The 144,179-nt window shown below is 28.8% G+C and overlaps 3 protein-coding genes across 7 annotated transcripts; 1 reads left to right on the top strand and 2 right to left on the bottom strand.

Annotated features, from left to right (window-relative positions):
- Window positions 1-21,859: 21,859 nt before the first annotated feature.
- On the bottom strand, window positions 21,860-26,645 carry LOC107439543 (uncharacterized). The gene has a single exon (XM_016052172.4). The coding sequence runs from the start codon at window positions 24,474-24,476 to the stop codon at window positions 22,593-22,595; it is 1,884 nt and encodes a 627-aa protein (XP_015907658.2). The 5' UTR covers window positions 24,477-26,645; the 3' UTR covers window positions 21,860-22,592.
- Window positions 26,646-48,198: 21,553 nt separating this feature from the next.
- Window positions 48,199-95,498, top strand: LOC107439545 (uncharacterized). 5 transcript variants are annotated; one of them, XM_087165967.1, is made up of 19 exons: window positions 48,199-48,381; window positions 52,851-52,913; window positions 54,061-54,140; window positions 61,953-62,033; window positions 62,636-62,716; window positions 64,857-64,958; window positions 68,069-68,224; window positions 72,248-72,313; window positions 72,916-73,070; window positions 73,169-73,283; window positions 78,531-78,656; window positions 79,536-80,354; window positions 82,151-82,212; window positions 82,289-82,368; window positions 83,820-84,066; window positions 86,677-86,889; window positions 89,278-89,422; window positions 91,906-92,026; window positions 95,062-95,498. In XM_087165967.1, the coding sequence occupies exons 4-19, from the start codon at window positions 62,031-62,033 to the stop codon at window positions 95,190-95,192; spliced, it is 2,622 nt and encodes an 873-aa protein (XP_087022093.1). In that variant the 5' UTR covers window positions 48,199-48,381; window positions 52,851-52,913; window positions 54,061-54,140; window positions 61,953-62,030; the 3' UTR covers window positions 95,193-95,498. The 5 variants fall into 5 exon arrangements, with proteins under 5 accessions (XP_087022093.1, XP_042906866.2, XP_042906869.2 ...); XM_043050932.3 differs by having other exon boundaries at window positions 54,061-54,136; XM_043050935.3 differs by having other exon boundaries at window positions 48,227-48,367; window positions 54,061-54,136.
- Window positions 95,499-107,278: 11,780 nt separating this feature from the next.
- LOC147808086 (uncharacterized) lies at window positions 107,279-112,498 on the bottom strand. The gene is made up of 3 exons (XM_087166862.1): window positions 111,847-112,498; window positions 108,769-111,045; window positions 107,279-108,636 (listed from the first exon to the last, which is right to left on the bottom strand). Exons 1-3 carry the CDS (start codon window positions 112,496-112,498, stop codon window positions 107,279-107,281), a joined length of 4,287 nt encoding a protein of 1,428 aa, XP_087022988.1.
- Window positions 112,499-144,179: the final 31,681 nt, after the last annotated feature.

The raw sequence follows: 144,179 nt of genomic DNA on the forward strand, positions 1-144,179 counted from the left end.
GAATAAGTATAGATCAATATAATATTATGAGTTTATAAAGCAATTAATTTATATTATTAATTTACTTATTAAATATAATTAGCTATAACATTTTACAGATTTCAATGACTTCTAATTTATAAACTAGCATTTTCATTAGTAGATGATTTTATGTTTCTTATTCTCTGTTTCAAGAAATGTTGAATTCTAATTTTAAATATAAATAAAAGGATTATTGGTCATAACAAAAAAAAAAATTCCTTCTATTTCCAGTTTTCTACTGTAAATATATCATCACTTATATTTACATAAGTTATCTTCCTTTAGTGAGAAAAACAGTGTCCCTCTTTATTTTATTAAACAAATAAATATAAAGCCGATGTTTACTCTTTAACTAAAGAATTTTCAAACCGAATCCAGTAAAATCGCTGTATGCTTTACCATTTTCGTCAAAGGCGTGTTCAGATGCATCAATAAAGTATATTTAATGGAGTACATACGCTTTGTGCATAAACAAAGAGGCGGCGTTCTAAGGCATGGCCTAATATATTATTCTAACCATAAGATTCCTTTCCGGAGTTGTTGGAAAGCTTTTACTTCTTTACCAAATATCTCCTGCTTATTAATGTCAAACAAATATGTCTTACACTGTTTGACCTTATATAAGCCTAACCAGTATAATATTAAACTTTTCTGCTTTCAGCTAGGAAACTATTATTACAACTAGTGCTAGCAAACTACTAACCTAGCTTTGCTAACTATACATTAGAACATAATTTAGTTTGACTAACTAATGGCTATTAAACATTGATTTCCGTTGAGAGTTTCTGAAAAAATGTGTATATATATTCAAAATGAATGTAATATTTAAATAATTTTATTGAAGTTACAATTTTGGTGCTTTTAAAAAAGATTACTTCTAGAGAAACTTTGAAAAAAAGTATAGTTTTTCATATAATTGCTCAAACTAGTATAGTTTTTAGATAGTTACTAGATATTTTTTCATATAATTGCTCATATATTTAGCTCAAACAATTGAAACAGAAAAAAAAAACAAAGAAAACAAAGGCAAAAAAAATTTTCGAACTAGAAAATAGTTTTATGCATTACTGATCTATGAGGAAAAAAAACTTATTTTAAACGCTACATAGTCATATACTTCAAACGTGTTCTCAAATTCTCAAAATTGTTTAGTAAACCTATATGTATAACGTTTAAAATTTATTTCAAGCGTTATGTATTATAAACTTCATACGTGTTTTCTGAACTTGATCTAGTAGCCCATTATGTATAAAGCTCGAAATTTAAATCAAACGTTATATATTATAAACTTCATACGTGTTTTCAAAACTCTATTTTGTAACCCATTATGTATAAAGATTGAAATTTATTTTAAATCTTATATACTATAAACTTCATATACGTTATACATTATAAACTTCATACGTGTTTTCAAAACTCTATTTAGTTACCCATTATGTATAAAGCTTGAAATTTATTTCAAACGGTATACATTATAAACTTCATGCGCGTTTTCAAAGCTCTATTTTGTAACACATTATTTATAAAGCTTGAAATTTATTTCAAGAGCTATATATTACAAACTTCATACGTGTTTTCAAAACTCTATTTAGTAACCCATTGTGTATAAAGTTAAAAATTTATTTCAAGCGTTACATATTATATTTTTATACGGGTTTTCAAAACTCTATTTAGTTAACCATTATGTATAAAGCTTGAAATTTATTTCAAATGTTTATATTATAAACTTCATACGCGTTAAGACTTTATTTAGTAACCCATTATGTATAAAGCTTGAAATTTATTTCCAATCTTATATATTATAAACTACAAACGTGTATAAGTTTTTTTTCTTTTCATTTCTTCATTTTATCCTTTGCATGCCTACGGCTTTTCTACTATTCCACCATAAACTAAAGAGCAGCCATATGAAAGAATGAGGGAGGAAAAGCAAGGGTAAGAAATAGCCACCATAAAACTATCTGTTATAAGTACAGTATCCAACATTAGCCAGATGTCTGTGATGGGGACCATGCAGGTTGAGGCTCCAGAATTATCTGACCAGCGCAATGATGATGTGAATAAGGTCAGTGTAATCACTGGCCGTTTTTCCTTCCTGACCAAGCTGGTACTCGTCGTTCTGGAGCACTGTAGGCGTTCGGACTACCACTACCTGAGTCACACAAAATGACTTGTTATTAACTACTTGAATAAACATTGAACGTTCGAACCATATGTGAGCTAGTCACCATTCAAATCACTTTGCTGACACAGAGGACAACCAGTTGAATCTCCGAGTCCCATATAAGGCAACTTTTTTGCAAATAGCTTTCTCCTTTTTTCATACGAAAGCAAGCAACCCCAACAGAAAGAAACGCAAGGAACTGAGGATTCCAAAAAAATTAATGACGCAATGCCATTAAACTATCAAAATCTAAAACTATGCATTATATTTACTGAATGCAAAAAAAAAAAAATTAAACTATCAGTTTTCGTTTGGGCACAGAGAAATATAACACCTTCTAGTTACACTTGGAACTAGAAAAAAATCTTTACTTTAAACATAAAACGCTCGAAATTTTTGCTGTTGATAAAGTTCAAAATAAATAACTACTTAAAAAAATTTGTTTTAAAAATAAATTACCATGCATTTTTAGATATATCTCCAAAAAGGACACTATATTAAAAATTTATAAATCTTTTAGAAGATCATAATTGACCTAAAGTTCTACATGATGGTTAGGGACTTGAAAAATATTATACTGAATTTTATTAAGTTAAGACATTCATAAATATCCGGTGCATTATTTAGATGACCATGAATTTTAAAATGTAGATTAAGAAATTGACTATCATTTATATTTACCGGTTATTAAAAAGTAAGTTAGTTTTAGAAAGGAAGTTTTTCGTACTCGATAATGCATAAGAAATCATACAAAAATCATGTAATTAAAATTATAGCAATTGATTTCCGGACTTTTAGTTATAAGAAGAGCTTAGATTATAAATTAAATAAAATTGTTTTCAGCTTTTTTGCTAGCCGCATCACCACGTTCTCCATGCATTTTTTTTACAAAAAGTAAGTAATTCTCCATATGTAGGAGAAAAGATCATGACATCGAGTATAAGATCATGTTAAGTTTTAAAAGAAAAACATAATTTTTTCGATCATAGTTTTGAATGAACTCTAATGAAAAATAAAGAATTTATTAAACAGTTTTTCGGTGTGTAATACAGTTTAAACATAATATAATAGTCAGAAGTTAATTTTTTTTACACAGAAACGTCATTAAAAATTTCTTTTCTGTTAATCTCCTCTTCCATTTTGAAACTCTCTCATATTTCTAATTTACGAACTAAAAATTTACTGCTAATACAATATAAACTCCAAGCAGATAAAGCTATATTTTAATCGCATACAGTAAGTGCGTTTTTAGCATTGTGGTGTGTGAAAATGAATTCTATTTCATAACGTTCTCATGCTATTAATTTACAGTGCAGATAAATAAATATATACCAACGTAGATAACAGTCGAAGAGCATTTTCATAATCAGTAAAAATCTAGCTAAACTTTAACAATATATTTACCTCTAGGCAGAATAAAAAATATGCTTAGATCTAGGCAGATAAAGTAAATTTGTAAATAGTCGTTTTTAATTATGACATATTTTTCTCTGTTTTCATTTTTCACAAATGAGTTTTACAAAAAAATGAATTAATAAATATTAATATAATATCTTATAGTAATTTCGTACAAAAATTTATTAACAAATAATTTTTAAAATGTTTGTAATATATTGTCGAAAAGCTTTTAAATCTGGACACAACTCGAAATGCATATTTACGAAAATAGACAAAGCTCGAAAAATGTATTTTCGAAAATGAAAATTGCTCGAAATGCGTGTTTACGAAAATGGGCAAAGCTAGAAACTGTTTTTCGATAAAGGGACATCTCGAAAGGCATGTTTTTGAAAAGGACACAGCGAAAAATGAGCCTTTTCAATTCTAATTTAACAACTAGACAAGGAATTGCATGCATACTTTTTCTTTACCTATTTAAGCAATAATCTTAATCATCACGGTCTAAGCTTAATCGACTAAATCTCGGACTTCTGGGTCAGAGTGCCTGTGCACATAACAGTTGAGACCTTTCAGGCAATGATTTTGTTTTCAGAACTCGAAACGATAAAGTTAGTTTTGAAACTTTCAATTCCTACAACGTAAATTTACACAACTATTAAAAATTTATAGCACCCGTGGTATTTTCGTAAAAATAACTGGCAATTTTTAAAGACATTTAAAAAAAAATTAATAATGTGCCAAGTTAAGTAAGTCTAATTAATGTACCAAGTGATTTATAAAAAATATAGACGATATTGCATTTCGAACTTAGTTGGACTCATTAGTTTATTCTTAAAAAAAAAAAAAAATACGCTTATAAAAGAAGTCAGAAAAACAGAATTAAATGTCAAGTCCATTTTCATAAACATGCATTTCAAGCTGTATCTACTTTCGTAAATATGCAGTTCGAGCTGTGTCCATTCTCACAAAGACGCATTTTGAGCTGTGTCCATTTTTGTAAACACGCATTTCGAGTTGTGTCCAGATTTAAAAACTCAATGACAATATCTTATACGAGGAAGCGTACTTGATTGAAATATACATTGTTTCTTTAATGTCGCACAAATACCATCAAATAATTAAGAAATGAAGATATTACGTCCAAAATATTTATTCCATAACTAAAAACAATAATAAGTTTACCTTAATGTAAGCATTATTGTTGATGTTCAGTAAATTTTTTAACGAAAGCTAAATTCGTCTTGTTTTTTTTTTAAAAAAAAATAACAAAGAAAGCTAAGAACGTTTTAATTTGTTTGAAGTAATTAATTAAAACGTTCAACATAAAAAATCTAACAGAAAAACTTTTTTAAAAAACTTTTAATTTATTTTTCCTACTAAAACGTACGCTCAAGAGAATCAAAAATCTTATTTTATCTTTGTTCCGAATTGTTTCATTATTAGCAAAGTTTGCAAATTCAAAGAATTAAACAACAATGTTGCTATTTCTTGATGAAAAGGTTGCATGCAAAAAAAAAAAAAAAAAAAAATTTATATGATCATTGATTCCTCTTTCAGCTGTAGTTTGGAATTTTTTTTTCTATTAATATTATTTTGCGAATAATTATTTAGTCACTAACATTAAATCTTTCAGCATCATTCGGGACTTAAATTTCCTATCAAATAAAAATCTAAAATTTGAAAAAGTTTCTTTATTGCGCATGGTAAAAGTAATCTGCAGTGTAAATGAACTTATAACCGGAACAAAAAAAAAAAAAAAATAATAGTAAAATTAATTTTTTGTATTGTTTTATGAATATAATTAGTTACATGCACTAATAGAAGAAATATGCTCATCGGGAAAATGATCGGTAGATTCTCGTATTTTCTCTTTTAAACCTGATCGTATTAATGACAATTCGAAGCTTATAAAATCTGCCATAAATTTATCAGTTTGCCTTTAAGTTTTAAAACTCTGTTAGGAAAATTGATACGAGAAACAGGGCAAAGGATCAGGTGAATACGCGAGTTGAAATGAAAATTTACAGTTTGGTAATGTTAAGCTTTTCTCTCTTTTATTTTTAGCCTCAAAATACAGTTTACTAGGTTTAAACTTTACTGGATCGGTTTCAAATATCAACGGTCTGTTTATATTTACTTAGCTATTTAAGCTTTCGGGCACATAGCGGATTCAACCTATTTCTCAATGGCTTTTCTGGTATAGTTCGCCTATATAAAGAACTCCCCAAGCCCTTCGTCTGGTTCAGTGGTGGTGACTATGGTTACGAGGTTTAACTATTTTAAGTAGGGATGCTAGGTCGTTATTCAAAATGGGATCTGTGAGATAAGGGGATTCGGGGGAGAGAGAAACCCTCCTCTTTGAAATACGCTATTTGTTGCTCCCATTGCAGCAGACTCTGTAACGAGGGGATATCTTTAGATAGACAAACTATACGGTGTCTATCATTTTTTCCCGGCCAGGCAAATCTTCTTAACCGAGTAAGCGATCGCCTTCCTTCAGAAAATGAAATAAAAAATGTTAACTCACCCTAAGAGGACTACTAACGTTTTTGAGCACCGGCTATTACTTTATATACTTTAGACAGGGCCAGGTCCATTTGTAATGCATTCGATCTAGTTTACAAGTTAAGGGAATTTAGTTACGGCGACCCAGGCAAGTATGCCCATATGCCAAATGTAAGATGCCCCGTCGTCGACTTGAAATCCAGCTCGGCACGAGGACCAAGCAATATGCGGACACCGGGCAAGGCCCCGAGTCACGCAAGAATTGGAGCACCATAGTCGCGATCGAGAGCAAAGGATGCCCGACTGGTCCAAAACCTGAAGAGCGGCAGTGCCAAAACCTCCGCAGACGAAGCCAAAATTGGGTCGACAGCAGGAAGACCGCCGCCACCCCGCGATCCATCGAGGGTCCTAGGCCTGGAAGGTCTCAAATCCTTTACTTTATTTACAAAAAACACACAAAAGTATTAAATCAAAGTACTACAAAGCAAAAAAATCAAAATCGCAGCAGATTTAGAGTCGCCTGATCTGGCTTACAAAAATGGCATCATTGCCCTAGCCCCAGTAGTCGATGGTTTTCTTGAGTCTCTGAATTGCTCTTTTCTGCGACGTGTAGTTTCTGCTTAAAGCACTATGGTCGGTTCTCAGGTTGGAGCCGAATCTTTTATTCGTCTCGTGACAATTCACGTACTTTGGTTTGCTTCTGCATGATGCCGCATGATGGCCTGCTTCGTCGCATTTTGAGAACGTTTCTGTGTGGCCGCAGTCTTTTGCCATGTGTCCGAGCCTGTTGCAACTATAGCATCGGAGCGGTCTTAGGTATTCCTTGGTACGGTAGCACTTCCATCCCACATAGACTCCTTCTTTTTCGAGGGTCTCCTTAGCGCACTTTGCCTTCATTGCAACGACCCAGTGGACACCTTTTTTGGGTTTGACTGGAAATTCGACTTCAAAGTCGTCGTCACGAATGTCGTAATTATTTGCACTCAGGCATCTGGAGAGGCTTTCTTTGGTGGTCCCCTCTGGTAGCTCGAAAATTATGATTCTCCGCTTTCGCCTTTTGGGCACTTCACAGAGCATTCGCTTGCCAAGGTCTGCTTCTATTTTCTCTTTCAAGATTGCCACGTCTTGTCGGGTCTCTAATTCGACCATTAATTCGCCTTTTTACGTTTTCTTGAGCTCTTTGGCCTTTAGTTCAATTTCGTTGGGATCAATTTTTTCCTTCAAAGCCTCTTCCATTACCTCTGGAGTTGAGTTCTCCTTTGACTTGATCATTAAGACATGCCTCTTAGCTTTTTTAGAGTGATGTGCCTCACGACCCATTCTAATTGCTTTGGTAAATGTTTTCTCCTTCTTCCTTCGATTGTTCTGCTCAATCATTTCCGTCAACGCTCTTTTGGCCTCGATTTGGGCACCCTTAGTGTACGAAAGGAGTTCGTTTTGATTTGACATATTATGGACGAACTTATGCTCATTATTTTTAAGACTGCAGCCGCTGTGAGGGATTTCCCTTTCAATTCAGTCAGAGTCCTACTCATTTTCTGTACTAGGCATTGCGCCGTTCTCGACCACTCTTTCTGTTTTTCTTCGAAAGATGACTCGAAACTCTCAGGCGGTCCGAAATCGTCTTTATCCGAGCTCTCGATCATTTTCTCAATCAATCGGCTCTATTCTTTAACTTCCCCCGTCCCCTCTGTCTGCGTTAGCCGTTCAAGGACGTTACTCCCTCGCCCCACGAGGAGGTGCAGAGCAGGAAATAATGCTGATTTGATGTTATTTGGTGAACCGTTTAAGAGTTCAACGCGGGGAATAGACTCTAGGCCTTGTTCCACCGCGAGTATTCAAACAGAAATACTTTATTAGCTTCTTTTCAAACTCTAAGGGACGCAAGGGTAGATTATGACCACCCTCCATCTACAACAAAAGGCTCGCCCAGGTTTTCATGGTTTCTTGCCCAGGAACAATGTTTTCATGGGGCACATTAGGACCCATAATTCTCATAGAACAATACCTGACGTCTGTAAGCTACTTGAACATAATTGCAGACCAGGTTCACCCGTTCATGGCAGTAGTTTTTCCCGCGGGGGTTGGTGTTTACCAACAGGATAATGCACCATGTCATAAGGGTCGAATCGTCGAGGAACATTCCAGTGACTTTCAAGTCATGTCTTCGACACGAAATTCACCTGACCTTAATCCAAAAGAGCATTTGTGGTCCTACTTGAAAAACCAAATTCGTGCTGCCACGCTACCCCCTCGCAATGTGAGGGAATTGCAGGACCAGTTGGTGAGCGCTTGGTACCAGATACCTCAGACTACCTATCAGCACCTTGTGGAATCAATGCCATTGCGGGTGCTAGCAGTTTTGAGGGCTAAAGGTGGTCCTACATGTTATTAGCAGGGTGGTCATAATGTAATAGCTCTTTGGTATATACTTCTACATTAGAAGTAGTGGATATTAAAATTTCTCGTTTTCATTCAAAGAGGATCGTAAATAAAATTTATTTTTGATGTAACTCACACTGAATTAAAATTGCTTCTAGTCAGTTAAAATAGTTTTAACTTTTTTTTATTAAGAGAAACGGTACAAAAGAAATTTTTTTTTAATAGTTTTAACTTTTTTTACTAAGAGAAACGGTACAAAATAATTTTTTTTTTCATATTAGAAATCGCAAAATAAATTCTATGATGAAGAGAACATATAAGTTACTCTCTGTTATTACATTTTATAACCGAAAGATTTAAAAACTTTGTTGTAACATTTGTAACTATATTTATAAGCATATGTTACATTTTATAATGAGGGATGAGAGTGGTCAGAAAGTAAAAAAGAAGAAATCGAAGAATATATATATATATCCAAAAATATGACAAAAAAAAGTGTGATTTTTAAACTTGTAAACCACGCGACTATAAATCCCGATGAATAATTTTAAAATTGTATTAATATATGAATGTGAATCACATGCCTGATTTTAAATTGAGAGAATATGAATCCCGTTATGAGGCTTTTAAATCACGTGAATATGAAACTCTATATCGAATTTAAAAAAATGCGAAAATACAAATCATGATGCGTAATTTTTAGATCACGTAAATACGAATCACGATGCATAATTTTTAAATCGTGCAAATACGAACCCTAATGTCTAATTTTTAAAAATCGATGATTGATATTAAAATAGCGTGAATAAGAATCGAGATATTTGCAGAATCTGCACTTGGGATTTCTAAAAGTCTTGTTTGCATTGTTTTTCTTTAAACATAATAAATAAAAATTTACAAGATTAATTGAATGAGCAAATAAATATTTTCAACCCAAATCCACCTCCTTTTTTTCCCGTTAGCTTTTACGCTAGAAAACAGGAATCAGCGACGTCTAAATTACGAAAATCTTATTTTCTGTTAGTAAAATCGGAGAAAAAATAGTTAAAATAAGTGAAAATGCGGAAGGTTTAGCAGTTAGGACGTAGTTTGAATTTTCTGTTTATCTTTGAAAATCGTAAATAAATATAATTCTTTAATTTCAACGGCCGAGCGGTTAGCGTCCCTGACTACAAAGCCAGTGGCTGCGGTTTCGAATCCCGCTCTAGGCATGGGTGTTTCTCTCTATGTGTTGTCCAATGTTGTGTGTGATATGTGACTGTGGCCCACCCTTTGAACGGATTTGCGGCAGTGTGGCGTGACTTTGGTTCACAGGTGCCCACTGGGTAACGTTAAATGAGCAACACTTGGTGAGGAACGAGAGTTCAAATACCTCTGCCGTTAATAAAAAGAAAAAACCGAAACTTTTAGTGAATCGGAGTTTTTGATAAAAAAAAAGGCTGAAATTCGAGAGATAAAAGCGAAAAAATCTTATCCTTGTATAAAGGTCAACCAGTTTTATCCCAAGGAAATGATTTTTAGAGAAACTTTAGAGGGAGGAATGAGGATCTTAATACTTTCGCTCTGCGGAAAATTAAATTTCCCATCAAATATTTTGACTTGTGCAAAAAAAAAAAAAAAAAAAAAAAAAAAAAAAAAAATTCCGCGGAAGAATCACATCCCTGTATAGAGGAGAAGGTGTAAAAATGGGCACAGGTGTAAATATGGGCACCCCTCCCTAGTAGCTATGGGAGGTACTGAAGACTGGCGGCAAGGACTGTATATGGCGCCAGTTGCTAATATAAGATTGTACAGAGCAGTTGAAAAAATTTTTTCAAGTAGTGTGGATGCAGCGTGAGTTATTGTGCAAATTGGTGTTTATTCTGGACTGCAAACTTTTGAGAGGTATGTAAAATCGTTTTCTTTCCGTGTACTTATATTCAGTTAAAAATAATTTGACAGTGATATCCGGAAAGCGGAGATCTTAAGCTATTTTTTGAAGCACATCTTTAGTCACGCACGCTTTTAGGTTACTTGTGATAGTGGCCATCCTTCTTAGGTGGGGTTGGTGTAAATATGGGCCCCCATTTAAAGAGTGCCCATAATTACACCAACTTTTTTTAGTGGAGTTTAGCACATCAGGCTCTAGTTATGCCAATTGATAAGACAGCTGAAATACCTCAATGTTCCCCGGGAACTTCAAGTGCAATTTCTCCGTTCGACATATCTCCTGTTCCCAACATTAAGAAGATAATCACTACTCGTGGACGCAAAGCAGCAAGGTCCAGCCTCATCACCATACAAGGATCAGTTGACCAAGACGCTTGACAAGTGCACTCAAGAAGACGTCCTTGAGTTTTCCCGGGGTAAGAGACCGGCCAGAGGGCAGGGTGGGAAGACGAAAGGCCTTCAAAAAAAGAAAATTCGGTCCACTCAACGATACGATGCATCATCAGACTCAATGACCCTCCTCTTATCTACAGCGATGATGATATGAATCTAATAAATGTCAACGGTGGGGATAAACAAGACTCAAGCGATGCAACTTGCAGCTATTGTGATGGAAAGTTCTCTGAAGACACTGGAGGAGAGGTGTGGGTAAGATGCGTTATGTGCCAAATGTGGGCACTGTGCCGGGGGTGAAAGAGCCAGTTATGTTTGCGATTTCTGTAAAAAAATAAAAAAAAATTCCTGTAATAAATAAATTCTCTACCATTTTGTATTGTTTTATCCTGTTTTTAAACTATTTTTGGGAAACTTGCTATAGTTGTTAATGAAAGATAAAAATCTAGAAATTTTCAAATTGAAAGTAACTTTATCCAAAAAACAAAAGAGGGTGCCCATATTTACACCTTTTCCTCTAATAAATAATTGTTTATGATAAGTAATTGAAGTTTCATCTGACATTCAAATAGGTTCTAATATTTTTTATCTAGTCTCCTTCAACAGTGACTCTTTTCTTTTATTTCTCCCTTAACAAATTTACTATAAGTATATTAGCAAGAAGATATATAGTATATAAAGCAGACTGAAGTCTTCAATTGCAATCAATAAATATTCAAAGTTGTGCGAAAATACCTAGTGTTACTGGTGCTGCCATCTCGTTACGATTATAAGAAATAAACCGGAAAAATATATGGTATAGAACCAGGGCTAAAGAGAATAGAAGGGCTGGTTCACTCCTTTGAAGTATCTCTTGCCGCGCCGATCCTGCGACGTCACTCTAGTGACGTCACTTTGGCGCAAAGCTCGCACTTTTACTTCAAGAACGGAGCGTTTGGCCTTACTAGCTCCAACTAATATTGGATCATTTCTTTTTGCGAGATATTCTAAGACATTTGTTATTTTCTATAATGACTTTCCTCAGTTTTTGCAGTGAATTTACACGAATTTAAAACTATTATCGAAATGCCAGTTTGCGCGATTGCAACTTGCAAAAATTCTGATATGAAAACAAAAGGAAAAAGTATAATTTTTTGCGTGTTCCCTAAAGTAAATGAACAACTATGTAAAGAATGGATTCCGAAATGACACAGTTAATATAAAACCGCAATACGTTTATTCTGAAACTTTTATAAAAATTCATTATCTAAATAGAAACCGCCTCGCTACTTCATAAAGAAAGGCAGGTGAAAAGAATTAAAAAATAGATAAAGTCAAAGAAAATTAAAATGTAAGTAAAAAGTATAAATAAAATATATAGTATATAGTTGAAATTCTCCTAATTTCATAACATATTTTTTAATGTAGTTATTCTAAATATTTATGATTTTTTTTAAAAATTATATTCTCTTCAATTTAAATATCTATATATTATATCATCGTAAATTGAAATGTCTGTAAACAATTGTAAAATTTCTGATGTCATTATGAACCTAAATTATTATTTTGTTTCAGTAATTAGCGTTTAAGGTTGATGTTTCCTAATGATTAAGTATGAACAAATTGCTATTAACGACATATTTTAAAATCAGGGATTCTAAATTAAACTTAACTTATCTTTATAAAAGAATATGTAGATAAAAAAAGTGTCGATATATGCCTTCATTTTTCTTAATAGTTAAAGTTAAAACTGAACTTTTTAAAATAAAGTATTTATCGTGTCATTTTCACCAACTAGCAAAACATTTTTATAAGTTTAAAATGGTATTTTTTTAATATAATAACCAAGAAAGTTTTTTTTGAACTATGTTTAAGAACGGAAATAATGTGTTAATTACGTAAAGTTTGAAGGCTAATAACCAGAAAAAGTCTAACTTATTTTTACAAGAGAAAGATGCAAAGTTATCATATCTTTGCTTGCGATCTCCGAGATCTGTAGACACAGTGACGTCATGAGGAGGGAAATCGTAGCTTCAGCTCTAAGAGCGGAGTGAACTAGCCCTTGTATTCTCTTTAGCCCTGGTATAGAACAGGGGTTTCCAACTGCAGTTGGGTCGGTTGCGGGCCGCCATGGCTGCCCTCGAAGCCTTTTTTTGTGGCCCGCAAACTAAAATATATTAGTTGTCATTTTTTTTGTGGACAATTTTCGTAAAAAATCTATACGGGTTAAAAATACTTTTATTTCGTTAAAAACCTAATCTCTTCGTTTCTGTGAAAAAAAAATTTTCTCAGATTGTGCATCCAAGAAAGTATTTAATCATATACAAAAATAATCCTGTATGTTGCTCTTTTTTATTTCATTTTTTTTGTATTTTGTGAATTAATTTAACATGTGCGTATCAGAAATTTTATCGAAGAAATTCTCCGATTTAACTTTTTGAAACAAGTAACTTTGGACGGAATTATTTACATTTCTATACTCAGGGGTGATTGTGAGCCCAAGTCAAAATTCCGGAAAATTTCTTGAGTAAAAAAAAAAAAGTTTAAATCGAAAAATTAAAAAAAATTTAAACAGGGTTTTTTTCCTTTTTCTCAATATTTCTTGGTTTACTTAAAATATATTTAAAATTTTACACAAACCTATACCATTACAAATACTTATGTCGACCTGAAGAAGTAATTAAAATTTACAAATATATCTTTTTTTTTTCTTGAGTTCATGATTATAACTATTTACAGATAAAAAATTAATATTAATCTTGAATATACGCTTATAAAGTATCTGACTCTCCCTTACAAATAAAATAAACTGTGTTTTTAAGTTCTACCTTTGAAAATTAGATTTCCAGAAACTTTTGTGATCAATGATTTTTTGAACCGTCTGAACCCTCGATCTCCGGAAACTTTCGGATCACGGTTAGCAAAAAATCCGGATTTTTTCCGGAGCACAATCAGCCCTGTATACTTCAAAACGCAAAAAGGAGGTAATGAATATCATATTTATTTAAATTCTTTGAATCGAATAGGAAGTGAGCGAAAAAGAACAAAAAAATTAATTTCAGATGCTCCAGAATTTTTTTTCTTTTCTGCTATAAATCTTAATAGATCAAAAAAATGTTAACTTATCACATAATTAAATTTAAAAGAAGAAAAAAAATCTTGTCACTAAGTTTCTGATTAAGGGAAGATTCAAAATGATACATAACAAAATTATTTGTAATGCTTGTTATTTTACTTTTCAATATTAAAAAAACTTTATATTTAAAAGCAAAATATAATCCTCATTTTATTAAGTTTCCATTCGAATGCAAGTACAGCAGACAAACCACAATTTTCTCATTAAACATTTTGTGTGCTACAATGTAAGTTTTAATGCCAACCTTTTTAAAGTTTTATATCTTAACAATTTGATATCTGTTGCACATTAATTGTTTAATACATAGGTGCACATTAAAGTTATTGTAGCCAAAAAATTTTAATATGCAATTAAATATTTTTAAAAATCTACTTCTTATTTTAATTTGTAATTCAATACTTTTGCTTTGTACAACTTGATAAAAATCTGACAGTAATATTTAATGTTCCTTCTAACATAAAAAGAGTCCCATATAAAATTTTGATAAAGTTGCAGCCCGCCATTTGACTGGTGTTTTTAATTGTGGCCCCCGCCCTCATGTAAGTTGAAAACCCTTGGTATAGAACAATAATTTTTATTGCAAATAGGAAAGTCTCCTAAAAAAAACATGCTAATTTTAATTTCTTTCATTGTTTGAAAAAAATAAATTTTTATATTGTATTTTGAGAAAGATCATAATGCTAGCATAAATCTTAAGCTCGAATATTATTTCCTTATTTATGTGAAATTTTTGAATTAAGAAAATGAAGAAATTGAGGAATGAGAGTCTTTGACTGGTAAAAACAGGAAATTTTCTGGAAGAATTAGACTTTTTCATTAACTATCACCACTAATAGTGGCGCGTTGCTTTTTGGAACTATTTAATGTCAGGTATTCTTATCTATCTAATGCCAATTTTCTAATGTTATAAAAAAAACAGGGAAAATGGTTATTCTGCATTCTATACGGAAAATCTTACTAGTTTTCAAGCAAGTTATCTTTTAATAACTTGTATGTTTTGAATTTAGAAAAATATAATAATTATTAATTGAGCATAAAACTTAGATGACAATGATTTTTTTAACATATTTTTGTCAAATCAATAGATTTTATAGCTTCAAAATTAGTATTCTAAATTTAAAACGATTGAGGATCCATTACGATAATCGATATTTTTGAAAATATAATTACTGTTTGAATAATATATAAATTTGAATAACATGTAAATTAGAAAAATATTTACGAAAACAATAGTAATTGCGGAAATTTTTCAAGGCGATCCAACAAAAGAAAAACAATTAAGATTTAAACAGAATCATGCAGATATATTAAGTCTATGAAATATATATTTTCATAATTAATATAATTTTAGTTCTAAGGTGTTTAAAAATATTCAAAAATAAATTTAATGATGATAGTAAAAGAGAAATAAATAACATTTATTTACAAAATAAACTTAAAAAAAGCCTTATTTTGTGAGTTCAATTTATTTTTAGTTTCATTGGTTTAGGTTAATGCATAGTCTTAAAAATGAAATGTAACATATTTCAAATCATTGACAATTTCAATATTTTAACTTCAAAAATTACTGATGCTTCTTCTAAGGTAAAATATGTAACTATTTTGTTAGACATGAGAATAATCATTTCCCATAGCACATCTTATATGTATAAAAACAATATTTTTTTAACAACAAAATTACAAATAACATTGATTTAATTATCTATGTTGTGCTGCTTGGCGTTGAGTATTTTTTTTAATTAATTGCCATTAATCATTTTAAAAAAGAAAAACAATGAAGCCAATCACAATTAATATTTTAATAAAATGGGTGCATTGTCGTATTAAATCTGAAGACTGAATCCTACATTAGTCAAAGTAAATATGAGATATATGTTATTTGAATGTGAAATTGTTTAATTAACACTCTTACTCTTAAGAAAGATATTCATGAGTATAAGCTTATCAGTGTATGCTTTAATTTATCTTGTGCAGATCATATATCTATTTTTGCACATTAAGTAAACCTGTTCCTCTTTCAGCATAAACTTCAAGAGGAGAAATTGTTTGGAGAAAAAAAACTCTAAATTATCCTTTAACAGGATTCAAAGCACTTTATTTTCAAATGAATAATTAATTGAATTGAACAGAAAATAACTATTATAAATTGAACAGAAAAGCTCGAACTTAATTTAGTAAAAATAAACTTAAACATTACAGTTGATTCCTCAAAGCTGCTATCAGTGCTTCTGGCTTTTACAAATAATAAACAGACCTTAGACCACTTTATTTTTCTGATAATAAATTGAAAATAATGATAAAAAAATTATGAAAATAAATATAAAAATAAAATTGAGAAAAATAATAAATTAAAAAAATCTTGGAAAAACAAAATGCAGTGTTGTTGCTTTTCCATAACATAATATATTGGCTTTTAGACATTTCTAACTTTGCTATACGACCAGGGTTGGGGTTTTGGACGTACTAAACTGGTTTTGGACAGGACACGTGGGTTTTACTGTGTTAAACTGGGTAAAACTGTCCTAAACTGGGTAAAACTGTCCTAAACTGGGTTAAACTGTCTTAAAGTGTCCAAAACCTTGATATTTGGTAAAAGGTAAAAATTCTATAGGTGTAACCATTGTACACATAATTACATGTATCAATAAATATTTGATATTTTTTTATACGATTTACTATAGCTTGTTAAAGGAAAATAATATAATATAATAGGAAAAGGTTTATAATTTTTAAAGCTCCACAATTCATTGAACAACAAAAGTGAATAACTAATCCTTTAAATATAAATATGCTTTAAATACTGATAAATAATATTTTTGCATAAGGATAAATATGGCAATATTAAAAAATAATAATTTTTCTTAAAAAAAATTCTAAATTTATACAAAAATTAACCTTTTATTTTTCACAATATTTTTTAAAAAAAATGTTATAATTTCTGCATCACAGGATGATAAAAAAGACATCTATTTTTAAAAAAAATGTTTTTAAACATAAATATATTAGTTCAAATTGAAAATGCAAAATAACTAAAAAATGTATTAACAGTTTTGAAGGGCATAACATCAGTTTCAGTTACTGACACTGGTAATGTATCACCACTATGCTAAAAGAATTGAACATGATTGAAATAAAAGTATTCTTGAATAGTACTATAGATAAATAAACCTGTTTATGACGAACCAAGCACTTAGTCCCTAATATTTTAACCTGTATGGCAAGGCCAAACTTCAGTTATGTACTATTGAATGAGAGGACCAATTGAACTTGATTACTGATTAATCTTCCTTTGTTTAAATTGAAGAGTCAAACAATATTAATAAAACATACTTTTAAAAACAAATATCCTCTGGTATATTTAATTATCAATATGTTATTAGTTCTATGTTTATTTTACCCCTTAAATATTGTTCAGATAAAATTGTGACATAATTTGAGTAAAAGGGTTTTGGACAGGACGGTTTAAACCGTGGATTAATCCATTCTGTCCTAAACCTTGCCAACCCTGTATACGACATATAACTGTTCAAACGATTGAACATAATGTATGTTTATTTTTAAAAAATGTTCATCATGACCTACTTCGAAGACATACATAAAACTTTTTGCTCGTGTAAGAATTCATATTTCTTTAATCCATGCTAGAGGAGTGAACGTTCACTCTCTATTAAGTCACATAAGTATAATTATTAATATCACGCTCTGGTGCAGAAACTATTTAATAACTAGAAAATATGATGTTAATGTTTTAAAACTCTCAGTTCATTCCAAATTAAACACTTTGAAATATAAATCAAAATAATATTTTTCAAACAATTTCTTCAATGTAAATTCTCAATGCTACACTACAACATTTAAACTCCATGAATAACTCTTATTTTTGTAAAGACTATAATTCAATATTACTAATCAATTTTCAAAAAAGTAAAATTTTTAACTAATTAAATCTTTGACTAAATTTATTTTATTTTTGTGACTGGATTTTTGGTTTTGAATAAAATTGCATTTAACAGATATTTTGAAGTTAATCAAGCTTAGATGTAATCATGTTATGAGAGACATTGAATCAGTAGGTCCGTGCTCAATAGATTTTAAAATTGGTTAAATATTATTGATCTTTTCTGTGAGAAATATGTATGCCGGTAGCCTAAGTGTTACATACAAGTTATTTTATATATCTAAACAAATTGACTTAAAATAACTACTTTTTGCTAATATGAAAAAATTTAAAAAGTATAAATTTCAACAGATTATTAACATTTATCTAACAATAAAAGACAGACAACTTCTGAATCCTATTCAGAGCTCATTCTAGGCAGGGTAAACAGGGCGCAGCACCCTGCTGCCCTTTTAGACAGAAGAATCCACCCTGTTGCCCCTGAAGTAAATTAGTGCCCTGATGTAATAGACTCCATATAGTCCGTGGGCCAAACTCATTTATCGTTCAAGTTCGTTCCGATACTTTGGGGGCAATTTTTTCTTTTGACAAAACGATTCAGAATGTTTTAGTATTTTTAATTTTATAAAGTTCTCCAAATATTATTTGGTCATAATTTAATGACAATCGATTTTATGACGCACTCTTTTTCTGTATGCCTTCGTACTCTCATCCAGTGAAATCGTCGAATTATTTTTTCCTCCGCCAAGCTAACCAATCACGCATTGTCTCCTCACAGTCGCTTACAGCAATGTTTGTAAGCAAATTGTTGGTTGCATTGATGATAATTTTCTCGATTTCATTTTAATCCTTTGAATTTTTTTTAAAATTTAAATAAAGGTCTCTTTTTAGAGCCAACTATATATTGATAACGCTTCATTTTCCCGCTTTACTGTTAAATATTTGATTTTCGTTCCGAAATTCGAATTGTGCAGGCGGTCGCATTGCGATGCCTCTCTGACCTAATCAAGAATTCGTCTCCGATTTTAAGATACAAAAATATATACTTAGCTGAAAAATGAGAAGGAATTATTTGTCTTATTTTAATTTTAATAATATTTGCTGAGTTACAAATTTAAGGGGGATATTTATATATAGATCCCACCGAAGAAATGAAAGTATTGTAGTTATGTTGATGAAATGTTAAAAAAAAATGTTTTAAACAATTTTCATTACTTTCACATTTAGTTCCAAAATGTTTAAAAAATCTACATATTAACGTTAATGATCCATTATTCAAAAAAACTATTATTTTTGTTTCACTAACAAAGGTGCTATGGTAAGTATTGTTTCAAAAGATGGTTGTTCTGATGGCTTATTTATCCAATATCTGCGATTTTTGTAGAGTCAAGCGCACATCTTATATTGCTTGCATTTTAATTTTACTTAAATATTACTTCTTTTTAAACTCTGAATGGCGTATAAATTTAAAATTTTTTATTAAGATGTGCTTACTCGGAAAAAAGAAAACAAAACTTTTTATGTTTTTATTTTTATTTTTTGCTCTTACAAAAAAGCTATAAAAAATACTCCTCTTAAATAAATACTACTCTTAAGCTATAAAAAAACTGTTAACTAATCTAAACTAAAAATAAATCATGAAATTTAAGGAAATTTATGTAAGTTTTCTCTGTAGGAGCAGCAACAAGAAATTTGACAATTTTGTATTTAATCATTGAATATTTTTTTTGAATTGAATTTGAAAACAATAGTGTAGATTCAAAACATGATTTAAACATTTAACTTCAGATATTGGTTTAAAAAATGTGTTTAATCAATTTTCCAACTGGCACTATTTCGAAAAATAGTTAAATAATGTCTCTACACTTAAATGTAAATAAATTATTGAATATCAAACCGTAATGAAATTTCCAAATATATTAATGTCTGGAATTATATTCTCTTGCTAAATAAAAATATATTCAACAATACCTGTCTAAGGTTTTTTGGAACACTCTGTATTTGTCTTTTGCTACACTTGCAAAAACTATTTGAAATAACACTTGAAAACATTTTTTTTTCAATTAACGCTATGAATTCTACATTCTAAATATATTTTCTCTAAATCAATATTATTATTTTCAAAATTAATGCTGTACCAAAACATTAAAATTTTAAATAATGAAAAACCAAACTTTGTTAAATTGTTCAAATAAATTATGTATCAAGATAGTTCATTGCGTAAAATATCCGGTTTTTATATAGTAAAGAAAGTTTTAAAGCTTCAGTAAAAGACAGTGTACCAAGCAACAAATCAAAAAAAAAAAATTAATTCAAATTTATTGAAAATTTTACACAAATGAAATTTTTTATTTTCATGTTAAACTGAATTTCAAAATATTCATTTGTATAAAAGGGTTTTTTAGCTTACTAAAATAAGTATCGTTTTAAAAAATAAGGGAGAAATATCTCCAGATTTTTGAAGAAAATCAGATTATTTTCTGTAGGGTAGCAGTTCTTAAAAAGTTGATGCAAATTTAAATTTTCACAGAGTGGAGGAAAGATTTATATATTCTATAGAATTCAAGTATAAGTATTTTTACAAAAATAATTTTAAAAAAACTGAAAAATAATCGCAGATACAGTATTATAACCCTTCATATTACAACTATAACTGTCATAGTCTATGTTTTACCTTTTAATAGTGAATTATCAAATAATCATAATTTAAAATAAAAAATAAAAAAAGATTTTGAGATCTTGAAGTAACTATAATTGTATAAAAATTTTGAAGTAGATACTTATAAAAAACTGTTAAGTGTTTTAGCGCAAAAGAAGCGTGAACGAACGGGAAGCTATCGTAATATGCAGACAACTGCTTTTGTTCTGATTGGTCCATTCATTTCCAAGTGACGTCAAATTACGCTTCTCTTCGGATATTCTTGGGCAAAATACTGAATTCGAGAAAATAAAATAGTTCCTCATTGTTCTGATAACTATCAATTAATAGCCAGTCGGATTTTGGAGAACTTTATGAATTTATGATTCTCAGCCAAGATTGTGTTCTATTTTGGTAAAATAAAATTGCCCCTCAAATGTCGGAACGAAAATTAGTTTAGAGCTACTTTTGAGACTTCGGCCCACGGACTAATACCCTTTTTTTCTTCAACCCTTCTTTATTTTTTCCCCAAACTATACAATGGATTTCTTAAACTTTTGTTATTTTTAACTCTTTTTATTCAGTTTGTTATTGTTGTCAATACATAGATTTATATGGGAAAGGAAAAATACCCATCACACCCCCTTGTTGCACTTGTCTTTGAAAGTTTGCAGTTACTTCACTATCATAAAATCATAATTATTATTAATCATTTTATTTATTAAATCATAACTACAGACACTTAAAAACATAAATTTATTATTTTATTAATATATGCATGCATTTTAAATAAATTACTAAGCTAATTAGCTTATTAACTCGATATATATGTTAATTTATTAATAAAAATTAGTAATTAATAAGGTTGCTTTGCTACTTTTAGAAAAGTAAAAAAAAAAAAATTGACAATGCTTTTTAATCGAACTTGTAAAGCCCTATAGGAAGAAATTATTGCCTTTTTAGAATAATAATGCCCTTTTTTTAAACTTTTGCACCCTGCCCTTTTTTCTGCCTAGAATGAGCACTGTCTTATTAATATAACTTAAATTTTTTCTCAATTAGTGAAACTTTTATTACAAATATTAGTACCAAAACTTTTTCACCACTTGTCTTTTTTTTTTTTAAAAAAAGAGAGAAAAAAAAAACATTTAGTAATAAAATTACAAGAGCTACTTTTATAAAAGTAATTGTACAACATGTGTTATAAAAGATTTATTAAATAAAAGATGTTACAAATAATTTTAATTAAAAGTTGCTAGAATCCTTTTTTTTCATTGAAAAAAAAAAAAACATTAACTTGAACTCAGGAATTTAATGCTAAGAAAATATATAACAATTTATATTTTAGTTAAACATAACTGGTTGTAAATAAATATAACACAGTAATCAAGTTAAATTAAAACCAATATGAACATGAATGCAAAGATTTAGATCCTTTTTATTTAAAAAAATATTTTATCACATGCTTCAAAAATATGGTGTCACTAGTATCAACAATACTGTATATAGTCAGATGACATTTCTGAGAAAAACTCTTATTCCATTTTGCTACAACAAAAAGGTATCTCACCAGTGAAAACACAAACAGTAAAGACACCATTGGAAAAATTAAACGCTTTTTTTAAAAATATATTAAAAGAATGGGGTTTGTCACCAGCATATGAATAAAACTACAATAAATTAGATGGACCTTAAGTGAAAAAAAAGAAAACTTTTAAAACAAAACAAGAATATGGCTTTTAAATAGTGTGAACATGACTGTTAATAGTTAGATAGTTCTTTCTCGAAAAATCTTAATTACATATACTACATAAGTAAAGTTTCTCACTACTATGAAGATGACTATGTTGAGTCAAACTACCTCTTAATGAAAAACTTGTTACATATACTACGAGAATAAGGCTTTTCACCACTATAAACACGAGTGTTTGATCAGACTACTTTTCAGTGAAAAAATTTTATTACACACCCATATATAAGGCTTCTCACCAGTGTGAACACGACAGTGTTTTCTCTGATAATTTTTAGTAAAAAAACTTTAATTACATTAACTACAAGAACAAAGTTTCTCCCCAGAATGAATACTACACTGTTTATTCAGAGTCACTCTATGTGAAAAACTCTTATAACATATTTTACAAGAATAAGGTTATGGGTCAGAATGAACATGACCATGTGTAGTGAGATGACTTTTTCGTGAAAATTTTTCATTACAAATACTACAAGAATAAGGTTTCTCACCAGTATGAATACGACTGTGTCTTGTCAGACTACCTTTCTGTGAAAAACTCTTATTACATATACTACAAGAATAAGGCTTCTCACCAGTATGAAAAAGACTGTGCATTGTCAGATAATCTCTTCGTGAAAAACTTTTCTTACATATACTACAAGAATAAGGCTTCTCACCAGTATGAACATGACTGTGGACAGTGAGATGACTTTTTAGTGAAAAACTTTTATTACATATACTACAAGAATAAGGCTTCTCACCAGTATGAACACGACTATGTGCAGCGAGACCACCTTTTTGTGAAAAACGATTTTTACATATACTACAAGAATATGGCTTCTCACCAGTATGAACATGACTGTGTGTAGTGAGATGAAATTTTAGTGAAAAACTCTTATAACATATGCTACAAGAATAAGGCTTCTCACCAGTATGAACACGAGAGTGTTTATTCAGAGTCCCTCTTTCTGAAAAACTCTTATTACATTTACTACAAGAATAAGGCTTCTCACCAGTATGAACACGACAGTGTGTAGTGAGATGACTTTTTAGTGAAAAACTTTTATTACATATACTACAAGTATAAGGCTTCTCACCAGTATGAACAAGACTGTGGTCTTTCAGATTACATTTTAGTGAAAAACTCTTATTACATACACTACAAGAATAAGGCTTCTCACCAGTATGAACACGACTGTGTGTAGTGAGATGACTTTTTAGTGAAAAACTTTTATTACATATACTACAAGTATAAGGTTTCCCACCAGTATGAACAAGACTGTGGTCTTTCAGATTACCTTTTAGTGAAAAACTCTTATTACATATACTACAAGAATAAGGCTTCTCACCAGTATGAACAAGACTGTGTATAGTCAGACTACCTCTTTGTGAAAAACTTTTCTTACATTTACTACAAGAATAAGGCTTCTCACCAGTATGGACACGACTGTGTGTAGTGAGATGACTTTTTAGTGAAAAACTCTTATTACATATACTACAAGCATAAGGCTTCTCACCAGTATGAACACGACCGTGTGTAGTGAGAGTCCCTCTCTTTGAAAATCTCTTATTACATATACTACAAGAATAAGGCTTCTCACCCGTATGAACACGACTGTGGGTAAATAAATGACTTTTTAGAGAAAAACTTTTATTACATATACTACAAGAATAAGGCTTCTCACTAGTATGAACAAGACTGTGTATAGTCAGACTACCTCTTTGTGAAAAACTTTTCTTACATATACTACAAGTATAAGGCTTCTCACCAGTATGAACAAGACTGTGGTCTTTCAGATTACCTTTTAGTGAAAAACTCTTATTACATACACTACAAGAATAAGGCTTCTCATAAGTATGAACAAGACTGTGGTCTTTCAGATTACCTTTTAGTGAAAAACTCTTATCACATTTACTACAAGAATAAGGCTTCTCACCAGTATGAACACGACTGTGGGTAGTGAGATGACTTTTTAGTGAAAAACTTTTATTACATATACTACAAGAATAAGGCTTCTCACCAGTATGAACACGACCGTGCGTAGTGAGATGACCTTTTAGTGAAAAACTTTTATTACATATACTACAAGAATAAGGCTTCTCATTAGTATGAACACGACCGTGTGTAGTGAGACTACTTTTTTGTGAAAAACTTTTATTACATATACTACAAGAATAAGGTTTCTCAGTAATATGAACGCGATTGTGTTGAGTGAGACTATCTTTTTGTGAAAAATTTTTTTTACAGATACTACAAGAGTATGGTTTCTCACCAGTATGAGCACGACTATGTTTAGTCATGACTTTTTTCTGAAAAACTCTTATTAAAAACACTACAAGAAGGTTTTTTCCCCAGTGTGAACACAACTGTGTTTATTCAGAAGCTCACTTTGAGAAAAACTATACAAGAAAAAGGCTTCTCACCAGTATGAACACGACTATGTTTTGTCAGATTACTTTTTAGTGAAAAACCCTTATTTTATATACCACAAGAATAAGATTGTTCACCAGTATGAATTTTAGTGTTTAGACAAACTTTTTCCTGAAAAACATTTGTTAGAATAACAAGAATAAGCTTTACTTACAGAATGATACTTATTCTGAATTGAATTAGGCTTTTAATAACATATGATACAAAAAAGAGCATGCTGTATCAAGTCACTTATTTTGACTAAATTTTTAATTAAGTAAAATATAAATACTGTAGAAATATGATTATCTTACAGCAGACATATGATTTATTAATCGAGGCATCTGTGAAAGCATTAATTTAAAATATATTGAGATGTAAATATTTACTATTACTTGTAAACTACTTCAATAATATTTCTCTTTTGTTGAACATGCCAAGATACAAAACTAAATTATTCCACTTTATGTTTATCACAAAAAAACTGCAGAAACAATGTACAACTTCAAGTATTAGATCCAATGAAATTTGATACACTATTAATGAATGCAGTTTCAGACATAGTGTAAAATTAATGTTATTAGGAAGACATATTATAAAAATGAACATGAATAAACAATATTGATATTAACTGTTTTGAACATGAAATTATCAAATTTGATTTCATTTGTAATTTATTCACACAGACACTGCAGAAATATAGTTAAAAAAAAATTTTTTTTTTCACTTTCACAAACTCAAAAGGTTTAACATTATCTATTTAAAAAAACTTTGCCAATTTTTATATCAATGTTCTATCATGCACAAGAAAAGCAAGCTCTTATTCATTACCATAAATATGAGAAGGTCAAAAGAGTTTAATTCTATTTTCAAGTATTAAATTGCTTAACAGAAGTAAAATGTTTAACACTAAAAAGTATAACTATGAACAACACTTGGGAACTTATAAACACATAAACTACAAACATTAAATTTCCATGTGTAAATATTTTTCTGTCAGAACATCATAGCAACTATGACATACATTGCACAGATAAAATTTGCTGATAATATCACAACATAGAATGAGATTGCCTTTAATAATAATGTTTCCTTTTGCCAGAAAGAAATTAGACACACTTAATGACTAGTGTATTGATTATATAAATCATAAAACACAATCTTTAAAAAAAAAAAGATTTATGCAGACACAATATAAATTTTATTTACTGTCAGCAAGAAGATATTTTATCATTCACAACGATTTTTATTTCGTATAAAGAAGATAATATATGAATTAGATCTGCATGGAAATAACCTTTTTAAAGCGCTTTCTATATTGCTTCCATATTGATTGTTGTAAGATTATGGATATGGAGACTTATAAATTTAACCTTCGGTATAAGTAAGAAAGTACGTTTTAATATAGTTTATCTCAGCCAAGAATTTTTCAACAAATAAGTTACAACTATCTTTTGCGGTGAGAGTTGGTTACGTTACCGGTTGCCAACTTCAACACACCTGATGTCCAGAACCTTGGGACAGTTTTTAAAAAGTAGAGGAAGCTTCTACATAATATTAGCTTATCCTTTTTTAAGAGACCATGTATACTGTAGAAAACTGCATATGCAATAAAGTATGATGCTATTGAGAAAGTGATAGGGAGAATTTTTGCGAGTAGAGTATTTCGCTAATGGGGATATTTCCGTATCATCCCTCACTAATGAAGTCTCGTTTGCATCTCAGAATTCACACACATGAATTTTTAGCATGCAATATTTTTGTGTCTTTGAAGACTATTATCACAGTTTACATTTAACACACCTCTGATTGCTATAGAGGATGAATTTGAGCTTAAATTGATGATCCTTTTCTCTCCACGATGATTGAAAGTGCGTTAATCACATTTTGTGTCAACACTCCCTAAATTAGAACAGATTTGTATACAAAATAGAAGTTTCTATATAAATTATATATAATATTTTAAGATATCCACAGTTTAAATTACGTCACGCTTTCCTTGAATGGTAGAGTTAATTTAAACAGTCGCAGTTAGCTGAATACTTCCTCGTCTTACGACAGTAGATGTTGCAGTTGAAATCTACTCAAGTATAATTTGTTTCTGGTATATATTCAAGTGGACAAAAATAGGACGCAAAAAGCATCAGTCAATCAACAAGTAAAAGCGTCGGACTTCTCGGAGTCGTCAGTGTCGGACGTTTTTTCGTCAGCGTAAAATTTTGTTTGAAACTCTGTCAACATCTGTTTTCATCCATCTCGGGTGAGCGGATTAAACATTGTAAATTGGATTAAAATACTATCTTGTGCATTGGAATACAGAAACTTGGATTATTTATATCAGCAAATTGATTTCCTTATTTTGTGTTCCGCCCACTAGTGCGGGCTGAAGTAACTGTTGGCGACAACAAGGTAAGCGAATTTCAAGTTTTCTCAAGTATAAATATTTCCCCTTCTTTCCCCAACATGAGGGAGGAAGAGATGGATTTGTCTACAAACCTGCACTACTCTCGAAAGATTAAAGTGTCCTCCGAAACAAATTTGGAATTTAATGATACGGTCACAGAACAACTCGAATATGCTACTGCCGGTGGAGTGTCTACTTACGCAATAATGTTTACCCCAATAGGACAAAATTCCTTCCCGAAGAAACCTATCATACTGAAAGAGGACCTGACTAAAGCTGTCACAGAACCTAGAAACATAATATCTTGTATGCACACTAGAAATGGTAAACTTCTTATTAAAACAGCGAATTTGAACACGGCAATCGAAATCTCTAAGCTAACCAAAATTATGGAAGTCCAAACCCAATCTAGCATCTTAACAGAAAATATCACCTCAAAATTCCTACTACAAGAAATCCCCCTTGACCATGCACTCACCGAACTAGCAGCCGAATTATCATATAATAGTCCGTGGGCCAAACTCATTTATCGTTCAAGTTCGTTCCGATACTTTGGGGGCAATTTTTTCTTTTGACAAAACGATTCAGAATGTTTTAGTATTTTTAATTTTATAAAGTTCTCCAAATATTATTTGGTCATAATTTAATGACAATCGATTTTATGACGCACTCTTTTTCTGTATGCCTTCGTACTCTCATCCAGTGAAATCGTCGAATTATTTTTTCCTCCGCCAAGCTAACCAATCACGCATTGTCTCCTCACAGTCGCTTACAGCAATGTTTGTAAGCAAATTGTTGGTTGCATTGATGATAATTTTCTCGATTTCATTTTAATCCTTTGAATTTTTTTTAAAATTTAAATAAAGGTCTCTTTTTAGAGCCAACTATATATTGATAACGCTTCATTTTCCCGCTTTACTGTTAAATATTTGATTTTCGTTCCGAAATTCGAATTGTGCAGGCGGTCGCATTGCGATGCCTCTCTGACCTAATCAAGAATTTGTCTCCGATTTTAAGATACAAAAATATATACTTAGCTGAAAAATGAGAAGGAATTATTTGTCTTATTTTAATTTTAATAATATTTGCTGAGTTACAAATTTAAGGGGGATATTTATATATAGATCCCACCGAAGAAATGAAAGTATTGTAGTTATGTTGATGAAATGTTAAAAAAAAATGTTTTAAACAATTTTCATTACTTTCACATTTAGTTCCAAAATGTTTAAAAAATCTACATATTAACGTTAATGATCCATTATTCAAAAAAACTATTATTTTTGTTTCACTAACAAAGGTGCTATGGTAAGTATTGTTTCAAAAGATGGTTGTTCTGATGGCTTATTTATCCAATATCTGCGATTTTTGTAGAGTCAAGCGCACATCTTATATTGCTTGCATTTTAATTTTACTTAAATATTACTTCTTTTTAAACTCTGAATGGCGTATAAATTTAAAATTTTTTATTAAGATGTGCTTACTCGGAAAAAAGAAAACAAAACTTTTTATGTTTTTATTTTTATTTTTTGCTCTTACAAAAAAGCTATAAAAAATACTCCTCTTAAATAAATACTACTCTTAAGCTATAAAAAAACTGTTAACTAATCTAAACTAAAAATAAATCATGAAATTTAAGGAAATTTATGTAAGTTTTCTCTGTAGGAGCAGCAACAAGAAATTTGACAATTTTGTATTTAATCATTGAATATTTTTTTTGAATTGAATTTGAAAACAATAGTGTAGATTCAAAACATGATTTAAACATTTAACTTCAGATATTGGTTTAAAAAATGTGTTTAATCAATTTTCCAACTGGCACTATTTCGAAAAATAGTTAAATAATGTCTCTACACTTAAATGTAAATAAATTATTGAATATCAAACCGTAATGAAATTTCCAAATATATTAATGTCTGGAATTATATTCTCTTGCTAAATAAAAATATATTCAACAATACCTGTCTAAGGTTTTTTGGAACACTCTGTATTTGTCTTTTGCTACACTTGCAAAAACTATTTGAAATAACACTTGAAAACATTTTTTTTTCAATTAACGCTATGAATTCTACATTCTAAATATATTTTCTCTAAATCAATATTATTATTTTCAAAATTAATGCTGTACCAAAACATTAAAATTTTAAATAATGAAAAACCAAACTTTGTTAAATTGTTCAAATAAATTATGTATCAAGATAGTTCATTGCGTAAAATATCCGGTTTTTATATAGTAAAGAAAGTTTTAAAGCTTCAGTAAAAGACAGTGTACCAAGCAACAAATCAAAAAAAAAAATTAATTCAAATTTATTGAAAATTTTACACAAATGAAATTTTTTATTTTCATGTTAAACTGAATTTCAAAATATTCATTTGTATAAAAGGGTTTTTTAGCTTACTAAAATAAGTATCGTTTTAAAAAATAAGGGAGAAATATCTCCAGATTTTTGAAGAAAATCAGATTATTTTCTGTAGGGTAGCAGTTCTTAAAAAGTTGATGCAAATTTAAATTTTCACAGAGTGGAGGAAAGATTTATATATTCTATAGAATTCAAGTATAAGTATTTTTACAAAAATAATTTTAAAAAAACTGAAAAATAATCGCAGATACAGTATTATAACCCTTCATATTACAACTATAACTGTCATAGTCTATGTTTTACCTTTTAATAGTGAATTATCAAATAATCATAATTTAAAATAAAAAATAAAAAAAGATTTTGAGATCTTGAAGTAACTATAATTGTATAAAAATTTTGAAGTAGATACTTATAAAAAACTGTTAAGTGTTTTAGCGCAAAAGAAGCGTGAACGAACGGGAAGCTATCGTAATATGCAGACAACTGCTTTTGTTCTGATTGGTCCATTCATTTCCAAGTGACGTCAAATTACGCTTCTCTTCGGATATTCTTGGGCAAAATACTGAATTCGAGAAAATAAAATAGTTCCTCATTGTTCTGATAACTATCAATTAATAGCCAGTCGGATTTTGGAGAACTTTATGAATTTATGATTCTCAGCCAAGATTGTGTTCTATTTTGGTAAAATAAAATTGCCCCTCAAATGTCGGAACGAAAATTAGTTTAGAGCTACTTTTGAGACTTCGGCCCACGGACTATAATGACATAACCGTGCATAGCATTCGCAGATTTACAAGAAGAGGCTCTTCAACACTATCTGAGACATGCCTTATCACAATCTACGGCATTTCAATACCAACAGAAGTAAAATTTTGGTACAACCTCGTAAAGCCAACCCCTTTCTACGACAGACCTAGACAGTGCACCAAATGCTTTAAGTTCAACCATGCAACAAAAAACTGCTCCGCCAAACACCAAAGCTGCTCTTACTGCAGTGGGACACATGCCTTCTCAGAATGCGCCAGCACTGAACCAACCTGTATTAACTCTTTAAAGACCAAGTGGCCTGAAGAAGTCCGGACTACTTAACGACCGACTGGGGTCAGTGGGGAACTCTGAAGGGTGAATGGGTAGTAGTGATTGGGAGGGGATGAGCTGCTTGACAGTGATGTATAGGAACTCATCGAAAGTCAAAAGGAAGAGGTGTGCGAACTTCACGCTTTATTCAGAAACACTTCCCCCTGTGGTTTTAGGGAAACACAAAATCCTCTTAATTTGTAACAGATTTGTTTGTTGTTTGAACTGGACCATTTTATTCATTTATTAAAAATTCGGGAATGGCGTTCTTTTGGGAATTTATTTTTGAAATATCAGAGTCCATTAAAACAAATATCTTTTTAATAAAATTGTAATGTGCTTACTGTTGACTACCAAACGTTAATTTTTTGTATAATTACAAATACACTATCATAAATACCGAAATTACTGAAAAAAATTTGAATAAAGCCAACATTGTATAATGCTTTCTGTTAATCACTGATATTTTAATGATAATGTTATCATTAAAATAGTATCATTAAAATATCATTAAACCCGTTCATGGAAATTTTGATCCCTGAATAAAATAAAAAAAAGGTTACTATTTTTATCATTTAATAAACTTTTTATAGGTATTTTTTTATCAAATATTTTATTTATTTCCATTTTGTTCTCCATTAACCTGTTTGGTATTTTTCAGTAATCAATTTTATTACAGTGTGCTTTTCATTAGTGAATGTTAGACGATAGATAAAATAATTTAAAATACATTAAATTAATAATATATCTTTTAAACTTGAGCTAGTGCAGATATTTTAGACTTTGTTTTACTTTAACAAAAAAATTTTTAAATCTTAAAATTCTTATTAAAATTTCTATTTAATGCTTTATTAAAGAAAACTAAATTCCATTATATCTAAATTTATGATTATACATAATTTTAAATACTATACAAATATTTAAAAAAAAATAATACAGCTTTTTTTTTCTAAATTTTTTTACATTGTATTATATAATTTCGGTATAGTAATTTCGTTCTTTTTGGTATTAATTTCCTATCAATTAATATATAAATTATCTTTAAGGATAATAAGTTATATAAAATTATTGTTTAAAGGAAATTGCTTTCACACATAAAGGATTTTTATAAATGTCATCTCACTTATATGTAAGCAGTTTTGATAATGCAGTTTTTGTATATAAGTAATTCAATAGGTATAGTCAAACAATGTCGCAGATCTTTCTGAATGAAATGGTTTTTCTGATTTCACCTGTAAGGTTTTTAGGTAATTGTAATGAAATAGCTTATTAAATTTGAATACATTTTCTTTAAGCAGCAAGTTATATATTCTAATTGTAAACCAGAGCTTTTTAATCATTATTTACTTTTTCACTGCAATTACAATTTCCAAATCAGCTTAAAATTAAGTTTATTGTTTTGTTTATTGTTTTAATTTGGTCCTTTATAGCAAAACATGACTAATGCAAAGTTATTAAATGACATTGCTGATATGAATTTAATTTAATTGAATAATCTTATAGTAAGTCTTATAATAAATAAATAAATTTGTATAAAATAAATTTGTGTCCTGCATCAGATAGCAGCAAAAACATCCCGATTAAAAATTTATCTTCAAGTCACGATACATAATAGTATCTGTTATCTGGATTTTTTTAATGGTGTAATTTTAATTGCTATTCACTCATTTAAATACTTAAGTCAGTTTGCTAGATACATTAGTTGACTTAAAAATTGAGCAAATTACATTAACTATTTTAATAATTATAATAATAATAATAATAATATATATATACAGGGGAAAATGTCAAAATGAATAGATTTATAAGAGAAAAGTTTTATAGTGAACCTTTTAAATCATTTGTTGCTAAAAACGAGTTTAAATGCAACAAATTGAAGATTTCCAAAAAAAAAAAAAATCATCAGTCAGTACAATTGCTGAAAGCGATTTTCCTTGATCACCGTACAGGGAAAGGATAGTAAATCCAGTTCTTTTGTGACAAAGCCGAAAAGGGAAGCTAATAGGTAGGCATTGACAATAGCAACTTATCTTCTTTGAAAAATACTTGGAATCTATTTCCATTCACTAAACGCCGCAACTATTTGCTGTACCATTTGGTAGTACTCTCATATGATTAGTAGGTAAAGTCTGTAAATGAGTGCAGGTGGTTAAATAGAATTGACAATACGCTCATTTGTAATGCTAAATCTAACCTCATCAATAGTTTATTCAAATAAATAAATTATTTAATTTAATAGTAATTTTAAAAGTTAATCTCTATTTAAAGAAAATAAAAATTAACCCACCAGCTAAAAAGAACCATACCTTATTTTAAACGTTAATTTTCGAGTTTGATTTGATACTCTTCTGAAAGCAGTATTATTATTGAATTCTAAGAACAGTATTATTATTGCTGAATTAATAGATATTTATTTGTTTATAAAAGGAATTTGTTTATAAAAGAAAAGTTTATAAAGGAAGTTTTGTAGCTACATATGAATTTCATACTATAAAGAACTGTTTAAGTATTATTTTTTTTTCTTGTTTTAATATGTTTCAGACATTTTATGTTGAGCAAAATATAGCTTTGAAGGTGTAGCATATTTATTGATAAAACTAGACATCATTCAAAATAATTCAGACTGGTTCAGATTCATATATTTCATTTATATGCATTTCAAAGAAAATATTTTATCCATACTATTAAATAATACCAAAGATACCATCTATTAATTTCTAAGAGAAATCTAGGCTTCTTAATTATTTAAAAATATATAGATTTTTACCCCTTTGATGAGTATGATATAAAGAGAAATAGCTAAAATACTTCCATTTTCATTACGCGAAACGGATAAACTTCTAAATTAATATAAATGGAGGAACTCATTCTTTTTTAAATTAAATGCTTATATTAAAATAATTGTGAAAAGAAATTTTTCTATTTAAGTAAATTTTTTTGTCTAACAATATTATTTGTTTCCGCTGCAGGCTTAATTTGCTTGATCAATGAATTAAAATATTTCATTTAAATAGTACTAACTCTGTATAGAATGACACAAAAATCTGTAATTAATAAAAATAATTAATTTGAAAAGTAATCCATCTTTTTTAGTTAATTTCTTACTATTTCAAACAATCGATAAAAATTTAAATTACTACACAATATTTGGTTAACGTTACAATATTCCTCATTCAAAATTGCTGTCATAATCTCATTAGCTCTAATAATACGATGTAGAGTCGTTGTGGCCCAGGTTACAGATCATTCGCCTTCCAATGAGGTATACCAAGTTCGAATTCTATAGCGATGGCTAGTCGACGCGAATTTCGCATCCGGCTCGCATTGACCACAGTGCTGATAACCACAGTGGTAAACGGATCATGACTTAGAGTCCCCCGCAATCAGGCTAACCTTAGGATGTTTTCGCGGTTTCCCTTACCATGTGACGCACATAGGGATCAGTTCCCTTCAAATAGTTCTCCACAAAGGCAAACTTGATCCAGGAGTTCCCTTGTCTTCTGGATTGGATATAAAACTGTAAGGCTACGGAGCTGCACATTACTTGTCGTAAGCCCAAAATTGGTCGGCTGTTCAACGACGGTAAGAAAATAACATGATGTGCAAGTTAAAATATTAAATTTAAAAAACTTATGGGGAAAGTACTGAATGCAAAGTCTTTGTGCTAATATTTGTTTTAAATTATTTGTAAATGAAATTTGTTATTTACCTTTATTAAATATTGAACTATGGAAGTAAATATTAAAGTTTCATTAAAAAATACTTAAAACTAGTGACTAACTTAACTTGTAAATTTTTTCTCGTTTATAGTTTTGCTTAGTTATTTTATACTATTTTCTTAATTTTGTTTACACTATGGTGCTAAAAGATAATTGCATTTAAATAATTGAATATTACACGTTGAAACGAGGAGATTTTGAGTTGAATTTAATGCAGGGTTTACTGACACAAGTTCAGAGAAAAGATATGCTGCGCCTAACAAACGGTTTTAAAACAAATCAAAAGGTAAAATGCGGGTAGACGGAAAAAAAGGTCCCGGAAATAAAGGTACGGAAAAAAAGGTCCCGGAAAAAAAGGTACCTGGAAAAAAAGGTACGGAAAAAAGGGTCCCTGGAAAAAAAGGTCCCGGAAAAAAAGGTCCCGGTAAAAAAGGTACCTCCATAGGGAAAGTCTGTAGGGATATTTCCCCTCTCGCTTTCTGGGCAACATGAATGCTTCTCGCTGTTTCAATGAATATTCTTTTTATCTGTAATAATTCAGATTAGATCATTGAGGTAACGAGAAGGGTAAGGGGGGGGGTCTGGTTGTATAGGCTGGTTGTATTACGCTTTTTTTTTTAAATTTTATTTCACTTATTTATTCTTCTTTGATTATTTTTTAAAGCAGGAAGATACAATTTAAATTTTTCAATAATATTTTACTTTTTTTAAAAAAATTTTTAAGCGAAAAATGTGTTATTTTCTATTTTAAATTATATTTTGTGAAGAAGTTGCTAATGTGGGGCTTAAAGTAGCCAATCGGGGAAGTTGGGAGGATTTATGTGTTGGATGGTTATTCGTGATTGGAGGTGTAAGTATTGGTGCCTTTTAATTAGAGTAGCGGTATTTCTTTTTTTTATAAGCTGGGTATGTTTAATTTCTCTATTTATTTTACTTTTTAGGGCAAGATTTAATATAAAATATGCTATTTTTTTTTTCATTTTAAATGATATTTTTTGAAAAGGGTGTTGATATTTATATGAGCCGATTAAGGAAGGTGGGTGGATTTCTGTGTTGGATGTTTAATCTTTAATTGTGGATAAAGGAAAGTATTGCTCTTTTTTAATTAGAGTCACGGTATTTCTTTTCTTAGAAGCTGGATGTATTTAATTTATTTATTTATTTTATTTTTCTAAGGGGAAGATGCATTTTAATGTGTTTAATGTAAAAGATGCTATTTTTTTTATTTTAAATGATAAATTGGAAAGAGGGTATAGATATTCATATTAGCCGATTGAGGAAGGTAGGAGGACTTTTGTGTCGGATGCATTTTTTCTTTCTTTTTATAAGATTTTAAATTGTTATAAGAGGTTTCTTCTTTTATTTATTTATTTATAGGTTTTTTATTTCTTATAAGAGATACGTTTATCTCTATTAACTTATTTTATTGTCGAAAATTCTGATTCGGATGGTTGGTGTCATGGAAATATTTTAAGTTCATATTAATTGATGTTTAGTTTTGCTAATTGAGGTAAAGGAGAAAGAACATTTAAGCACAATGTTACTTTTTTCCCCTTCCTTTATATGATAAAAAAACTAGTTAAAATTTTTTTGTTGTTTCTGTTACAGAATGTGTGTTATTCTTTATTTAACTAATAGTTTATAGAAGTAGTTGACACGACGATAACGTTATGAATAGTTTTCTTGCCGTTTCATAATTTTGATTCAGATTCGTTAATTAGTGCAAGTAGGAGGAGGAGGGATTTGATGCAAGAAATTTTTTTTCATTTCTAAGAAGGAGTTTCTTAAACTAGATATTTTTTTGTTAAATATATTTCTTTTCTTAATTAAACAAGGATTTTTTTAAAACATATGTCAGTTTTTAAGTAATTAGTGGAGATACAATTCTCTGCAAAATTGTTTTCACCCTATTTTAACAGTTATGATTCATTTATTTTGGTAAAATGAGGAGTCTTTTACCAGATAGGTAGTCTTTTAAGGGATTATTTTAATACTGAATTTTATTAAGAATATTTTTTTGTTAATACATTTCATTTTAACACGGTTAAGATTTAATTTAAGATTTCGGCACAAAAAAAATTTTATTTCAAAGAACTTATTCAAACACGCGTTATTTTGCGCTGATAAATTAAATTAAATAGCCTGTAACACATTTCTCAGCTATTTTTTGGAAATATATAAGTAAATTTCGCTTTGTTTAAAATCTATTATTTATTATTACTTCTGTTAAGAAATAATAATAAATAATAGACATTTCTGTTCTGTTATGTCTATTTTTATTAAGTTTTAAATATTTTTTTTTATTTCATTAAAGACGGTTTTATTTTTAATTCTTTTTAAAAACAGCATTCATGAAACTACATTTTTTAATAAAAAATCACTTTCTCTATGCACTTTCATTATCAGAGAAATGTTTTTAAAAGGACGATTCTGTTATAATGGTCTAAAACAGGGGTTTCCAACTTACATGAGGCCGCGGGCCACAATTAAAAATTCAAATCAAATGGTGGGGCCACAACTTTATCAAAATTTTATGAAGGACTTTTTCATGTTTGAAAGAACATTAAATATTATTGTCAGATTTTTAATAAGTTGTACAAAACAAAAGTATTGAATTACAAATTAAAATAAGAAGTAGATTTTTAGAAATATTTAATTGTTATTAATAATATTTTAAAAAATATTAAATAAATAATAAAAATTCGGGCTACAATAACTTAGGTTTTTATTAAAACTTACATAGTAGCACACAAAATATTCAATGAGAAAATTGAGATTTGTCTGCTACAACCACCAGAGAATAGATATTTACATTTAAAATTTACAAATGTGTGTGCAAATATTTTCGTCCAAAATGAGTGGTTTCAAAAAGTTAAATCGGATAATTTCTTCGAGAAAATTTCTGATACGCACATGCTAAATTATATTAACAAAATACAAAAAGAAATGAAATAAAATAGAGCTACATACATGATTATTTTTGCATTTGAATAAATATTTTCCTGGGTGTAAAACCTGAGAAGTAAATTTTTTTGCACAATTGGTATGTTAAATTTCACAGATACGAAGAAATTGATTAATCGAAGAAATTAGGTTTTTATTAACGAGAAAAGCATTTTAAACCCATATTGATTCTTTATGAAAATTGTCCGCAAAAAAATGACAACTAGTAAAGTTTAGTCCGCGGGCCACAAAAAAAAGGCTTCGCGGGCCGGATGCGGCCCCGGGCTGCCAGTTGGAAACCCCTGGTCTAAAACAAATATCATTTTAATAAAGTGAATAATATATATTATAAATCAATGATTATCTAATTCAATAAGGTATGTTAGAGATTGAATCATGTTAGATGCACTGAAGTGTGCCTTTACCAAAAAACAAGCATTTGGTGTTATAAAAAAGGAAAGATGTTTATGTACTTTTTTGTGAGTCTACTGCAAGCACCTGCCACTGCTAGTATCAGTGCATTTCATTAATCTCGTAAATTTCTGAAGATAGCAATTACTTTGACGTATGTGTACATTAGTGTACTGCAAATGGATGTCCTTGTGGTTTCTTGAATACACCTACAAGAATAAGAGGGGGTTTCACTCTAATAACCCTTTCAACCTTTTTCTAAGAATGTTTCAGCCATTCTTTGTATTTCAGTTTTTCATTCTTTGTCATTCTTTGTATTTCAGTTTCCAGCAAATCAAAGCTGGAGTGCATTTCGCACATAGAAAAAAGAGGAGCTATGAAACTCTTCAAAAAAGGTTGAAAACACTTTGCGTTAAGTTTTTAAACCAAAATCTAGACATCCCAGAATTTTTAAGTTCAATAGCTAATAATCTAAGAAAGAAAAACATGTAAATTTAAAAACTAACTAAATTTAAAACCCATAAAAACTCAAAATTGTCAACATACAAAATTTTCATTCATTTCCAATTTCATATTAAAATCTGTATTCATTACTTTAGTCTATTAATTTTTTTGAATAGCTAAAAATGATACTACATGGCAGTTTTAAATAAAGCAAATTTTATAATCAAATATTCCTAAATGTAAGTTTTTAATTTTCTTTAACATCTGAAAGACATACCATTTAAAAAATTTATAAGATATTTTAACGATGATATGTAATACCTTTTTTGCAGAGTTTCATAGCAATGAACTATTTATGTTTTTGTATATTGTATATTTGTGAATTTGTATATTTTAAACATCGAAATCGTCATTATTTTACAAAAAAATAAAAAATTTTCCTCTAATGTATTCCAATTAAGTTATTTTTTAATTTTTTTGTGTTTTCAAAAAATAATGTCATAAAAAATGATGTTTATAAATATATTGTTGTAAGCAGAAACAAAGTTCTCCATATACGTCTGAGCTGAAGTTTTTAGAGGAATAGTTAAAAAAGTTGTCAACTACGTCATAAAAGGTTTGTGATATATTTTATTTTAAATTGAAAAAACTGATCTACTTATAAAACACATCTTATTTAATTCAACTTTATAAATATTAAAATAATTTAAATCCAATGAAAATGTAATAAAAATAATTACATATTTCAGGCAATATTACTGTATTATAAATTACTTTCTAGCAAATGCATAATGCATGCACAATTTTTGTTCAAACTAATTGGAAATTGAATATAAATGAATCATAAAAAAATAAAGAAAAATACATGGAAAAAAAACAAAAAAACAAATCAAGCATACTAATTTTTTTTATTTACTTATTAAAAAAGCAATCCTACTTTAATGAATGGTTTCTTTTTTTCTGGAAATTTCATAATTACAAATTAAAATATGTAAAAGACCAGATATTATAATACATATATACATGAAATGACTAATATATATTTAAGTATTAAAATAACATTCGATTCAATACGAAACAATGATATTTTTAAAAAAACCAGCTGACTTAAATCATGATTAAATCAATGAAATCCTGCTAAAAATATTCAATAAGGTTTGCTTCTGATAAGTTTCCAGCATTTTGATTCTAATTTGCTCTTAAATATAGTACATTGAATAAATGTTAATTGTGAATGTAAATAAATGTGAAAAAAAATTCATTAATTATAATACTACGTTGTAATGCAACGTTAAATAACCTTTTACGCTTCAATTAGTAAATTAATTACTAAAGATGTAAAGTAATTAAAATGATAGTTGTTACTGTTTAGATAATTTTTTAAGTTGTTCTTATTGCCAATTAAATAAATAAGAATTATTATCTATTTAAAGAGAGAAATAAGCGAATAACACCACCATTACCACGAATCAAATGCTCAAGAGCCGCACCGGGTTCGAATGCCAGAGCCGGCGGGTCAGAAGATGCACTCAGTTCGCACTGATCACAGTACTAATGTAAAATATCCTCTGTGGAAGACAGATTATGGGTTAGAGTTCTCTTGCCGTCAGTCTAACCGTGGATGGTTTTCGTGGTTTACACTATATGTAACGCACATGCTTTTAAGTTCCATTGAAAAGTCCCCACGAAGGCAAATTTCTCCCAATGCTTGATCTAGGAGTTCTCTTTGTCTTCTGGGTTGAGTTCACTTTTATAAGACTACGTAATTGAACATTAGTAGCCTTTTAAAAGCAATTAAGACATTACAAATATTTATAATTTTTAACAAATTTTAAAAAATAATCGAAAATAATTTTTAGATTTATTCACTAAAATAATGAAAATAAAAAGTCACTAACAGAGAAAAAATCTTTAAGAGAAATGGCACCGACAATTGAAGTTTTTAAAACCCAAAATATAAAAAAGAAAAATATGCTCTCGAATTCGATAGCAAATGATATTTAAACATTAACCAAATAGTGGATATAGAATGCTCTGCCTTGTTTATTGCAATATCTTTTTAGATAAATTATAATTTTGTCATATTTTAGGGTTTAAATTATAAATTCAATAGTTAGGGGATATTATGTTTTAATAAATCAAAAACTTTAAAAAAAATTTAAATCAAAAACTTTTTCTAAACTTCATTTTTTTCCCCAATATTGTAAACAAGAGGTGGCAAACAGTGGGTCAAGTAAGACCGTCAATGCATAAACCGATTCCCAAACATGCCATTGGTTAACTGAAACGGTTCTGTGCTATGTTATCAATTGTAACTTATTACAAAATAAAAAAAAGCGAAAAATGAAAGAAAATGACATACAAATACCTGTCAAAAAATTTCTATTAGAAGCGTTATAAGCGAAACACATTAATTTTACTCCCCCTCCCCTAAAAGTTTCATGTAGCCTGATAACACTTTTTCAATAGATAAGAGTCAAGATTCCCGGTAGAATCATGATCTTAGAAAATAAATAAACAATTTTATTGAACATTTTCATATTTAATTAACTTTTTAAGAATAAATGCATAAATAAGAAACAAAAGTTGGATAAAAAGCGCTTTGAACACGAGCGACACGCAAAAAAACATGCACGGAACAGCAAAAAGCGCTTCAATCCAATCTTCTCATTTAAAATATTTTCCCCTACAGAATTTTCCCTACACAGGTACCTTTTTTACCGGGACCTTTTTTTCCGGGGACCTTTTTTTCCGTACCTTTTTTTCCGGTACCTTTTTTTCCAGGTACCTTTTTTTCCGGGACCTTTTTTTCCGTACCTTTTTTTCCGGTACCTTTTTTTCCTAGAATCAAAATGCGCGCTACAAATTTCTCTAACTAAAATGCATAGTAATTGATATAATAGTATAATACAAAATAGGTGCATCAAGAAGATTTCGAAAAATTTATTTACTATGAAATATCAAAATTTGTAAACAAAATCAATTTCACGGGAATTTATATAGTTCTTAAAAACTTGAAGAAAATTTAGTTAATAATTATTTTTGTAAGTCATTATATAACACATTTGCTAAATAATCAAGGATAGATTATCTTTGCATAGCACTCAATAATTAGGACTTAAGTTGGTGGGTTACTAAGGCTTCCTTTGTCCCTTTCAAAGAAACGCTTTCAGCTAAACAGGTGCAATGCATAGAAAGGATATTTTACTTTTCATTCTTCTTTTGAAAACACCAGAATTTTAAATTGTTTTGTACAGGGAGGTGTTAAAGAAATAGCTAACCTTTCCTTGTAGTGGGGAAAGAAAGCTTTTCTTATCTCAACTACAATAGTTCTGCTTCAGAAAAAGCTAAAAAAAAGAAGAAAAAAAAATATTTTCTTCGATAAATAGCCAATTTATCCTTTTAATTCTTTTTAATTGATTATATGTTTATGTATAAATTCTTTTTCTTTACATTTATATAAGGGTTTTCATAGGGATCGCTATTTCCCTGATTCTAGTACACAGTAAAAGGATTATGCATGATTTCTTAATTCAAACTTGTGTTAGCCTTTTGTTAAATAGTAAAATGGGTAATCATTGTGTAATCATGTTGCTTTTTTTTCGGTATTTTGGGGTTTGCAGAAGAAAAAGGGGGGGGGGATAACCAGCTGATAGTCGGCTGAAGAAAAAATATGCTAATTTTTATTAAGGATAAAAAGAAACCTAAGAATGTGATACCCTTTCAAATCATTAGGCAGGTGAAAAGGAGTCTGAATACAATAAATTGAAGATTTCAAAGGAGTATTCATTCAAAGATGAGCATAGATTATCTCCTGTCAAAAAGTGGGACTAATGCCCTTCCCTTTTGTGACTAAACTGAGAGGTTGAACTGAGATTGCCAATTGAATAATCGAACAAAACTATCTTGTTTGCGCAAAATTGTTTGTAATTCTTTTGTTACCTAACTGCAAATCCAATGTTAACAAATTTAATTTGCACTCAGTTGCTAATATCCAATTTGGAAATGTAATTGTAATTTATTTTAACTGTTAAATTGTAATTCAAACTAAAAATAATTTTTTTCCCATGTCATTTTGATGCATTATTGCTCTTTTACTTATAGTTCAATGTGCAGAAATACCTTTTACGTGATATTTCTGCACATTGAACTAGGTATTATCCGAAATAATTATGAAAATAAAGTTTCACTGCAACAGAGAAACTTTTTGTTCATTAATAAATTTAGTTAAGCAAAGTTTCAATAAATAAAAATGTGCTTGTATGAATTTAAAAAGAAAGGATTTTTAAAGTGTTTAAAATTATGCTTGGAAGATGCATACTTTACTTTTACGATGGTTTATCTGCATCTTTAAATGTGAGAGAAAAAAAATTAAAAGAAAAAAAAATTAAAAAAAAAAAAAAAAAAAAACTAAAAATTTATGATAATAATAATAAAAATAAAATTTTTTTAAACTTATGACTTTGAAGATTTAAAAATATTTAATTATGCTTTCTTTTTATCCAACGAAATTAATTAATGAAATTATGTTATAATTAAAAAAATATATATCACTGCAATTGCAGCCTCTATTAATTTTAATAATAAAATAATTTCCTTTTAAAAAATTCATAGTTAAAAGGGAAAAAGATAATTTTCCACATTTTTTTTGATAGAAAAGATTTTACAAATGAAATATTTTTTGTCCATCTGAACCAAACTGATCCCATTTTACTTACAGAGCTAAAGTGTGCCTACAAGACCACTAAAGTGTACGTTCAAATGAAAATAAATAAATACTGAATGAAGACAGGTACAGATAAATTGTAGAAACTTGATGTTGACAACCGACTTGATGTTGGAGAAAACAGATGAAGTTAAATAAATAAAATTAAAAAAAGATATCCGATAAGTCAGACATAAGATGTAATTTCCGTTGTTACTAAAGAAAACACATTTGTATATATGCTAAAAAATTTTCTTTACAATAAATTGAAAAGAAATGAATTAATTTTTTACCATATCCCATAAGCATTTGCTTTTTCCTTCAAAATTTACCTTAAAAAAATTCACTTTTTCTTAAAACTCAAATTCTTCAATTTGCAAGTTTTTAACAGTATTTTAAGAACCAGTTCCAGCTTCTCTTCTTGCAGTTACACCCAAATAACGTTTTGAAAGCAGCATTTGAAAGTTATCTGTTATTTTTCCAAGTATTCAATTAAATCAGAAAAATAGCTCAAGGAAATATTTCTCTAATAATTAATGCAAAAACATTTCCATGATCAAACTTCAATATTATTTGAACTTTATTTGACTCATAAAGTTAAAAAAAAAAAGCGTGAATTTAGTTAATATTAACTGAAACAAAAAATAACTAAAAAAATTGTTCTTGTTACTGAATTTTCGACACATTTTCAAGAGGATTTTTTTCTTCTATTTTTGCATGATATAGGCATTTGAAGATAATCTGTTTTAAGAAAAAATAACCCCAAATTTAAAAAATAAATAAAAAAACAAAAAATTTATGTATAAATAAAAGGAAGATATGGAAAAAAAAAATCTCATTATTTACTTAATTCCTGCTTTTGAATATTTAACCAGAAAAACGTTCCAAGGGGAAAAAATAAGCAAGCCGATTGTCAGTTTGAATGCCATGAAGTTTCACTGACAAGTAGAGCACGCCTTTGATTTATTAGTGACGTGGGGGAGCAAATGACCTGCTGAGAAGCAAATGACTAAAGAGAACCCCCAACAAAGTGGGTGAGTTCATTTGTGAATTTTCTCTTCTGAAAAACTGAGGATGTTAACGGTGGTAAAATTTCCACTGCTTCGGTCTTTAAAGAGTTAACTGTGCAGGGAATCACCCTGTGGATTTCCCGACATGCCCATCTCGGTTGGAAGAAGCAAAATTCTTAGAGTTCAAAAGCAAAAACCACCTATCATTCTCAGAAGCTAGACGCCAGTTCAAACCCATACAACACACCTCGACCTACGCGTCTATATCTAAATCCGAGCACGTAACGACAGTGGAAAATATAAAGTCCATAGTCAAGAGCGTAGTGTCCGAAGTAGTTACTACTTTCGATGCCAAATTGCAAGCACTCTCCCAACGGCAGGACATTCTATTTGAAAAGCTATTTACAGTCATTGATAAATTAACTTCCCGATTAGACAATTCAATCGAACCTCACTCCTCCAGAAAGAAATTCCGCTCTCTAGAGCAAGACAACCAAGCCTCCCTTCTGACATCTATCGAACCAGTTCCCATACCTCCAGCTAAACCTACAAAAGATCAAGTATCCCAAAACAGGGAATCTTCTCTTATCCCCACTTTGGAACAATCGCAACAAAGCATTTCAAGCCCGACCTCATCCCAAACCTTCACAGATACCACAACTAAGAGCTCTCTCAAAAATACACCACAAGCCAGATCAAATACTTCCATCAGTGACACAGTAAAGTTGGACAAACGTCACACTAGAAATCTTAAGCGACAATAATCTCCCAAATTTTTCTCTGTCGTTTATAATTCAAATGATACAAGTGTCTTTTTGTTATCTCTCTGCCTTTTTTCTCTCCATTAATTTCATGTTCCAGATAGTTTCTTGGAACGCCAGAAGCCTTGCAAATAAACGGCAATGGTTACGAACATCGTATTTTAACCACGCAGAATGTTTATGCGTCCAAGAGACCTTTTTAAAGCAATCAGATGCATTCAACTTACCACCATTCTCTATTTATCGCCAGGATCGTGATGGACAACGAGGCGGTGGTCTCATCACTGCAGTTAACAACCGGTATCCCTCCAGACTAATACAACCTCCTCCTTCCCCCTCCATAGAACATGAATGCATTATAGTAGAGACTGGTGTAGGACCACACCTACTAACTATTATTAACATCTACTCCCCCCCAGGAAGGTTGGATCTACATTGGATCGAACTAATTGTCCGCCAATCAAAACCACCATATCTGATGGTAGGCGATCTCAATGTACGCCATCGGGCCTTGGGCAGCTCCAGTGACTCACCAGGGTCTGCTCAATTCCTCGACTATATAATATCAGAAAACCTTTGCATGCTCAATCTATCGACCCCAACCCGTTATGACCAGCACCATAGACCATCGCTGCTTGACGTGGCTCTTGTATCTCCAGACTTATATCTACTCTGCACCCATGAGGTCCATGCGGACAGCTTCGATAGTGACCACGTGCCCATAAAAACGTCCATCAGCCTGGGCCCCGGCCATGATCTGAATTACTTTCGTCCTCGAATTCTTTGGAGCACCTTTTATACTCAAGTCAACGCTACCTTAAAAAATAGTGGTAGTAACACAATCGCAGAATTCACTTCGACGTGCACTAACACACTACAGGAAAATCGCAAGTGGCAAAAATTTCCGAAGGATAAATACCCCCCATGGTGGTCCTCCTACCTCTCTCACCTACTTGGAAGAAAAAGACAAGCATGGAGGCGGGCCAAACGCTCCGGTGACACGGCCCTATGGATGAAATTTAAGAGAATTGCCGCTCACCTCCGACTCACGATTAAAAAGGAATCAAAAAAATACTGGTCTCAACTTTGTTGCTCCTTAGGCTCCTCCCCAAACATCTTTAGGTTACTTAAAAATCTTCAACGCACACAATCTCATGTGTCCGACTCCCATCTTTTCCTATTGCGGGGAAATCAGCACATCTTTGACGTAAATCAACAGGCCGACCTTTTTGGTCAGTTTTACGCCAGAGAACCGATAGTTATGTACATTCCGTATGACTCCAGCAATTCAGACTCACACTCAGCTCTATCAGAGCCTTTCCAACTCGTGGAACTCCAAACAGCCATATCCTTAGCCAAATCAACTACACCAGGTCCGGACGGAATCTCAGCCCGTATGCTAAAGGGGCTCGATGACGAATCCCTTAACACTCTTCTGTCCTTATTCAACAAATCTTGGTCCTCCGGATCGCTTCCGGTGGAGTGGAAAACCTCCACGGTGCTCCCTTTCGCCAAACCCGGAAAATCTCGCCTCAAAACCTCTTCCTACAGGCCTATATCTTTAACCAGCATCCTCTGCAAAACTATGGAAAGAATCGTTCTCAAACGCTTGGTTGCGCACCTCGAACACCAAAACTCTCTCCACCCTTATCTACACGGATTTCTTCCTCGTCGTGGATGCGACAGTCTCCTTTCGACTCTAGATCATCATATTCGCTTTGCAAAAGCGAACCACTTCTTTACAGTCGGAATCTCCCTGGATATCGTCCAGGCCTATGATAACGTCTGGGCAGATGGCCTTGCATACAAAATATTACAACATAACATCAGGGGATCTCCTCATAAGTGGATATGTGACTTCGTCACGGATAGATCCTTTCGAGTGCGCTGGAGGCATACATACTCAAGGGCTTTTAGCAGCAGCAAAGGCGTTCCACAAGGATCAGTGCTATCGCCTCTCCTCTTCATCTTATATATAAATGACATCTTTGATATCCTTCCTGACGGCGTCAATTGTTTTATCTACGCAGACGATATATTCCTCCTAATCTATTCCCCGAACCTGCAGTCTCTAACCCGCAAACTTCAGCTATCCCTTCTACGTCTACAAAAGTGGTTAACAGAATGGCACCTTTCTGCAGACATTGGGAAATGTCGAGCAATAGATTTCTCCTATAGAGCCATCGAATCCCTTCCCACCCTGCACTTCCAGGGAGAAACCATCATATGGACGCCACATATCCGCATTCTAGGGGTTTACTTTTCATCGAACCTCAGTTACCGCCATCATTTTCAGGAAAAAAGAATCTCCACACTAAAAAAGCTTAACATACTAAAATGTATATCAAGAAACTCCTGGGGCGCACGCTCCTTCCATTTACTCCGAATTGTCCAGTCATACATTACGCCTACGCTTGATTTCGGCTGTCACCTGCACTCCCTCGCCAGCAAAAGTGAACGCAAGATATTTGACACGGTGTACCATGCCGCCTTGCGGATAGCTACGGGCCTTCCGAAGTGGACTCCACTACCGCTACTTTACCAGGAGGCAGGCTGTACGAATCTCCAAGAACGGCATAACATGATCTCCACGCGGTTTTATATCAGACAAATCTATTATCAGTCACTAAGTGCAATAACGTACCAGAATCTGCACATTCCGAATACCTACAGGAAATCAGCTCTCCCCTTACAAGCAAAAATCTGGCTAAATAATCACGGCATAACCATTAATCATATGATTAAAATGCACCATCGAACTCCAAAAATACCCTCAAAAGTCCATATACATCTCACAAATCTCCCCTATCAAAATAAGAATATACCACTGAACTTAATACCTACTATATTCTGGGACTTCGTCCGCAATACTTGGCCACACCACACTCTGATCTATACAGATGCCTCCCGAATACCAGACAAGACAGGAGTGGCAATATACAACTCCTGCTCCGGGTCAGCCATGTCCGGATCCGTTCCACCCATTTGCTCGGTCTTCACAGCAGAGGGAATAGCTATATTATTAGCACTTCAAAAATGCCCTACAAGTTCCCGAATTATAATTTTTACAGACTCACTCTCTGTCCTGACAGCACTAAATTCTGCTACAGACTCTCCGCAAGGAATTATACACCAAATCATTGTCTCGATGGAAGAGCTCCCACCCTCATGCCAGTCTGTAGACATAGCATGGGTTCCTGGGCACTCCGGGATACTCGGCAATGAAATCGCTGACGCGCTGGCAAAAGCAGCGCTCTCCAGACCGAGAATTTACGATAGATTTACCATTGAAGATACTTATCAATCAATTAAACGAATCCACCAACTATCCAGGCAATCAGCATTTAAGCATAGCAAATACTATACTGATTTTCTTCATTTGAGCCAAAATAAAAACGAACTTCTACCCCTCTCCAGCAGGCACCAGGATGTTACGTTCTCCAGAATCCGTACTAGATCATATCCAACCAAATCAAAGTTATTCCGCTTTGGACTCGCTCCAGACAACAAATGCAACTGTGGTTCCATCTCCGATATCGATCACATTATTCTGGAATGCCCCCTCTTTGATCAACAGCGCACCACCCTAAAAATACTGCTTGGACCGGGGGCATTGTCGTTCTCATACCTTATGGAAACAACGGATAATCTATCCGCAATCTAAACAAACAATCAATCTAAACAAAATCTATCCGCATACTATAATCATTCACCTATCTCCACCACCTTGGATATAAGCGAGCTATAAGCTGGAAATTGCAAAAAGCTCCAAAACCGATCGTCAATAATCATCATCATCATCAACAAGTAAAAATATTTGTGCGCGAACGGTGAAATAAAGCTTACATTTTAACAAATTTACATAAATTTTTTACTTGTATTATGTAGTTAATTGAATATTTTGTTTAATGAAGTATTCAATTTCACCAATTATCTAAGAACCTGTATTAAGTCTGTATTCAAATGTATTGCTCTTTATTTTAATTTTTTTTTCTTCTCACCAAATCATAGAATCGTTTTGTATTATGTTTCTTTTTATAATAATATTTTATATTACTGCTACATGTTTGTGTATTTGGCTTTATTTTTGAGCAAAAAATTAATTTCAACAAAGATAGTTACCAATTTAAAGGTTTGTGTAGTTCAGTTTATGCTCAAGTGTATCTCAAAAATGCAATTATAGAAATTGTTTTCATCAGATAACATGCTTTTTAACTTTCTTTTAAGGCGCTAAACAAATTTAAAATTTTCAAAATTTAAAAGAAATTATGTTGAGTTTTGCTTTTGGATGGCTATGAACAAAACTGGCTGAACTCTATGCATTGGTCTCTTTCTGGTTTTTTTTTTGTAAGTTATTGCTTGGAAGTGACTAAAACTTGACGCTTGATATGCCGTAAATGCCGCTACGAAAATTCCTTCTTTTGTTTGAATCTGATTATTAGCAAAGTAGGAAGTAGAAATGTGAGATGTTGTTAAATACATTGAGACTCATCGAAAGTTTCTTAATGATTTTCTGGTATTTATCCTCATGTTAGAGTCTGTTTCAACCAAGTACTATCGCTTAAGTGCCTCTGCCGGAATTTTGAACTGTAAAAAATTTATATAATAATATTCGCTTGCCAGTGAAGGGATCAGAGCTATACCTACCAAATTTGACCTCTTCTATAATGATTTCTTTAGTTTCTTGCAGACCTCTGATGTTGTTGAAACTTTTTTCTGGGGACTGCTAATTAAAGGAAGCTAAATCAATTACATTACAGAACCCATTATCCGGAAATTGGAAAACCAAAAAACCGGAACGAAATTCGATAAATTTTCCCGCAATTTTTTTAATAAAAATGTTTTTTTTCCTCTTAAGATTTTAGGATTTTTCTTTCTTTTTTGAAAGATGTTTACCTTACCAACATTTTCGAAACAATTATTAGTGTATTACTTCATCATTTTTTCTTCTTTTTAAGATTATTTCCAAATATTTATTTTTTTTAGTTGGGTTTAACATTAAAAAAACTGCTTTTTGTAGCGATTCAGAAAACTGGAAAAATCAGTTATCCGGAATAGCAATGGTCCCGATCGTTCCGATAATCGGTTCCCTACTCAGGGTTGGCAGGTTTTTGACATGTGACAGTTTTTGACAGTTTAAACCATGGTTTAAACCGTCACGTCAAGAACCTCACTGTCAAAAATGTCGAAAATGTCAAAAACCTTATTCATATGTGAAATTTAATTAATACATAAAATTTATATATTTTTTAAAGGATAGTGTTTCGAAATATGTTCTAGAAAAAATAAATTTAAAATTTTGAAGAAACACTTATATTTTGAATAGTAACCAAAATCTTTTAATCTTTTTAACATAAGACAATACAAATTTAAGTGCTTTCTGTTAAATACACAGAGTAGTTAGTGTCGATTTACAGTATATTCAGCCTATTCATTTACTATGCTGAAAATTTAGTTTATCCAAATACTTGTGAATTTCATTTTGCTGAATACGATATAGTTTTGTTGAATATCTAAATATTCAGCTGTTGAATAATTACTTCTTGCTTTCAAGATATGCATTATTTGTATTCTTAATACAAGTGGAGAAAAAAAAATTAAGAGATAAAAATTGTTTTAAAATGATAAGTGTAGTAATTATAAATAAATATAATAAACAATATGAATTATATTTATCATTATTCATAAATATAACTACTTTTAAATTCAAATTAACATATTGGATAATAAAGATACTCGGTATAACATTAAAAAAAAATTTTTATACACTTGTATCTTGTATCAAGTTTGTATTTATACAACATCACTTGTGAGTTCCTTATAAATATTAGTTATATGTTCCTTATATGTCAAAAATGCATAGTGATAAACTTTTAATTTTCTTAAGTATCAAAAAGAAAGAAAAAAAAATTTTAAATATAAATATTTAAACAATTTTTGTGTAAAAATTTTCTGCACATGCATTTGAATATATATTTCTGAGATTTTAAATCTGTTATTTTACCTTAATTTTAATTAAAAGATATTTTAAAACCTGCTGATTACCTATAGTATAATTAAATTTCAATATAATGCATGACAACTGTTGGTAGTTTTGAAGTTTATATATTTTCTTGGCAAACTTCAGTTTTTGACATTTTTGACGGGTTTTTGACGGTTTAAACCAGTATTATACCCTTGTCATGTCAAAAACCACTTTTTGACGTCAAAAACCCAACCCTGTCCCTACTGTATTATTTTTTTCAAAAGAGGAGAAAAGAACGATTGATTAAAGTCTATTTAAATAAAAAAAATTGTTTTTTGTTTTGGTTGAACACATTAATTAAGCTTCAAAAATGCTTTTAAATTTATTAAAAGGCATTTTATTATTAAAGAACTAAAAATAGTCCTATGTTTTACATAGTTATAAGTAATATGTTACAGCAATTTTTTATGTGCTAATATAAAGTTATCTCTATTTAAAACCTGTATAAGTTGATCACTTTTACATACCTGTAATCTAGACGTAAAGCACCATGATTGAAGATTTTCGCTTCCTAAAAACTTGATTGAAGGCACCTTAGAAAAAAGAATCCTTGTTCATTTTCTAAAAAAGATGCATTTACTGTATTGGTTAACATGTACTGTAGACTTTCAATTAACTGGGATAGCAGGTGAACTGTAGACTTTCAATTAACTTAGAAAGTAGGTGTACTGTAGACTCTCAATTAACTGGGATAGTAAAAAATGCGTCTACGGAGCTAAAAGAATTACGAGGCAATTTTTTTTAAATAAAAGAAAATATAAAACATTTACATTGTAGTAAATAATTTAGTTATCTAATATAAAAAGAGAATAAAAATTATAGCTTTGTGGCGTATATCTTTGTCTCTGAAGGTCTTTCCCCCCGGACATGATGTAATCACGCCTACTTTAATGGATGGTCCACATTGAATAGTTGACTTGCTAATTGCGACTGTGTCATTGTCCTCCTCGCTCTGTTGCTTCTCAGTCTCATTTACACACAACTGGTTTCTACCCACAATCGACTAATAATAGCAACTCAGGAGTGACCACAGGCACAACCATGAACTTAATTTAGCTCTCATGGCTAAATATCAAATCCCGGTGACCTTAATCCAGCTCTCCTGGTCTTTCACAAATATAGCAACTAGTGGTATCCATTCATCGAATTCTATCCTTGATGATTTTTTGGTAGGAGGAGCATTGTGGCATAACTACCACTACGATTATGAAACATCAATTGACTAGTATATAAGACATGCTAACTTGATTAAATCTTGAGGTACCTTTTGATAGATGAAGGTTGGCATTGTCTAATGTTCTCTCCCCACAGCTTAATATAAATAATAAAAGCATGTGGTTTACATCACACCGAATGAAAACAAATTTCAATAAAATTATTGAAATTTGGTTTTTGACCAGTTTTTCTATGCAAATGTCTTCAGCTTTTTGTGAAATATCAATGTATTCCAAATGTTATTTTGTACCACAGACTGTTTCTAACCAATCAGAGATGTTAATATTTGGGCATCCCATATAATCTGAAGCAAGGTAATGGGATACCTGCAAGTGACATAGTGTGGGTATCTCGATCCTGATTGGTTGTTAAAATGTGGTATTTCCTTACGCTAGCAACTATTCTTGACTCCCGGTGGCAGAGCGGTAGCGCTTCGCGCTGTCGTGCCACAGGTCCCTGGTTCAATCCACGGGCCGGGCAAGGTTGACTCAGCCTTTCATCCCTTCAGTGGGTCGATAAATGAGTACCAAGCCTGCTTGGGAACTAAACACTGGGGGTTCCGCGTTCGGCTGACCACCTAACCGGAACATCTGCTCCTGCACCCCAGAGCCCAAAAATGGTCAAGAAAACTGAGATGGGCACAGTAGGCCTTGGTCCTCTATGTGCTGGCACTCCACTGAGTTTAGTTTTAGCAACTATTCTTTCCATTCTATTTCAAGTCCATGTCCGTCATGTATCAATTCACTTAAGTGACACATTCTATATTCTCACACAAAGATTCTTTCACAAATATTTCAATTCTTTCATTATGTATTTCTTAACACTAAGTCAGGCATGAAACCATGTAGAACAAAAACATATCATGGTTACTGCAAAATACATAAACAAATAATAATCCTAAATTAAGTAAACAATGTAGACAAAAAACAGTAATTAGCATTCTAACTTATGTAGAGAAACTTAGCTCAACTTAAACACGCCATTTTGCTTATAGAGGATTAGCTGGTGCTGACATCATAGATTGTATGTGTGGTTATCTGTGATCTTCTTGAAGTGCAAGTACCCAATTGAAACTGCTACTATGCTATTTAAAAAGTTTTCTGAAATTATTGCAGATTGATGCAATTACTGTGATGTCTGCAATTGTATAATATTTTTTCATGCTATTTGTAAATTTTCCTGGAATTATTACAGATTGATACCAATTACTGTGATGGATGTTAATGGACTATTGGTTGCAGCAAGTGAAATTATAAAGTATGAACATGCTCTGATTTCAGTTAGTCTATTTAAATATGAAAATATTTTTCATTCTTTTTATTGTTCTGAACTGATTGCATATTTTAAAACTTATTTTTTAGAAACTAGACATAACAATTTTGTCTTTAAATTAGAAGGTTAAAATTAATTGAATGAGTGACATTCAATTCACATTGGCTGGTTATTTTATTTCAATAAGACATCTCACTTAAATTTAATGCTAATTTTAATCAGTCATCTCTTCATCACATTCATGTAGTAATTAAACTAGTAGATTTTATGATCTCTCCTAAAGGATATTTGATTTGATTAACAATGTTACACAAGGGACAAAGGTCTGCGATTCATTCCTTTTAGTAATAGTTGTTAGCTCATGTGCTTACAATACACTGATATACTATGTTATGATGTACTTTAGTATGTTAGTCACATCTATATTTTTTTTACTTTAAAAAAATATTATAAATTTCACATTTACTTAATTTTCTGTGGGAAACTTATTGATATTATTTAAGATAAATTGGCCTCTTTATTTAAATAAAATGATACACTTTTTAGGAACGCAAAATAACCATTTAAAAACTTTCGACAAACAATTTATTGACTCTTGTAACTAATTTCAACCCTATTATTGTTATCTAATTTTGATAAAATTTGTTCAAAAAGCTACTGATTATTTTTAAAGTGTTTTAATTCGTACAAAACTTTTTATTGATTGTTATGCATTTCAGCATATTTTTCTTTTAACAGTTTTTTGAAGATATAAAACTAGTTATTGACTTGCCAAATTTTCTGTTTTTGACCTCAGAGACTTAATCTTACATTTGTGTCTTTCAATGTAAATCTCTACAATTTAATGAGTTTTGAAGGTATTTTAAAAGTATTCATTGTTTCAAAAAGATAATTTCTATTAATACTATAAAAAGCAGACTTGAAATCAATAAAAAGATGTGTTTCATTGTTAAATTCCATTGATTTCTCTAAAATCTGACGAAGACAAAATATATGGTCTTTAGTTGATTTTCCTATGCGGAATCCACATTGTTATTTTCCTATTTGTGAGTCAATAAATTGTAATAATTCCTATAATTTGAAAATGTAAGTTCTATGGTTGTATATGTTTTCCTACTTTCATATGTTTCAGGTTCGAACAAGGGAACGCTATATTATTTACTTTCTGGAATGAGATTATGAAATTTTCATTCTATGTTTTATTTGACGTAAGTAAGTATTTAACACTCAAAAACGCATTTCATTAAACATTATGATTTGTTATATATTTTGTGAAATTTCCCCCGAATAGTAACTAAAGCGGTAGCCTTAGGAAAAAAATTAGATATGGTTCCATCTTTTTTTTAATTTGTTAAATGTGTATTTTGTGTTGTTAAAATTAGGCATGGTAAAAGTGAACTTTAATAAGGTTGCATTATTTTTATTTATTTTACCTATTTGGCATATGACAAAAGTGACACTAATAAAAATGCTCTTAAAGTGGTTGTCAATGCAAAAAATTATCATTGTATAGTGGCCGAGTGTAAAACTATTTCAAAATTAAATAAATGTTTAACCTTCTAATAAGCATAAAACAATACTGTCTGTAAAATATTTAATGACTAAATGACTACATTTGGTTAAATTTTATGAGATTTAACATAAGCTCTTGTTTCTGTGTATGTTGCAAATTTTAATATCTATATTCTATTGAGCTACTGAAACTGATATCTGTATGATTACTGTTACTGATAATACAGTTACAATATCTGTATCCCAATAAAGATAGGGTATATTTTATGTTATTTATAACTAAAGCTAATCCCTCTGAATAAAGTACAAAAACTGGCAAATTATAGTTTTAATTCTATTTGCACGAATCTTCCTCAATGACAATAATAAAAAAAATTTCAAGTTGGATAGCTTTATTCTTATTTATCTGTATGTTGGATTTTTCATAGATACATAGCAAAAATAGGTCATTTTCAGGGTTGGCAGGTTTTTGACATGTGATAGTTTTTGACAGTTTAAACCATGGTTTAAACCGTCACGTCAAAAACCTCACTGTCGAAAATGTCAAAAACCTACATTCATATGTGAAATTTAATTAATACATAAAATGTATATATTTTTTAAAGGATAGTGTTTCTAAATATGTTCTAGAAAAAATAAATTTAAAATTTTGAAGAAACACTTATATTTTTGAATAGTAACCAAAATCTTGCACTTTTGAAAACTCACATCTTTTGTAATATTATGTATTCATTTTCATGTGTTATTGAAAATCTGCAGTGATATTATTAAGAAATTTATTTATAACCAAATTTAGTGTATAGTATAGATTATACTAAAAATAGACATTTTTAAAGATAAACATTAGCAGTTTTATACATTAGATATCTTCTTTTAAAGAAAAATATTTTTAATATTCTTTTAAATCTTCTTAATAATAAAATCTTTTAAATATTTTTAACATAAGACAATACAAATTTAAGTGCTTTCTGTTAAATACACAGAGTAGTTAGTGTCGATTTACAGTATATTCAGCCTATTCATTTACTATGCTGAAAATTTAGTTTATCCAAATACTTGTGAATTTCATTTTGCTGAATACGATTGTGGCAACTCAAGCCACGAATAAGGTTAAATCCCCACAAAAGGGATTTCTACTAGGCGTCTTCCCTAACCGAGGGAGAATTCAATCAGAATGAAACTTGAACTGGCGAGATAAACATCTCGTGGAATCGGAAAAATCCGATTTGAATATATAATGCATAATCAGGAAAATTTTATGTTTATTTGTGTTTGTGTTTAGTGTTCCTATCGTTATGTTTAATAAAAATATAAAAAGGAAAATTTGGAAAATCATTACAACCTTCAACGGACAGGCTATCACTATTGAATAACGCAACCAACCTAAAGGCTTGATAAAATAAATATTACAATTTGGTGACCAACGGACGTTATTTAGTATGGAATTAGGAAATTGTGGTGATTTATGAATTACGAATCTATGAAACTATTACGAGAAATCTATGAATCACGAACATTCATTAATTGGCACGGAATAAACATAGTCGATGAAAATATCTTCAGATAGTGAAACGCTGAGATTTGAGGTAGGTCCATTTTTCTTTGTTCCAATTTATTGATATATAAAATGGATTTAGAACGAATTAAGGAAAAACGAAAAAGGTTAAGAATTTCATTTAGTAAGCATTTAACTAAGATAGAAAATGCGATAGGAATTGAAATTTCGAATGAATATACGAAAGAAATGAAAGTGAATGAGCTTAAAATCTCAGCTCACAGAAAATTAAATGATTTAATTAAAGCTGATGATGAAGTGCAGTTGAAAATTGAAATAGAGGATATGGCAGCTGAAATAGATTTAAGTGAAGAATATAAAGATAAGGGTATTGAAGCGAAATCGAAAATAGAAAGGAATTTAGAAAATTTAATTGTTAAACCACAAGGTGTAATTCAGATAAGCGAGACTAATGTCGCGGCAAATGTAAATAACTCTGTTCAGTTTGTACCACATAACGTGCAAAATACTTCTAACTTTCAAAACGAAACGAAAAATATTGTCAAACTCCCGAAACTAAATATTCAAACTTTTTACGGTGATTGTAGTTATTTTTTAGATTTTTGGAATTCTTTTGAAGTTGCAATACACAATAATACTTCATTATCGAAAATAGAAAAGTTTACGTATCTGAAATCCTATCTAGGAGGAGTTGCATTAAGTGCAGTATCGGGATTTTCACTTACGGATCAAAATTATGACGCGTCAATACAATTGCTGAAAGATAGATTTGGGCGAACTGATATTATAATGTCAACACATATGCATAAACTGTTATTAATAGATCCTGTTAAATCTTGTAATAATATTGTTGGATTAAGAAAAATGTATGACGCAATAGAAATCCAAATTAGATCTTTACAATCATTAGGAGTAGCTGCAGGAACTTATAGTAATCTCCTATGCCCAGTAATTCTACAAAAATTACCCGAGGAATTGAATTTAAATTTTAATCGGCAACGTAAAACAGGTGAATTATTCGATATTTCTTTGTTGCTTCAATTTATTAAAGATGAGGTAAATTGCAGAGAAGCAGCATTATTATTAGCGAATCCTAAAAATGCAACTGTTAGAGATTATTCATTTAAAAATAAAACAGATCAAAGTTACCCTAATAGGCCTCATTATTCGAACACTAAAAGGAATGATTATTTGGGCAATAAATCTAGCGCAGCAGTTTTAGCTACAGGTTATTTTCTCCCACATCACGCTGTAGTACGTGAACAAAAGGACAGTACAAAGGTTAGGGTAGTCTTCGATGGATCTTCAAAGGGTAAAGGGGAATTGTCATTAAACGATTGTTTAGATTGCGGTCCAAACTTAAACCCGGATTTACAAAAAATTATTTTGAGGTTCAGATTGCACAAAATTGCAATTTGCACTGACATTCAGCGTGCATATTTGGAAGTAGGGATCGCAGAACAAGATAGAGAATTTTTAAAATTTTTGTGGATAAAAGAAAAGGGTCCTAATCTCGATCTCAGCAATCACAATATCCAAACATTTCGATACAAAAGAGTTACATTTGGAGTTAAGTGTAGTTCATTTTTGTTGTCAGCAACAATAAGATTACACATAGAGAAATATCGCAAAGACTATGGTGAAGCGTGTGAAATGCTCCATGAACTCTATGTAGATGATATGATCGACGGAACTTCTAACGTGCAGGATGCCTTTTGTTTGAGTAAGGAGATGATATTTATTCTTGGACAAGCTAGCATGAATCTACGTAGATGGACAACAAATTCTCCGATTCTTAGCGAAGCATGGAAACAAGCTTTTATAGATTGCCGAGAAGCATCTCAAGAACTAGGCGTACCTTTAAAGATTTTGGGACTTATCTGGAACAATGTTGAGGACAACATTAGATTCGACATTCGACAGTTTGAAAATCTGAGATTGTGCAAGGCGATAACTAAACGAATTATCTTGGCAGCATGCGGTATGCTTTTTGATCCCATTGGACTAATGAACCCCTTCAGTATTAGAATAAAACTTTTGTTACAACAGATTTGGGAAAAAGGCATTTCTTGGGATGAGTGTATTCCCACTGAAATAAAGGACACATTTTTTGATTGGTATGACGAATTAAAGATAATTCGAAACTTGGAAATACCTAGGCAATATTTCGAAGAACTGGATTGGGAGTCATTAGAGATTCATATTTTTTCCGATGCAAGCCCTAAATGTTATGGAGCTGTAGCTTATTTCCGGATGAACAATATTACGAGCTTTATAATGTCTAAATCTCGCCTAGCCCCTTTAAAGAAGCTTACTTTACCGAGGTTAGAGCTGATGGGAGCATTAATTTCCGCAAGAATTGGAAGTTATCTTAAAGACACTTTCTCTAAGTTAAATGAGAAAAGAATATTTTACTGGACAGATTCTACAATTTGCCTACACTGGATCAAGGGACAATCCGATGATTGGAAGCAGTTTGTTAGAAACAGAGTGATAGAAATAAAGGGAAAAACCAATCCGGATCATTGGCGTCATTGTAGCGGAAAAGATAACCCTGCAGATAAACTTACACGAGGAATGAATGCACAAGCTCTTTTAAACGATACTGTTTGGTTATCGGGACCTCCATGGCTAAAAGAAAGGAATATCTCATACGATGAAAGCGCCTCTTGTCCTGACTTGCATAACGTTGTAGGAGAGAGACGAAAAGTTGTAACTTTACATTTAAAAACTGTATCTATTCAGCCGTTACTGAATCTTGATAATTATAGTGACCTAAACAAAGTTTTCAGAATTACAGGATACATATTTCGTTTCATTCATAACTGTAAGGCAGCGCACGAAAAGAGAATAGGAGCAATCACAGCGAGTGAACTAACCAACGCGGAAACCTACTGGATTAAAGTTGTGCAACGAATTGAATTTGAAAAGGAATACCTGGATTTAAAAAACAATAGTCCCATACATCCAAATTCGAAATTATACGATTTAAATCCAATTTTGTCAGCTGATGATTTAATAGCCTTAAAAGGAAGGTTACAAAATTCAGATTTCGATGTTCAATCAAAGCACCCAATTATCATCCCAAATAAGACAAAATTTACAGAACTCTTAATATTAAAGAACATAAAAACTTGTGTCACTCTGGTGTTTCGGATACACTTACACAATTGAGAGAACGATTTTGGATAATCCGAGGCAGGCAAGCTGTAAAAACTTGCTTGAATAAGTGCTTTAAGTGTAGACGATTTAAAGTTAAACATGGAATTCAGGTAGTTGCTCCATTACCTGCAAATAGAACTTGTGAAGCCAACCCATTTGAAGTTGTAGGCATAGACTTTGCTGGTCCTGTGTACTCAAAGGACCATGATAAAATTTACATCGCATTATTTACATGTGCTGTAACGTGAGCAGTACACCTAGAAGTTGTGTCGAATTTAAGTACAGAACATTTTCTTTTGTCATTCAGACGATTTATCTCCAGAAGAGGCATTTGCCGGATTGTAAACTCTGATAATGCTTTAACTTTTAAAAGTGCTGACATTGAACTCAAGAGACTATACATGAGCATTAATGAACTCGAAGTTCAAAACTATTTTAGCAAAAAGGGTATAGAGTGGCAGTACATCGTTGAACGTGCTGCATGGTGGGGAGGATACTGGGAGAGAATGGTTCGAATAACAAAAATCGCATTAAAGAAAATTTTAGGGAAATCATTTGTTTCATTTGAAGAATTGCAAACTATTTTGGCAGAAATTGAAGCTATAATTAATTCGCGTCCATTAACGTATGTTTATAATGAACCTAATGAACCATTCCTTCTCACTCCTGCTAACTTTTTAACTGGAAGAAGATTAACAGCTTTACCTAATTGGTCAGGTAATGCAAATTTTGAATTATTTAAAGGTAAAAGGGATTTGATAAAAAGATTTTTGTATAGGGAAAAGATTCTAAATAATTTTTGGAAAAGATGGCAAAAGGAATATCTTCTTCTGTTAAAAGGTGCAAATTTCAACAAACATGTAAATGTAAACATTGAATTTAATGTAAATGATATAGTTTTAATAGGTGACGAGAAAATACCAAGACAACTTTGGAAGTTAGGAAGAATTCTTGAATGCCACAAGGGTCGAGATGGCAAGGTAAGATCAGTCTCTGTGAAAACGTCTTCAGGGGTCATAAGACGCCCAGTACAGTTATTGTATAATTTAGAAATTGCATCAAATGAGTGAGTAACAAATTACAAGTTGATTATGAATAAGTGACTGTTTTTTATTCTAATTCGAATTTTAGTGTTTTTTTCTTCTGATATTGTTTTCATAAATTTTTGTATGATTCATTATTTATGTCGTGAAGTAATGTGGAATTTTGTTTGGTAGTAATGTAGAATTAGTATTAGTATAAATTTAAATTCTATTTGTAAATTGTTTTTGAACTCTCTTTCGGGGCGGGAGGATGTGGCAACTCAAGCCACGAATAAGGTTAAATCCCCACAAAAGGGATTTCTACTAGGCGTCTTCCCTAACCGAGGGAGAATTCAATCAGAATGAAACTTGAACTGGCGAGATAAACATCTCGTGGAATCGGAAAAATCCGATTTGAATATATAATGCATAATCAGGAAAATTTTATGTTTATTTGTGTTTGTGTTTAGTGTTCCTATCGTTATGTTTAATAAAAATATAAAAAGGAAAATTTGGAAAATCATTACAACCTTCAACGGACAGGCTATCACTATTGAATAACGCAACCAACCTAAAGGCTTGATAAAATAAATATTACAACGATATAGTTTTGTTAAATGTCTAAATATTCAGCTGTTGAATAATTACTTCTTGCTTTCAAGATATGCATTATTTGTATTCTTAATACAAGTGGAGAAAAAAAAAATTAGAGATAAAAATTGTTTTAAAATGATAAGTAATAATTATAAATAAATATAATAAACAATATGAATTATATTTATCATTATTCATAAATATAACTACTTTTAAATTCAAATTAACATACTGGATAATAAAGATATTCGGTATAACATTAAAAAATTTTTTTATACACTTGTATCTTGTATCAAGTTTGTATTTATACAACATAACTTGTAAGTTCCTTATAAATATTAGTTATATGTTCCTTATATGTCAAAAATGCATAGTAATAAACTTTTAATTTTCTTAAATATCAAAAAGAAGAAAAAAATTTTTTTAAATATAAATATTTAAACAATTTTTGTGCAAAATTTTTCTGCATATGCATATGAATATAAATTTCTGAGATTTCAAATCTGTTATTTTACCTTAATTTTAATTAAAAATTTTTAAAACCTGCTGATTACCTATAGTATAATTAAATTTCAATATAATGCATGGCAACTGTTGGTAGTTTTGAAGAGTTTATATATTTTCTTGGCAAACTTCAGTTTTTGACATTTTTGACGGGTTTTTGACGGTTTAAACCAGTATTATACCCTTGTCATGTCAAAAACCACTTTTTGACGTCAAAAACCCAACCCTGGTCATTTTGCAATATGTATAGGAAAGAGTAGCTAATTCAATTTTTAACTACAAAGCTTGTTATAGCTTATATTTTCAAATCCCCAACTATTCGTGCTCATCTTCAAATAAGAATGTTTTTCATAAAAGAAAAACAAAATTTGTTACTTAGTAGGTCACTATTGAACGTAATTGGTTAGTGAAAGTTCATGATGATTTGATAATTACAAGGTAAATCATCAGGATTTTAATAAAATTTTTAAAACAGTAGAAATTGTCCTATCAAAAGTTTTATACATAAAATCATTTACATCTCTGTCATGTATATCTATTGTCAATATAATTCTCTATCCCTTAGTTCTTCCATAATTGATTATCCCTTAGTTCTTCTATAATTGATTTTCTGGTTTTCTATTCTCATATTTATTTTTACTCTTGTCTACTCTATATTTTATTACTGTAATTGTATCTATTGTTTTTGTTTTTCTTAAATATTTTTCATTTTAGGTGAATTCTGTCCATGTGTGTGATGTTCAAGTTAACAAATTTTATAAATTCACGGATTTAAAAGTTGGTTGCTTAGAAATGGTACTTAAGTTATTTCTTTGTGCAATTTGTATTAAATAAATTGTGTTATTTAGAAAAGTGAATTTCTAGTTCGATTTTCTGTATAACATATGTTTTTAACATTGCTATAAGATTTAGTTAGTCTAGAGATTAAGTACTGAATAAATAAATGATATAGAAGATAATTAAAATATTTTTTTAAATAAAAAAAGAGAACTCCATTCAAATAAGCATGCTGCTGTTAATGTTATGGACGATTAACATACCAAGTCTCTTATTAAAAAGTGAAATCATGCAGATAAGATGCATATCTTATAATTTAATCTAAAAGTTACAAATTTTATCTAAGAGTTATTTATTTATCTGAAACTTTTTTTGCTAATACTTTAAAATTGTCTCACTGTGAAAACTCTGGTTGTTGTAAATTAATGACAATTTTAATTTTCTGTCTAAGAGTTATAGCAATTTCAATTTATTTTGAGATTTTAACTTTGTGGATGCTTAAAAACTTAATCTTCAAAGATAATTTCAAACTTTTTACTATCTTTATTATATTTTCATTTTAATTATGATTGTAATGTTGCTTTAATTCCAATTAAGATATCAACTGATTTACTTTGTAGGTTTCTGGTAAAAAATTGATTTTATTCAAGACAATGCCTAGTTCCTGTTATTTTGAAATTGATGAAGAAAGAAATAATGAAGTATGACATTAAAAAACTTTTAATTTAAATCAATCTGAATTATATTAAATTTTTAAATTGTGTATATGTGTACAGTTATGAAATTTAGTTGAAGTCTTACAAATTCTTTATGAGTCTTTAGAGACTTAATTTCTTTTCATTTTATATATTGTTCCATGTATTGTTCTTAATGATATTAGGAATAATCGATTACTACTATTCAGCATTCAGCCTACTTGGTCCAAAAGCTGAGTCTTTAGTTTAGCCAATAAATAATATATTTGGCCAAATGTTAAAAAGAGTCCTGTATATGTATAATGCAAGTTATTTTAAATTTTCTTAAAGGTTCTTTTTTTGATTTTCATTTTGTAAAAGCTCTTAAAAGTGCTTTTTTTAGTGGGTGTTTCTAAGAAATGCTTAATTTTCATTTTTTCCAAAGTGAGATTTTTCTTTGCTGTGTTCTCTGTTGATTTTAGTCATGAATGACCCGAAAAACATAGTTTTCTGAAAAAATTTATGTTCATTTCTTACATCCGACACCATGGAGTAGCGCAGTTCTAAAAACAAAAATATATTAACTTATCTGAACTAAGAAACCATCTAATTAACCATCTACTTAAAATTTTCTAATTTTAAATAAGAAAAATAATGAATGAAATTTAAAGAATATACAACAAGAAATTTGACAATTTTGCATTTGCGAATACTGAATATCTCTTAAAATAAAAGTGCTAAATCAAAACAAACAACATTTTTTAAACGTTTGACTTTGGATATTAATTTAAGGAAAAATATGTCAATGAATTTTATAAATCTGTTTGGATAAAATACAGTATAAAACGGCTCTATATTGAAATGAAAATAAATATGAAAATTTATTGATGTGAAATTGCCTAGAATTATCTTCTTTTGCATAATGAAAATATGTTAAACTGCTATTATCCAAGTTTTTTTTTTTTGGATTACTTTGTATTTGCTATTTGGTACATTTTGTGCAAGGACTATAAAACATTTTTTATTGATTAAAAGCAATATATTCTACAAGCTAAACTTATTATTTCCCCTACACCTATTCAAGATGATATATTAAAAAAATAACATTCTAAATAAAATACTTCATAATATTGACACTCTTTTTATACCAATCTACACTTAATGAGGGGGGGGGGAACCTGCTGACCTAGAAATTTGAGATTTTTACTGGATAACCTTGAAAAATCAGGGAAATTTGAAACCTGATTTGAGTGGGGTAAAAAATGTGTGTTATGTGGTTTCTACAAAAAATCTTGTTATTAATATGAGTTTTGAAAATTATGTAAGATTACAACTTTAGTATTTTTTAAAGCTAAATCTGAATAATTTAGGAAAATCACGTGTTTCTATCAAAGAGATTTTTTTTTTGTTGGCACAAGTAACTAAAAAGGTCGAGTTTTTGAATTTTATGTGTAATTTTTTCTAGTAAGAAAAAAAATTAGAATGTATGCATATTTTATTCAGTTCTTTTAAACAGAATTTACAGTTGTGAAGACAAAAATTTTTTTTTCATCTTGAAATGATTAAAAAACAAAAATGAAAGGATATAATTCTTTATAATATTATTTCTTTTTTAATTATGTTATTTCTTATTTAGTTATATTATTTCTTATTTAGTTATATTATTTCTTATTTAATTATATTTTTTCTTATTTAATTATATTTTTTCTTATTTAATTATCTTATTTCTTATTTAAATTTCTAAGTTTCTCATGATTTTTCTAAAACATGGAGAGTTTTTTATTAAAATATTACTATAAAATTTATTACTCTTTAAATTTATACAATATGGTATGCATACAAGCTAAACTTTTTCAATTTGTATTTAATGCAATTAAATACTTATGTATATTCTTATGTATTTAATATTTACAAAAAAATCTGTTTAAATTTGTTAATATTATTCACTTTTATGAAATTATTCCTGGTATCTGCTTTGTTTTGAACCCTGTCAAATTACTTTCATTATCAGTTTATCACTTATGTAACATGCATGTGCTTTTATACAGGTTTATCATACGATTTGTCCAATAGAATGACATAGTGTAGAGATTTTAGCTGACTTAAAACACAATATTTTAAATAGTTATGTTGTTTACAAATAGTAATTGTTTCTTTTTTTTTTCAGTTTTCCATAACAGCCAAATTAAAAGAACTTGTATCAAGTTCTAAGATTAAGGAATGTGTAGAAACTCAGTGTAAAGCTGGATCACCATTAATATGCTATGAGGTAAAATGTTGTATAATGAATTTTTTTCAAGGATTGTATAACTTTCTTGATTTACATCATGTAATTTTTGAAAGTTATCATCAGTAGCATGCTGTAAGTCGGACCAAGTTAGCCCTCTTTCTTTCTAGAGTTTAGTGTTTACTAATTTTTAAAGCAATTAAATCAAAAAAATAAAAAAATATGTATATTTATATACAGTAGAGCATCGTTTATACGACGATCACTTATACGAAGTTTTAGTGTGGTCCCAAATCATTCCTATTAATTTTAATGTAAAAATATATTGTTTATACGACGCACAGAATCGGTTATACGTCGTTTTTTAGATTTTGTTCTTTATTTAATTTTTTATTTTTTCTTGTGTATTTTAAAAAAGGGCGGAATTTGCCAACATGAATGATACAGAAAAGGGTGTCAACAAGAATGCTTGGATGACGACCGTAATTTTTACTAGATGACTGAAAAAACTAGACAATGTTATGAAGAGGAAAAAACGAAACATTTTGCTATTCATCGACCAATGTCCAGCGCACCCATCGATACGAATTATTTTGGAAAATGTAAAAGCTCTCTTTTTTCCTGCAAATTGCACAAGTGCGCTTCAGCCATTAGATTTGGCCGTGATTAGAAATTTAAAATTGTCATAGAAAGCAGTAACTTCAACTCGCTATTCAAAGCATTGTAAAGAATAATAGCAAGAAAATATAATTAAAGGTAACATACATTCAAATGGCTCACTGCAATTTTTCTCCTTTGGTTATTTGTTTGTTTTGCTTTGTCTAATTTAGAAATTTATGTAAATCAACACGTTAAACATTAAAATTAACTGAAAACAGAGATAGTTTCAGTTTTAGAAGTAAAAATCAATTATACGACGTTATCGTTTATACGACGTTTTTCGGTGGTCCCTTCGGCGTCGTATAAACGATGCTCCACTGTACCTAAATGTTTTAAAAACTGCTAATGGAAGAGAAACTGATTTGCTAACTGATAACTTTGAAAAACAGTGTTACTATGGATGATTGACTGAATGTAAACAATAACAATTCTACAACTGGAAGAAATTTAGAAAACTTTCGATGTATCCCTCTGCTTACGAGGCCATATGGGAACAGGCTATATATTCTAGGAAGTTTATTATTGTGATATGTGTTTAAATTTGCTCATAATTTCAAGATTCCTAAGAGTTTTCAGTAATTTTTAAATTCTCGCAAGTCGTGAGCCTAAAATAAATTTAAGAAAAATAATATTACAACATAAATAAAATGTAAGGTTTGCCATGTTTTGAGCATTCTCTTATTACTGTCTGCAGGGTGCGTAGCGTTTGTAAAAAGTACTTAAAGGTGCTTTTTTGGGGATTTCGTTTTTAAAAGCTTTTAAAGGTGCTTTTTTCAGCTGGCGTTTTTAAAAAGTGCTTTTTTTCCGAAATTTTTTTTTCTCCCTTCAGTGATATCTGGTGGATCCCATGCATTTCACGAAAAATGGGGAATTTGCTATGTAATCATTCATGCGGACTTCATGTCGTACCCACGTTATGACTTGTGCATGCGCGCACACTTTAAACCGAGACCCGAGTGCTCCAATTCGGATAGAGAATATCAGATCCTTATGAAATGTTTTTCTTTTTAATTTATTTTAATTTTGTTCTTGTTTATTTTATTTTACTTCTAACACTTTTTTTGACGTAGGGGGTAAGGGTGCTTTTGTTCAGGGTCAAGTTGAATTCACTCGGTCATGTGGGAAAGTACTGATTGTTTCGATTTACGCCCGTTTCTTTTTTTGTTTTTTTTAACGCTAAAACTGTTAATAAAAAGTTTTTCTTTTTCAATAATATCATTGACTGAATATGAATTTTTTGAGTGCTTCAAAATTTTTGTAAAGTGCTTGAAAAGTTTTTAAAAAGTGCTTATTTTTGATTCTAAGATTTGGCTACGCACCCTGGTCTGTGATTTATTTATTTTTTTATATAGCATCATAGCATGCTTGAGGTGTCTGAATTCATTTGTTTGTTTCATTGAAATTTAAATTGAAAGAATGCATTATATTGTAACCACTACAGTTATAAAGATATTGGATGCCATGCTTTTTCAAGCTTTGTCGTAAGAATCAATCGCAAGTGGTAACCCGGAAATCTTACTGTTAATTTTTACCCCTTGCATCATCTGTGCTTCTATTTATGCGATCCATAAAAGACATTGGTATGTGAGAAACAAACTTATTTCTCTAGATTTTGTTTTTAAATGAACAAGAACTCTATTCTGAACTCTGTAATTAACTGTCTGGTAATTTTTGTGAAGATTTATTTTAAGTTATGTTATGTGCCATTTTTAATGAAAATATAAATGGAAGACAGTTGAAGAGGGAAAGTCAAAGATCAGTGAAAAGTCAGGTTTTTCTCTTATGTTGTATTTTCAATCATTTGCTTTTGTATGCAGTTGTAAAACTATACTTTCAAGCCTAGTGGCAGAATTTACAGATTGAATCTGCAAAACTATCATCATAAATTTACATTTGTCTGCATCCTCAGACAGAGACAGAGTATATTTGCTTTTACTCTGTCATTGATTGTAAAATTTTAACTTAATGTCACATACATGTTTCAAAATTTAAAAATATAAGGTTCTAAAAAATTAATGATAAAGACCTCATATCAGTTTTTTTTTTAAAATTCAAAATAAGATTTGAAAAGTTTCAAAAGGAAATCTCAGCAATTTTCCCTAATTTTTTAATTTTTTTTTTGAAATAAAAGGAAAACTTAAATGAAATATATAATCTGTAGATGCTGTTAATCTGTAAATTTTGCTACCATGCTAATATGTTTTTGCTGAAGAGCTTATTGTTAACTTGGTTGACCTTGTTTAGAAACTGCACTCCCCATTTAAATGCATGTTACTCCCCATTTTTACAAAAATGGCCTATATATTAATTGTTTGGCCTATATATTAATTGGTATATTAATTGTTTTGAATCATATTACTATAGTGTTCTAGGTAAGGTTTGTGTAATATAATCTCTGTCAGATAATTTTTTTAAAAAATTACACGCCTTTAAATTGTATTATTATTCAATACCATGGAGTACTCTAATATAATTTTTTCCAATTTATTTAGGGTGTTGTTACTAATATTAAAGCTTCTTATGGAGTATTTGAGCTTGATAGCGAAACTCTTTTATATACATCATTCAATAGTTTTAGAACTAAAATGCCTGCTGTAAGAATGGGATCAAAATTATTTATTTCAAATGCTCATCTTATTCATAATCAAGTAAGTGTTTTCAATTAAGTTAGTCTGTAGACTGATTTTTGTTTATTGTGATAATTTTTCTAAATATTAGGATCTTTTATATAAATGAAAGATTAGAAATCTGTTTTAAGAACAGCTTAAAACAGAGTACTCTGTTTATTTGGATGCATTATAATTTTCCCACGAATTTACTAAATAAACTGACAAGGCTTGACGCTACATTCTAATAACTCTGCTCTCTAGTTATAAACTGTATGCTCTTTCAGTCAGTTGTAAACTAAAGCACCCTAAATGTAATCAAATGTATGAATTTTATTAGTAACATCAGTAGGTCAGCATATTTGATGTCTTTAAACAGAGCATTAATTCAAGCTGAAAACAGGGCTCTAATATACTTAGCGGTAACATGTGTTATGGATCAATTCAATCTTCCAAGTCAATGTCATAACAAACTGCTTGCTTCATTAGCGATTTGTATATGACATAATGTGGTTTCTCCTTTGACATGTATAAACCAGGGATGAGATTCTTCCGCTTTTTAGCGGATTTCCGCTATTTTCACTTTTATCTCTTAAATTTCAGCTTTTTTATCAAAAATTCAGATTTTCTAAAAATTTCATTTTTTTTATAAGTATTCCGCTTTTTCAGAAAATTCTCCGATTTTCAAAGAGAAGCAGAAAATTCAAACTACATAGCTACCAATCCTTTCTCATTTTTACTTATTTTACCTATTTTCTCCCCTTTTACACGCAGCAGATAAGATTTTTCGAATTTTTTACCCGCCATCCAGATAGATCCGATTTTCATAGTTCAAACGACGCTGCTTCTGACAAGACTTTCAGAGGTCCCAAGCCTGGAATCTGCTAATATCTCGATTCTTATTCACACGATTTTAATATCAAAAATAGCTTTTCATATTTTCGTGTTGCGATTCTTATTCACGCGATTTGAATATTGTACGTTGCGATTCTTATTTACGAGATTTAAAAATCCGATATTGTGATTCGTATTTACGTCTTTTTAAAAACCTATGTAGCGATTTGTATTCACGCAAGTTTAAAATTCAATGTGTTGATTTACTCATGCGGTTTATAATATCAACCATTGATTTTCAAATTTATACGCGATTTTAAAATAAGGATTGGGATTCGCATTCTAAAAGTTATGCATCATAATTCTTATTTATGCAATCTAAAAATTATGCATCATGATTCGTATTTACGCTATCTAAAAATTATGAATCGTGATATGTATTTACGCGTTTTAAAAATTCTATATCCTAGTTTGTATTTTCTCATTTTCAAAATCGTATATCTAGTTTCATATTCATGTGATTTCAAAATCCATAATTGTGATTCATATTCACGCAATTTTAAGATCAACTATCGCGATTCTTGTAAGAAGTAAATTTTTTTAAAAAATTAGTTACTATAAAGGTGACTGTTTTTCTAACGACGATTATTAGTATATGTAAGTGTTACAACATCAGAGAAACTGGACGGGAATATATTCAAAACTTACATTCTGTGCTTGCAAAGAAGAAAAAATAGGATTTCTCACAAGATGTTTGAAGATGGACTAACGACTAAATATAGCAAACATAAAAGATATAGCAAACAAAAGCAATCACTTAAAAAGGAATTTAATTTAAAAAAAATTTTGGGGGAAAAAGAGTTTATTAACTCATTATTAAAATTTTATTTATAATTGCTGTTATTTACGCTATAAAATGCAAAATTCTTATCAAATAAAAAACAATTATCTAAACAGTTGCTGATTGTCATGTAATTTTTCAAACTGAAATAGCAATTTTTGTATGTTAAGGAGTTAATATATATTTCTACTTCACTGTTATTGATATGTTTCGGAGGGCTGCAGTTAGATTAGACTATAATATGAACATAATGATTCGGTCCATTGCTAAAGTTTTTTTTCCCAATATAATTTAAAGAGTAATATTACTGATATATTTGCTATAAATCACATAACAGTATTTATTAAAAGAAATGAAATATTAATTTATATTCTCAGTAGTTTTAATTTGCTAAACCAGGTAGTTTTTCAAGTAGTAATTGTCTCTTATGTGAACTGAGGAAAAATATAATTTCCAGCTTTATTTTTTCAATTGGTAATTTTTTTTTCTTCACTAAATGTTAAGTATCAATGCAATAATTTATATAATAATAAATTAGTGCACAATTGCATGTCAACACATTATTCATTACCTTAAACTGTCTGGAATTTATTATTAAAGGGTTGCGCTTGCGTAAAATTTACTATCGTGGAAATTCAGCTTTTTTGCGTTTTGGCTAATCTCATCCCTGATAAACAGACAAGCAATGGTGTGGTAAGAGACACTTCGACTTCAACCAGAACTTCAACTTTACACTTCAAGCTGTAAACATGGCACGAATGTACTTAACTGAATCACCAGATAACATGGGTTGGGTCATTTCAACCTTCCAATGCAATGTCATTGATAACAAGCTTAACCCCGTCCCGCCCCCATAAGGGGGCATCCGGGGACACTCCGAAAGTTCAAAGTGTGCGCAACAGTTCAATTGCATAAGCAAACATATTCACAATTTTCAAATTAGAGTTTTAACAAATAGGTAGAATATTAAATATGAAATCCAGAAAACAGTGTTACTTAGAAATAAACTAAATGCAAACAAACATTACAAAGAAAATAAACAGTAACTATCAGAAGAGATATTGATGTCGGATCTTCAGTAGGGGTGCAAAGTTAATAAAAGGAAACAATTTCGCATGGAAAATATAGGATGTTCGTAACTCAGAATATAATTACAGCTAGCACAACAGTACTAAAGGTATCAAATTCCATGAATTTTTTTTTAAAAAAAAAGCATATATATATATATAAACTCTAGGAACACAAGTGATTAAAATTTTCAAAATGAGGAATCACATAGGAGCAGAGATTGACAAAGCATGAAGTTAAAGCACAAAAAGCATTTTAAGAGAAAATTCAAGTAAAAATCAAACCATAACAGGTAAATCAATAAGCCGTGATTTAATGTGCATCTTTCCTAACAATGGGCAGCAAAAGGCCATCAGGATTCAGGGAGGTGCCTTGTTACTTAACAATTTTCTTATTATATCCTCAATTCCCTTTTTTATTTTAGGGTTTGACCAATGCTGCTTTATAAACTCATTGGTGGTTTTTGAATGAAAAAATTTCTCTCTAATGTGCTTAAAATTTGTACAAGGGATTAATATATGTTCCCAATCCTCAATAATCTGACAGGTACTGCTGAGCAATTCAATGTCATAGCAGACTGCTTCATTGGTTATCAATGTGTACATAATATCATATGTGATTTCTCTTATGACATGTATCAATAGTCAAGCAATAGTGTGATATGAGACAAGCAGTGGAAAATTACTCCTCTGTGTGATAACAATATTTATGTCATATAATAATTATCATAAAGTCAATGCTATGAAAATTACATAAAATATACAGTAATTATAATTTACATGATACATTAAGAAATTCAAATTAGCAACTATATATCTTGATGTTGCTGCCAATCACTATGCAATCTAGCAACATGCTGTGTGATTACCTCAAGAAGTAAATGTATATGCAGCATAATTTGTTGAAAATTAAGAGATTGGCTCATTTGATGCTGTTGATCCACATATTTTGACAAAAATAAAGTTTAAAAGTAGAGAAAATTTCATGTATCATACTTTGAATTCACTAAAAAACAAGCAAGGTATGTGAATTAAAAAATAAAAGTTGCAACATTGAAGTTAGAAGGCACTTATGAAGATATTAACAGTAGTTTTCTATCTTTCAAATAATCCAATATTTAGTTTCTAATATTTCAAATTATCCAGTATTGAATTATCTCTGTTTAAATTAAAGAGAGTTTATAATATTATAAATTTGATATATTAGTTAACAATAGCATAAGTAATTTTCTGTGTACAAATGTTAATGCTACTCTTTCCATAATACAACTATTATAAATTAAATTATTTAGTTAGAATTGGTTTTATTATTTTTCCCCCTAGAGCAAGCCTCTACTTGTCTGCTGTGGTCTATCATCTGTAAAAATTATTTCATCTATTAATTTTGAGGTAAAATTATTTGGATTACCCTTTTTGTTAAAATATTTATTGAGATAAGAGTGAAAATTATGTTGACCAATTGAAAAATAAAATAAAAATAATTTGAATTTACTAACTATACAAATAGAATGAGTTAGAATGTCTAAGTAATATTTAAATGTGTGGATTTAAATACATTCTTTTTTAAATGATAATGTTATTTTTTCTACTTTTTTTTGTTTGTTTCAGTATTTTCCAAATTTTAATTAGACGCTCTGAATAAATTTTGATTCTTAAGTAATAATGCATTCCAATAACTTTTTGTGACTTTTGAAAATTAAAGTGTGTGCTATTTTTTACTGTTTCTCGACAATCAATGCTAATCAAATTGAGTAATATTTTTTAGTAAATTTATTTTATTAATTATTTGATTTAGCTTCAGTAAAAATTTTTTCACATAGAATTTTATTTTATCACACAATTATGAGATAAGTAATAAAAATATTCCTTTTGTTTGTCAGTGCTTTGTTTAATAATAATTAAAAAAATGTAGGCTTATACACATATGCAATTATTTTTTTTAAAAAAAGAAATTAAATTTATTTACTTCTTATTTTTGTTTTCTTATTCAGGAAGAAAAAAATATAGTAGATTATTTTGTTTTAAATAACATGTTGTCGATTTATGATGTGTTATGGATTGAAAGTCTCTATGAAAATTTAAGAAGAAAGTTTTTTTCATTAATTCCTTTGGAAGAAATATCATTAGACACAAATAAGGATTTATTGTAAGTTGTGATTAATACACCCTTTTTTAAAAAAAATCTTGGCTAAGAAGTATTTCGTCTATAATATGTTACACTATAATTACTTTCGTATGTTTCAGAGAAAATCTGTTAAGTGTTCTCTTGGTTCCACAAAGTCAGACTCTTTCTTTTGAAAAGTATAGTGTAGTTCAAGAATATTGTAGCTATCCTCATACTTGTTTGCCTTTTTCAGAAGTAAGTTTTAAAATAATTTCTCAAGCACATTGTATGTTTGTCGGTAAATGTTTTTTTTTAAAATTAGGGTTGATTTTGTTTGTGATCCATTTAATACTGTAATTTATAGAATTATAGATATAAGGAATCTCAGACTGTTAAACAGAGAGCTTGCAGCATGTTTTCTTACCCGATAGTACATAAAAACTATTGTTTTGACCTGAGACACGTGTATTGGAATAGAATGCCACCATTGAATATCCTAGAATACTTTAAACTAATAAATAAAAACTTATATTATGTTCTTACAGTTCCTTCAGAGGATACACAACCCAGTTCTAAGACTTGTGTAATTTTCGATTTTGTATGCTAACTCTAGCTTACAGTGCTGGCTAAAAATATCTCAAATGATAAATGAATTCCAACTTTGTTATTAGGTTAGTCACAGAATGTTTGCATGGTTTTCTTAACCAAAGTGGATTAAATAAAGATAGCTATAGCTATTTTCTATTTTATTTAACTACTTAAAATTCAGTTACCACATAAGAGAAAGAATGGTTTGGTATTTTTTTACGCTATAAAGAAAATAAAAATATGAAGAAAAGAACTCCAAACATTTGGCTCTTTTGAGCATTTAAAATTTGCTGCTTTTTTGTAACAAATAAAACAAAGTTATATTTTAATAACATTTTATAATAGTTAGTCCTTATGACCATTAACAAATGCTTTGAGTAAAAAGATAAAAACTCATTTATTGCATTTTGTATTGCTTGTCTCTTCATTGCTTACTCTTTCTAGGAGTTTAAGATAAAGAATTTCAAAATTGAGTATTTAATTTGTTTCCTTTTTGTTGGTGCTGCAATTTATATGTTTTGAATCACGTTAGCAATATGTAGTTGATAAAAAAAATTCTATGTATTTTATAATTATTAATGTTGTTATAATATATTCTTAAATATTTAAAAACAATTATAAATTAAATGTGGATATTTAACTCTGGAAAATTACACTGGGAAAATTTCTTTTGTAAATAGGTACATCTTTAGTGTCTTGGTTTAAAAATAAATAGCTGCCATACATCAAAAAAAAAAAAAGTTAAAGTATTACCACATTTGATTGCCTTAATTGCTTGGCCTATTTTTGCTATTTATATTTTACTTTTTTTAATATACTTTATTATCTAGTTTGAAATAATTTCTTAATTTATTATTCACGAAAGTAGTTTAATGTAATCTAAAATTATATTATGAGCCAAGTCAGGCACAATGTATGTCAACTCATTATAAGTAATCAATTGCTTGTAATCAAGATTATATAAAATCATTATTACTTGTAATGATAGTTTGAAATTAGTTACAGTTGTAACTGTAAAGTATGACTGCAAGTAATTAATTCATTGCTTTTATTCAATTGAATTTTTACTATCTCTTATAATTATTTTCATTAGCAGTGAACTTTTTAAGTATTACTAGAAGGGCAATCACCTGCTCACTTCTCTATCATTTTTGTATCTCAAGATTACTGCTTAAAAATAAAAATTTCCCCCATTTTTTTTCGAAACAATTTCAATTCTGTATTCTTAAGTATGTAATTTAAAACTAATAATTTTGCTAAAGTATCATAAATTTGTTTTATAACCCATAAACTTGTTTTATAAATTTTTAATTTTTATATTTCCCTAAAATCTTGTTAAGTATTTTTTGCTAAAAGTACTACTTTGAAACAAACAATTTATTTCTAGTCTTTCTTCGTAATTTTTTTTTACGCACATGTTGATTTGACATAATTTTACACAAAAATTTATTGTTATTATTTTGTGTTTAAAAATTGTAAAACAGCAACTTTGTACTGTATATATTCCTAGTACAATTCAACTTTTTGAAATCCTTAAATTTTTATGAAAATCAATTGACTTATACGCTGACTATAAAGTCAGGCATTCTTTGAGCGTGAAATATCAATGCATTATAAGTAACTCTATATCAATTGACCTCTTTCAAAAACTATTTATAAGATGTTACATGCAACTAACTTTGCATTTTTTCTCACCAAATTTTAATTACATTTAAAGTTTTTTTTTAGAAACAATGCTTTCAAAAAACAAACATTCAACATTCAAAAAATATTAAGAATAAGAAAAGTTAAGATAATTTATTTACAAGTGTTTCAAAAAATACAATATAAATTTTTTAATATTATAAAGCTACAAATTTAAAAACTCCAGAACATCATCTGTGTTGAATTTAAAAATGTTAGCTGTGTCATCATACGGAACCCACTCTGCAATATATTCTACATCATCCTCATCTGCTATGATCCTCAATAAAACATCTTCACCCTCATCCAAAGAATTTGAAATTCCACATGTTTCAAAAGATTTTACAATAACATTTGAGTTCGCATTTTGAAACACTATTAGTATCATTTGTCACGCGACATCTTTAAGAGCAGCAGGGAAATTTCTTGTTTCTGTTAGCATTATTATGTGAAATTTTTATCGTGAAGCTACAAATTTAAAAACTCCAGAACATCATCTGTGTTGAATTTAAAAATGTTAGCTGTGTCATCATACGGAACCCACTCTGCAATATATTCTACATCATCCTCATCTGCTATGATCCTCAATAAAACATCTTCACCCTCATCCAAAGAATTTGAAATTCCACATGTTTCAAAAGATTTTACAATAACATTTGAGTTCGCATTTTGAAACACTATTAGTATCATTTGTCACGCGACATCTTTAAGAGCAGCAGGGAAATTTCTTGTTTCTGTTAGCATTATTATGTGAAATTTTTATCGTGAAGCTACAAATTTAAAAACTCCAGAACATCATCTGTGTTGAATTTAAAAATGTTAGCTGTGTCATCATACGGAACCCACTCTGCAATATATTCTACATCATCCTCATCTGCTATGATCCTCAATAAAACATCTTCACCCTCATCCAAAGAATTTGAAATTCCACATGTTTCAAAAGATTTTACAATAACATTTGAGTTCGCATTTTGAAACACTATTAGTATCATTTGTCACGCGACATCTTTAAGAGCAGCAGGGAAATTTCTTGTTTCTGTTAGCATTATTATGTGAAATTTTTATCGTGAAGCTACAAATTTAAAAACTCCAGAACATCATCTGTGTTGAATTTAAAAATGTTAGCTGTGTCATCATACAGAACCCACTCTGCAATATATTCTACATCATACTCATCTGCTGTGATCCTCAATAAAATATCTTCACCCTCATCCAGAGAATTTGAAATTCCACATGTTTCAAAAGATTTTACAATAACATTTGAGTTCGCATTTTGAAACACTATTAGTATCATTTGTCACGCGACATCTTTAAGAGCAGCAGGGAAATTTCTTGTTTCTGTTAGCATTATTATGTGAAATTTTTATCGTGAAGCTACAAATTTAAAAACTCCAGAACATCATCTGTGTTGAATTTAAAAATGTTAGCTGTGTCATCATACAGAACCCACTCTGCAATATATTCTACATCATACTCATCTGCTGTGATCCTCAATAAAACATCTTCACCCTCATCCAAAGAATTTGAAATTCCACATGTTTCAAAAGATTTTACAATAACATTTGAGTTCGCATTTTGAAACACTATTAGTATCATTTGTCACGCGACATCTTTAAGAGCAGCAGGGAAATTTCTTGTTTCTGTTAGCATTATTATGTGAAATTTTTATCGTGAAGCTACAAATTTAAAAACTCCAGAACATCATCTGTGTTGAATTTAAAAATGTTAGCTGTGTCATCATACAGAACCCACTCTGCAATATATTCTACATCATACTCATCTGCTGTGATCCTCAATAAAATATCTTCACCCTCATCCAGAGAATTTGAAATTCCACATGTTTCAAAAGATTTTACAATAACATTTGAGTTCGCATTTTGAAACACTATTAGTATCATTTGTCACGCGACATCTTTAAGAGCAGCAGGGAAATTTCTTGTTTCTGTTAACATTATTATGTGAAATTTTTATCGTGAAGCTACAAATTTAAAAACTCCAGAACATCATCTGTGTTGAATTTAAAAATGTTAGCTGTGTCATCATACAGAACCCACTCTGCAATATATTCTACATCATACTCATCTGCTGTGATCCTCAATAAAATATCTTCACCCTCATCCAGAGAATTTGAAATTCCACATGTTTCAAAAGATTTACAATAACATTTGAGTTCGCATTTTGCAACACTATTAGTATCATTTGTCACACGACATCTTTAAGAGCAGCAGGGAAATTTCTTGTTTCTGTAAGCGTTATTATGTGAAATTTTTATCATGAATTATCAAATTGGGAAATTTATTGTAAATAATTAAAAATGTAAAAATAAAGCAGTATTCCTTATTAAGAATGAAGGTAAATTTAATGTTGCAGTTAAAGACATATAATTAATACAAACTTAATGTTGACAACTGCCAAAGATATCTGAATCTTCTTTTTTTTAAATTACAGTCAGATCATGCAGGGTGCGTAGCATTTGTAAAAAGTACTTAAAGGTGCTTTTTTGGGGATTTCGTTTTTAAAAGCTTTTAAAGGTGCATTTTTCGGCTGGCGTTTTTAAGAAGTGCTTTTTTTCCCAAATAATTTTTTTTCCCTTCAGTGATATCTGGTGGATCCCATGCAATTCACAAAAAATGGGGTGTTTGCTATGTAATCATTCACGCGGACTTCATGTCGTACCCACGTTATGACTTGCGCATGCACGCACACTTGAAACCGAAACCCGAGTGCTCCAATTTGGATGGAGAATATCAGATCCTTGTGAAATGTTTTTCTTTTTAATTTATTTTAATTTTATTATTGTTTATTTTATTTTACTTCTAACACTTTTTTGACGTAGGGGGTATGGGTATTTTTGTTCTGAGTTCAGGGTCAAGTTGAATTCACTCGATGATGTGGGAAAGTAATGATTGTTTCGATTTACGTCTGTTTCTTTTTGGGTTTTTTTAACGCTAAAACTGTTTATAAAAAGTTTTTGTTTTTCAATGATATCACTGATTGAATATGAATTTTTTGAGTGCTTGAAAATTTTTGTAAAGTGCTTGAAAAGCTTTTAAAAAGTGCTTATTTTTGATTCAAAGATTTGGCTACGCACCCTGTCATGTGATTTTTCAGTTTAATGAGAATGTAAGCACTGCAATCAAAAACAACAATTTTAGACAATTATTTTTTAATAATGCACAAAGATTCTTTAAACTTGCATTATACAGTAAAAGCATTTCAATCCTCTTATAGAATCGAATACCCAAAGGAGATGTCATTCTTAGTCTTAAAGATATTTTAAAAGAAGCTGGTAAAAAAAACTCCTGGTTTGAAATCAGTGAGCAGTGGAATATTTCATTCACATCAGATTCTTTTAAGGTATGTTTTACTTTTATTACCCATATAATTTTTTTTAATGAATACATTAAAATCTTGGTTATTTGATGCTCAACTGTACAACATTTTGGTTTTCTGACGCCCCTTCTAAAATGATTTTCACCATTATTGCAGATGTTACCCAAATACCGTTGTGATGTTTAATCCGTAATTCAGCTGCTAGAAAAAAACAATTAATTAAAAACCAAAAATTTTTTATGGTTTCTTTTGTTTAAAAAAAAATAAAACAAAAGTGTTTAGTTTTTATTTTTATTATTGATACCACTTATTTTGCTTAGTTTCACTGATAGTTTACTGTTTGTATACTTATAAAAATGAGAAATAGGTTCTCCTAATAAGTGACAATTCTGTTTTTTTGCCACACCCCTGGTCTTCAGGGTGCAATATATTGAAGTTTTACTGTGTTTATTTTACTCAGAATTATATTTATGTTGCCCATACATGAAGAATTTAAAATTCTTTATTTTTAATTTAATGTCTATGAAAGAACAATTTTAATTTTCAATTTATTTTTAACTGTAATTCGAAGTTTATGTTTATTTCCCTTGTAAAACCAACATAAACATTTGTACCTTGTAAAACATTTATATAGAATTTTATTCTGTTCTCATAAATGGCATACTTGTCAAGAGGACATACATTTCAAAAGTTATTTTACAATCTTGTCTTTGGACTTAAATAATCTCTAATGAAGTAATTATGTTTGTTATAACACTTTACTTTTTCTTCAGCATCAATAATTTGCTAGAAGTTAACAAAAAAAATATTGATGCTAATATATATTAAAAAATTATTGTTTATTTTTTTGATAATTCTTTTTATTATTATCTAATGTTTTTTTTTATTCTTTATTTTTTATAGCCATTGATAGGGATGCTCTACCTATCAGAAAATCACTGTTTGTTTATTGAAGACAGCAGTTTTTCTATGCCTGTGGTGCTTATTAAAGACTGTGCTGATTGTTCTTTTAGTGATAATATCCTTCCAAAGTTCAATGTACCTGATTTTTCCCTGTTGGTCCTTATACAAGACTATAAAATAGTGTTTGAAAGTATTAAATTCACAAGTAAAACTTCAGACTATTCGATCTTTATTAGAACTTCACAATGCAGCATATACCCTTTAAAAGCTTTTAGCCGACCTCATCAAAGAACTAATTCACTTTCTGATGCAGTAATGAAAAAATTGACAATTCAGGAAAAGTTTGTTTATGAAAATTTAAATTACGAGATTGATTTTTTGTCACCAAACACTATAGATGTCAATCAAGATGTAGGACAAAAAATTGTAATTTTAAGTAAATTATGGTTAACTAATGTAGAACCTCCTGTGTGTTCAAGAATTTTAGCTTTAACTTTGCCTCAAGAAAATAATTATGATAATCTTAGTTTTCAAAACAATTCCTTTAATTTTTATGAAACTGAAGATGATATTGAATTTGCTAATTTAATCAATGGAATTGACAGCTTGTGTATCAACAGTGTACCAAGATTTATATCTTTACATTTTGAAAAAGAGTATGAATGTAATTTATTTTTTCCTGGTCATATTTACTCAGTTGATTTCAATGATGTTTCATTTATGGGGAATAGCAAATCTGCCAACATCAATGAAGAAAATAGTATATTTCCAATGAAAATGAAATCTGGTAGTAAAATAGTACATTATTCATGTATTAAGGTAAGTTACTAATTTTATATTTTTATGTGCGTGTGAATAATAAATTTTTTTTAGTAATCTGTTTTTGCAATTTTTACAATACATTTGTCAAGTGTTAGTGTTGCATTACCTAATAATTATATTACTTACAAATGTTTAAAATAAATAACTCCTGTAGAATACTTAATTTATCTGGTGTTTCAAAATTTTTACATTTACCAAAAATAGATTAGTTACTGTTTGAAGTGTGCAATACAATACATTCACCTTTTATTACATTTGTGATTCTTTATATACCACTGTTTTATAATATCTATTATTATCTCATAAGTCTATGTCTTTCAGCATTATTCTATATAGAATTAATCTGTTAAAAGCTGAAAATTTATTTATTTTTAATTTTCATGCTACTAAACAAACAAAACATGTCAGTGTTTTCATTACAGAAAAAAAATGAGAGAGAATTTCTCACCCTTTCTCAAAAATAGGGTGAGATCTCAAAAAGTTAAGTCAGATTTCTAAAAATAAAAAAAAACGCGAATAGACTTGGAAAAAAAATATTTCTTTAATTATAATACATTTTTAACATCTTCTAATTTTTAAAGCATTGAATATTTTTGCTGCATCATCGTATGGAAAATGTTCTATATCTACTTTTTCATCAGCTTTTCTCATTAGGTTGCTCAAATGTTTATCAGTCATTTGTATAAGATATTTTGTCTTAATTCAGTTTTGAGTGCTAAATGACCTCGCAACAGATGCTGAACAATTCGGAATCACTAAATAAATTTGTAGCATTGAAAAAAATGTAAACGTCTTACATGAAGAAATCTTACCTTTCTTGAACACGTGGTTGCAGAAAAATGTGTTCTGAAAGGTGTTCCGTCATTCAGGAGGGGGGGGGGGTTCTGCTGTTCGCACTGATTCTGAACAATACTGGTAAATAGGGAAGCTAGATAACAGGGATCCATGTTGAAAATAATGAAAGATCAAGGAAGAAAAGTGAAACGGATTTTATTGAAAATGGCAGAACATGAATTTTTTTCCAAAATTCGCGCATTTTGAAATTGATTAATAGAGTGCCCGATCTTCTTGCGTTAATAATTTTTTAATGCGAGAAAATAAAAAAAGTAAGCGAGATTCTCGCGCTGTAGTGAAAACACTGCATGTGCTGTAACCCAAAGAACTGTATTAAAAGTATATATTTTTTTACAAATTTCTTTATACTCCAATTACTTATTTTGCTTTTTATATACTGGAGACTGAATTTAAACAGGTGTATATATATGTATATATATATATATATCTGCTCCTGTACCCCAGAGCCCAAGGTCAAGAAAACTGAGTTGGGCACAGTAGTCCTTGGCCCTCTATGGGCTGTTGTGCCACTGAGTTTAGAGTATATATATATATAAACTTTGAAATATAATTTTTCAATTTTATATTTTTATTTTGTTTTTATTATGTTTCTTCACAAACAGTGTTGTGATGCAGTTTTTCTAAGAATTTACGCTGCTGCATATCTCAGTCATACTTAAACTATTATTTAATTGTGATTGTGTGTTTCAGATTTCTTATTTTATTTTAAATTGAAAATATTAAAGATTTTTTTTAATTAAGGTAAATTAAAAATTTAATTTTTTCTCATTATGTTTGAGATATTTTGGGAAACCTAAAAGGGAAAATTTACATTCCTTTTAATAAATCAAATTAAACTTTTTCTTCAAAGAAGGCATATCTTTTTTTAGTTTGATAAATCAAATTTCTTTTTTTTTTCATCCATAAAACTGAAGTAAATCATAATGAATTATTTCTAGGAGGATGATTTAAATTTGGCTGGTGTCAAATATTATGGAATAAAAGAAATTCTCTTGCAAAAGTATGTACTTGCATAGCAATTATCTGATTTAATTGCAAAGTAATGACAGTTTATATTCAATTTTGATATGTTTTAGCCAGATACCACCAAATGCTTTTATTCAAGGTGTATTAGTTGATAAATTTTTGAAAGAAAATAGAGGAAGCATTAATTGTGGTAGGTCTTTTTATTTTTTGTTTGTTTTATAATGCTTAATGATCTATTAATAACCTTTCAGTTTTAATTTGCTTTATGAATTCTTTTTTGTTTTAATTTTAACAAAACTGAACTATATTTGATCAAAACTGAACGATATTTATTTCAAATGAAACAATTTTCACTAGTTACAATGCACAATATCTTTACATTTTTTGGTTTTTAATATTGTATAAAATGCTTTGGGTAATGTAATGTTCAGGAGTAATGGTAATGTATTATTATTATTTCAGGAAAAACACCACGATTTTTGTGTAGGTATTTTAGATTGTTTTATCTATTATGAAGTTTTTAGATTAAGCTTAATAGAATATACATTTTTCATTTAGTTTAATTTGTCAAATAATGAAACCTGTGTTTTTTAATGAAGCATTTTTACTTATTACGTAGTGCAGTTTTTTAAAAAACTTTTTGGCCTTAATATTGAAAGACTTGAGGTTATATACTAATTACAAGTGACAAATTGTGTAAGAAAACATTTTTGTAAAAATAATAAATTTAAAAAAAAACTCTTTGATTTCTATGCTGGAAATAGAATATTTTTGTTAGAATATAGTTGTAGCTGTACAATGGAAATTATTAAAGTATTAATCTGAAAACAATACTAAGGAACAATTTGGTATAAAATATCAATGTGTGTTTTATCACTACATTTATTTATGTAAACGTTTGAAGACATAGAAAGTCTTTTTTTTTCTTCATTTAATATTTTCTGTTATTGTGTATTTTTATTAGTTTTCCAACATTTTGTTTCTTATGTTTAATTTCAATTAATAATTTTCTAAGGTTTTATTTGCAAATATTATTAATAACAATTAATTAGTCTTTAATTTTATAAATACTTTATGTTTATGAATATACTACAAAAGAGCTTTAATATTAAATAAATGAGCTTAATTAATTGTGAACTAATTAAGAACATTTTGCTGTTTGATTTTATTCTTTGGATTAAAAAAAAATTGTTCATTAAAGTAAAGATATGAATTGCTTTAGGGAAAGTATGTACACTAGTTCCTCATAACATCATGCCTTGTGAAATAGTGCATTCACTCTCATGTCACTTTTTATATAGGTTGCAGGAAAAAAACTTTATTTGAATTTCAAATAAATTGAATGATGATTAGCATTTTCTATGAATCTGTAACAATTGAAAAATTAATACCAAATCAATTGTTCATTGAAGGTAACAATAGAGAGTGAGAATACATGAATGTATGAATTTGCATAAATGTATGTTGATTGTTGTAACCGATGTAACACTGTTGCAAGAAAAGAATAGTTCGATGATTTTTTTTTTTTTTAATTTACTCAATGCAATTCACCTTATATACTTGTATGATATGTTAAAGATTTTTTCTTATTCTTCATGTAAAGTTTTTTTTTTAATAAAAATTATTGTTTAATTTTTGTAGAAAAATCACTCCAAAGAAAAAAAACTGTTCTTTGCTTGTGCTTGAGGGACTTAAAAGAAATTGACACACTTTTTGTTTACATCCCACTACAGCTTCGAGATATTTCTGGTCTAATGCCTGGTGCTATTCTAGAATTATATGGGTTTCAGTGTATTCGTTCTCAAAAAGGTTATTTATATCTTCGAGCATCACCTATCTTTGGAATTGAAGCTAGTACTTATGTGACAAGTAACCGGGAAGTAATAAGGTAAGTAAATACTTCATTCATAATCTTGGCATTGCCATGTTAATTTTGCTTGTCATTTAAAATAGAATGATTGCAGCAATGAGTATTGCACACAGACTGCCTTTACTTCCCAAACAAGTTGTACCCATCAATCTGAAGCTGGGTGGGCTTCAACAAGGAATTCAGTCTTAAATTTATGCAGCTGTGCTCATTTATTATGAGCTCAAATTTAACTAGATTCCAGATTTAGCATACAAGATGTAATGACTAGTTTGGTACTACAGTCTTAATCTATTAGAATGTAATCTTTTAAGTGAGTAATTTTTTCACTTTTTCTCAGATTTCAAGGGGGAAATAATTTTAGGAGTGTGGAATTGTATCAGAAGTGAAAAAGATTTATAGAAAAAAATCACACAATGCCAAAAACCAATCAATAGTTAAAGATAATAAAGGAATTTCAGTGCGCTATAATTGTGAAATATGTTTAATGAATAGTTTTGGACTCAAAGAATCACAAAAAGTTTTAAGAGAATTCATGTTTCTCTTGTTCTCAATATAATTTGTAAATATCACCTGTTGTCTACAGCATTTGCAAAGGTGGGCCTAGCCCCAGAAAAATCCACTGGATTTTTGTTTTGGATTGAATCCACTAGAAAAATGCCCTCTTTTACTCACTAAGTGGTTTTTTTTCACACTTTGTTATTTCCAATTAATTTTCTTCACGATTTTCAAACCGAATTGTTATTTGAAATTATCAACTTATTATTTTATATTGCTGGTTTTTGCCAACAAAATTATATTGAACAAATGAGAAAAAATCTTGGTAAATTCTAATATATTACTTTTCTATAAAACAAATTATGTGTAATCTGCATACACATAATATTTATTGCATGATTTAGTTGGTTTGTAAACCCTTCAGGGTTTGTTAAAGTACATATATCCAATTTTCTTAAAAATGAATAAGATTTTCTTAGACAAAACATGTAAAAATAAAATTTTCATTTAAAAAGAAATCTGTATTGAGTATGTTAAAAGATAAGACCATTATAGCCCTATTTTATATTAAGATTTTTATTATAAACTATATTTGTTTCCATCCACTGTACCTTTTGCAAAAATAATTTATTGATGAAGTTAAGAATATTAAACTCAGAACTTGATAATAAGTAAAAACATAGTTTAGAATATCAGTTGAAAGCTATAGCATCTCATCTAATTACTCAATTATTCACTACTTCTTTTATGACAGCTGCATTTGAAAGAATATTTTCTGATTTACTTCAGTTCAAACTGTGAAATCAAAATGTGAAATCAATGAACAGTTTCTGTTCAGCCCCTAAGCATTTAAATATTTCAATTATAAGAAGTTGAGAGAGACTTTCTGATATTTTAAATTTTTAGATTCATAAAATTGTCATGACACTTGAGATAAAATTTATATTTTACATTTTAATGAGCAATGTATTTTATTCAATATTTGTAAATCCTTTTAGATTGCTAAGATTTTATTTGATAAAAATTTTGTTATTACAGAATAAAGATTAAATTATGTAGCATAAATGAAATGTGAATGCATATTATAATTATTGGTTGTTCATGATGTATCCATTTGTACATCATTAATTAAATTTAATGAGCATTTTTATTAAATTCTTAAATTATACTTGGAATGCTTGAAAAACAAATGTTTAATTTTATATATTTTTTTTCATTCATTTTGAAAACAAAATGTTTTAAAAAGATAAAAGTTGATAACTTTTTGTGGATTGTAAAGCATACAAAGAATTCATCTATGATGGAAAATACAAATGAACATACCATGTGTAACAAAAAGATAAGTGCATTACATTTCATAAATATTTACAATACTTCTAGAAATTCCATTCATCAACTTTAAAGGACATTGTGTTTTTATCTATAATTTTAAACTTATTATGCTTTGCATTTTACACAGAATCATTTCAATTACTTCATTATGCAATTCATTATACATTTAAAAGACATAAAAATGACTGAAATAGTATCGTAACTATTTCTTTTATTAATCCCTTTGGTAATTAATAATCAAGTAATATTTTTTTATTGTGTAATATATCTTATGCTTATATTTAGTATATACAAGTATGCATGTAGAATATGCTTGAAAAACTCATATTAACTAAGCTTATGATACTCATCTTGGGTAAAATATGGTTTTATTCATGAAAAAGCCCGATAAATCCTACTTATCCCAAGACAAAAAAAAAACTTTTTTTTTTCCATGATAAAACCAACTTGCGTTGTGTTTTTCTTAGAAATCTGTGTTTCTTTGCAGTCTGTCTAAGATTCTGAATATAATAGGTGCTCACCATTTTTTCAACCTGTTTTGTAGATCAAGCATTGTTGGCAGGATGCTCAACTACAAAATTTACTTAGCTTCAATAGGTTGCTTGATTAAAATTAAATTAAGTTTTTAATTGTGAGACAATTAGTGCAAAAATGTTTAACATATTTATTTCAATCTATTTCGTTTTCTATTGTATAAAATTCTGATCCTATAACTGACAAGTTTAAATATAATTATTCAATTCGGATTTACATTAAATTATTCTCAATAATTCAATTAATTGGAATTAATTTATTGTTTAGCATATGTGGAAAGGAGTTATATCAATCAGCAGCAACAGGTGAACTCGGGAGATTTTACATAAATGCTTGTTTATTTCAAAAGTGTTTAAATCAGATATGCTTCATTTCAAAACTTGTGTCAGCTGAATTGTCTTTGTTTTGCAAGAAGTGTTTTAAAGATGCTCAAGAAATGTGTGGATGTTCATTTTCCTACAGTGTTCAAGCAAAAGCCAGGTATATAATTCAATCACACTTATTTAATTATGTATTATGTCTTGATTTATGCAGTCAAAATGGTTAAAGATTTTATTTTTAAAATGCTTTGTTTTATGTTTTATTTCCTCTATATGATATGCACTTGTAAATAGGAAAGAATATTAATTCCAATGATTTTTTTACAATTTGTTTTATTTATAATGAACTATTTTAAAATTTCACAAAGAGCATACATCTGAATATTGCTATGCTAAGAAGTTTTTCTACATTAAACATACACATAGCATACATAAACAGAATACATAGCAAAAACTATTTCCAAAAATCTTGAAGAATTAAATAAATTTGTATATTTCAATGTCTTATAAGTAACTGTAAATTTATCGAAAGCAGTAACATTTTTAAAAATTCATTCTTGTACTAAAAATTAAACAGATTTAAAATAAACGGGGTTTAAAAAATTCCTACCCACCTTGATTTTTCATCATTGCTACACAAAGATTTAAATCTACTCAATTAAAAGATTCCAAACATTTTGTTATTAATGTCTATTAGAATATTATTCAAACTTAGATTTTAATTTTTGTTTTATTTAGTTAGCATTGCAACTTGATCTACTATTTTTTTTTTAACACTTCAATTCAACTTTTGGTTGCTTTAAAATAAATTCATGTTTTTCTCCAGATTATTTATTGATTGATATTATGTCCTAATTAATTCCTAAAAACAGTTTTGGCTGGAAATAATTTATGTAAAGCTCATTATAAAAGTAAATATAATATGTTTGCTGTTTAGTAATAATTTCAAAATGGTTATTTACTGTTTTCAATATGTTTTTCATAAAATTTTTCAATATTTTTTTTTACAAAATGTTTATGACTAAAGAGATATTACAGGATTACTTTATAATAAAAGAATACCACTTTCTGTTTCAAATTGTTAATTTTTGATAAAAATGAAATATCAAATCATAATAATAGTAGGGAATAATATTAAGAATGATAGCGGATGATAAAGAAATACTACAGTAAATATATCTATAAATAATTTAACAATATTTGTTAATTATCAATTTTCTGGCTATAAGAAAGTGTTGATACCTTTGGAAAATCGTTTTAGACCCTTTTATTTATATGTTTCACCAAGAACTAATAAAAGACATATAGGTTTGAAAATTATAAATCTTCTCAATCATAGTTGTATATTTAATCTATAAAAATTTTTCTAAAACTATTAATTGCAATGAATTTTAAAAAAATTAATTATTGTTTTAATTTCTAGTTCTGTTATACCACCCAATGATGTAAATTTGTTTATTATTTCTTCCTAATCTCAATTTTACCATCATCATTCAGGTAACTAACTTTTGCAATAAACATGTCTTTAAAATTAAGACATCAAGAATTTTTTTTTTTAAATCTTAAAAGATGTACATTTTAGCTAATATAGAAAGCCAAAGGCTAAATAAAAAGGTATTTAGATAAAAGATTTTTTTCATTATAAAAAAAACAAATGTGTAAAGATTTTTGATTTTTTTTAAAAACCTAAGTTTGCTTGTTTTTTAATAAAATAAACACAAAAATACTTAGCAGTTCAATTATATTCAATAAAAAGTGCATTTTTTAAAAGTTGACAAATGTTTAGTATTGTTTCTGTTTAATTCTCTAGTCAAAGTATTATTTATGCTTGGATGTTCTCGAAATTTTTAATAATTATTAAGATACTTTTGAGGTATTAATTTGCCTACTTTCGGGAATTTTTTACCTATTATATATTTTTGATTTAGTTTTCAAATTATTCTTAAACCTCAGATTTTAAATTCAGTGCATTTGTAGAGATTTTTTAAAGTTATCTTGTCCACCTTTGTGAATTTTTCATCTATTTTTTCATTTCTGTTTGCATTGTTTATAATAATTTTTATTTTTGAAATCTGCCTTATGATATTAATACAACCTTGAATTAAAAAGAAAAATAGAAACTAAAAATTCATTTTGGTTGATAAATCTTTTGTCTGACATTAAACACAATTTTTTACAAAATTAAAATCTCAATTTTGCATATTTCTCTTTAGAAAAATGAAATTCTACCTTTGCAATCAGCAATCACGATTTATTTTAAGGTAAAATTATATTTTTGAAAGTAGTAAACAAAAGTAAATTCGTTAAAAGTGATATTTTTCATTGAATACTTATGTTGTCATTAGTTTGTGAATTTTGCTCTATAAGAAGTGTGTATCATGTGACGCCACATAAGGCTGCTATGTTTCTATTAAATATTAATTATTTGCGAAGTGATTTGAGAAGTTTTGTCTCGGAGGTTCTATTTGTTGTATTGTAAACTGTTATGTGTATGATCTACTGTTAATGTTTAATATGATGTAGTTAACATTTTGAATATTCAACTTAGTGCAATCATTGATGATGGTAGAATCCAACTTTTATGTTACTTTCGTGAAGATGCAGTCAGAGAAATACTAGGATTCAATATGGAAGATTGGCAGACTTTAATTTCTAATATTGAACAAACACATGTACCTCTGAAGTATAATGAGGTATGATTATTTTTTGTGTGTTTTATTTAATAAATTCAATCTTTTGGTATGATCCTTATTGACAATTACCCTACTAATGTAAAATTCTACATAAGCTGGATCAGGCTTCATTAGTTTAACAAAACATTTCTGGAATAAAGTGTATAAACTTCATTCAAACTGCTATTTTTTTAAATCTAATTTTTGTAATATTTATATATCATTACTAAAAATCTTAATGAATGTAGAACCATAATATTGTTTCAATTTGCTGTTACCATAGTAGAGTGTTGATGCCGAATTTAATCAATTTACTCCTTAATCACCTCCATTTTACTCCTTAGTTAGAAGCTCACCTTAAATATGGTAAATACCCTACTAATGTAATATTCTATATAAGTTGGATCAAGCTCATTATTTCAACAAAACGTTTCTGGAATAAAGAAAATAAACTTCATACAAACTGCTATTTTTTTATCTGGTTTGTGAAAAATTTATATTTTATTACTAAAAATACCAATTAATGTAGAGTCATAATATTGTTTAAATTTCTTGTTACCATAGTAGAGTGTTGATGATGAATTGAATCATTTTACTCCTTAGTTCACCTCCATTTTATTCCTTAGTTAGAAGTTCACCTTAAATATGGTTAACACCCTACTTAGATTGCAATATATTGGGCTTTATAATATGATTCTTGAAACTAATTTTTCTATCTAGGTAGTTTTTTTAGACATATTTTTATATAAATCCATTATCATATCTATATTTTTAGAAATATTTGTTCAGGGTTTGAACCCGAAATTTTTCTATTATGAACCAGAATATTACTTTATATGTTTTTAAAAAAATGAATTTCGCACAAAATTATTTGATGAAAAGTCTACATTCTCTCTGTAATATGGTTATAACAAATATACTCATCATTATGGTTTAAAGGCAGAGTGTTAACAATTTTTGATTTATAATTATTCTAATTTTTGTTTTGTTTTCATTCTTTGAAATCTGTCTTGGTACATTTTGTTATTTTATTAATACACTGAGAGTCTCCTGCTGACTCTGCTCTCCAATGTCCATGATTGTATCTCATTTATTAAGGTTTTTATTCTTAAATATCGATACTTTCCACAAAAAAGAACACCTTAATAAACTATGTAATTATTATAATTTTATTTAAGAGTATTTTGTTAATAGGTTAATCGGAAGAAATAAATGATTGTAGGGATTGTGAAAAATAATCAACTGTACTTGAAAGGAAAAAAAAAGCAACTTAGGATTGCAAATTTCATAACTCAATAAAAAGTAAATGTCTAGTAATTTTACCGGTCAGTGAGACTTATATCAATATTTAAATAGGAAATGGTTTCTATCATTCTTAAATTAAGATTTTTGTTTTTCAAAATTTGTGAAATGTTAAGATTATTATATTTGCATGGCTACCACTGGCAACTATTTGTAACTCAAGTCAAGGGGAGGTGACTATGACTACTATTTTTCACAAAACTAGAAGACTCCACTCACCAACCTCCATTGTTGCTTCTCATTCATATTGGGTTTTTTTCCCCCCTTAAACATAAATATTTTCACAAAAGCATAGAATATTTTGTTTTCAAAATATACGATCATAGTAGTTTTATGTAAGAACAATTTGCTAACATGTCACTCATAAATCATGTTTTTTTTGCCTTAAATTATTAACCAAAATAGATAAAAGCTTATTTTACTATATGTTTTTAATTCATTATTTTGTATTAATCTTGTAAATTTGAATCGTATGGCATAGCTGCCAATGGTTCAGAATTTTTCGGATTTATTCCTAATTTTTAAATCAAATCAAAAATCTGATTTTTCGTAAAATTGCAGTATTTTTGCTTTAAAATCAACCCCTTGTTCTCTGATCGCCACAAGAGCGCTTCGTATGATTATTTTGCAGAATTAATTTTTTGTAGCTTTTTATCGGAAAATACTATTCCAATAGCTGTTGCTGATCATTTCACTAAATTGAATCTTAAACAACTATTATTGTTAAAAAAATGTATTGTAGTATTTAAACACTTGCATCAGAAATATTTGTTTATGATGTAGATTATTATTTACCTGTGTTTTATAATTATATATTAATAGGTAATGGTTGTTTTTAAACTATTATGCCGGTATTCCTAATTATAAAATATTAATATTATAAATTTCCCACAAAAGATAGTGTTTATAATTTTGTTTTACTAATTTACATAAGGTATTTAAATATATGTTTATTAATGTTATTATTTAATAGTCAAATTTTTGTCTTACTCTCATAATTGGCGCGTATAATTTTGTTGCATATAGTGTTCCTAATTTTTGATTCCTAAGGTTGGCAACAGCTGTTTCACCCAAGGGCCTTGAATTTCTATGAAATATTAATCATTTGAAATTGTAAAATTATTTGAAAAGTTTGATAGATTTATTAGGAAATCTTTTGAACATTTATGAATTAAGGTTTCAACATCTTTATTTGTTTTTAGAAAATGAACATAAAAGATATTTCAATTCTTCCTTTAATGAATCAGATTTTCTGGGTTTACTGCTTGAATGGATCAATTAAACGACAAGTGATTATATCATTTTACATCTTTCCCTGTTCAGGTAATTTTTGTGTTCATACTCAAGTTTTTTTTATTATAAAGTTGTTACATTGCTACAAACAAGTGAAACTTGTATTACAAACAATATGAGCTAATAGCATTAAAACAATTTATTATATTTACGGAATCCCTCATTTTGAATTTGTATTGTTTCTTACAAGTAATTTAATACTCTCTGCTAGTTTTGTCCTTTTTTATAAAAAAAAAATTAAAAAAAAATAGGTATTTGATCATAAAACAGCAATTTAGTAAGCTGGATGAAAGTGAAATAGAGAGAAACTGTGAAGTTCGTACAACATATAACCAAAATTGCTTGAATTTTACAGACTGAAAAAAAAAACGCATCAAAATAAATACATAAAAATTTAAAATTTAATCTGAGTAATAAAAAAATTAAAAAGAAAAATTTACTTGTTTTAATCTTTACCATTTGAATCATTTGGAGCTCATTAAAGTGAGTCAACAAATTAAGTAAACTGTAAAAAATATTTACAAAATTCTGCATGAAATGAAATATGTTGCATTTTAAATCATGCTGTAAAAGCTAAAATGAAAGATTGCGAAAAGGGAAAAAGATAAACTTTCGTGGTGAAAAGCATTGATAAAAATGATGTGTGCAGATACATTAATTATCAATTCTAATTATATGCACTAGCCTTTCTCAAAGAAGGACAACTTCTATTTTTTATCCCTAAGTATTGACTAAATTTTGGCTTTATTAAATGAAGAAAAAATTAAATTTGACTTAATTTTGTCTGCAAGGCCAAATTAATCTATGACACCTACCACTGATTCATGCTAGTTTTGTCATCAGTCTTGGTATGTCAATGGTATCTGTACTGTAGCTGATGTGTTATCTCTTTTGTTTTCAACTTAAACTATAAGTATATCAACAATCTTCAAATACTTGTATATACTTAGAATAGCAATTCTGTTTTTTTCATGTCTGAATTTTTTTTTTGTGACAGATACAATTTAACCTCATTTCCTTATCAAGAGGCAGTATTTTGTATGAAAAGTCTGAGTTATCTAATGAATATAGGATATTTTACACTGAGAGATGTAATATTAAGCACAGAGTTAAATTTTTCAGTTAAAATGTTTTTTTATTAGTGGAATTTATTTTCTTAACCTAAGTATCTAAGATAAAGATGTCAAAATTAAGTACACTAATGACAATATTCCAATATTTGTGATTAAAAAAAATATGTAAAATTTTTATGTTTATTTTACTTAGGGCTCAAATATTTTTTTTAAAAATGAGTTCTGTTTGTCAATACATAGGTTTTACTTTGTTTCAACTAGCTGAACCCTTAATGCACATATATTTGTTTTTATGTAAAAAGCAGAAGAATAGTACAGTGGAGTGAAACTATAAGCTCAGTGACCCCTCATCATCGACTTTAGGAGTTATAGCCACATAAAATCATTGAGATATATCCATGTTACATTAATTTGTATATCAAGGATCGTAGGGACCTTAAAAAGAGGTAGTAACAGCAAGAAAATAATTTGTATTTTATTGAAACACTTAATATCTCCAAATAAATAAATCTTGTTACATAATCTTTGGGTTCATAATTTTTTTTATTTAGTTTAGTTTTATTATTTTAAATCCTTTGTTTTTGTTATAAAATTGAAATCACTGCTTTAAATTTTTGAGGACCATACAAACCCTGCATTGTACATTCTGATTCTACAGACCTTCAAATTATCCGATAGAGCTATGTTACCTACTCATTGGATGAGCATCAGTGTACTAGATTTGAAAAAGAATACAATACCACAACTAAAAACAATGAATTGATAAGATATGTAAGGTGAATGCACTGGTTCCATGAAACCTGTGCAAACTTTGAAAACCTTTACCATTAAATGTAAAATTCATTTCTTACAATTTATTGTGAGTTTTTCTTGGCTAACTGTATGAAATGTGTTATTTTTCATATTTTAACTTCAGTTTTTTTTTATTTTTAATTTGATGACCATCTCTCCTCGACATCAACTATGTCGAGGTGAGATGGTCATCTAATAAAAGGAAAGATGGCCACTTATTAGTTAAAATTCAAACTATTTTTTTTCATAGTTTCTGTTCAATATTCCACTATTTAGCACGGAATATGTTGAGTACATTCATGAGAGTTTAAATTATGCATAAACATTTCTTGTGCCTTTAATTTTAGTACTTTTCTCTTGATTTGAAAGAACTATGGCCATCTATCCTCGTCCTACCCTATGTATTAAACAAAACCTAAAAAATGTTTGCAAAAGTAAAACAAAACCTTAATTAGTGAAATTCATAGTTAAAATTATTTACTAAAATTTCTTTAACAAGTGTTTGTAAATAGATTAATATTTTTTTTAAATTATACTAGCATTTTTTTTATGAAATAAAAAAAGCAATTGTCTTTATCAAGTTTTCATTATTATGCTGGAATTTTATTGAAGGAAATTGATTATTTTTGATGCAATGTTATGAAAGCATTATTGTGAGCTTCGTATTATTTGCTGATATTATAAAAATACAAGAACACAGGTTTCATAATATTAAGAAAAGATGGTCATACCCTTGGACAGCACAACTTAACATTGTAATATAAAAGTATAGAAGTATGGGTGATTTAATATAAAAAAGCTATTTTTATATTTTTAAACATTTAACATGTGTATGGTAGCATGAAAAAGAGATAATGCCTCAGGCAAATTTTCTAGTTGTAGGCGATTTTCTGGACTAACTATAAGCTTAATACTTTTCCATTATCTGTGGGAAATCTTTTAAAAACTTATTGTGCATAAGGATTTATTTATGTTTACAAACAAATCTTTAATATTGATAATTAAATCTTTAAAAGCTAAAGACAAAAAAGTTTATTTCAGGAATTCATAATAATCACTTTCCTTTCTTGCTATTATTATTTATTAAGATTTATTCATGTATTCGATTTAGTATTTAATTTTTTAAAATATATTATGAAATGGAATTCTAATTTTCAATTCTTTTAATGTAATATTTCTTTTTTAAAACTTCTTTTTCAGGGTCCAATGCAGATTCTTCACTTTGTGCTCACTGTGTAGATGTATGCAATGTAACTGTTAAAGATTGTCTGATGGAACTTTATGTAAATTTTAAAAAGTTTAAAGATCATGATTTGGGAGTAAATGACTAATCAAGTTGTTTTTTAATGCCTAACTATATATATCTGTGATAATTTGCTTAGTAAATATTTTTGACTTGCTTAAGCAAAGAATGTCTAAGGGCATTTTGTTTGATTTTTCAGTAAGACTTTCTTCTTTTTCAAAAAGTTACCTTCAGCAATTCGTAGTATGATTTTTCTTTCTTACTATTATTATTGGGTCATTGAGAAAAAATTATGTTATTGCAATGAGTTTATGTAAGCGGGTACAGATTGTACTGAGGGAAGAAAATTAATGAAGAAAAAAATAAATGGAGAAAAATAGTAAAAGGAAAAAAATAATTGAGGTTTTAAATTCCACTTTTACTCATCTGAATAAAGTTTATGCCCATTCTATATTGTTTAAAGAAGTTCTTCGATTTTTTTCTCTTTTCGTTATTATTATTATAAATTTTTTTCTTTCTTTTACTCAAATAATATTTTATCAATCACATAATTATTGTGCCTTATTTATGATAAAAAGAATTGCCTTATTTATGAAAAGTTGAACCTTCAAGCAATGACACATATTTTTTTTTATCTATTCTTAATCAAATTAAGATTGATTTAATTGCTTTGTAATTTGTATTTGTAATTTCTATATAACATAGAGGATATTGTTTTAAAATTGTTTCACATTGTTGTCAGTGCATTCTTATTGCTTAAATAGCTTATTTTAGCTTTTGACTTATTTTTATAAATAACAAACATGACACTCATGGTAAATATTTCAAAATTTGTAACTTATTACTAAAAATAATGTTCCTTTATTATTTTACAAAATAATTGTATGATATATTAAGCTACATTTTACAATATACATATTTGAATTGCTGTTTTATTATCATTGAATGATAAATAATTCATATTTAATTTCTGTTATAAGTACTTTTATAATATGTTTTATGTAAAACTGGGCACAATTTGCATATGCAATTAATATAATTATTACAAAATAATTCTTTAAATTTACCAAGAAATAATGGAATTGATCTTTCCAAGCTTCCTCTGATGAAAAAAATCAGCAATTTGTTTTTATTCTAATTGATAATAAATCTAAAAAGCAAGTTTATGAACGATTTTGCAAAGTTGCCTAAATTGAGCTAAGGCATTGTTTTAAATCTTTTCCAAATAAGGAGCAAAATGTGTGTTTTTATCTTGATTTATAAATTTTTTATTGATCTTTGTTCTTAAAAAAATATTTTATTAATTAGAGAACAGAAATGTGCTAAACTCGTAATTTCATTTTGAAAATTATTTAAAAAATGTGAACTTTTTTTAATGATAATGGTTTTTTGATGTCATACTAAGTTATTCATATTTTTTATTTACACTTTTATTTAATCTGTTATGAAACAATCTATTTCTATCGTTATATTTAAAACAAATTTTTCAGCATTACACTTTCCTGCCTCTCAAATATTTGCATTTGCAGAGGAATACCTTCTGGTTATCTGCGAATTTCTATGAATTTTAGATTAACTGTAAAAAAAAATCAAGATTCTATGATATTTCCTTTCTCAAAGGAAACTTAAAAATAATTTCTTTCATCCAAATAATAATGTAATGAAGTTTGAGCATTGTATCAGTTATGAAGTTCTTTTCCAGAATTTTCAATTGCTTATTTGATTTTTATTTATATCCAAAAAGTTCGGTCGTTTTTTTCCATTTCGAGATAAAGAGCTTCTTGAAATTTTATTTGTTGTTTGTAGATAAAGAAAATTGCTTGAAACTGTTCTAACAAATATAGAAATGTTATGCTTTTTTTAGAAAAAAAGTAGCTTGAAGTTTTTTTTAACAAAATTATATTCTTAATTATTAAATTATGATATTTATTACTGTTTCAAACCTACTTCTAAAGCCTTTTGACAATAATACAAAATGAACTTAATAAAAAAAAAATGTATGTTGTTATCACATCCAATTTTGTTGCATTTTAAAGTTATGTTTTTGATGGTTATTAATATGTTGAAAATTGATGACAGAAATTATGTACTAGCATATTTTTTTAAAATTTTTTATTGTTTGATGTTTAATAAAATTATTTAAGTTTTGCAGTTGTAATATAATTTATTTTATATCTATAATACAATTGTTTCTTCACAATTATCGTTGTTGTCCCTATGTTTGATTTTATATTTATTTCATTTATAATAGATAACTTGTTATTGATGTTATTATTAAAGAAATAATATATTTATCTCATTAACAATAGATATTCGTATTAATTGCAAAATCCTAATTGTATTTTTTTCATCCATATAGGAAGTACATTAACAGAATTTTAATTTCTCATGAATCTGGTGCTATATCGAAACAAATATAATGTTTCCATTAAAAGCCTTATATGAACTTAATTAGTTTACATTTCTTTTTTACAATAATAATAAATTTAAGGCTCTAGTTATGATTTCTCTCCATCTTCAATCCTTTTTGATTTCTTGAATCTGAAAGAACTGACAAAGAATTTAACCAATTAAAAGTTTCATTAACTGTTAGTTTTGAATTTCACCTTTCAAACGTTAACAATTGTTTTTGACAGCCAATTCATGGATTCATATCGTTTAAGATATTTTTCCATTCTCTTAATATTTTCAACAGAACATTAGAGCGAATTCCATACTTCAAATCCATATCTTTTTTTTCTCCTTGCCTTATAGTTGAACTTCTATCCTCAATATATATTTATTGTCCTTAATTTTATCTTACAAGTGTTAATTTTATTTTACTATCACTAACAGCAAATGATAAACAAAGCTCATCTAGCAACTTCAATTAGAAATTAATGAGATAAATCTTAAGGCATACTTTCATTTAATATGTCATAAAGTGCAATATAGATGTTGACAGTGCAACTAATACTGAGTGAAGGGGTAAGAAATCGCTACCTTGGTTGTAATATTCGAGATATCGTTCTCAAGTCATACTAAAGTATTGACTATTAACCTGATACTTATTTTCTTAGCAAAACTTTCATTTCCAAAGTAAAGCTTAAATTGAAATTTATTCAATCTATGTTTCACAAATGATTTGTTTCTTGAAACTATTGATTTACTTTAAAATGCATATTGGGTCATGTTTTATCAACTATTAAGTAATACATTGGCATACAAAGCTAAGCATTATATTTATTAAAAATTATATTTCACTGTAATATTTTTTAATATTTTTTTGTATTAATTTAAATTTAATAAATGTGTAGATTCAAGAAACTTAGTTGCAATAAAAACAAAAAAAGACACTGAATTATTTTCAATGATCTGAGCAGATTTTCACCCATTAAGATGCAAATTTCATTCCTTAATTATCTTAAAAAGCAAACTATCTTTCTAGCTAAGTAGACAACAATTTGATCCTTAAAATCTAAAATTATTTTTCATTTCTTTTTTGTATCTCGTTGATCAACTTACTCGAAAATTCACTGAAAAAAATTTTTTCTTAATTTTGTAAACTTGTTAAGACTATTTAATTTTTGTGCTTTATGGAATTTTACTCTACAAGGATGAAGCAGCGATTGTGTTTTGCAGCTATATAATTTTTATAAGTTAAAAAATCTAATGCTGGGATTGTAGTTGTTCTGATTTTTAACATTTCATACTGATATTCTTGATTTTTTTTCTTCTCCAGAATGTGCCATTTAGACTAATACATGATTTTTATAAGAATCATTTCGTAATTTTTTTTGTTACATTTGTTTAAGTAGAAAAGAAATGAGAAAAACCACTGTCTGTCAAAACCAGTATGTTTTAGACATTGATAGGTGTTTTTTTTTTTTCATTTGAACCAAAAAAGTAAAATTTGAAATATGTATCAAATGCAAAGGAATTGGCATGAAAGACTGTACCTTTTCCTCAGCTAAACAGATAATTATCAAGATTGGAACCAAAATTTTCTTATTAAACCCCTTCCTTCTTTTACCCCTTCTTTCTCGCTCTTGTCAAAATGACAGGGTTAAGTTTCGACCACAATTTCTCTGCCTGTGATATTTCCGAGCTGGTTTGTTCAAAGTAAAGCATGAGAATGATTAAAGCAATTGATTTCTTATGCCTGGAATCATGTTAACTTTATGTTTATGAAGATAATTATATTCAAAGACTTTCACTAATTTTCGGTGCTGTAGTTATAATAGACTACAAATCCTATTCATTTTGGAATGCTTGTATCATCTTTTTATGTTAATTAATAATGATAAAACTTAATAATTATAAAAAATAACAAACATACAATATCTCGAGCTTAGAAAATGTACACTAATTGTCATCGTTTCGACTCAAAGTCTTGTTTCATGCTTTAACTTTTGATATTCTTACAAGGAAAAATTTTAGCACTCTTACTGTCAAAATTTTTTTCTTAATAAATACAATTGCTAATTGGAAAGCAGTGTTTAAAGAAAACAATTAAGTGCTAATTGAAAAGTGACGTTTAACAAAAAATTACTAAGTTTTTTTTTTAAACACAAAAACTTTTTACAACTAATTACTAAAATGTTTTAGTTGTAATTATTTTTCCCTTGTCCTGTTTGGTGGTCTGTTAAGGACGGAATCTTAAGAACGAAATCTGGATCACTTTCCGATTGGGTTTATAAAATTTTGTAGTTCTGTGTCAGATGACAATGTAAGTTTTAATATTTTTCTAATAGATAATAAGCAAAATTAATCAAGATTTTATCGACATTAGGAATTGAGCGTCAATCAAAATGCCGCCCTTTTTAAGATTAGCTAGAACATTAAAATTTTAACTAAAGCTTTGTACTGAATGAGATTGCCAGTTTCAATTGTTTTCACGTTGCTAAAAATAAAACTTATCGTCATATTATCTTTAAATAGAATTTATCATCAATCAAAACTCATAGAAGCTAATGGGCTTAAATTGATTCCTTTTTGCTTCCACAATTTGTTTTAATACAATGCAATCATAATTAACTATCAAATGCTATCCTGCGAAATGCAAGTCCGGAAAAGCAAATGGGAAACCTGCAAGTGAGTAGTGTGGGCCTGATTGGTTGTTGAAACGTGGCGTTTGTTTAGGTTATCAACTGTTCTTTCCACTCTATTTTGAGTAAGTCAAGCCCGTCAAGTATCAATTCTCTTAAGTGACACATTCTAAATTCTTTCTCAAAGATTTCTATTATTTTTATTTTTTTTTTTTGCTATATATTTACACAGAATTGTAACACAAAGACAGGCAAGAAACCATGTGGAACATAAACTAATTATGTAAACTAATTAAGCTGCCAGGTATACAAAACAAAAATATATCATGGTTGCAATAAAATACATAAACAAATAATAAGTTAAGTGAAAGAAGTAAATGAGAAAGAATTATATTTCAACTAATCTGATGTGGATACAGCTATGTATTTAATTAACTTCTCATTCATATATAATATAATGTATTTAATTAACGTTTTTAATATATATGGGTCATTCTCACTAAAAAGGTATAAATAGACTAAAAAAATTTCTTAAATTAAAGTAATTAAAAAAGTGATAAAAATTACATAAATGCCTTTATTTACTTTTGTTATATGTCCTTATAATAATGGTCAAGTTTTCTATTTTATTTTTTACAAGATTTAAAATATTTTAAATTCTGCCTTGTCCACGGAGGAGATGTAATAGTCAACGGAGGAGACATTTTATGTTATAAAATATAAGATGTCAATGAGGACTAATTCATTAATTATTGGGCACAACTGATATGAGTTTAACATTAATAAGTAAATAATAAAATATTTCATTATTAGAGATAGAGCTACTTCCGATTAATCATGCTGCTATGAAAGAAAAAATCCATTTTTAACCTAGGTGTACAATTTCTTAAGTAACTCTTACTGAATATTAATAAATTAAAATGTAAAGACTATTGAAATAAAAATTCACACTCCACATGAAAGTTGAGTGTTGAGGGTACTCTTTTGTGACCATTTTATGCAAAATAAACATACTGTCATCCAAATAACGTTTTTGTTTTTTCTCTTTTCTTCTTGTTATTGTTTCTTTTTTCCCTGGGCACAAACGGCTAGCTCTATCAATTTCTAGAAATTTAAGTACATTTAATAGCGATTTTTCTGTTAAATCTTTTTCTGATACAAATTTTAAAGTTTCTTGCTCTTTTTTTTTTCACTTTCTTTAAACAATATAGGATTTTCTTTTAATTTCTGTCTAGCTTATCTCATACTAAGTTCTTTCTGTTCCCTTCTCCTTTGCATTTGAACATTTGATTGCTTTCTTTTCTTAAATTTTGGTTTTGCAATTTTTTACTAAAATTTGAAGAGAAAAAAAAATGTTAAACATCACAGAAATTATTTAGAAAAATTGCCAATATTTACTTCTCCGATAAGAAAAAGTTAAACTTAATTGATTTTCTTTAAAAATAGAAACAAATTAACACCATTTAAAAAAATATCAATTAAAAGAAAATAGTTTTTTAATTATTAAAATTGTATTATGGTTATCTGACACATTGACTGTGTCTTCTCCTCCGTGGACTTGTTATGTCCACGGAGGAGACAAAAACTAGTTCTTGAATTTTTCTGATTTTTAATTTTAAAGTTACAAAAATGGGGCAGTTCTTTTTGTTAAATATACTATTTTTGCAATCTAAAATTCATCTATCAAAAATAAAATAATTTTCTCTTACCTTCTTTATGATGTCCACGGAGTATATGGTGAGAACTTTGCCAAACCCCAGTTGAACACAACAATCCAAAACTGACACCAAAGAGAACAAAAACAACTGATATTTAACATTAGAAAATGGAATGGTTACCCCTCCCAGCAGCTGTCTTATAGGGATTTCGCATATGTTGCCCTTTATTGCATATTTACAGAACTATATTAATTGTCCATGGAGGGAGACATCATTTTTGATGGACCAAGTTTACTAATCATTTATTTTATAAAAAAAAAATTTTTTTTTTTTTAAATATTAAATAAAAAGTTACTATAAACATTTAACCAGGTAAAACTACAAAAATCATTAAAATAACATTTAAATTGTTTAACAGGCATTAAAAATTATTTTGTACCACAGACATAGGGACGTCCACGGAGGGGATTTTGAAGTCATGTTTATTAAAAAATAAAAATGAAATTTTAAATACATTTAGCAGAAATGCATATGATTTGTTAGTTAAGAACTTCACGAAAAATGATAAAGAAAAATATTAAGAAATCTGCTGTATTTCCTAATATTTATTACTCAGGGACTTAAAAAATCACCTTTTTGTGAGAATGACCCATATGTATTTAATTAACTTATCGTTATATAATTAACATTCTGACTTATGTAGTGAAACTTAGCTCAAGTTTTATACATCATTTTGCTGATAAAGATTAGCTGTTCAATTCTGATACTGATTCATGCAAAACTTTCTTTGACTCCAGAACCTTTGTTTTCAGGCAGGAGTTTTTTTTTTATTACATTTTCAACTGACTGTAATAATGATATACAAAATATCATTGAAAATTGCAATAAGTTAAAGTTGAAGTATTGATTTTTTTATTATTGATAAATCCAATTTTGCCAAACGATAATTCACTACATAATTTTTTTTTTTTTGAGCACTACATTTATAAAAAAATAAAAAAATCATCTGCTTACTGAAAACATTTTTTAACAATTTTAACCATCTAATGTCTAAAAGAACTGACATCTGACAATAACTATAGCGTCGAACCTGTGGATTACTAGTCCTTAATCTTAAAGTTATAATTTATTTAACGTTGAAAATTCAGCCTCTAATAGGCAATACTCACATACTTTAAAGTATAAAAAATAATGGTATCTAAAAGCGTTTCTGTCTTAAGTTATATTTGTTTTTTTCAAGAGAAGCCATTCAGGTCAGAATCAATTTTTTTATTTCTTATATATATGAATTATATTTTTTCTTCCTATTTTAAATTAAATTTGCATAGTTTTAAAATTGTTATGTTTAGAGAACATTTTCTGAAAATTAAGATTTTTTTTTGAAGTTATATGTTCGTATTAAGTAGTTATTTGGTATAAGTTGATCGTTGTTAAACTCTGAATTATATAAATTTCGAACAAAAATAAACTAAAAGAGAAAAAAGTGTTACCGCTGAAAAAAATGTTTTGCTTAAGAAAACAAATGAATAATTAATTGAGAAAAAAATGCTCTGTTACCCATTGGTCCAAAACGTTTCTCTCTTTTAACTTTTCTGTGTGAAACAAATTATTAATTTATTTTATCGATCACTTATTATTTAATTTAATATGTAATCATTTATCTTCATGTACTTGTAACATTGACCTCAGCTCAGAAGACCCCGAGAGCTCTTAAGTTGAATATCGCAGAAAATTAGCCTTTTTGTGAGAACTAAATTATTGAGTGAAACTATAAATTGCATTATACACAAACAAAAGCTATGGAGACTCGCGTAGTTATCCTCACGACTAAGGGACTCTAATCCATAATCTATCTGCCCTTGGTTATATTTTATGCTAGCCCTAAGACTCAGCAACAATGGAAGAACTCGTAAATCAGAAGCGAGAGCTTTCCCGTTCAATTAACTGTGGTTATCATATTAATACATTATAAATTGAATACCCAACAAAATATTAATTTTCCTGTTTAAGAGTAACTATTTCAATGAATAAATAAACTTTCATTATAAAGGAATCCTCTTATAATTTTAAAATTGAGAAAATTTATTAAAAGTTATATTTGGGCTGACGCATCAGAGTATTAATCCAGTTTACACTAAACTTCTTACATTTTATGCCCTTTTTCCGCTATCATTCATTATTTTTCTTTTGGTTTATGAGTTACACACAATTTACTTTAAAAAAATAGTAAATCTATTGGGGGCAAAGCAAGAAATACACCAGATTGTTGCTGTCTGTCTGTTCTGCAGTCCTTAATAGCCCATAAAGATGTCATGGCCTCAGTTTATGGGCTAAAAAAGAATACCAACCATGTAAGACCAGCATGAGATTTCTCTGCTCCCTTTTCTCTAACCGGGCGTTGAAATATACACTCCTCCAACCATAAATTCTATTCCATTTAATAAACCTCTGGTAGATTTATCCGTTCAATGTAGACGCCATTTTTTATCCCTTGTTTCTAATCTTTTGCTGAAGCTGATTGTCGACGCTCAGGTAAATATGAACTCGCTCAATAAACAGAAAATAAGCGGACTGTAAATTCACAATATTTATTTATTATTATTTGGAAGAGAGCTTTTTTGTAGCTCGTTATAGTCCGTGGGCCAAACTCATTTATCGTTCAAGTTCGTTCCGATACTTTGGGGGCAATTTTTTCTTTTGACAAAACGATTCAGAATGTTTTAGTATTTTTAATTTTATAAAGTTCTCCAAATATTATTTGGTCATAATTTAATGACAATCGATTTTATGACGCACTCTTTTTCTGTATGCCTTCGTACTCTCATCCAGTGAAATCGTCGAATTATTTTTTCCTCCGCCAAGCTAACCAATCACGCATTGTCTCCTCACAGTCGCTTACAGCAATGTTTGTAAGCAAATTGTTGGTTGCATTGATGATAATTTTCTCGATTTCATTTTAATCCTTTGAATTTTTTTTAAAATTTAAATAAAGGTCTCTTTTTAGAGCCAACTATATATTGATAACGCTTCATTTTCCCGCTTTACTGTTAAATATTTGATTTTCGTTCCGAAATTCGAATTGTGCAGGCGGTCGCATTGCGATGCCTCTCTGACCTAATCAAGAATTCGTCTCCGATTTTAAGATACAAAAATATATACTTAGCTGAAAAATGAGAAGGAATTATTTGTCTTATTTTAATTTTAATAATATTTGCTGAGTTACAAATTTAAGGGGGATATTTATATATAGATCCCACCGAAGAAATGAAAGTATTGTAGTTATGTTGATGAAATGTTAAAAAAAAATGTTTTAAACAATTTTCATTACTTTCACATTTAGTTCCAAAATGTTTAAAAAATCTACATATTAACGTTAATGATCCATTATTCAAAAAAACTATTATTTTTGTTTCACTAACAAAGGTGCTATGGTAAGTATTGTTTCAAAAGATGGTTGTTCTGATGGCTTATTTATCCAATATCTGCGATTTTTGTAGAGTCAAGCGCACATCTTATATTGCTTGCATTTTAATTTTACTTAAATATTACTTCTTTTTAAACTCTGAATGGCGTATAAATTTAAAATTTTTTATTAAGATGTGCTTACTCGGAAAAAAGAAAACAAAACTTTTTATGTTTTTATTTTTATTTTTTGCTCTTACAAAAAAGCTATAAAAAATACTCCTCTTAAATAAATACTACTCTTAAGCTATAAAAAAACTGTTAACTAATCTAAACTAAAAATAAATCATGAAATTTAAGGAAATTTATGTAAGTTTTCTCTGTAGGAGCAGCAACAAGAAATTTGACAATTTTGTATTTAATCATTGAATATTTTTTTTGAATTGAATTTGAAAACAATAGTGTAGATTCAAAACATGATTTAAACATTTAACTTCAGATATTGGTTTAAAAAATGTGTTTAATCAATTTTCCAACTGGCACTATTTCGAAAAATAGTTAAATAATGTCTCTACACTTAAATGTAAATAAATTATTGAATATCAAACCGTAATGAAATTTCCAAATATATTAATGTCTGGAATTATATTCTCTTGCTAAATAAAAATATATTCAACAATACCTGTCTAAGGTTTTTTGGAACACTCTGTATTTGTCTTTTGCTACACTTGCAAAAACTATTTGAAATAACACTTGAAAACATTTTTTTTTCAATTAACGCTATGAATTCTACATTCTAAATATATTTTCTCTAAATCAATATTATTATTTTCAAAATTAATGCTGTACCAAAACATTAAAATTTTAAATAATGAAAAACCAAACTTTGTTAAATTGTTCAAATAAATTATGTATCAAGATAGTTCATTGCGTAAAATATCCGGTTTTTATATAGTAAAGAAAGTTTTAAAGCTTCAGTAAAAGACAGTGTACCAAGCAACAAATCAAAAAAAAAAAATTAATTCAAATTTATTGAAAATTTTACACAAATGAAATTTTTTATTTTCATGTTAAACTGAATTTCAAAATATTCATTTGTATAAAAGGGTTTTTTAGCTTACTAAAATAAGTATCGTTTTAAAAAATAAGGGAGAAATATCTCCAGATTTTTGAAGAAAATCAGATTATTTTCTGTAGGGTAGCAGTTCTTAAAAAGTTGATGCAAATTTAAATTTTCACAGAGTGGAGGAAAGATTTATATATTCTATAGAATTCAAGTATAAGTATTTTTACAAAAATAATTTTAAAAAAACTGAAAAATAATCGCAGATACAGTATTATAACCCTTCATATTACAACTATAACTGTCATAGTCTATGTTTTACCTTTTAATAGTGAATTATCAAATAATCATAATTTAAAATAAAAAATAAAAAAAGATTTTGAGATCTTGAAGTAACTATAATTGTATAAAAATTTTGAAGTAGATACTTATAAAAAACTGTTAAGTGTTTTAGCGCAAAAGAAGCGTGAACGAACGGGAAGCTATCGTAATATGCAGACAACTGCTTTTGTTCTGATTGGTCCATTCATTTCCAAGTGACGTCAAATTACGCTTCTCTTCGGATATTCTTGGGCAAAATACTGAATTCGAGAAAATAAAATAGTTCCTCATTGTTCTGATAACTATCAATTAATAGCCAGTCGGATTTTGGAGAACTTTATGAATTTATGATTCTCAGCCAAGATTGTGTTCTATTTTGGTAAAATAAAATTGCCCCTCAAATGTCGGAACGAAAATTAGTTTAGAGCTACTTTTGAGACTTCGGCCCACGGACTATTACAGCTCTCCTTCCACACACACTCTTTCTCAGTGTTACAAGTTATACTAGGTGGCGCTACAAATCCGTGCGGATACATACCGCCGGGCGTTGCATTGTTTTAACAATCAACAATATTACTACAACTATCAACAATATTACTACTATTACACAAATATTACTATACTAAACAATTACTATTACACGATAAATTTCACATTTTACATGATTATGAAAAGTAATATAAAGTTTTTTTTAAAAAAATATTCATTCAATTGGCAATAAACAAATCTTGGAAATGGGCCTTTTAAAGATCCCTTTGTTCGTTTTAATACTACAAACACGAACTCTGCCATCCTTTCCCGGAAAGACCTCCACAATTCTACCAATTGGAAAATTACATATAGCTAAATTATCTTCCTTTATCAAAACCATATCTCCAAATTTAATGTTTTGCTTATCAATGTACCACTTCGACCTTTGTTGCAAAGTTGACAAATAGTCTTTGTGCCACTTTTTCCATATTAATTGCACGAATTTAGTGGTTTTGTGCCATAAACTCAACCTATTATCAGATACATTGGTTACATCTGGTTCAACAATTGATGTGAACGGTCTTCCGATCAGGAAATGGCCTGGAGTGAGAACGCTCAAATCATTGGCATCTGAAGATAACGGGGTAAGCGGTCTTGAGTTTAAAACTGACTCAATTTGAGTAGTTACAGTCAAAAAATCTTCATAAGTTAATTTCTTATCACCCACTACTCTTTTCAGATGATATTTGAAGGATCTCACTCCAGCTTCCCAGAGCCCTCCAAAATTCGGACTCCTAGGTGGCAAAAATTTCCATTTGATATTTTCATGACTCATATAATTACATAAACTCTTATCAGGATTTTTAACTAAGCTAAATAATCGCTGTAACTCATTATTACTCCCAACGAAATTAGTCGCATTATCTGAGTACAGAATACTGCTTTTTCCTCTACGCGAAAAAAATCTCTTTAATGTAGCTATAAATGCTTGAGAGCTCAACTCTGTCACAAGCTCCAAATGAATCGCTTTTGTGACGAAACATACAAAAATCGCGACATAAATTTTTTGAAAAGTACCTTTCCGTTGGTTCTTGTATTTAATTGTAAATGGACCGCAAAAGTCCACACCTGAAATGGCAAATGGAAAGTTTTGACTCACACGACTTTTGAGTAGATCACCCATAATTTGATCACAAGTTATTGGTTTAGCTTTAAAGCACAACAAACACTCACGAACTACTTTTCTACAAATAGATCTGCCATTGATTGGCCAAAATCTTTGCCTTATAATAAACAATAATGTTTGAGGTCCAACATGTAAATTCTTAATATGATTACTAATAATTATCAACTTTGTTAATTTATGTTTTTCTGGTAACAACAATGGGAATTTTTTGTCAAAGCACAAATTACTATTGGACAAACGTCCACCTACTCTTAAGAGACCTTTTTTATCAATGAAAGGACATAAATTTCTTACCTTACTCTGCTTTGAAACTTCACCTGTAATTTCTAAATCTCTGATTTCCTTGCTGAACTCCCGTTTCTGCACTAAACTTACCAATTTTAGTTCAGCTCTTTTAAGTTCATCTGGAGACAAAGACCCAGTTGATGTGTCATAAGTGCTCCGACAATTATCGATGAACCTATATACAAAACTTAATACACGAATGAGTTTACTATAATTATTACTAATTTCCAAAAAATTATTAAGAAAATTACTATTATCACTAATAAAACAATTGAAGTCACTAGATGGTTTAAATTCATTAGAAAATTCATCTTCAATAACTCTGGATGGAATGTCTCTATTTGGATATTCACTGTTACACAAGAAATTTGGTCCTTCAAACCACAATCTACATTGTGAAAGTTTATCAGGATCGAGACCTCTGGAGATAATGTCTGCTGGGTTCTCAGTTGATGGTACATATCTCCAACTGTCAATGTTAGTTAAGTCTTGAATCTGGGATACACGATTGGCAACGAAAGTTTTAAGTAGAAATGACTCCTTACGTATCCAAGAAAGCACAATCATGCTATCACTCCATAAGTAGATGTTGGATATAGGCAAATCAAGAGCTTTTATCACTTTTTTCACTAATTTAGCTAGAAGCAGTGAGGCACAAAGTTCTAGTCTTGGGATGGTTACTCTTTTCAAAGGTGATACACGACTTTTGCTAGCAATCAATTTGATAGTCGCTGCTTGACCATTTTTAACACACTTACAGTAAACAACAGCACCGTAAGCAACCTCTGACGCGTCGGCGAATCCATGAATTTCAATCATGTCAGCTCCCTCTGTAAGTATACATCTATCAAATTCCATGTTGTTAACACTCTTTAAAGCTTCGACAAACCTCTTCCACTCTTGGATTTGTTTCTCAGGTAGTTCTTCATGCCAGTCCAGTTTTAAAGACCATAGCTGTTGCAAAAATATCTTTGCTTTTGACACTACTGGTCCAAGCAATCCAAGGGGGTCGAAAAGGCGTGCAATTGTGGATAAGACACAGCGCTTCGTAACTTTCGAGTCTTTTCTATGTGATGCACTACAGGTAACTTTAAAATAAAGACTATCTTTCTTCGGACTCCAGGAAACTCCTAGCACTTGAGTTCCATCACAGTTAGTAAAATTATATATTTCTTCACCATCAGAAACTAACGCTGCACAGTTGCTATGCCATTTGTGGAGTTGCATGCCAGCATTTCCTAAAATACCAATTAATTGATTTTTAAGTTCTCTTGCAGTTGCTAAATTATCAGAGCCGGTCAACACATCATCGATGTAGAAATCATTTTCAATGACTGGAGCAGCAAGAGGATATTTTTCTCCTTCATCAATAGCTATTTGCTTTAATGTACGAGTTGCTAGAAATGGTGCACACACCGTGCCGTAAGTGACGGTATTCAACTCGTAGGTTTTGACAGGTCCTTCCTCTTTTTCTTTCCAAAGAATACGCTGCAATTTTCTTTGGCTTGGGTGAATTAAGATCATTCGGTACATTTTCTTTATGTCTGCTGTGAAGGCATAGACATATTTACGGAACCGTGTCATGATGGAAAATAAATCACTCTGAATTATGCCTCCATTTAATTGCAAAGAATTTAAGGAATTACCAGTTGAGGTAGGATAACTCGCATTAAAAACAACTCTTAGGACAGTTGATTGCTTATCAGGGCGGTAAACTCCTAAATGGGGAATGTAGTAAGTGGCTTCTTCCTCTTCATCATCCGAAATTTCTGACATGTGTCCCATCTCTAAATATTCATGAAGGAAATCTTTATATAAAGATAAATAATTTGGCTCCTTAATTAAACGTTTCCACATCAGATTTAATTTCTTAAACGCAAACTCTTTAGATTTTCCCAAATGTTTAGGATCCTCTTTTAAAGGCATCTTTACTATGTACCGTCCCTCAGAATTTCTAGCACAGTTGTTTTTAAAATGTTCTTCACAAATAATTTTTTCTTTACTCTCAATTATTTCAGTTTCGATATTTTCTATCTCCCAAAAACTTCTAACAGTTTGTTCTAAATCAAGAGTTTCTTTAACTAACCCACAATGGATTTTATTATCCTCCATATTTGATATGCTTCCACTAACTAAATAACCAAACACAGAATTTTGTAAGATTAAATTCGAGTTAGGAGGGTAAATTTGCCCAGGTTTTATTAGCTCAAAAAAGGATTCCGCACCAATTAATAAATCAACTCTCTGCGGAATGTGAAAATACTCATCAGCTAAGTTAATGTTTTCCAACCCTTCCATACACTTGTTTACTTTCTTTGAGGGTGTGAGATCCGTAATTCTAGGAACAACTAATAAATTCAGATCTGCGTTAAAAGTTCGGGCTTTATTTATTAAAGTAGCATTAACTTGAGACCTAACAGAAATAGCTGAATCATTCAACCCAGACACTACTATGTTTATTTTATTCTTTCTCAATTGTAGGCGATCTGCACATTCTTTACTTATGAAATTAGACATAGATCCCGAATCTAATAAAACACGAACTTCACTCTCATTTCCAAAAGAATCACATAAATAACAAATTGCAGTACTCAAAAGAACTGTTTTGTTTTTATTCCAGACATAACTACTCGTGGCCGAAAAGATATTGGCGCCTGTGTTTTGCTCTTCGCATGCTGCGGGTGTAAATTCAGAAGCAAGTGGAGAGAGGGGGGGATTTCCTCTATCAATTTGTTTTTTATTCGATTCTGAATTCATAATGTTCTCCTCTCTTATTTTTGATTTCGCGGAATAATTATGTTCTCGATTAAAATGTAATGAAATATGATGCCTTTTACCACATTTAGCACAAGAATATTTTGATTTGCAAGACATCACTTTATGTTTACCAAGACAATTAAAACACAATTCATTATCTTTAACAATTTGCAGTTTCTCATACACAGATAATTTCTTATAAGTAGAACACATATAAAGGGGGTGATTTTCATTACATAAAATGCACTTCGAACTCTTAACATCAGACAAAAAGGTTTTAGAAATATTTCTTTCATTATGACTTTTATTATAAGAGCACTTAGTTAAAGATTTTCCGCGAGAAGTCATAAATAAATCTATTTCCTTTCCTAGTTTAATTGGTTCAAACCAGGTGTCCGATTGTTTTACACTTATATAAGTAGCGGTTTCCCTGTCCAATGTTTGGAAGAGTTTATCAGAAATTATTAGCTGATTTAATGTTTTGAAATCTGTCACATTTCTTAATTTTAAGTAATAATCCCAACTAGTTGTTAAACGTGACGCAAACTGGACGTGCGTTTCGTTTAACTGACGCGTGGTTGTTTTGAAATTGTCCAGACAAGATTGAGCCGTTGGCTGAAATTCTCTAAGTACTATTTCTTTCACTTTTTCATAATTATTAAGATCATCATCACTTATATATGTGATAATATTAGACGATCTTTCCCCAAGTAGATTAAGAAGAATCTCTGATTTATATTTATCTGGCACACACTTAACTATAAATGCTCGTTCTAACGATGTAAAGAAGAATCCCCAATTTTCGGGTTTACACGGCACTTTAATGGTCAATGTTCTAATGCTCTTAATCAAAGAATCTAGGGAATTATTAGATTCAATTAGCTCTATATTATTCTCTTTTGGCTCAGAACGAATGCGTGCAATTTCTAATTCAGTTTTTGTTCTCTCGAGCTCCTTTGGCTCAGCACGAATACGTGCAATTTCTAGTTCAGTTTTTGCTCTCTCGAGCTTTATATTCTCTAACTTTAATTGTTTTGATTCTTCAGACTTGCGCTCTTCTACTATTAAACTTACTAGATCACTAACAGTTTCAGAGTCAGTTTTATATTTTTTACAACTTTTAATTATATCAATTAAGTTTACCACAGTCATATCATCACTAATCTCTAGATCTAGTTCACTGGCAATAAGCCTTAAATCATCTTTTTTACAATTCTTAAACATTGTAAATTAAAGTATTTTATAAAAAATCAAAACAATCCTACTTTGAATGGGAAGGCACGAATCCACAGTTTTCTCGTAACACTGTCCACAATGGTTATCTCTTAGAACTCAAAACGAAACTCTTTTCGTTAATTGTTTTTAATTTTGCTGATTATTTCTCCTGGTGAGCGGACCACTTATGTCGACGCTCAGGTAAATATGAACTCGCTCAATAAACAGAAAATAAGCGGACTGTAAATTCACAATATTTATTTATTATTATTTGGAAGAGAGCTTTTTTGTAGCTCGTTACAGCTCTCCTTCCACACACACTCTTTCTCAGTGTTACAAGTTATACTAGGTGGCGCTACAAATCCGTGCGGATACACTGATAATTCATAATATGTGGAGAGTTTCAGATCGTTTGATTTCCAAGAGTAGAGTGGAAATCTTATTGTTGAAGACAGTTGGGAAACGTAATATATCTCTTCTTTCTACTGGCTATGAAAAATAGTGATGTAAAAAGCTATGCTGTGTTCCTCGGCAGGGGCACGGAAATGATAAATACTACATTGAAAAAAGTTCAGTAGAAATAATTTTTGTTTATTTGCTTTTGTATCGTATGAATTTTTACGTGTTTTTATTTATAGTTTTATAATTTCTATCTCCTATTTTAATTAGATGTAGTTTTGACCTCTTAAATTATGATATCTCCTTATGGGACTTTTCTAAATTAACTTATCTTATTTAACCGGATACACTTTTCTAAACATATGTTTTCTACAGATTAGTGGGCTGTTAGGAAATAGTGTTGCAATTTTGATATTATAATTGATGGATATTCATTTTTAGAAATTTCATTAACTTTTTGAGGTAGAGTCGTGGTCAGGATCAAGATCTGTTGATTGCAGGGCAGTCAAACTACCTTTTTTATGATAATAGTTAATCAAATTCAATTTATTTTACTATATACAAGTTGATTGCTTTTACGTAATACTAGCTGAATACACTAAGAAATCATACGGAAAACTGAGAGGCTTATGCCGACACTATTAATAAAACTAGTTTTTTTATTTATTTAAAATTATTTATTGCCCTTCCCGGTGACTTTACTTTATTAAATTAAGCAAATAACGTTTTTTGCTTGTCCATTCCACCAGAATATAGATTAAATGTGTTCAGCAAATGTTCACTTGGCATGATGCTATTTCGCTGCCTACTCATGATAGTCAAAATTTACCACTTTCATGAAATTTTCTCCAATCCCTTCCGAAGGGCCGTAAGACACTAATTTTCACAGTATCAGTATAACAACTGCTCAGTATTACTGCTGTTTTAATAATTACCTAATATATCAATATCATACTTTATGCCTATATTGGTATATTTGGTACCTATTACATAATCCTTCAACATATGAGTTATGTGCGAATTACATTTATCAGTGGTAGCAAATTAAATCCAAAATTTTGAAAACAACTAGTTCTCTTTTTAAGACCTCGATAAAAGCTTAAGAGCATGACCATTTCTCTATCTGAAGTTTAATTTACTGTTTAAAATATTTATTAGTAGGGTTGGAAACAAGTTCTTTCAATTCTAATTCATTAAAATATTAATGCACTATCGTTGCTGAAACTGGAAAAAAATATTTTCGGAAACTACAAAAAGTCCATTATAGAATTATTTTTAAAATTGCACCAATTGCCATAATACCAGAAGTACAGATATTACATATTGCCAAAATTGATTAAGCGTTATCTACCTATGTTGATTTTCTACGGTTCCCCATAACTAAAAAGCAAGGTTGATGGAGGAAAGGTACTTTAAGTACCTTTACTCCCCCATAAAATATTCTGCGTTTGAACAAATGTAAAATGAATGAGTACATGGCTGTTAAAATTAGTCTATTTTCAGCTGAAATTATTTTAAGACGAGTATGACGTTTTCATCTGTTAGTTTTAGCATTATGCTTCAGCTTTTCTTTTTGTATTCTTTGTAACATAAACTTGTACTTTGTACATAAACTTCGTAACTATTTTGAGGCAAAAGTATTTTGTTTAAAAAGACCTACGTACTTCTTACTTTTCTTATACTACACATAAAAAATATATGCTTTCAGTGGATTTCGAGAACATTTGAGGACACAAATTAAAATTTGGGGAAATATTCTGTCCTCAAATGGTTGGAAAACTTTTGAGAACAATCAATTCGAGAACTGGTCTCAAGATTTGAGAACGTTTGGTCACCTTAATAATTTTTTTAAAAATTTTCATTTCATTTCTTTTTATCATAAAAAAAAAACTGAAAAATTAATTTAAAATGTTACAAGCATTTTTTGTTTCAAAATCTTCATTTGAATACCAAACAAATTACTTTCAAGCAGATGGCAGTTCATATATTTCGCGGCGCAGATGAACGTAATAATAATCTATTTGGTGATTGAAAATGAAGACTAAGGATCGAAAGTAAATCATCGATAAAAAATCCATAAATAAAAGTTTCATAATAACCCTTAGATAGGTACTTTTAGACATTATTTGCTTCTCGTTCCTCAACCTATCAGAACGAAGCTATAAATTTTAAAGTATACGAAGCGACAGTAAAAATAGCAATAAATCTGCTTCGGCGACTTTTAAAACTGCCAAGTTAACTATCAAGGAGCCATCAATACCACTTTTCAGCACGGAGAAACCTTCTTGAAACTGAAATCTCATCTTTGGCTGTTGTGCGCAGACAACTTCGAGTGATATCCCTATAGCATGTTGGCGTATTTTTACGGCGATAGAAGAAAATAAAGATGAGCGAACGCCTCCGGTTTGATAATTTATTATGAGATTTTCACGCCGGCACCATCTGTTATTCCGAACACATTTTAGAACAGACAGATATTGGTAAATGAATATTCTAGGACTTTATATGGATTATGTTGCCTGTTTTGACAATTTGTCTCCAATGCCATGCTCCTATTTTTTTTATCTGTCATTTTTTTTTCGCCTTAAAAAATTGGATCTCTTCAAATGTTGTCATCGCACATAGTATTTGAGTAAAAAATATTGCTGACTATTTTATATGCCGTTAGAGGACTTCTATAAAATATTTAAGACTTGCTGGTATAAGAAATAAATTTTGACGTAGATTAAAACCTATTTTTTTTTCGTATTAAAATTTCTTGACAAGCCAAGGAAAATTGAAATTTCAAAGTTTATTTACGATGTACTTAAAAATGAGACTGAAGAAAATTAAATCTTATTCAATTATTATTTTAAAATAATGTACTTTTATTTTTTAGTTTTTTTTTTACTCTTGTATCTTCAAGCTGTTTGGTATATAGCCTCAGTAATTTTATTACTTATATCTATTTTAGTAATTTAAATGAAAGAATTTCATGTGAAAATTTAAATGCAAAATATAATGACTGACGAATTAAATTACCCAGAATACTCTGTAAATATCCCCAAATGCATTTCTGGAACTTTAACGAAAAATATGTAATTAGAAACCGTTATTCACCGTGCCCGTATCGACTATTATTAATATACATTTGTAAAATCCTCGTAAAATAGGATTCAAAAACGTATTAAGGGTCGCAATTTAATACTAAAGTGAGGAAAAAACAAAAAATGCTATCGAAATCTGAAAAATATTTGATGAAAAATATGAGATTGAAAACAGTAAAACCTGTTTGATTATCAGAAAAAGCTGAGTAGAACTGAAAGGTGATTATTAGAAGCAGACTAAAATCTCATTAGGAGTTCAAACTAGTTAGGATGATTTTCTAACTTATTCACTAATGATTCGACAGTGTTTTAATTTGCGACCCCTAATGTATATACTTTTTAAATTTCGATTTTCTCAAGAATTCTCAAAATGTAAATTAAAGTTGTTGATTATGCTGCTCATTATAGATTGATGATTTCATCTGAATATTTAATGACAAAATCTATTATTAGAAAAAATGGCAAAGAAAACTAATCCCCGAACTCGAAGATTTAATCCAATAATAACTTGTCGAAAAACTTTAAATTAACTAGTGGCAACCACTGCAGCTTACTTCTTAACTAAGCAACCCAAGTAGATTTTATTAAAATTGCCTTCAGATTTTTTTAATTTTGTATTTTGGTGATTTTATTTCCATTTTTACGGTTTTTTATAATGTGTGAGGTTTAATTTCATTTCTTAATAACCAAATTGTGACATCTAATTAGTAGATTCTAAGACTTTATTTCTTAAAAGAATTCTGAAAATATACATTTAAAAGTGGTGATTACATAATACCTTGCACACTAATTGTGATGTAATCATTCAACGTTTTTTTTCTGTAAACTACTGTAAGTAAAATGTAAATTAACTGTTGAGAATGAAAACGCGAACAAATACAATTTTTTATTGTTCGTGGCTGTTGTGTAAACTGTTTGACTTAATTTTATTAATTTCTAATAGGACAAGATATCTTGAAATATAATAGCACTAAAAGTTGAATATATATATATATATCAATTTACTTAAAAAAAATAGCATAAATAAGTAGGTTTAATAACAATTGTACTATTTTTTACGCAAAAAATATTCAGCAAAAAATTTCACTTACACAAAATATGCGTGCATGAATACTTATAAATTTTTATTTAAGACCACTTTTAATTGCTATCGCTATTTTTACTGAAAAATACTTACTAATTTTTTTTCTATTTTTTCACGAATGAAGAATCAATTTCTTTCGAAATGAATCCTCCTGTTTACATTAAACCATATTCTCAAAGAAAAAAAACTTTAAAAAAGTTCACATTTCTAGGATTAAATATCTTTGACAAAACATTTTTTAAATTATTTTATTGAATGAGTTTTGATTAAAAATTAATTATTCCCAGTGTAATTAGGCATGATTTGAAGCAGTTTTTTTTTATTAAATTTTTTTTTCTGAATTGATGCAACCAAAAAATTAAATAGCTGCTTTTAAACTTTAAATGGAAATAATTTATTCGATAACAAATATATTTTATGAAATATATAATTATACGAAAAATACAATAAAAGTTCGAATAAATTATTTATACAGTTATTATATTACCAGTATCGAATTTATTATTGTGTATAGTCAATGAATTCTAGCTTAGTTGAGTTAATAAATATATTTTGTTATCTAAAAATATTTATATTATATTAGAAAAAAACTTCTTATCGGCATAAGAATGCAATATATTTTTTCTTTTTAATATCCAAAACAAGTAATATATAAAAAAAAATTTTTTTTAAAAGTGAATTCCTACATAGGTCAACAAAAAAAAAATTCTTTTAGTTACTTTTTATTAAATAATTACAATATTTTCTCTCATATAAAACTAATATTAATTAATTAAATGTAATTAATGAATAAATATTTGAAAAAACTGTATTAACATTAAGTGTCATCCACTACAAGTTTAAAAAAATGCATTTGAACTTGAATGGATGAATAAAGAGTATTTTATTAACGATGGAAAATTTGAATAAGATATAAGGAGAGAGTGAACTACGATGGAAAATTTGAATAAGATATAAGGAGAGAGTGAACTACGATGGAAAATTTGAATAAGATATAAGGAGAGAGTGAACTACGATGGAACATTTGAATAAGATATAAGGAGAGAGTGAACTACGATGGAACATTTGAATAAGATATAAGGAGAGAGTGAACTACGATGGAACATTTGAATAAGATATAAGGAGAGAGTGAACTACGATGGAACATTTGAATAAGATATAAGGAGAGAGTGAACTACGATGGAAAATTTGAATAAGATATAAGGAGAGAGTGAACTACGATGGAACATTTGAATAAGATATAAGGAGAGAGTGAACTACGATGGAACATTTGAATAAGATATAAGGAGAGAGTGAACTACGATGGAAAATTTGAATAAGATATAAGGAGAGAGTGAACTACGATGGAAAATTTGAATAAGATATAAGGAGAGAGTGAACTACGATGGAACATTTGAATAAGATATAAGGAGAGAGTGAACTACGATGGAACATTTGAATAAGATATAAGGAGAGAGTGAACTACGATGGAACATTTGAATAAGATATAAGGAGAGAGTGAACTACGATGGAAAATTTGAATAAGATATAAGGAGAGAGTGAACTACGATGGAAAATTTGAATAAGATATAAGGAGAGAGTGAACTACGATGGAAAATTTGAATAAGATATAAGGAGAGAGTGAACTACGATGGAAAATTTGAATAAGATATAAGGAGAGAGTGAACTACGATGGAAAATTTGAATAAGATATAAGGAGAGAGTGAACTACGATGGAAAATTTGAATAAGATATAAGGAGAGAGTGAACTACGATGGAAAATTTGAATAAGATATAAGGAGAGAGTGAACTACGATGGAAAATTTGAATAAGATATAAGGAGAGAGTGAACTACGATGGAAAATTTGAATAAGATATAAGGAGAGAGTGAACTACGATGGAACATTTGAATAAGATATAAGGAGAGAGTGAACTACGATGGAACATTTGAATAAGATATAAGGAGAGAGTGAACTACGATGGAAAATTTGAATAAGATATAAGGAGAGAGTGAACTACGATGGAAAATTTGAATAAGATATAAGGAGAGAGTGAACTACGATGGAAAATTTGAATAAGATATAAGGAGAGAGTGAACTACGATGGAAAATTTGAATAAGATATAAGGAGAGAGTGAACTACGATGGAAAATTTGAATAAGATATAAGGAGAGAGTGAACTACGATGGAAAATTTGAATAAGATATAAGGAGAGAGTGAACTACGATGGAAAATTTGAATAAGATATAAGGAGAGAGTGAACTACGATGGAAAATTTGAATAAGATATAAGGAGAGAGTGAACTACGATGGAAAATTTGAATAAGATATAAGGAGAGAGTGAACTACGATGGAAAATTTGAATAAGATATAAGGAGAGAGTGAACTACGATGGAAAATTTGAATAAGATATAAGGAGAGAGTGAACTACGATGGAAAATTTGAATAAGATATAAGGAGAGAGTGAACTACGATGGAAAATTTGAATAAGATATAAGGAGAGAGTGAACTACGATGGAAAATTTGAATAAGATATAAGGAGAGAGTGAACTACGATGGAAAATTTGAATAAGATATAAGGAGAGAGTGAACTACGATGGAAAATTTGAATAAGATATAAGGAGAGAGTGAACTACGATGGAAAATTTGAATAAGATATAAGGAGAGAGTGAACTACGATGGAAAATTTGAATAAGATATAAGGAGAGAGTGAACTACGATGGAAAATTTGAATAAGATATAAGGAGAGAGTGAACTACGATGGAAAATTTGAATAAGATATAAGGAGAGAGTGAACTACGATGGAAAATTTGAATAAGATATAAGGAGAGAGTGAACTACGATGGAAAATTTGAATAAGATATAAGGAGAGAGTGAACTACGATGGAAAATTTGAATAAGATATAAGGAGAGAGTGAACTACGATGGAAAATTTGAATAAGATATAAGGAGAGAGTGAACTACGATGGAAAATTTGAATAAGATATAAGGAGAGAGTGAACTACGATGGAAAATTTGAATAAGATATAAGGAGAGAGTGAACTACGATGGAAAATTTGAATAAGATATAAGGAGAGAGTGAACTACGATGGAAAATTTGAATAAGATATAAGGAGAGAGTGAACTACGATGGAAAATTTGAATAAGATATAAGGAGAGAGTGAACTAACAGTAGAAATTTAAAAAAGAGAGGAAAAAAATGGCATTCGTAGAAACATAAGTCGGGAATGAATATGAATAGCATTTAATTAAAAAAGCAGATTTTCTCAAATTTACAGAAGTGTTACTAACTAGAGTGCTCCAAAAGCAACGTAAGAAGTAAAATTACTTTTATAAAAAAACACAGGCCTTTAATTTAAAACTGAGTTTTTGTTCTTTAAGTATACAGTATAGGTGTGTATACACAAGAGGAAAAAAGTTCTATTGAAGTTAATATAACTGTATGGTAAGGACATTTACGGAAGACACAAAGCATAATTCTGGTTAATAAAACCAAAATATATGCTTTTAAACCATTCATTTGGTAGTTTTTCCTTTCATATAGTAGCGGTTTAACGGGATTTCTGGTTATCAAAATTATACTTCTTCATACTACTCATTTTATTAAGTAATATAAAACTATAAAGTAAATTTAACCGAATAAATGGTATTTATGCTATGATCTAAGGTATCATAATAAAATTTTCAAACTTTACCCAATTTACCAAATTTTATCACACATTAAAAAACCATGCTTTATTGTTAATTTTAGAGAAATCATTACCGCAGTGCTTCAGTTAAAATTATCGAAGGTTTTGGTATTCCCATATACAATATTTTGGTAGTTTGGAATATACTTTTTTCTCAGTGCCGAATATACGATATCAGGTACATAGCTTCCAATACTTTGCTAAATAAGCTCAATTTTGTCGAAATTTCCAATGGCCATTATGCTTAAATGTGGCTGCATTTTGCTTATAAAGCACAAAATTTTCCGCCTTAAAACGTCGTTGCTGGCATTAAATTTAAATTTCTAAGCATAAAAATAAAGTATAATTAAATTGCATGATTCTGTGATGAGTATAATATAATTAAATGATCGATTCTGGTAACTGTTGCAAGTTTGACTTGAAACAAATACTTAACTTGAAAGCACTTGAGTTTTTGAAAATTGATCTATTTACCAATAAAAATTGACTTTATTGAAGCATAATGATTTTGTTAAAAATTAAATAAAAATCATTTGTTAAAAAGTGTACGATCTCTGGGTGACTAGTAACAATGATCTATATGGTTTTAAAATGGTTTATATTTATTTCTCTCTATTTTAAACAAAACTTTTAGCTTGTATGAAAAACTTCTCAATATTTATAAAATTAAGAACCTCTTAAGAAGAACATTCACGAATTTTCTCTCAGAAGAAAATAAAAGTCTAATAACAATTTAAGTATGCAGAGTATTAAAAAATATCGTATACTTTTATAATAATAATGTGTAACTTAACATTAAAAAAAATAATATAGAAAAGTAAAACTATTATTATTTTTGTCTGAAAAAAATCGGAAACTTTTTATTTTATTTTATTATTATTATTTTTTTTTAAATAAAATTGACGCTTTAGCTTGATACACGGGACTACAAATGTGACTTCAGAAATACCAAAGATTAACACTATTTATTAGGAAATAAAATAACAGTACAGCTTTTGAGGTCCTTTCAATTACGAAGCAAACCTTTCCAGTCGATGCGGATATCCATTCTATTTGATATCGATAATCCGTCATCGTCATCGCTTAACCCTACGCACGAGAGGAGAATGAAATATATCGGAAGCTGGAATTGTTTACTGGGAAAACCGAGTCTATCCATCACATTTTTGGCAGCAGCATCCCACCTTCCTTTAACCCTTCCGGAAGACTTCTCGGATCATCTTTTGCTCATCCTCCGCATCTTCTTTCCCACTTGGCATCATCTTCGGCATCATTACCTACAGCAATGGGAAGAGTTTGAGTTTGGGATGGAGATATATTACAATGCGAGACCTTTATTATAGCATATTTATGAGGTTTCGTGAATAATTTCTGGTAAGAAGATGATGACTTTGTGCGCCCTCCTGTCTGCTTAAGTAAAGATTCGTGAGGAATGTGAAATACTCGATAACTTCATCTTAAGGAGAGGAAAGGCCCAGTCAACTCTTGATCAACAGAAAACGTTGATGCTCCCATGTAAGGTTATAAATATTTAAAAGGTCATTTTTGTGGATTTTCTTTTAGATATTATAGTCGGAGGAAATTAAATTTGTGCAAGTTTTGTTTATTTATTTATAATACGTAGTAAGTTTGGATTCAGACGAGGTCCAGTCAAAAGATCACTGACCAACAGAAGATATTGATGTTCTCATGCAAGGATACAAATGCTCGCATTTATGTTATTTCATTTTAGGCAATAAATTACAGGGATACTAAATTTATTATTTAATACATTTTTTTTATTTCCAATGGCAGACATGAAAGACAAATTTGAAGTTGAGAACAATATAAAGAAAGAACAAAAAACGGGAACAGGAGCTACAAAAAGAAAGAGTCTATAGGTCTGTAATAATCGTCTCGCCCGCCAATAACGTTCCCACAAGGGCCCAGGAGGAAGTGCAGGGCAAAGTCTCAGATGGTTAGCGTCCATTTCTTCTTGTAGGTTACATAATGGACAAAAGGGGCTTGAAAAGAGTTTGATTCTATACAGGTGTTTTGATAAATAGTCATGGCCAGTGGCAAGGCGAAAAAGGGACACAGATTTTTCTCTTGGCCATGACGGAATATCTTTAATTCCTTCCAGCCAGTCCTTATTTTTATTTGCTTCTTGGAGTTTTGTCTCAAATGTTGTTCGAAGAGGGATTTTTATTAGACTTTTTGCGGTGTGGAAAGGAACTGGCTTAAGAGATATTTGTAGAATCTTGGCGGCTTTTTTGGCCAAGAAATCTGCAGTTTCGTTACCTTGAAGTCCACAGTGCGCTGGTACCCATTGCATGGCGACATTTTTGTTGTGTTGGTCAAGCCCGTATTATTTAATATTAAACACATATAAATAACATTATATTTATTGATTTCGGTTTAGTTATAGAAGTAAGTAAAGAGAGAAGCCCAGTCAAGTTTCAATTAACAGAAGATGTAAAAACTCACATGTAAGGTTATAAATATTTCGAAAGTCACATGTGAATTTTCTTCAATCTATTATAATAAAAGGAAAAAGAATTGTGTAGGTTTATTTTTGAGTTACATTAATAGTTAAATTGTTGATTTCAGTGATTGATATCAATAAAAAAAGAAAAGGTCCAATCGATCCTTGATCAAAAAAAATGATGTTGATGATCTTCTTTAAGATTATAAATTTTTTTGAAGCATTATAATTTTATATGTGAAAATTAAATTTAACTAAGCTTTCTAGCTTTATATCAGTAAGTTTGGATTCAGAAATTGTTGTAAATAAAAGTGGAAAAGAGTTCTTGTCAAAAATTCATTGATCAACAGTAGATGTCTATGTTCCCGTGGCAGGATATAAATGCTCGTATTTCAATGGACATGTTTCGCTTAGACAATACATTAAAAGGAAATGAAATTTATATAAATTTTTTATGTAAATAACATTAAATTTATTGTTTACTTCAGTTTAGTAATTGATGTAAATAAAGGAAGGAAAAACCTAGTAGATCTTCGATTAGCAGAAAATGATGATGATATCATGTAAGGTTATAAATATTTAAGTAATATTATGTAGAATTTCTTTTAAATATATTTTTGATTGGAACCAAATTTGTGAAATTTTTTTTTTATAAAAAGTAATTTATTAAGGTGGAAAAAGTTTGTATGTTTAGAGAGCTCAAAAACTTGCTTCGAGTTGTTTATTTTGGCCACCGTTAATTTCGCTAGACCACCGTGGCTTTTATTGTCTTGATTTGAATGCTTATTTACAATGTTTTCTTCTCGTCATTTTTTTTTTCAAATCTGTTTTATTTTATTTTTTTATTTTATAACCGTCGTTGAACAGCCGACCCAATTTCATGGGTTTACGACTACTTACGCTCAACTCCGTAGCCTTGTAATTTTGAACCAATCCAGAAGACAAGGAAACTCTTGGATCAGTACCCCCAGAGGTATTGATTTGTTGTGGGAACATAGAGGACTTTGAGACTCGACAGATTTAACGTGCATCAGTCACCATTTACTACACGGGGAGTCTTCGGCCGGCGAGGATCGAACCCACGACCTCTTGGATATGGGCCCAGCTCCCTACAGACCAGGCTATCTCGGCCCTTCAAATCTGTTTTGATAAGTTCAATAATTGATGTAAATAAGATATTCTAGGTCGAAAAATTACAATTATTTTATAATAATCAACATCGTTTTTTTCATGCACTAAATATTCTACCCATGTATGATTGGAAAAAAAATATATATACTGTTACAATATTAAACAATAGTTTCGTATGAGCAAAGATTTTTCATTTATTATATATAAAACTACACGTTTTATAACTATAAACAATAATTTGCCTTTTTATGATTTTAATGTAAAAACTAATAGCCAAAGCTTTCTACTTAATCATAAAGCTACAATTTTGAAATGATAGAAGTTATCAAAGCATGTTGTCAAAATGTTTTTATTTCCTTTTTTCCTAGTGAAGCAATGAACAGATTTTAAAATTTCTCAGCAAGCGCACAAATGCACTCTTACGGATGACCTGATCATTTGCAGACTTTAATGCAAAAATTTATATTTATGATTTCATCCTTATTGCTCTGCTTTTAAAGTATAAACAGCAAAACCAACAAAGAAAATTCAGCCGTTCGCGAAATCTTACTTTTAACCTGGTCCACTCAACATTTATTGTACCTCAGAAAACTCCGTCCATTGATATCCTGCAGCAGTCTACCAGCAAATGGGTCATTCCAAAGTGAAGTCTCTCCCATTTGGCCGTCGGCCATGATCAATTCCCGTTTTTCATTTTTGTTAAAAGAGGCATTCTTTTCTGCTCCTCCCCCGAGCCTTTCCAACAAGCTTCGGAATGGATTGACGGATCATCCGCCATTACAGTTGGAATTCGAAACTGTTAGACGAGATATTCATTCATTCATTGTACAAGAAATGTTTATGGCGTGACCCATTTACATGACAAAGGGGTCTTAAATATAACCCGGGCTAGTCTGCATCCAATCGTGGGGCAGGAGGAAGGAGGTGATACTGGCAAAAGTGGAAAGAGAAAAATCACATTAAATTACTTGTCCAATTCCATTACTGCTTGCATCTTCAATTGTTCGCCTCCGACAGCACCAAGATTGGGTGGGAATAGTTATTTTGAATCGAATGTGTTTTGGAGAGAGAAGAAGACCCTTGTAAACTTATTTATTGTCACTCCCAGTCAGATGTTGTTTTGCTTCCTCGAGTAATTGTCCAAACCGATTTAGATGATTTCTTGACGCGAGCTGCTTGAGAGGAAATAAAGTACAGCAGCACAGTCAGAAATAGTTTCTCTAAAGCAAGTGACGATAACAGATTGCTTTAAAGAAAGGATGTTTTGCTTTTAACAGGGAAGGTAATTGCGGAAATTGGATTGATGGTCAGCAACAGAAGAAGAAGTGGAAAAGTCTGACAGCTGGAAAAATAAGCTTAAAGAATATAACTAAAAACATATAAAACGTTTTTTTTTCTTTTACTATAACTTCCTTTAGAAATTAAGAAAAGGGGATTATTTTTTATTAAAGAGAACTTGTCTTTCAGAAAAATCGATGCTAATGACAAAATGTAGGACTTCTGTGGTTTGATGGTTCGAAATTTTCATAGATTTCTTTTTCTGCTTCTTAATGACGTGAACTTGCTTAAAAAGAAAGAGAGAATAAGAGATGGATAGAAAAGGCATTAAATTTTTTTTCCAATTCAGTTTTCTAAATGTCATAAAAAATTTTAAATTATATTTTCTTACAGCCAACAGTATAAACAGTATTTTTAATTGAAATAAATCCTTATAGCTTTAAGTTCTTAGGAATACAAATGAGCTATTTCATTATTTATGATTGTCATATTTTCAGACTTCTAAAAGCAAAAAAGTCAGTTTAAGAAAATCATAAAATTCCTATAATTTTTGTTGAAATAACTATTAGGGTCATTTACACTTACGCAAATTTAGTAAGTTTCAAAAACAGAATGGCACTGATGAAATGTTGTATTGAAATTTTCACTCTTTCAAACTAAATTTTTGAAATTGGTACTTTTATTCAATTAACAAAAATCACTAATTTGACTCGTTTCTTTTAGCTCTATTTAGACATTTTTTTCTTCAAATTTATATTTTTAATGTTTATATAAAATTTTATCTATTCATGTATTTTTTGTTTCCCAAGATTCAAGTTTAGTGGTTATCTTTGAGATCATTTTTATCTCTGAAAAGCTACCACTTGAAGTTTACAAATTCCAATTGATTTATATAGAATTTACTACTTTTAAGAATTTATTATTTTTATCACTTTCAGGCAGTTGTAATAAAATGCTGGAAGTGCTAACCCTCGCACCGTGCACATGTTTGTTTTGAGGCAGTTTAAGAGACGGTGTGGTTTATTACCGGTTGTCCGAAAAAGACTGGCGATTTTAAAAATAAATTTAAAAAAAAAAAGGAAAAATATAAAAATAAGTAGTTTGATACGTTCTGGGGTACAAGAGATATCATCATTAGTTGGGTATGAAATCAACCTTTTCTATGGATAAACATACAAGTTTTATTAAACAAATTAAATTTATCATCAATTAAAATCTCTCAACGTCTAAAATCTAATAACTGCTAAGTATTAAATGAAATTATATTCTCATTTGAAGGTTTGAAAACTTCATTTTAATAAATTTTATTTAATTATATTGAAATCTCACTAATATAATCAGAATTTTATGGAGGTTCAATGTAGATGAATATCAAAGAAACATCACATTTGAATGATCAACTACATTGCAAGAAAGAGTATCCCAAAATTGAACAAAAATGTGTCAAAATAGTTCCACAACAAATATAATCGAATTCGAAAACGCCATGTATCCAAAATTGGAAACAATATATATACTTATTTTTGAACAAAATTCCTAGCGTCAAAAGTGATGTGGAGTGAGAAATGTGTGAGGGAGATGCTCGTTGGCAGCCAGGTAGATTCCAACCAAGAACCTCCGAGTTCGTAGTAGAGTGCTCTGACCAGTTTTAAAGTTAGATCTCCGGAAAACTAGGGAGCTTTATATTATAGCCTACGCAATGGCACATCATGACATACTAATTTTCAAAGGTACAAAGGATTGAAATTAAGAAAATATGGTCTTAATTGCCTAGTCCGGAAATCAGTAATTTTAATTTCGCATTTTTTGCTTAATTTGCTGTAATGCTTAATATGGTCTCAATTGCCTAGTCCGGAAATCAGTAATTTTAACTTCGCATTTTTTGCTTAATTTGCTGTATCTTAAAAACTTTTAAGCAAATGGAACATGAAGCGGTCACTATAGAAAACGTCCTTATTTTCCCTGGACTGGGGCGTACATGTGTACAACTATGGGGGATTAAAGGATCAAACTATGATCCTAAAGGTTCTTGATTCGAATCCTACTACTGCCACCGCACATTTCTCATTCTACGTCACTTTTGAGACAATGCATTTACTCAAAAATGAGTATAGGCTGTTTCAATTTTGAATATGGGTTTTCAAATTCGACTATATTTGTTTCGAAGCTATTTTAACACAGTGTAGACATTATTAGTTTGCCTTCTTTTTCTGTGTTATTTTTCTTTTACAAAATAATACTACGTAATGTTTCTTGTTCTCATTGTTCTTATTGCATTAGGTTGATTTACGTAATAATTTTGTTTCTTTTGCACAGCAGAAAAGATAGCGTGATATAAGGCTTTTCAAAGTGTTTGTGATTTGAGTATTGCGTGATTCAAGCTGTTTACAAAGGTGTTTGTTAGGAAGCGCAAAAACAATTTTGTTTCTTTGGAAGCGCATAGATCTTTCTTTTCCGAAAAATATATCTGTAACTTCTCAATATTCTTTGGAATTTTAGGCACCAAAAAGTATCGAAGTGCCTATTTTTACAAGTTATTTAAATAGTTTTTCTTTTAAAAAAAATATTAATTAAGTTATTACAAAAGAAATTTATTGTTAAACCTGTTTAGAATTTTGAATTAGATTTAATATCACAGGTATTAAATAGAGTTTAGAGAAAAGACACAATAACTAAAAGTTTTTTTTGCGTATTTTGCTGTACAGGTTTCTTTTATAAAGGGATCTTCAACTTTTATCATTACAGGGTTATGTTAATAAACTCGAAAAAAAAACATGGGACACATATTTGTCAGATTATATAGGCAAAGAGATTCATTTAATGGTGGGAGGTAGTTTCATCAACTCATTCAGTTTCATAAACATTCATTCGATAGTTTTATTAACAATCGAATGAAGGTTACGTTATTAGGTTGTAAAATTTATAACGTGTTAATATTTTGTTTAAAATTTTGAATAAATTAATGAAGAATAAGTTAATTTTATAAATTATTTTTCTTATTCAACAGACGAAATATAATTATTTTGCTGTACTATACATATTTACAGTTCAAGCAACTACTTACGATTTCATCGTCCTATCAAATGATGATTTTTTATGAATAATATGCTATTTTCATAACTGCTGTGAATTTGCAACAGTTGCTTATGCCTGTTAGGTCAAGTTCAGCCTATCTAAAGCCGGCTTTGTATATATTATGAAAATAGCGTAAAACATCGATACGGAGAGAAACCACAGTGTTGAGAGAATGAAAAGCGTTTGTGGTTTAATTTTTTAATATTTAAAAAATTACTCCAATGCTGCATAAAATAGGCTTATAAAAGTTAGCAAAAGCTGAAAATAAGGCAGTTATTTTTTATAATTTTCACATAGGAGGAAAAATGTCACCAAATTGGCGATTTTTAAAAAAAAACGTTTAATAACTTTTAACTATTTAAGCTATTTGTTCGTTCTAAACCCAGATGATTCTTCATGGCAAGATGATATATATAGATAAGTAACATCGCTTTGCTCTCCAGGGGTAAGGCATTTAAACTGTGTCTTTTATTTTTTACTTGGCTGAAAGGCAAATGTTAATGATTCAAAAACCATGTTAATTTGAAGTCTCATAACATCTTTGCTATAAGCAAACAAGGCATCATAAATATCATTGCAATTGAGATTTCTGAATTCCCCTCCATATATCTATTAGAGAGATTCGCATTGAAAACCTTTTCTTTAATGCATCAGATATTGGTTTGTTTTCAACAAAAAAGGCTCTATCTTTAATTTGTTTAGTTCATAGATATAAATATTATAACTAAATAAAAAATAGAAAAAAATAATGCAAATAAATAAAATATATAAATATAATTAAATAAATTAAAGTTTAAGGTGAAGAGTCGCAAAATTTACCTGAACCTTAATAAATATTACCTTCATAAAGAAATAAAATATTACAACTAAGTAAGTATTGTAACTATGTAAATAATATAAATAAATAAATACAGATATAAGTCGAATAATATCTTTCGAATACCTTTCATTTGTCTAGTTCATAGATATAAATATTATAACTAAATAAATAATAGAAATAAATAATGCAAATAAATAAAATATGTAAATATAATTAAATAAATTAAAATTTAAGCTGAAGAGTCGAATAATTCACCTGAACCTTAATAAATATTTCCTTCATAAAGAAATAAAATATTACAACTGAGTAAGTATTGTGACTATGTAAATAATATAAATAAATAAATACAGATATAAGTCGAATAATATCTTTCGAATACCTTTCATTTGTCTAGTTCATAGATATAAATATTATAACTAAATAAATAATAGAAATAAATAATGCAAATAAATAAAATATGTAAATATAATTAAATAAATTAAAATTTAAGCTGAAGAGTCGAATAATTCACCTGAACCTTAATAAATATTTCCTTCATAAAGAAATAAAATATTACAACTAAGTAAGTATTGTGACTATATAAATAATATAAATAAATAAGTACAGATATAAGTCGAATGATAGTGAAATTCACCCGGACCTTAATAAATATTACCTTCATAAATAAGCATTATATATAAATAAATAACATAAATAAGTTAAGAAACAAAGGATATAAATAAAGTAAATAAATAATAATGTAAGTAAATAAATAAAGATTTTAATTTAAGAGTCGCGAAATTCACCTGGAAAGAAGAAAATGTGATATTTCAAGAAATAAATTTGATTAATGAGGTACGATTCTTACATTCAAATCAGATACATTAATTAAATAAAGAAATTATTTTACAAAGAATAAGAAAAAAAAATAATGCATTTAAAAACAACCATTTCCTTTTAAGTACTCGTAAAAAAACGTTTCATTAAAAAAAGAAAGAAAAAAAAACGCCAATACTTTAGTTTTCTGTTTTGGTTTTTACAGATCAAAATAAAAATTTTAAAATAGAGTATAATTCAATAAATATGTATCGAATCAAATATAATAAAGTTATTTTAGAATCAAATGCAAAGTCGAGAATAAACTTTATCACTTTATTTACTAATATAAACTTGACTAGTTTATTCACCTCTATCACATTCATTATGCATGACATTTCATCATTTATTTTATTTACTAATACATACTTAACTAGTTTATTCATATCTATACTATTTGCTACGTCACATTCCATCATTTATTTTATTCACTAATACATACTTGACTAGATTATTCAATTCTATACCATTTTCTATACACTATATTTTATCATTTACTTTTTCTTGTTACAACTCAAATGAATTGAATTAATAGCTAAGTAAGTTATTAGGAGCAAATTTATAAATTAATTTTTAAAAACTTTAGTGAACTTATAATGTAATATTCTGTTTCACCGAAATAAACTAATTCCACAATTTAGTTACAATATATTTTGTCGTTACACGCCTTTGTCTACTATTAAGAAATTACCAGTTAAACGCGTTAGCGCTATCGAAAAAATAAAAATATTTTAGTTGAAGATTATGTTTTATTTTAACCTGGTTAAATCATCTAATTATTCTTAAGTAAAGCATTGTTTCTGTTGTTATAAGTATAATTCTGAAATTCATTCTAACAAGTCTGTTAAAATTTTATTAAAAACTATTAAATAATCACAAATTTAAAAAAAGAAACTCATTATTATTATTTATGAAGTTATACCATTTATGACAGTTCCTAAGTTAAAGAATTTTTTAAGACAATTTTTTATAAATATTCAAAAATTAATGATAATTTCAAATTTAGCATGATAATTTCAATAGCTTTTGAAAATAATTTTCATTTATATAATGTTCATGAAAAATTACTCATTTGAAAATTCATTACTTGTACTCAATTATAAATTTGATACAAAATTAATCTCCACCTTGCAAATTTAATTCACTTATTGTATTAATTTATCGCATTTGACAGATAATTAAATTATTTAAAAGGCTAAATTGAACTTCAAAGCATTTTACTGCTTTCATATTTCAAAGTAATTGAGCTCTATTTCATACACATGATTCTGATTTACTTACTGCAAATGGATTTGTAAAATGATCTGATGTTCATTGTTAAATTCGAGTTTTTATTTATTTATGTATTTGAAAAAAAGTCTTTATAAAACTAATTTTTTATACTTGTGTAATTATTCAGTAAGAATTATAATTTGAATGGATTAATATGTACTTTCGAATTTCGCCGTTATTGACCACTCTCGCCTGACTGAAAAATGATTTTTTAAAACATTTCTTGTAAGAGAAACAAAATTTACGATATTTAAGCAGAAAGAATGATTTGTATGATTTTCTTCTTTACCAGTAGATGGCACTATCGATCTGTTTTAAAGACTTCTGTGATTTAACAGATTCTGACTTATCAAGGGGTGAAAAGTTATGAATTTTAATATAGTTGTTTAAATTATCAATTAAGCTGAAATATCTGGTGCAATGGGAATGAAATATATACAGGTATAACTGCTGGTTAACTTTGTTTCTGCATAATTATCAGCGTGTTTTTTTTGTAAGTTTTTTTTTAATTTTTCAATATCACAATCAAAAATGAGTTCTATATATTTAGTTTGGTAAATTATATTACTTTATTTATTGATTTTTTTAACCGTAATTAAATGGTTTTGAAAGCAAGACTTTTGAATACTGGTTTAGATAAGAAAAAATAATCGAATTTTCCCTCTAGTCGTTTGGTTTAATTACATTACTTCATTAATGAAGTAGATTGAAGAATATTTATAACAACAAACAAACATAGACAAAAGAAACTATATAATAATTTCGTGATAAATGAATGCTTTTAAAATTTTGAAAAAGGGACATGCTTTTTCCTTATGCGCAACCAAATATTTTTACAATTTAAGAAAATACATTACCTTAATATTTAAAATCCCAATATGATTCATAAAGTTTGTATCTTAATATTTAAAAACTTCTAATGATTTTTTCTCCAATAGAAAAAATGGGTTGGACGTACAAGTTTATTTTTTAAAATTTTGGTATTCATTATTTTTCAAATTTTTTTTGAGGTTTTAAAAATGTATATAATTTTAGTCAGGCAAAAAAGACACTGGTCATATTTTCTGAAGGTCAAAATTAGACTGTTCTTTTTAAAGTTGTATTATTCCGTTATTTAGTTCAATTAATTTTATAAATTAATTTACTCCAAGAATGAAGTAATATTTAAATAAAGAGTCATATTAAGAAAAAATTGTACCTGATTAATGGAAAAAAAATCTAATTTATGGAGCGTTTGATGATTATGTCCTTTTTAAGTAGAGAAATAAAACTATAATTGTAATGTATTTCTAAAAAGTTTTTTCTTTATCAATCAAAACTACATTATTAGAAACATATAATTACGAAGAACTGGAGTTTTATTTAACAATTACTTCATATATTTTCTGAATATAAAGAAAAATATTCTTGTTTAAATTTATTTTAAGAAATTTGCATAAAAATGTGATACAGAATTTCATAGCAGTAAACAAGATAGAAAACAATAAATAAATATAGCTACAATTGAAAACTGCATTTCAAATGAAGCGAGATTGAAATATACAGTTGAAAGCACTGTTTGACTCTACTGAATATGGAAAATCATTTCCGATTCCCTCAATATTTTATTTCTCATCAGGTCCTCAATGAAAAATATGTATGAGGAGCAATGTTCTTAAGTGAAAAATTCTTAATTCTTATTTAATCATTAGTGATTTTTCATGATTTTTTTTTATTATTATTTGATGATTTTCACATAAATATAAGTGAAAGAGCTAATTTTTTTTCTTTTAAAAAAATCCTGTTTTTTGTAAGTATTTACCTTATTAGTTTATTACATATAGTATTATAAAATATAGTCGAACCTTGCTAACTCGAACCTCGATTTCACGAATTTTTCGATATCTCGAAGGAAAAAAAAAATCCCTTCAAATTTCCTATACACTCGATGCTAAAAAAAACTTGATTTCACGAATTTTCTTTTCTAATCCCTCGATAAATTGAATTTTTTTTTCTCCATAAATAGTGTAGATTTTTTTTCTAAAATGAAAAAAATATTCAAAAAAAAAAATTTAAGATTGGCTGACAAGGCATAGAATGATGTGTCCTCCTCTACGGTAATGAATGGCTTCAAGAAGTCTGGATTCATTAAAGATCACGAAAGCAGTCAAACAATCAATATCGCTAATTCTACTGAAAACTACAACGAAAATGATTGGGACAGATTGACCGAACTCATGAAGCTTGATGACATGGAATTTCATGACTTTGTATACGTAGATGATGCAGTAACAGTGTGTGGTCAGTGGGATGACAATGATATCATCGCTCAAACGAAAGCTTGTTATGAACTATCAGAAGAAGAGGATGAGGAAATCGAAGATTTACCGCCCAATGTTACTAACAAAAAAGCACTTTCTGCAGTGGACACTATAAGGAGATTCATTGAGAGGCAGCCAAATATGTCAGAGGAGACATTTAAAGCTATAGTCCACTTAGAAAGTGTTATAGACAAACTTTCTTACACATCTATAAAGCAAACTATAATTGAATCTTTTTTTTAAATGAAAGTGCAAAAAGTATTTTTAGAATAAATATGGAATAGTAAATAAGGTATGTAAAGAGCATTTTTCTTTATTCTACCATCGATAACATGCGATTTTCGATAATTCGAATTTTCGTTATCTCGAATTTTTTCTCCTTTCCCTTCAAGTTCGAGATATCGAGGTTTGACTGTATATTGAATAATTTTAGTGAAAGAATAATAAGCAACAGCTGCAAATTTATTAACAGCATGATTAAACAACTTTCATTTTATTTTCGTTTTGATAGTCATTAGTTGTATTTTTTTCCCTCTCACTTTTTTACTATTTTCTATTGTGTTGTCTATATTTTTTTTTCAAAAATGTCTCAAACACAAAGAAATTCAACTCTATTTTTTTCAAATTATTTTTTTTAATATTTTTTAAAATTCTCCACTTTTTTAGTTCTTAAGATTATTTCAGTTTATTTTAAATAATAAATATATAATTTATTTATGAAATTGAAATAAGTTTTATCAAGAAAAATTTAACAAATTTTTCTTCTTCTTTTGCTTAACAAAACCACTTCAAAATTAATATACAATTACTGATTCAATCGGGTGGTAAGCAATCTGAAAACTTTGAGTCCCTTGGAAATGTCAGGATATCGGAAAAAAATTGAGATGATTTACTTTACGTCTAAAAAAGTTTGAATTTCCGAGATGAAAATTAAACTTTTAATTTATTTTTTAACGTCTGAAAAAAATTGCACCAAACTTTCATGCTTTTTTATAGTTCACTTTAATATTTCATTGAATTAAAATATTTTTCTTTTAATTTAGTGAGTAATAAGAAAAACGCATTTAGTAAAATTTGCTTCGTTAATTTGCATACATTTTTTAAAAATGAGTATTTTTTCATTGTATATTCATAAATATGTAGAGCACTATAGAAAATTAAAAAAAAAGAAAACACACTGAATAACTTTTGATCCAATGATCGGATTTTTCCATACTAGAACTCTATCTCAATTGTTCGAGGGCCTCTACTTAAATATACGAATTAATAAGTGAATATTGTATTTTAAGTCACGAAATAGGACGCATAAACGTACTTTCTCTGAAAAAATATTTTTTTTCGCCGAAATTGGATACACGGCCATTAAAATATGGAAACAGCCATATTTTGGAAATTATGATCCAATATATTCAGGAGAGCAGTCTGCAGTTTGGACCCCTTAATATTAATATCATTTTTTTTGAAATATCCTCTGCAATAATTAGTTAATATATTTAAGGCGAGGCTACTACTTAATAGACCCAGTAAATAAAAATGTGATAATTAAATCATGGTTATTCATGAAGTTTTTTTTTAACTTTACATGATTTAAAAAAATAATTAATAGAAAACACATTATAAGTACACGCGAAAATAAAACAAAATAGACCGAAGCTATACTTGAGTATTTATTATAAAATTTCCTAATTTGTTTCATGATTGATACGTTAAACCAAATTACATTTTTTAATGTAAAACTATTGTTCATATTTAAATTTTTTTTAGTGAAAGTGTATGATACTCTAATATTATTAAACTTGTTTTCTTAAAGTTTAGTTAAACTTTGCGTTGATTTTATTTTTTAATTTGTAATATTGTAAAAAAGTTACTCTGGAAATTTCAGCAAAAAAGCCTTGAAAGCCAGGAAAAGTTAACAAAAAACTTTTACATAGAACTTTGCCAGACACAACAGTAACAAATTAGTAGTAGTATCTATCAGTAAGTAATTTATTAAAAAACAGTAGTAAATTTTAAATGCTTTGATTGTTTTAATTTACAAATATATTAAATTATTCAGTTCTATTCAACTAAAGGTACGAAATAAGTTACACTTTTTTTTAAAGGTACAATTACTCTTTGAAGAGTTCTCCATAAATTAGTGGTACTTTGCACTATTCTATTCATAAAGTTTGATTAAGAAGTATTTTAACACCTTTTATATTTCTGGAAGAGAGAAAAAAATATACTATACTTATTTTTACCTATTATTTCTTTGTGTGCCCTAAAAATAAATCGCGGCTTGGAAAATCAGAGGAAAAATAAGGGATTTATAAATGTGAGGTTTGCTGAGCTCTGTTGAGGAAACTATGTTTTTATTCTCAGCTATTGAGTGAGAAAACTATAAAAAGAATATTTTCAGTCCTATTGATGCTTTGTTTTGTATTTTTTCATGATTAGAAGTGATGTTTGTTGACGAACTGTGCAAAAAAAATGGAAACTTAAGGATAATTTATTCTTTTGTTCCCTATGCAGAACACAGCAAACTGCACATTTTTATCTTCTTTGTTATTTCTTTAAGAAATTTTTCAAACAATTGGTAATCTGAAAGAAAAGTCCTTCATAGATATTAAAAAAAAAAATATGAATTGTTACTAAACTCAATTCGTTTTTAGTTTTATTGCTACTTTCTCTGTAGAAAGTCAAGCCATTCTTCAAGTTAGGAACTCAGTTTTGAATCTATCTATGAAAAACATCTTAAACTGTTCATTTACTATCATAAGCGCAACAGATACAATTTTAAAAAAAATATGTGTCATATTATTTGTGCTAACTAATTAATATATATGATTTAGGAAAGTAGGAAAAACTAATTTAATTTTAATTAAGAGTCACCATTTAAAATAAATCAATCGTTTTTTTGAAATCATGTTACATCAATTAACAAGATTTTTGCTTTTCAAACTAAACAGTTTTAAAACATTTCCTTTTCAAAAGCAGTAGCGTTTTGTCCTATCACTTTTTATTTTTATTTTATTTCATTAATCTCTTACAGAAAAATGCGCCCTAATTAATTTTTTTACCGCTTTTCTCCACAACGTATCTATTTCTCAGGAAGCAGTGTTTAATTATGCACTATTTTGAAGCATTTTACCGAAGTCACTTTTTTGTGCATTTTAAGTTTTTAATTAATCTCGCTTTTAAATCTGTTCTTCGTTCGAAAAGTTTCGACTAATAAAGAAAAAAAAAACTAAATGAACTCAGTTCAAAAGATGAATAACAGTTAGTAGTAGTTCTTTAAAAAGGCTCGTAGAAGAATGATCTTTAATTAGCTGCATTAAGAAACGCAGTGTAACTGAGTTTTTATTTTTATTTTTTCGGTTACAGTTAATTAATATCATTCTTTGAAACTGGAATCAAATGAATATGAAAAATTTCGAAATCTTGAATAAAGCAATCAATGCGGGGAGGAAAAGTAACAAAATGTTCTTTTTCTTACAAAGAAATTCTCGAAATCAACGAGTCTAGTTCACGTTTTAAGAAGCATTTTATTTCAAATTGTAAATCGTCAAATGCATTTAAAATCTTAAATTAAAAGTCATGTTACACATTTTTTTGTTCCTAGATTCGATTTCAAATTAAATTCTATTAAATTATGTATCCTTATTGCCGAGTTTTTGATTATTTTTTTATTCATGTAATCTGATATTAATCATTCTTTAGTAGAAAAATGAATATCTTTTTTTTTTTAATTAAACATCGTGAGGATTAAAAAATGACATTCATCGAACTCATATTCGATGGCAACATCAATGTTACATTCAATTGTTTTAATTAGGAATGGCTGCTTCTCAATATTTATTTATTATTACTTAGTGGAATTAATTTATTTGTGAACTATTATATTCTTTCTATACCAACTAATTAAAATAAAATAAAATTTTTTATGCTTTCAACGATCTATTTTGTATCTGTTTTTTATCAGTGAGATATTCAATTACAAAAGAATAACGGCTTTACTCTACACTTATATGTTTTTAATATTCGTTTCACCTTAGATTTTAATTGGTTATCTCTAGTAATTTTGCCAACTGGCATCAAGTTTTAAATGAGCTTTTTATAAAAGTAATATTTCAAACATCTTTCTTCACATTCTTTCGGAACAGAAAAATTTAACTGCTGTACATTTCAGAATTGTGGATAGATATGAACGAAGGAGCTCGAGGAAACGCATAAAATTAAATGGGTTGATGTGAAGACGTAACAGATTCTTAACTCATGGAAAATGCTACTTTAGAATTGTCAAATGAATGTATTACCTATTCATCAAAATATCCCTTAATAACTTATTTCACATGAAAAGTCATTAAATTGGAGTACATAGCACAAAATATATCAGCGAATTAATTATTTTACAGGGTAACTAATAATAAATACAAGGGGAACTAAGTGGAATTTTCAGCTGCGAAACTTATGAAAGGGTCAATGAGCAATATATATATATATATATATATATTTTTACTTAAAAGTATTTCATGATGACGAAGGATACTAATGGCATTATGATAGAAAAATAATTACTACCGATATTTATGCTATAATCATTCGATAAAGTTTTTTTATACTTCTTTATTATCTTCAAATTCTAGCTAGTTTAAAAGCTAAAAAACTAATAAAATGCATTATGAACGAATGCAATTAATAATAAATGTTCTGAAAATCTTTCATTTCAGTCAAGTGTTTTTGTTTAATTAATATCATATAATCTAACCATATAACATAATATAATATAATATAATATAATATAATATAATATAATATAATATAATATAATATAATATAATATAATATAATATAATATAATATAATATAATATAATATAATATAATATAATATAATATAATATAATATAATATAATAAAATATAATATAATATAATATGTAATATAATATAGTATAGTATGTAGTAATAAAATGGGTAGACATGAAGGAAATATAATTAGACATTAATAGTTTACAAATTATATGAAAACTGCATTTGGTGTTTGAAAATCTTTATTAGGAAATGCGATTGTAAATGGCATTAAAAGGAACTAAAAATTTATATATTTCCTATCGTTTTATCTATGGCATAGAAAAAAATGAAGTTCCGTGAATACATGTTTAGATAAATTGTAATGCATTGTTGCTGGAGCTACAAGTTTACTACTAATATATCAAGTACAAATTCTTAAAGATCTTGTTTGTTTGGAAGATTAAAGTATGAAAGATAACACTATTTTAATAACCGATTAGAAATCTGAGCTTCCGTTAAAATGTCACTTAGAAATTCATTATGGAGCTAATTGTAAGCTTTTGTGTAATAATTATAAACTCTGATTATCGGTTGCAATAATTTTAAAAGAGGGTTTTCGTAGAAACAAAATCCAAACTTCTTGTAAAAAAAGAATCTTCTTACGTAGAATATATCCCGACATTACATATTGAACTTAAAATTATTATCGACAAACCATCACTCGGTGTCATAAATATTAAGTATAGCAATTATCTTGTCAAAAATGATTCGTGTGTCCTTGGCACCAAGAATGTAATATCTTGGAAAAATTAATTTAAGATTACTGTTTTATTAAAAAGGATGAGTTTTACGTTAAGTATTGCAGTACGCTTTCAATTTTCTTTAAAATATTATGTTTCTGAAAAGAAATAAATAATTAGCATACAAATATGGACAATATTAATATTTAAAACCTCCCCACCAATGTTATTTAAATTATTAATTTTAGATTAAGTGATCTGAAATTTCCTATTTAAGTGAAAATATATTGCAGAAAATACTTGCTGGCATGCACTTATTTCATCATAAACAATCAATCTGAAAAATAGAAAGAAAAAAAAGTTTTTTTTCTAAAAAACAATTAATTGTTATAAAAAGAGTAAAAAAACTTGTTAATTAATAAAAAAAATTTTATAATTTTTCATTTATCCACTTTATAACTAAATATTTTTGATAGTTAATTAGTATTTTTATTATTATTTTAATACATTTGCTGTGATAAAAGTTGAGGATAAAAAAAAAAGTATAATTAACTTAAATAATAAATAAAAAAATGATTTTATAAGAATTGGAAACTCCAGACGTTTTTTCATTTACTTTTACTTACTTTAAGTTCAAGAATAAAATGATAATCTCAAGAATAAGATGATATGCTGATTAGAAGAACATATGCAGATAAGAAATTAGTATAATACATAACTTACACACCGTTACGCAAGTAATTTTTTTTTATTCAGATAAAATTATTGAAATAGTAATTATTTATTTACTCAGTTGTTTTCTTTATTTAACTGTCTCTTTCTATTAATTATAACTGCTAAGCAACATAGAAATTTCGCCTAATGTGTTTTAATAATAAAGAAATTATTTTATTATTTTGGAATGCTACTTTGCGATGTTCTTATTTAATAGCAACTATCTTATTTTTTGTTTGCTGACATGTTTCATAATAATATAAAATTTCAGAAGAATAAAATTAATAAAGATATTTGCATGTATACTTTCATACACTGAGAAAAAAACTATGCCATGATTCTGACATTATGGTAACAGCAAAAATCTCGGTACTTTTTACCAAAACACTTTGGTAAAAATAACAATAAAACATATTTTTATAATACGTGATAAAATTTAGTAAATGTAGTTAAATTTGGTAATTATGTTATGATACCTTAGAGCATGACGTGAAAACCATTTATTAGGTTAAATTTATTTTACAGTTTTGTATTCTTCCCTCAATGTGTGTTAATAAGAACCATAATTTTGAAAACCAGAACTTCCGGAGCACCATTAACATATGAAAGGAAAAATTTCCAAACGAATATTTTAAATACAGTACATTATATTTTTTTAAAATCAAAATTATGTCTGTTAAAAAAAACAGAAAATGGACTACTATACAGTACTATACTTTTATCAGAATTTTTTCTCCATGTAGTATTCTTAATATAATCCCATCATCGAAATTTTTTTTTATTTGTAGTTCTTAGCAAGCTTTGATTGCAAAAATAATCGAAAAAGGAGAGAGTACCACTTACTAGAACACCTTAAAATATTAAAATAGATTCCTCGAGAAAGAAAACAATAATCATTATTTCAACTTAAAACTCGAAGGCTACGGTATTAAGTAATTATAACAAACGTTAGATACACATATTTTAAAACAATTTTTTAACGCATTAAGTAATTAACTTGAATACTTGACATTATTTTATTAATTACTACAATATGATCTAAAGAAAAAGTTCAATGCAACTTTATTAGTATTTTGATTGCTTTCCGCGATTTTAGAGCCATTCTTATTTACTTTTTTAAAAAAATGTACTATATTGCTTGAGGTAGAAAATTCCTGCATTTTCTGAACCTTATTTTAAAAAAGAAAGCCTTTTGTTAAGCTTTATTACGTTACTCTTTTAAGCTCTAAATCAGATTATTTTATTTGCATATTTAAGAAATTTTTTTGATTTTGCTTCCAATGATTAAGTATATAATTAATCTGGGATTATAAATCTGTTTTTGACACGAAAACATAGAAAAAACTTTGGAAATCTAATTACCTTATATTTTTTATTTTATTTTTAGAGAGCTTATCGTTTTCTGTTCGGGATATGCTTTTGCAGAAAATCTGACACGCCGAAGCTTAAAGTTTTTGTTGAGAAAAATTTTCATTAAAGTTTCTACCAGGAAAATGAAGTTCGATTCATAAAACCAAAAAAGAATAGTTTAAGTCACATTTATATTTTCAATTATCACACTTATAAATTAAATTGAGTAAGTGTGTCATATAATTAAGAAGTGCTCGCAATTACTAGAATTTCGGGAAGAGCTGAATTCCGACTCAGCAGACATAACCTGAGGGAAACCTGCGCAATTGTTTTCCCACTCAGTCATAAATATGTTCTAAATATTTTATTAATAAACATTAATTATGGACTGAGATAAAAAGTATGATCAAAACTACCAAAATATGGTAAAATTTACCGCATTTTTGGCTCTAAATCTCTAAAACTAAAAAGATGGAACACTAAAAAAGATCGGCAATTTTTATCGAAGCGCTTTGATAAAGATTTTGGTAGAATTAACAATGAAACTTTGTTTTACAATATGTGGTAAAATTTGGTAAATGTGACAAGATTTATTAATTTTATCATGATACTATAGAGCGTGACATAAAAATTCTTTATTAGGTTAAAATTATTTTTCAAGTTTATATTTTTTTCTAAATGTATGGTAATATTTTTTTCCATTGCCCACCTGGAGAATGACCTTCCGTCATACAGGCATCTGAAAGGCAGATTTTTTGGTGACTCTTTCAGAGGCACCATAGGTGAGCCAACGTTGCTTCCACAGTAAGGACAGATAGTACAGAGATGAACATCCATGCTCTGTCCGGGTTTCGAACCCAAAACCTTTCTGAGATAAGGTCAGCTCCCCAACCAATACACAGTCCAGTCGGCGGTATGGTAATATAAGAATTATTATTTAAAAAAACCAGAATTTCCGGTATATCATTACCATATGAATTATGGTTTTCTAACTAGAAATGTCATTATCATACAGTACGGTAATTTGACCAGATTATTTTTCAGCTTGTATTATTTTTATTTATATTTTATTTAACATACTTATTATCAGTATTTTTATGTAATTATTGATAAGATATTTAAAGTTTTTTTCTCCATAATATGAAAGTTTAAGAGCTATATATATATATATATATATATATATATATATATATATATATATATATATATATATATATATATATATATATATATATATATATATATATATGACATTTTTACAAAAGTGATATTAAATTATCAGCTGTTTCTTAGCATTGTTTTCAGATAGATGAACAGAACTTTTGTAAGCTTCTAGATTATCAACTATTCAAAAGCACAATATACGAAAATTTTTAATTTTTTATTGAAATTGTAAGGTTTTTGAGATAAAACGTTTTCCTGACCAAAATAAAAGTGTGGTTTATCATGGTTTATCAATATACTGCTCCAAGCCCTTATATATATATATATATATATATGTTACTGGAGTACTGTAATTATGAACACAGGACATTTTTAATGTTTAAATCATTATATTGCTATCACGCTAAAATAGTGATCAATTTTCGATCAACTATGTTTATTTATACTTAAAATAACAGAACTATTAAGATATCTTAAAATTTTTCAAATAGTGGAAGGAAGGCAAACAGTGTACTCCTACCATCGATGGGTCAAATTGTAATTACAAATTTCAACACAATAATACTCAAATTAAGAAATTTTTATTAAACATCGACGCATTTATTGATTGCAAGACGTATTTATTGACGCTTTTGCATGAAAAATATTTTGGCGACAAATTGTTTATAAACTTAAGTTTTCGAAAGAAATATAATAAAATAACTCAATACGAGCACGTTTGTGATAAATCCATTCATTCATCCGAATTTATAACTGTTTAATACTATTTATCATAGAGTTTTACAACAAATTTAAGCTAAATACACGTTCTTCGTACAAAGTAAAAATCTAACAAAAAAAGAAACTCTCATGATAAACACTGTACAATTTTGAACAAAAATAAATTTAAATTATTTCAATTTTTAATTATTATTTTTGTAATAAAAATTTTAAATTAAAATAATAAAAAAAAGTTTATTATTATTTGTTGCTTTTCTCGACGGTTTTAACATATACAATGATGAAAAAAAGTTCAGCTCATCAAAAGAAAGATTAACAAGGTACTCAACATCATTTGACACCGAAAATAGTGTTATTGATCCGGGCGAACCAATTTAAGTAATTTTCCAGATGAATCTGCAATTTAGTACAAAACTTAGTTTTTTAACTTCTTGTCTCAAACTTGATACTTAATGATACTGGGGATACTTAAAATTGAATTTATTGAAATGAACTTAAGGAAACGTGTTTTGCTTAATCTAATAACGTAAAGTTATTGGTAAGAGCAACTAACAATAATAATAAATATTTATATAATTACAAGAAATTTACATATAATTTTAGTTTTTTAAGTGTGTTTGTATATGCTTTTCCGTTTTGTATTAATTTTTCAGAGTCAATTAATACCGATTGAATGATTATTTAATAATCTTTTTTTTCTCATATGAAATACAGTTAACAAAAAACATTAAAATGTAATAAGCTTATGATAAAACATGTAAAACTATTCCAATATTTAAACAACATATATATATATTTTTC

This window comes from Parasteatoda tepidariorum, chromosome 6 (genome assembly GCF_982258835.1).
Source record: "Parasteatoda tepidariorum strain Cologne lab strain chromosome 6, Ptep-v5.0, whole genome shotgun sequence".
NCBI lineage: Eukaryota > Metazoa > Arthropoda > Arachnida > Araneae > Theridiidae > Parasteatoda > Parasteatoda tepidariorum.

Bases quoted from the DNA above. Each gene is read 5' to 3' on its own strand.
- LOC107439543 (XM_016052172.4), bottom strand. From the start codon at position 24,476: ATGACTAAACATAGTCGTGCTCATACTGGTGAGAAACCATACTCTTGT.
- LOC147808086 (XM_087166862.1), bottom strand. From the start codon at position 112,498: ATGTTTAAGAATTGTAAAAAAGATGATTTAAGGCTTATTGCCAGTGAA. The intron at 111,046-111,846 runs GTCAGTTAAACG...GTGTTTTATTAG, and splicing joins CAATTTCAAAACAACCACGC to ATTCGGGATCTATGTCTAAT. The intron at 108,637-108,768 runs GTAATTTTCTTA...CTTTGTCTCCAG, and splicing joins TTGTTTTATTAGTGATAATA to ATGAACTTAAAAGAGCTGAA.
- LOC107439545 (XM_043050932.3), top strand. From the start codon at position 52,870: ATGGATGTTAATGGACTATTGGTTGCAGCAAGTGAAATTATAAA. The intron at 78,657-79,535 runs GTATGTTTTACT...TATTTTTTATAG, and splicing joins TCACATCAGATTCTTTTAAG to CCATTGATAGGGATGCTCTA. The intron at 86,890-89,277 runs GTATATAATTCA...TATTCAACTTAG, and splicing joins AGTGTTCAAGCAAAAGCCAG to TGCAATCATTGATGATGGTA.